At 36.6% G+C, this 144,179-nt stretch overlaps 2 protein-coding genes across 5 annotated transcripts in view; both read left to right on the plus strand.

Annotated features, from left to right (window-relative positions):
- The first annotated feature begins 1,634 nt into the window (after window positions 1-1,634).
- Window positions 1,635-121,361, plus strand: igsf9ba (immunoglobulin superfamily, member 9Ba). 4 transcript variants are annotated; one of them, XM_056473524.1, is made up of 21 exons: window positions 1,635-1,905; window positions 31,311-31,508; window positions 51,397-51,543; window positions 80,592-80,743; window positions 87,797-87,914; window positions 100,471-100,612; window positions 103,462-103,607; window positions 110,902-111,044; window positions 111,126-111,266; window positions 111,347-111,466; window positions 111,538-111,688; window positions 113,065-113,188; window positions 114,617-114,792; window positions 114,874-115,100; window positions 115,390-115,474; window positions 116,025-116,186; window positions 116,362-116,407; window positions 117,023-117,109; window positions 117,648-119,294; window positions 119,882-119,927; window positions 120,558-121,361. In XM_056473524.1, exons 1-20 carry the CDS (start codon window positions 1,842-1,844, stop codon window positions 119,925-119,927), a joined length of 4,122 nt encoding a protein of 1,373 aa, XP_056329499.1. In that variant the 5' UTR covers window positions 1,635-1,841; the 3' UTR covers window positions 120,558-121,361. The 4 variants fall into 4 exon arrangements, with proteins under 4 accessions (XP_056329499.1, XP_056329501.1, XP_056329500.1 ...); XM_056473526.1 differs by having other exon boundaries at window positions 116,043-116,186; XM_056473525.1 differs by having other exon boundaries at window positions 121,269-121,354.
- A 7,485-nt stretch (window positions 121,362-128,846) lies between these two features.
- arhgap32a (Rho GTPase activating protein 32a) overlaps window positions 128,847-144,179 on the plus strand; it is a 57,947-nt gene continuing 42,614 nt past the window's right edge. Inside the window, exons 1-5 of the mRNA XM_056473830.1 lie at window positions 128,847-129,018; window positions 134,454-134,571; window positions 139,947-140,034; window positions 140,126-140,220; window positions 140,329-140,413. Coding sequence (XP_056329805.1) covers window positions 134,483-134,571; window positions 139,947-140,034; window positions 140,126-140,220; window positions 140,329-140,413 — 357 coding nt within the window. The 5' untranslated portion in view covers window positions 128,847-129,018; window positions 134,454-134,482. The remainder of the gene's footprint in view (window positions 129,019-134,453; window positions 134,572-139,946; window positions 140,035-140,125; window positions 140,221-140,328; window positions 140,414-144,179) is intronic.

Raw genomic sequence — 144,179 nt, forward strand, 5'->3', positions numbered from 1 at the left:
ATAAACAAGTAAATTACACGGTAAAAATGTGGTAAAATCTGAAAAATGTGGTAAAAATCAGGTGAGGGTTTTCCGTTTTCAGGATTGCTTTTGAAAACACTATTGGTTGGGTTTAGGGAAGCCGACGAAGGGTCAATCGGTGCTTTTTAAAGCACTATCGGTTGGGTTAAGGGAAGGGGTGGGTGGGGTTAACGGTCGGTTGGTCAGTTAGTCAGACAGTCAGTCAGACAGTTTACAGCGGCTTCTGGTGGATTTAGCTCTTGGATTAGGCTCGAATGGCACTCGCAAGAGACATTTGTCATCTGAAAACACATACACAGCGGCCTCTGGTGGATTTGTGAAATTTAAAACTGATTATTTTTTAATGATATGAGATGGAATAAATTTGTATTTTAAAATAAGTTTTTTTTCCCTTCATATTTATTAACTCTAAATTTAGAAAATATTTTTGGTACATCAAAAAGTGTCTGTGATGACCATCGACAAGCTAATCCAGCTAACAATAGTGCTGAAAATGTATTTAAATCTGTATATTGCAAAAAGGTCCACTTTTTGAGAAAAAAAAGAATCACCCCTTTCACTAGGCTGGTTTTGTTATCTTATTGAGTCTTTAACTTGGAGTGTCTAAAAGAAAGTACCCAGCAAGCACTTTTTATTTTTAAAGTATATCCAATAGACGTCTAAACATAGTCGTCTTGGCTAATACAAGGTTTAATATTGGGCTGTCAGTGAAATCTAATAGACGTCTAAAAAAATGCCAAAACTAAACTTTAGTCACAAAATAAACAGAAATAAATGAATACACATAAAGTCTGTCTAATCTCTTTATTTGACTGTTATTAGATGCCTATTAGATTTTCACTGACAGCCCAACTGTTTTAGCCAAGCTGTCTTTGTTTAGATGTCTATTAGACGTCTATTAAACACAAAATTGTTTGCGGGTATCTGCTTCATACTGTATATAGAGGAAAGAATTTTAGGCTCTTTCCGTTGTTCGTTTTTTTTTTCTGGTGACTCAGTATGAACAGATAAATGAATAAAAAGCTAATTTAAAGTCACTGCACACATCTTAAACAATGATGATACTTATTGCCACACCCTTTAGTTTAGTCTCTCTCTCTCTCTCTCTCTCTCTCTCTCTCTCTCTCTCTCTCTCTCTCTCTCTCTCTGTGTGCGCACCACTGATGCACTCTCTCCATCAGAATCAAAATGTCATGCCTGAGGAAACGTGAAGGGAAGTTCGCAGAAGACTGAATTTCAAACGGCACAAATCAAAGCTGAATAAAAACCCACCACCACGACATTGTCGCCCATCTCCCCTCAGATCAAGAACAACACATGTTCCGTTCAGAAAGCCACACAATAGAGAAGAAGATCCAAAGAGGTGCGGACTTTGGTTTCTGTTAATGCGCATGATACTGCAGCAGTTGTACTACACCAGCACACTCCAACTCACCTTGAATAAGAGCATCTGCCATGCCATTTTACTACCAGGGGGCGGATGATTAACCAATACACGCCCCAAAGCGCTCGGCATGATCCAATCAGAGAGCCGCAGGGGCGGACCCAATGGCTACATTCCCGCACTTGGTTTCACTTTGCACTTCGGAACATCTCCGTCTTCCATAAAGGCGCTGGTGCAGGTGCTCTGTCTCTTCGGGGGAGGAGGATGCCATAGGAAGGACGGGCAGAGGGGTACAAAAAATGAAGGAAAACGCAGAGAGAGGAGAGCACAGGATATGATATAAGCAGGGTATCAGTCTGGAAACGGAGGAAGCTGAATATGAAAGATTTATTGAAAGGGGCACTTTGAGCTATTATTCCTGGTTGGCAATAGTACTATGATTTGGTATGTGGCCACTTTGATAGCAAGTGTTTTCAGCACCCGAGGAACGGCAGCTCAAGGTGAGTTGAAGTGCAGTATTTTTAATTCTGCATCAGACTGCTTGGATAGACGCGCATTTTATTTACGCGTTTAGAAGATGCTTTATATTCACAAACACACACACACAGGCACACACACACGCACACACATCAATGCATACGTTTTAATCAGAGTATCGGCGATTGTTGAGATTTAACCCGTGATTTTTTTTGCCTTACTAGCGCCATGCTTTAGCGTGCTTATGAACATTAATGTCACTAATGTAATTTTCTTCAACATCAAATGCATCCACTTGACAATGTGTTATTGCACCTGCTAGTATTTGCATCATCTCATATTAGTGCACGAGCGAGACAATTGAAGGCGTGTGTTGGTCGCTATTGCAATCGATTGATGCTCCTTTGATGACAAATGATTTTTGTGTGCCATAAAAAGCGTTTATGCTTTGAACATCCATGATGTATTGCGGGATTCGAGACGGTAGATCATTGATGAGACTGTCCAGAATTGCAGTTTGTGTCGAAAAGGGGCGTGCGGCACTGAATGGAGACATGCTGCGATTGTCTGGGATACTACAGTCCGTCGTGCCTGTTTACACAGGGATGTATATGCTCACATTTGTGTATTATGTTGATAAATGCACGATTGCATAGCTTCAACACAAACGGTCGTGTGTTTTTCGGAGGCCACCGTGTGTAGGATGCTTTCGTTAGCTGGCTTTGTTCCCTTTATTGATAAAATCCCCTTTCTCGAATATAATTCTTATATTTGGAGCTGTTATTTGTTGACGAATGGACTGACTTAACCTTGCATTTCCGTCTTTGGCCCACGGGAGGAGCTATTTCCTCCTTTAATTGAAGGGGAAACTGGTGGAGTACAGTGATTGTCTTATTAAACATACAGTCGTTTAAATCACGAAGTTCAGTTTGTAATTGGAAATATTTAAAAGTGGAATTAAATGTGCAATTTACTGAGGCTTATCACACAACCGCCTTTATAAATAAAGAGTAAATTATCATACCTTAATTTTGTCATATTGTCAAATTAATAAAGTACATCATATTTGTATCATAATGTAAAACAAAGCACCCATAAAACAAAAGTTTTGCCAGCACCTGCCTGTGAATTAAAATATTTACTAAGATGTTATACAAACGAAAACCTAATAATGAATAGTAATATTAAATACTTATCATTATAGTACTGTTGAATGGTAAAGTTTCATATAAAAAGCACAACTGAGGTTAAAATAAATTATGTGTTGTTTGTTATTATTAATAATTTATTTGTAAATTATTATTGTTTGTTTGTTTTTAATCTTGTTTTCAAATATTGAATCATTATTCTTTTATTTTGCTAGAAAACTGCAAGGAAACTTATCTTTTGTTAGCTGATTTATATCTTATTACAAACTTGGAAGATTTTCAAAGCATGTTGTATTTTCAAATGACACTCAGACTTACAGCACTCACAAAAAAGAAGTTTGTGTATGTCATTTTCTTGTGAACTAAGGCCCTGAAAAAGAAAAAAAAAATCACAAGAAATGACCTACAAACCCTACCTCATTTGAAAATACAACATGCACCGAACATCTTCCCAAGTTTGTAATAACCCTGCAGGCACAGGATGTCAACATATTGATGTTGTGCCCCAATGCACCCCAATGTCATGGGGCGTTGGATTTTGTTTGGAAATGAAAATCAAGTTGACATCAGAACCCAATGTCAGGCAGACGTCAATGTCCAATGTCCAATGTTCAACATAAAATCAATCTAATATCAACCAAATATCAATGTCTAATCATGTTACACCTTGATGTTGTGTGGACATTACCACTATGACATCTATCAGATGTTGGATTTTGGTCACATTCCAACACAACCTAAAATCAACCAAATACCAACGTAATTTGACATTGTTATTGGTCATCAAAATTACGTTGTCCTTAGACGCTGACAAGACTTTGAATTTTGGTCACCTGGCATCGTGACCTAAATCTAACCTAATATTAATGTCTTATGATGTTGTGTGCATGCTGGGAATATATATATATATATATATATATATATATATATATATATATATATATATATATATATATATATATATATATATATATATATATATATATATATATATATATATATATATATATATATATATATATATATATATATATATATACAGTATATATAATTTGGATCTTGGTAAGTGTAAATTTAGGTCCTGATGCCAACACCTTGCAAGTGCACTGATTAAAGTCACTGATTAGTTGCTGTAAAAAATAACAGGGAAAATCCCAAGGCCTATGCTTGTTTGAAAGCTTTCTGCCTTCAATTTGATGTACTCTGTGAAATAACACTCACAGTCTGTTTCCTTCCTCCCAAATCCACCATCAGCCATTTTGAAGCTGTCGTTTAGGGAGCGTCAAGCACACTGTAATGAGACAATGTTAGTGTACAAGTGGCATAAATTAGGACTTGATAAGAGCACCACTCATCGCTTTGAATTTCTCTGATTGACAAAATTATACCGCTGCCCAATGTGGCAGAGTTTCTTGGGTCTGTCTAACAGCTTTTTGTAAAATAAAATATAGAGAGAATATCAGTTTCATATTTGAGAGCAAATTTCAAAAATTCAATAACAATGATTTATTTGAGACAGCGAGAAGTGCATTCGAGTCTCACGAGATGTCGGAAGAGATTAGAAACTGCAACAAAAGCAGACAATTCACAATAAAAAAGGATCTAATCAGACCAATGAAGTTCTTTAGGTCTATGTGAGGAAGGTTATTTAAATAACATCAACTTTTGATATCAGAACATTAAAATAATGTACACACTGGAGTATATTAAAAGGTATCTGAATTTACAATCTCTGTGTTAAATTTTATTGGCCCTAGTGATCCTTAAAGACTCCCGTGAGTAGATTTGAGCCTCATTACAACCTTTAAAAGAGTATTAAACCACACAACATCGGAAATGATACATTTAAACTACAAAACATTAGATAGGAGAGTCAGGTGATGGTAATAGAATGGTAAAAAGCCAACTCATAGTGACCGCGATAGACACAAAGCATTACAATAAGCAAGGCCAGCGACAGTCTCAGTCTTAATAAAGCTGTGAAGAGCAGCTCCTGGCACAGTTTGCAGATTGTCGGTAATGGACACCTCTGGCAAAGCTCCCTTCCCCCTTACCTTGCCAAGCAGTATTTGTCTGACCTGCAGTCTTCTGACCGTTGGGCGCAGCCACTTGCCCCAGATCAGCGAGAGTGAAAACTGACAACTTTCTAAGATCCTGGGTTATGATCTGAAATCCCAAGGAGGATAACATGACATCCAGTTGCTCAAGAGTCAGTCACAGATGGTGACTTGTCTAATAGTAATACCATTTTTTAGGAATCACAACACATAGCATTTTAAAACCTGAACTAACCCTGCTTTAAAATAATTTTAAGATACTTGAGGGTCTGGAAAACTGACATCAATGATATCCTGTTTTAAGGCCATTCATATCAAGGACAATTACTTTATGTAAATTCTGAGCCTGAATATGTTTAATATAGCCCGAAGTCATAGTATTGGAAAAACAGTTGGCGAAAAGTACAAGGATAAACATACTACCGGTACTTGCAATGAGATAGAGGGATTTGCTTTAAATGGACAGTTTGCTATGTCATGAGGCCATGGGAGAGGAGTTTTGATTGATAAAGAAGTGATGCTATACTGATGATGTGACAGTAATAGTGTGGTAGATGTCTGAATTTCATTCATGCTTCCTATGTTCTTACTGTATACAGAAGATATATTTTTTAAGATTTGCAAAATAAGAGCAAATATGTGCAAGACAACATGCAATTCCAGATGTAGCTTTAAATACGAATATTTAAAGTTATACTGTGTGAGAATAGGGATCTCAACACAACAACTATTATAACACGTATGAATAATATTAGAATCATTTTCTGAATGATATGTTTCTTTAGCTGAGAGTAAAAACAAAGACAGCCAATCAGAATTTACCCGGGTTTCAGACTGTAAATGAGGAAGCTGCAGCACATGCTTATATTAAACAGAATATTATCGCACATCATTATAGCTTTTTAGATGCTGTATACAATTTCCACCACCAACAAATGTCCAAATAGGCTGTTTGTGTAAGCAGCTTGTTGCAAACTATGTGTTATGTTATGTTAGCACCCTCTAGCTTGCATTAAATAATGGCATTGTCATGTTACGTGTGTCATCATGAAATGATGAACGTCAGTGCTAATCAAATGGCAATTACCCACTATTTTTCCTGCTTTCAATTCACAAAATTTATGTTTACACGTTTGGCAACACAATTTACAGTCTATATTCAATGTGCATATTAAATGTGTGTGTCCTCTAGGATCAAGCCAACACAATCTCACGGCAATTTGTAACTTTTTTTTAGTGGCTAATTTGTACGAATTCGTACGATCTAATTCGTACAATTTAGTATGATTTGCTCATCCTCCAATGACGGTTGGGTTTAGGGGCGGGGTTAGGTGCCACGCCTCCTTTTTAAAATCGTACCATTTCGTATGACTGAACTTGTACGAATTCGTACGAATTAGCCACTAAACTGTCAAAACGTAAAATACTTACGTTTTCTCGTGAGATCAGGCTGATCAAGCCCATGATTGTTTCACTACAATAATACAATACTCAACCAATCGAGCTACACAAATCCAGAATTGTTAAATGGATGAGATTATAGAATTTTTTAAATCTTACTTGTGGGTGGGTCACTATATTAGTAAATGTGGGTCCTGTAGGTAATTTTTCAGGTAAGTAACAATTTATTTTTGTATAGGTTTTGTTTTTTTTGGTGTAATATATATATATTTTTAGCTCACAACATGTTTGATTTGGCACATACTGGAGATTAAGTTGGTGGTTCATTCAACTATGGCAACCCCAGATAAATCAGGGGCTGAAACAAAGAAAAATGAATGAATGCACAAGTTTAAGGGCTTCATGTAGAGTTTTTAAAACCCTTGTTATTAGTGAGAATCATTGTAAACAATTTGTTCTTCAGCCCGATCTAACAAGAAAACATAACTATTTTACATACATTTTTTCAAAGCCTACCCCTCATTGGGGCTGAGCAAATCGTATTATAAGATAAAAATGTTACAAATTAGGGTTGGGGTTAGGGTTATGACTTTTCATAAGCTATAAATTTAGGTTATGAATGTAAGTTGTTTGTGAACTAAATCTGCTGTAAATAGTCAAGTTACCAAAGTGACAGCAAAGTGACTACCAATTTAGTCACATTTGCATCTTTATTGCTGCCAAATGTAACACATAAATGATATAAAACAATTTACATTGTATTCTTAAAACATTTTGTCCTGTTTCATGTTTATTTTTTTATTTTTATTTTTTTTATTGTAAAAATGTAGTTTTTACTCATTTAATCTAGGCTATATGCTAGGGCTTAGACAATAAATTCATGCATTGCGAATCAGAAGAAAAAAAAAATTCGAAAATTTTCAGAATGCATTGGGATTTTCTCTTGAATCAATTCCGAGCTTAATTTTTGCCACCAGATTGTGCTGTGTGCTTCACAAACAGCCACACTCTGCCAATCGTTACACATACCACTTGAATATAAAACAATCATTAATAAAGTCAATGATTTCATGACAAGGTTTGAGCGAACTACAAGAGTGTTATAGTGATCTGTGTTTACATGAATCCTGTGGAATAAAAACCATGGTGCAAGTACATTTGACCACTTAACAGTACATGAGATTGTTGGTAACAGGAATGCAGGTTCGTCCAGAAGTAAACGAGAATTATTCAATTCAATTCACCTTTATTTGTATAGCGCTTATACAATGTAGATTGTGTCAAAGCAGCTTCACATAAAATTATGTGTATTATTTATTAAATTACCTATTAATTGTATTATATTAGCATCTACCCCTACCCCAAAACTAACCCTCAGAGTATTGTATAAACAGCAATTAGATAAAGTATTATTTATATTATTTATCAAATTACTTATTAATTTTATTTTATTAATATCTACCCCTACCTCAACCCCAAACCCAACCCTCATAACAATGTAAAAACAGTAATTACACATATTATAATTACTCATATTATCTATTAAATTAGCCAATAATTGTATTTTAGTAATGCCTACCCCTACCCCAACCCTAAACCCACCCACACAGTAATGTAAAAACAGTAATTACTGTTGTACAGTAATTGTATCATTGTATTGACATAAATAATTGTTACTTTCGGCCATAGATGATGTCTCCCTTCTAGACTTTACCATGACTGAAAAGTGCTCTCCTTCATGCTCACTAAGAGTTGACGAATAACAACTAGCCTAGAGCGCCATCTGTTGTTAAAAACTCCATCCATGAATCACAATACATTACATTCTTTTTTCATAATTTTATATTTAAGTACATTAAAAGATCATGTACACTTTAACTTTGACTCAAGTATAATTGAAAAGAAGAACTTAAAGTCTGCATTAACCGGAAGTTACGACCATTTTTTTAGTTAATTAGGGTAATTAGGCAAGTTATTCTATAATGATGGTTTGTTCTGTAGACTATCGAAAAATATATAGCTTAAAGAGTAGGGCTGCACGATTCTGGCTAAAATGTGAATCATGATTTTTTTTTTCTTAAAATCAAGATCACGATTCTTTAGATGTAAAATAAAGGTTAATAGGAGTAGGCTATTATTATTGTTAATTCTCAAACATATCATCACTTTGGAATGATAAGGTTCTATCTGTGTTCTGAATGATTTTGAGATATTGAGCTTCAAAGTTTTTGCAATCCATATAGCAAACAGTATGTGTGTAACATTTTTATTTATTTTTTTTATATAAAAGGCTTAAAATGTAAACAATAAGTTGTCATTTAATTAGAATATGTCAATAACTCAATTTAGACAAAAATGTGAGATAGAACCTTAATAATGAACCTTAAAGTAACAATATGGTAAAACAACAATAATAATACTAGGCCTATGTGTAGCTCTACTGTTGGTTAAAATGCAAAATTTTGTACAGTCATTATGGTGGACTTGAACAGACTTTCAGACTTGAATGTCCTGGTTGTTAATTCACAGTAAAATGATGACATCTGAATACAACTATTCATAATTATAAAATTTAATTATTATGTTTAAGACATGTGGTTATCATTTGTCATTGACAACATTATTAGACCATTTGTTTCAGACATTTATCATTATCATATTTCTTCTTGCATTATATTCAACATTATATAAGCTAGAGTAGCTATACTGACACTGTAAAACATTTATTTTCATGCACAACACTATGTGTTAGCTATTAAAGAAAAAAACATATCAAATGCTTGTCGTAATCATAACTAAAAAGCGATATGATCATTTAAATGATGCGCGGCCAGTTTCATTTTCACTTCCTAGTGCGGCTCATTGCTGCTGTCACTGTGATAAAAAACACACACACAAGAAAATCATTCTTTCAGCACGTCTCTCAAACAATCGCTCAAACTGAATGTTATTTACAATTTTATTACGTGTTATTCACAGCCTATGCAGGTTCTGTTCTCTAAAGTAGCCTCATTGGCGTGCGGCCGTGGTCAGCTCACGTGTGATGTTGCGGCTGCAAATTCATCAACGTTACATGAAGAAAGAAATGAAATTTCTGGGTGAATCATACCTTATAAATACAGTATGTGACACTTTTAACGCCCCTGGAAGGTGTTCATGTTCCTGTGAAGACTTGTGTGACTGCCTTGATTCTCTCCTGACCTTGAAAATATAATTGGCTGAATCGTAGAAAATCTGAATTAAGATCGTGTGTAGGGTCGAATCGAGATCGTGATCTTTTTTCGATTAATCGTGCAGCCCTATTAAAGAGGCTAATAATTTTGACCTTAAAATAGTAAAAAAAAAATTGAAACTGCTTTTATTCTAGTTGAAATAAAACAAATAGGACTTTCTTCAGAAGAAAAAATATTATCAGACATACTGTTAAAATTTCCTTGTTCTGTTAAACATCATTTGGGAAATATTAAAAAAACTAAATAAATAAAAGGGGGGCTAATAATTCTGATTGCAACTGTAAATCACAGTGAATGAAAAATAGCAATGTCAGTTTTTTCAATATTGTGCAGCCCTAATTTAAAGGTACCCATACTATTACTTAAAGACTTGATTTTCCTACTTGGTCCACCGCAGCGTTTCCACAGTGTTGGAAAAAAAGCCTTGCAACATCTAAAGGTGTCCACTGTCAGCTTGTACGGGTCAATCAGTGAAGGCACAGTGCTGCTGTCAGCCCTTGTGAGGCTGGGCTGAGATGTAGTGCTGTTTTAGGCCGAGCTGAGACAGTAGCTCCAGCTAGAATTGGGCACGATGCCACACCGCTGCCTACATCCTCTCCCAGTCTCACCTTACAGTCTGTCTCCTTCCAGTCCTCCATCAGCTGGGGCTCGTGTCGTTTCCCTCACCGCCATGAAATATTCAGCAGCTCGCTCAGACTTACTGGACTCCACAATGCACTACATCTCAAGAGCTCTTTGCAGTAGACTACAGAGACTCTCATTAAAATCAGCGCTAATACAGTGATGAGTTTGCTAGCCTTTTTTGTTGCTATATGCATTGTGCTAGTTTTCCACCACATATCTTTGCGCCTTGTTCTTGTGAAATATTACACTGATGCCTTTGTGTTTAGGAGATAGCAAGCATAAGAATCTCTGTCGCTCCCTCAGGGACACTTTACTATCTTCGGCTCCCCTGTTTTCTCAGGCGTAGCGGTGAATCTCCGCAGTGGAGGCGCTGTTTTGTACGCCGGCTTCATTATTCATCATATTTTAGGTGACGTCTTATTAAGAAGATACCTTGCTTTGTTCTGCGTGCATGGTGGGTGTGTCGTCATGCCTTCTGATCTTATCGTACTTGGGTGTAATGTGGAAAAAGATGCTGAGGCCTTTGCTTTTGTTTTCCTCAAGATGGGATTTCCTGCTGAGAAGGTGCATTTCTTCCTCTGCTGTCATCAGTTTTAAAGCGTAACTGTAATCAAACGCCGTTTCAACGTTTCAGGCTTCTTCACAATCTTAGATTTTGTGTGTGTGTACCTGCCTGTGTTTGCATTCCTTCTATATGTGAGGTCTGTGAATTACGAGGTTAGACTCTCTCTAGGCCGTCGTCTAGATAAAGATGGTGCCAGGTGGCGTGGCTTGGGACAGTCTGAAGGAGTTTTTGGGTCAGTTAAAGAAACTGTTACTTGGCATTTTGCTTGTGTGTCTTAAAAACTGTGTGTTTGGTGGTCTGTGATTGAATTTTGGTATTTAGATATTATGATGTTATAAAAATTTAACTTATGGTCCGTTTCTACTGAGTGATACAGTATGGTACTGTATGGGTCGCTATGGGTCACCTTTATCAGGCTTGTGTTCCACTGCCAAAAGGGTACCAAACTCCACACAGAAACACCAACTGACCCAGCCAAGGCTGGAACCAGCGACCTTCTTGCTGTGAGGCGACAGCTCTACCTACTGCGGCACTGTGTCACCCTATATTATATTATATAATATTATATTATATTGTATTATATTATATTATATTATATTATATTATATTATATTATATTATATTATATTATATTATATTATATTATATTATATTATATTATGTTATATTATATTATATTATATTATATTATGTTATATTATATTATATTATATTATATTATATTATTCATTTTCTTTTCAGAGCATAAATTTGTTGCTAAAATAAATTTTCAAGTGGTGATTGTGCCAGCAGGAAGAAAACATACTCTTGAGTGAACTGTTGATTTATCTAATTTTGCTCAAGATGCAATACACAGTCCAACTCAATACTAGTGCCTAGTTGGAAATCTTTAGAATACGGTAGCATCAAATCCATGTTGAGGCTCGGAACAGATCGGTAAGTTCAGAGAGACCAGCCTCCAGATGGGCCATGGCAATGAGTTTGCGATGCGGTCCATCAGATGGACACCTACGACCCTGTTGCAGTCACGGCGGCTTGTGTTTCCATTGAGCAAAGCGGCCATCTGTTGTCCCAGAGGTCTCTTATTTCATCTGCTAACTTTTTCTGTTGTTCTGGAGTCATGGAGAGGCCACTATTACTTTTATAATAGTCCGAATATTTTTTTCAATTCAACCTTTACGCGGTGTCATAGGAAATGCGGTTAATGTAATTTTGCCACATTGTATTAAAGCCTAAATGATATGGAAGTTGAGGCTGAGTATACAGTGTCTGAATACAAGTACACAGTGTCTGAATAAAACAACTTCTGAATAAAAGAAAATGTAGGACGGGACTTGACGTTGTCTATGGGGAATTGATTGAATTGATGGATCATTTAGTTTTGTCACTATGTACATTTATATGGACACCAATACTCTGATTTTAATATGATTAAGACAATACTCTGATTAAGAGTCTACTATGTAAACAGTGATTTTTGATGACCTTAATCCAATTAAAGTCATAATCAAACTAAAGAGAAATCGAATTAAGACAGGTGGTGTATTCCGATTTTAGTCGCATTATTGAAGAGCAGTACAGACATGTAAAGACCTTAATCAAACTACTACCGTCATGTAGGACTTATTGCCACATTTTGTGGCAGGATATTCCATAAATTCCATAAATATTCTTTGCACACACCGAGTCAGCAAAAAACCATCCATTCAAATTCTATTAAAACATCACTCTTCGACTAGTCCTTACTTCATTCTCGCATCCAATATCTCAGTTTGTCACAGGGGCATTAATGAAATGTTCCTTACTGAAAGTGAAACTGCCGAACTGCAGTTAAAGTCAGAAAATTAAAAACGAAACACCAGCAAATACATGAAACTCCGGAGGAAATGTTGGATAGCAATGGTAACGCAATGATGTTAATCAATCTATAGACTATAACATGTAAAACTGGATCATGAGAGGAACATTCAAAAAACAACTCATGTAAACACCTTAATCATATTATTGTCTTATTCAAATTAGGCAAAAAATTCGTTTACTTATGTCCATGTAAACGTAGTCATTAATCGATCCCAAGTGAGTGACTGTGCATTTACTTCTCTGCCGATAAAAGCGTCAAAATTCACTACATTGATCAAATCAGTTACATTCCTGCATAAAACGTGCTTTCTAGCGTGAAAATGCTGCACACTTATTATCAAATTCATTTAACAATGGAAGTTAAGTTGTTGTTGTTGTGTGTGGCTTTGCTCCACTTATCCAATATGTGTCCATATGTCTGAAAAATTCTGAAGTCATTGTAATTAACATTTTTTTAAAGAACAACATATATATAACATTGATGCACATCAGTAACTCGCCAGTACCTTTTTTGATGTATGTTCCTGTAAGAAAACATTGTAAATAACTGAAAATCTAGTGACCGCAAAAATCAAACACTTGGGAACAACTGTGGTCAGAACCAAAGTTTACAGGACTGTGTTCTCTGGACTCCTCTCAACGGTGAACGCACAGCAAGAGGTTTTCATTGGAAATCTTGTAGAAGAGGGAGAGAACTTTTATAAAAAAGCATTACAATTGCAAAAAAATGCAAATTGCCAGCCAGATCTAACAGGAAAATGTTATGTATTGGCAAAAAATTAGCTAATTTGTATACATTTGTATGATGTAAAAATGTGTGCCTCTAACCTAACCCTTAAACATAACCTTCATCGAGGGAATGACAAGATCAATAAAATTATATAAATTCATATGAATTAGCCACTTTTTACATAATATGTAACGTGCCATTTCTGTCAGCTCTGTGCCTTGTTTGTCTCCATAGTTCTCTCATTAGTTACCATTGACATTCATTGACCACACCCCTCATCTTGTTTGTTTCCATAGTAATTCACTGCCCGACTTGTTCTCTTCTGTATAAATTCCCCAGTGTTGCCTTGGTCTTATGCCGAGTTCAGAGATCGGGATATTTAGCATGCCAGATATTTCAAGGTCATTGGTGACAAGTCATCAATTCTCTCAGATTGTGTCTTTGATAGTTCACACTGCGTGATTCATGTGAATGAGCACTGATTTTACAAAATTGTGCAATGGAATTAGTGATGGGAGAAGTAGTGGTGGGCAAACACATGAAACACAGAGGGCCCAATCATACACTTGGCGCAAAGCGGCGCAAGAAACGACAAAATTGTTGTTTGCTAGTTTGCAAGTGTCATTGTGACGTTTTGCACCACACTGTTTAAATAGCAAATGCATTTGTGCTCATATGTGCAATATGTGAAGCTTTTCAAATGATTCGCAAAATTACTCAGTTTCTAAGCTTTCAAAACACCACATGCTAGGGACACCTGCTGGTCAAAACTGCGTATATGCACCCAAAACTCTTAAAAATAACTCTTTAAGTAAAAACATGGTTTTAAATTGGCATTTTAAAACAACTTGCAAATCCTAAATGTATTAATAAAATGCAGCTTGTTCTCTAATATCACAATATATTAAGTGTCAGCATTCTTTTAGCAATTTTCAAGGCTTATATTGTTTGTTGCATTTTGGGCTTTGCTAAAAAAGACAGGAGTCTATTACATATTATTACTTTCAATTTTACAAATGTCTCAATAAAACATCTACACACTTGTAAAACTTTTCCAGGATTAGGTTAAAAACTATGAAACCTGTTTAGTGATTTGCCACTGAGGGGGTGATTTGAGTGAATTCGCATAATTCATGTGGAATCAGTATTACAGATGGCACCCACACTCCCAACAAAACCATTGAATTTTCTAAACATTTCGAAGCATTAATGACATAACGAAGCCCTGTTTGCTAAAATCATGTGACATTGACAATGTGTAAATGGGCAGGAAGCTTGATGAAGCAGTGCTTCGAGAGCAGCCATCACTAACGTCCCCTACACAAGGGTGTAGAATCACTCTTGACATTGGTCGGGACATACATCCCTAGAGCACATGCATTGCTCAAATTGTTTTTGAGCCTTTAAAAACATGAATAAAGTACTTAATTCAATATTATTAAGTAAAATAAACACTTAATAATACAAATAACAATTAATGAATCATGTTCTACACTGCAAAAGTCAATTTACCTGATTTTACTGAAATCTGGCTTTGAGGAGGTATGAATGAAGAGAAATTTAGAGGGGTGTGTGATTCAATTTAAGTTTTATTTTGATTATTGTTTTTCATAATCATCGAAACTGAATTCCATTAAATGCACAGCCTTGGTTAATAGTAATATAGTGAACTCATAGCAAACTTGAATTTAACCCTTTGTGCACAAATAGGTTACTAATGGTTGATAGAGCATTATTTTATTTTGAAGTCGATTAAATTATTGGTAGGGACATTTCAGTAATTGGTGGATATTGGTTGGCACATGTCCCCTCCGTCAATGCCAGTTCTATACTGTAAAACCCAACAGTCAACTTTATCAAATGACATGAGTGTAGTTTTGAATTGACTGAAAGTTAATTCTACTCATTTGAAAAGAGTTTTGAACTCAGTGAAGGTAATGAGTTCATTAAAAACATCATTACTTCAGCTTAAATGGAGTACAGTACTTATATAGATTAGTTTTTAACTCAAATGGTTTGTTGCAATCGGTTTCCTCAAACGGTTTGAGTTGCCCTAACTCATAGGGTTTTACAGTACTCAGTTGGTTTGAGTTCTCTTCATTTATTGGGTTGTACTGTGCTCAAATTGCTTTGTTTACACAAGTGAATTAAGTTCACAGTACTCATTAGGATTAGCTTTTGAACTTAAATGGTTTGTTGCAATCGGTTTCCTCAAATGGTTTGAGTTGCCTTAACTTATTGAGTTTTACAGTGTACGCCCTTGCCCCTACTAGGCATAGGACGATAACCGGTTTTAAGGTTTACCGCAGTTTGGAAAAGTTAAGGATTTGAAACCGCAAATATTTTCTTTCGTACCGTTCCAAAGGTATACTGTATGTACCTTTTTTGTTTTGTTTTTTAGGATTATTTTACTAGGTTTGTTAGGGCAACAGTAGTAGAGCAAAAGGACCCTCCAAATCAAAAGCTACTGGTCAGCTCACGATTCAGGAATTGTTTGAAAAACAACATACATATAAGCATGCTAGACCTGAAGAGTGCAGTGGCTTTACTTTATATCCAAAGAAAAAAAAGCTATCCAAAGGTGCCTTTTCAAGTTGTTATGAAATGTATGTTTTTGAAACTAATGAAGATAGTCAATGATTTATTCAAATTGTTTAGCCTGACATGTTTAAAATAAAAAAGCAAAAATATTTTAAATGTTTCTTAATAAAATATATTGTGTTCAATGGGAAAAATTTTGTTGTATTAACCCAAACATTTTAAAAGAATTAATACCGTGAAACCGTAAAACCTGGATATTTTTATCCAAGGTTATCATACCGTCAGAATCTTATACCAGCCCATGCCTAGCCCCTACACCAGATATTGTATACCTATAACTCCACCCGCACTACCGTTGTTAGACTGGTCACTCATGCCATGTGTTGCTTTCTTTGGGCAGCTCTGCCACATGGCTCTCTAAGAAGTGACCTTCATCGTGTACAGGCTGGCATTCAATTACAGGTTTGTCAGTGGCCGGTGCAGTCGAGTGGGTTTGTGTCCTTGAGAACCCACCTCTGCTCTGTTCTCCATTTGATTGCCTATTCATGATGTGTCCCACTGGCCCTGTTGGCAGGGAGACTAGCGCGGCCTCTTGGTGCCCAGATTACGCTTGATCACAGGAAGGGACGCCTGCTGCTGATGTGCTATCATATAGTATTAGTTTATGCCATTAGAGAGCATGAAAAGACTGTGCTGAATGATATAATCTGCATAATTATGATGATGAATATAAACAAATTTACACGTCAGCTTGTAGCATGTTGGCATTAGTTTATTCATCCTGCAAATGGATTATTCCATCTGCTGGTGGAAAGGGTATTTAAGTTGGGGATTGTCTGAGCTTTAGTAACCACTCAGCTTGGTTGTTTGTGTCTCAGAAATAGAGGGAGTCACACACCACTGTGAGCTTCTCTTCGAATCAACCCATTCATGGTTTGTGGTGTTTTATAGCATTAAGCATATATATATGCTATGGAAGCATATGGAAGTAGCATTAAGAGAATAAGATCAGATGCTTATTATATGTGACATTTTCTGAAGTCAAGAGTTAATATATACAGTTGAAGTTAGAATTATTAGCCCCCTGTTTATTTCTGTTAATTATCTAGGTTAGGGTATTTAGGCAAGTTATTGTATAACGATAGTTTGTTTTGTAGACTATTGTAAAAAATATATACTTTAAAGGGGCTAATAATATTGACCTTAAAATGTTTTTTAAAAAATTAAAAATGTACTTTATTCTAGCCGAAATAAATCTAATAAGATTTTCTCAAGAAGAAAAAATATTATCAGACATACTGTGAAAATTTCCTTGCTCTATTTAAACACCATTTGGGAAAAAAAGTCAAAGGGGGCTAATAATTCTGACTTCAGCTGTACATCCAGTTGGGTGATATGGCTAAATAAACCTACAGGACTGTGTTGGGTAAAGTTACTTTTAAAAGTAATATTACAATCTTAAGCCTATCTTTATCTTAAAAAAACAACATATACTTTCACATGAATTTCCTTAAAAATTAACTAAGTAACAGATTTAGTTACAGAAACAACAACAACAACAACAACAACTTGATATGGCCTTTTAAATGAAACTTTACCCAACACTATATTGTGTTTTATACCTCCTATATTTGTAAAATTGGATTCAAAATATAGATTTCAGTTGAAATATTTCATTAGCTCTGTATTATATTATTTTGTTATTATTTCATTTATTCTTAGTATGCCAAGCTTCCATGGAGAAAACGAGTAGGTTTTAGACCAGAGATGCCCAAACTAGATGCCCAACTAAAGTTGGCCCATAGTAACCTTTGATTTGGCCCTTTTAAATGTTGTAAAGGATTTGAAATTTTTTTTAATGAACATATTGTTGCTCAACGAATAGACCACATTTCAGAAATCCTCCTCAGTGAACGAATCAAGGCAAAGGCAGGTGCAGTTTGAGTAGTGTATTTGGCTCCATTTAAACTCCATTTACATTATAATAGGTTCATTATAAGATGTAAAAAATATATAATTAGTTAACATGATTAAAGTAATCTTTACTATAATGTTCTGTTTATTTTTAAATGAATGAGGAAATTATCATATTACAATACAATTTACCTTCTGCCCATGACCATCAATCAAGTTTGGTTTTTGGCCCTTGATAAGAAAATATTTGAGCATGCCTGTTTTAGACAAATCAAATGAGCAAGTTTAAACTAGACAAACCCATGAATATGGAACAGTCATAATACTCATTAGATGACATTTCACCATTTAAATCGTTTAAATATATTGATTTATTGATTGATTTAACTGAAATATATTGATTTAACTGTTTTAAAATCATTAAATTACCTGTTTATTATAATGTATCATGTCATGCTGGGAAGATGCAATATTACAGTGGTACAATTTCATTTTTGAGACAGTCTAAATAATCAATAGAGTATATATTGCGATAATATTTATATCAAAAGTATCTGTGTTTCTATTAAACAGTGTGTGTTTGTGAGTAACAGATAAGTTGCATGTTATTAATCGTTGCACTTGATAACAGTAGTTATCGGTAATAACTACATCTCGGAAATTCAGAACCAATCAGAAACAAGTATTCCAGAGAAGTGTGTAATAATAAATCGTATTCCCTAAAGAGACAATTCACACAAATATGACCATTTTGTCATCATTTAATCATGCTGTGCCCAACTCTGAATGTTTGTAGCCAAACATGTTACAAAATTTTAATATCGCAATATATGAATATTAGAAATTAGACTCAGATTACAGATTTGCATCCTTTTTGTGTAGATAGATAGATAGATAGATAGATAGATAGATAGATAGATAGATAGATAGATAGATAGATAGATAGATAGATAGATAGATAGATAGATAGATAGATAGATAGATAGATAGATAGATAGATAGATAGATAGATAGATAGATAGATAGATAGATAGATAGATAGATAGATAGATAGATAGATAGATAGATAGTCCCGACCTTAATCCAATTGAGATGCTATAGTACAATCTTAAAAAGCCAGTTCATGCTCAAAAACCCTCCAATGTGGCTGAGATAGATAGATAGATTTATAGATAGACAGACAGACAGATATATATAGATAGATAGATGGATGGATGGATGGACGGACGGACGGACTGACAGACAGACAGACAGACAGATAGATAGATAGATAGATAGATAGATAGATAGATAGATAGATAGATAGATAGATAGATAGATAGATAGATAGATAGATAGATAGATAGATAGATAGATAGATAGATAGATAGATAGACAGACAGATAGATAGATAGATAGATAGATAGATAGATAGATAGATAGATAGATAGATAGATAGATAGATAGATAGATAGATAGATAGATAGATAGATAGATAGATAGATAGCACCAGCAAGTCCACTTCTGGCTTAAGAAAAACTAACTAAAGACTATGTGGTGGCCTAGTCAAAGTCCCGACCTTAATCCAATTGAGATGCTATAGTACAATCTTAAAAAGCCGGTTCATGCTCAAAAACCCTCCAATGTGGCTGAGATAGATAGATAGATTTATAGATAGAGAGACAGACAGACAGACAGACACAGACAGATAGATGGATGGATGGAAGGAAAGGAATGACGGACGGATGGACAGACAGACAGACAGACAGACAGACAGACAGACAGACAGACAGACAGACAGACAGACAGACAGACAGACAGATAGATAGATAGATAGATAGATAGATAGATAGATAGATAGATAGATAGATAGATAGATAGATAGATAGATAGATAGATAGATAGATAGATTATAAACTTCTGTGGTATCAAGATTTTTCCTGTAAATATTTGATGTAATTAGATTGTCTTCTGTACAAATGTTGCATTTCCAACAATTAATTATTTACTAGGGACTGGTAATTTGCTTATTTGAATATGGATCCTTAGAGAGAGGCTGCTGGAGTTGCATCCTTGATTTCCAGCTATTATAGAGAAAACATTTAGTTGAATTTTGTGCTTTTTATATAACAAAATTAATAGGTTCATGAATAATGATTTGTATGATATCTCAACACAATCTGCTCTGTGCTCAGCAAAAAATAGGCAATGCGAGCTTGAAGTGTAAGAATGTTTGGTCTGAACAGCTCAGCATATGAACAGACACTCAGACGGGACTTATCTTATAAATAAAGCTTCATATTTCTTTTGCTATACTGACCTGGTCATGCCTTCTCTCCTTTGTATGACCTCAAAAAAAGATTATTGAGTTGTTTGCATGTTGACCTTGATAATTCTCCTCACAAGAGCTGTGCAGGCCATCATTTCTTTTGCTTGAACCAGCATGACCAGACAGAATTTATTACAATTTATTAAAAATGTACTACAAGGTGTAGGGAAAATATGATTTGGTAATAAAAAAACAACAACATATATTTAAAAATGTTTTGTGTGTGTTTAGTTATATGTTAAGTGTAATGTATGACGTTAACCACTGATGAAATTTCTTCAAAAAAATTTATGTTGCCATTTAGAGCATTTTTTTTGGCATAAGATAAAAAATAACTGTCATGTTATGATATTTATATTAATTATTAGACAACTAAATACTATAAAAAATTATTATTTAACTTCTTAAGAGAAATATTTGTTGCAATAATCCTAATTTTTAGTGAAAAAAATGTTATTTTGACCAACTATCATTTTAAAATAAAATAAAATGATTAAGAAACAAAATAAATAATGCTATGAATCACAATATATATTTTTTACATTTAAAAGAAATGTTATCAGACCTAAATATGGAATAAAACTACATTTTTACAAAAACCCATACATAATAAATCCAGAGAAATTGCTAACTTTCAGGTGTTCTCTTAATTTTGTTTATATGTCATTGTTTTATATTCAGCTAACTCAGCTAAAGACACAGACACTGACATATAACACAAATATGCGCCCATTCAGCTTACCAAGAGCCTATATAATGCAGTGTAAATGTGTGGTGTGAGTGATGGGTGTGTTTATATGCGCTGAAAGGGTCGTGTGTCTTTGTTGTGCCTTTGGGAGTGAAAGCAGACACAAGTGGATTAAAGGGGGAGTGGTCACATGACTTTAGCTGATACTGGGGTCCAGCACCTTTAATCCTCATGTTCCTGCCCTGCCATACAGTCATTTGCAGTAATCTGTCTTTCTTTGAGCTGCAGAAACAGATTTTTTTCTATACACATAATGTGTAACTCATAAAATAGAGTTGTAAAATTACTCTGAGATGACATTCTTATTCAGTTTATTTGTGTTAGGGTTTTTTTAACTGAATGATGCAAACATGCACTGTAATTATAGTAATTACTACATGGCATGAACATACCTATAATCATGAAGTCACTAGTTGATTCAATTTCATTTCATTGATTATTATTTTCACAATCTTGTTAAATTCTGTCAGAGGTCACACTGGTGGCAATATTTGCTATCTTTGAATAAGTGTGACCAGGCATGGGATGGTAACCGGTTTCAACCGGTTTCTGTTATACCGTTTCTAGAGTTTTTTTTTAAAGTGTTTTGTGAAGAAATCAGTGTTTTTGAAACTAAGGAAGATGGCAGAGGTCAATTATTTATTTTAATTATTTAACCTGACATGTTTACTGTTCCAAAATATTATAAATGTTTCCTAAAATAAAATATAGTGTATTCAAAGGGGAAAAAAGTTCTGTTTTTTTTACCCAGACATTTAAAAAGAACTTATTTTTGAGCAGTAATCACAATGCTAGGGCTGCACAATATTGGTAAAATCTAGCATTGTTTCTTTTTATTTATTTTGCAATATATAATGTGATATGAATACAGTTTCACCAGATGACTTAATATCTCTATTTGGAAAGAATTTATAATGCTAGATTGATTGGGATGATTCTGCAGTGGTAATGCATCTCTTTAAAATCTAATAAACTTTTTGGCGTCCCCCGACACATTATTGATGAGGTCTGTACTATTTGCAGTGCATTTCTGTATTTGCATGTGTTGTGAGTATTTTCATGCATAACAATCTAAAAGTGTAAAGTGTTTTATCATTTTCTGAGTCTGACAGTATTCAAGTACAGCAACTGAACGATGAAAATAAAAATAGTTCAATAAAATTACTTGTTGTTAAAGTCACACATGGTACAATTTCTTATGCCTGAATGGTTTTAAGGTCATTAAAATGTCAAAAACACATGCAAATGATGAAATATCCTGCGGTGTGACTATTGTGAATCACATTGCGATATCGATACTGAAACTATATATTGTGCAGCCCTACACAATCAGAAACTTATACTGGCCCTTGCCTAAGTGTGACCATTTCACAAGCCAGTTATGAAAAAGGACCAGTGGACATCATGGTGCAAGGCAAGCATGCAGGTTAATTTACTCACAGATCCATCTCAACCATGCTGTCACACCCTCAGCTCGTTCCTGCAGTCCAAACCACCGCTCTCCCTCACCATCCACCACTTACCACACTCATGAACCCTCACCCGATTACTGATCACCTACACCTGCACCAGCAATCACCACTCACCATAAATACTCACATTACTCATTCAGTCAGCGGCTGGAATCAAAGACACATGGTCCTCCTCATCTTCTCTACTGAACTCTCATGTGCTCCTCCTCATGTGCTCCTCCTTCTTCTCCTGCGAATACAGTTGCACCTAATTAAGGGAAGTGACTATTCTTATGTTGGCGTTTAACCAAAGTACTGAGATAACCCTTCCTACTGTTTGTGTGTGAGATCGCTCACCCTCTACAGCGCCATTCACCTGCTTCACCTACTATTGTTGTTGCTGCATTTGAATACACGCCCTTGAAGTTTTACCTTTCTTGTGTGGCCATGACACACATTAAAATTTGACTCGAAGTTCTGCTACAATGCCCAATGTGAGTTCTGAGTTCTGCCCAAATGTGCCAGAGTGTGTGTGTATATATAGATATTAGTGCTGGCACATCTAAAATAAAATGAACCACCAACCCTTTTGCTTTGATGCGACTGTGTTACCCACTGCACCACCATGACACCCTCACTTATACATATTAAATATATATAATACACACATATATATTATTTCAAACCAAACTTATGCTTTGGATACGATTAATCACGATCAATCTTTGCCGAGCACTGATATATAGTCGTATCTCTAAATTCTATTATAAAATCAACAAATCTCATCCTTTACAAATATTTACATAGATTATTATTATTATTATTATTATTATTATTATTATTATTATTATTATTATTATTATTAGTATTATTATTATTATTATTATTATTTTATTTTATTTTTTTTAAGGGGAGGGGGGGGGGGGGGGTGGGGTAACAGAGTGTAATACTTTTTTACAATGATATAGCAGTATATTTAAGTCTTTTACTTTAACTTTAACTGAAAATAATAAATGTTGACTTAGCAGCTGGCCTATAAAATTGTATTTAAATTCTGTTATTAATATGTTATTTCATATAATACATGTTGCACAGCAGCAATAACATTTAAGTCATAAAAACTAAGAAATATATATTTAGTTAAAACTGATTTTTAATTTTAAGCTGGAAAAAGTTAATAAATTGCAATTTATCCCAGAATATTGCAATATATTTAAAATCGCTTTAATATTGTATTGTGACAATATTGTATCAGTTTGTAACTGCTCATACTTGTGAAATGCAACACAGCATATCACCTTCAGTTTTTTACATTTGTCATGTCAATATACGCATACTTGTGATCAAACATCTGAAAAATACAAATATGTAAAGTCGCTGACGAAATAAGGATCAAATGGGTTAGATAATATTTTTAGTTATCACTTTATTTTGATGGTCCCTTTACCACTTTTTGTTAAATTTAAGTTACATTGCAACTACATGCCAACTAATTCTCAATAGATTATATAACAAACGACAAGCAACAGACCTGAAGTCATTAATTTTCAGCGTAGAGTAGTCCGGGAGCTGCGTGGACTTCCGATCATCACCATATGGGGAAAAATCTAATCCGATTTGAGCTGTGGACACTTTAAAATATTTGAACTCCTGCAACTAGCCCATATATGACTGGCCGATTGGATGTGATGTATTCCAGTATTTTCCAAGTAGGTACAGGCACGCGAGATGAGAAATAGTATTTTTTTTCATAATTTTTTGGATCAGAAAAGTCTATATTAAAAAAAAAGTATTATTTTCATAAATGAGTAATAAAAATATTATTTTTTAATGTTGTGTCCACATTTCCTCCAAAAGATTTAGAGATCTATAAGTTTCTAGTATACATTCAATCATACATTTAACCATGGTGAACGCACAGAGAATAAAGGCTCTTGGTTTAGTCCTTTATTTCGGTCACTTTGAGAATCAGCTTCTCTCCCATGGTGCACGACAAAACTGAAACTTCTTTGCGATTCTATTCCAACAGTCATGCCCGAATGTCATGTGCAGTGGAAAGGCAGCTTTAGTGTGAGTTGACATGTGCTTACAGTCAGTTAAATGTCTGTTGAAGGAGCAATATCAACAGATATTAAGCAGACAGTCTAATACTAATACTCAAATGACAATTAATTGGTATGTAGTTGCAATGTAACCTTTAGTCAACAAAATGTGCAATAGGCAGGGATGGGCACAACAACATTGAAATGTATTTTAAAATAAAATACCAAATACATCGATTTTAAGTGTATCAAAATAAACTACAAAATACAGCAGCCACAAACGTATCAAAATAAAATACTGTATTTTGAAAATATTGCAAAATACTTTTACAAAGGAGCATGACATTTATTATAGATATATACGAGGTATAGCTAAAAGTTTGACTCTCTTATAGTGATTTTATTATAAATTTTGTTCAAATTCCACACAGAAAGTCCTGATTTGAAGATGATCTCTTTAATAACTGTAAAAGCCATGTAATGCAGATAATGAGTTGGAACATAGTTCTATGTATTCATTGTGTTTCCATCTATTGCATGGCCAGTAAAATTGACACCATCTCTTAACAGTCTTATATTTTAAAAGGATGATATATGAAGAGGTTATTTAAATTTTTTGCCATATTAAATATCATTACAATTGTTTTTTGCTATTGAAATCGTCAATTATAATGTAAAAACATGATTTCTGGAAAGTCAAGTACGTTAGCAATTGTACTCTTCAATGCACAACCTGCAGATAAACTACTGGCATTTGAAACAGCCAATGAATTATTGTACACTGAAAAAAATGACTCCGAGATGGTTCCTTGGATTTATTTATTTTTTTATCTTGGGATTTTATTTTTGGATTTATTTTATTTTTAGTTAAATGGTTGTAAGCAACGTATCTGTGTTAAATTTAAACAAACAAATTAAGCATCAAAATTAAGTACTGTCATTTGTCAGTTATTTTCCTTATGTGTGTTGCATAATTTCCATCCATACTCCAAGCATTGACCACCTTCTTCAAAATTAGTCAATTTTCTGTTCTGATCTCAAGCCTAGGCAAATAACTGAGAAAGCACCAATCTGACGCCGCATTTTTATGATGTCATCGTGTAGACATTTTACAAAGTATTTTACAGTATATTAAAATACAAAAATACAAGACACTAAAGTATTTTGATATAAAATATGAACCCATTTTCATAACCCCTATCAAATACAAATGACAAAATACTATTTTGTATTTAAAATACATATTTTAAATACTTCTATCATAAATACTGCCCATCCCTGGCAATAGGGACCATCAAAATAAAGTCTTACCTATTTATAAATCACATGACGTAAGTAACAGTAAGTATAAAGTCTTGGAAAGTTTTTCAATTCTGATTCAAAGGATCAGAGAGAAACTCTCTCACAGGGGAATAAAATGAAAAAGTATAGTGGCTATAAAAAGAAGCTGTTTAAATATAGCTATTGCTATTTAACAGACCAAGTGAAGTGTTAATTATGTGTGATCTTGCAACATTTTTATTACGCTATATACACTCCCGACTGGGCAGAAGTGCTACAAGATGACAATTAGCCCATTCCAACAAGGCTAAACGTGGGGCTCCCTGACCCACATTTCTGGCTTACTGAAATGCTCTTTGTGAAGCAGCTCTGGGCTGGTCATGTGCAGATTGTAGTGAGTTTATGTTCTGCATGCGTCCTGTCGGTCTCTCATTAAAGCAAAGCTGCTCCCTTTGTGGCGCTTTGCAATCTTCTGCACCCTCAATAGTAGAGCGGATTCCAGGGCCGTGACTGGAGGGTCCAGCTCTACTTTAGGAGTAATTTGATTAAATCTGCACTGTTTCAGTCCAAAAGCTGTGTGAGCTAAATCAAATAAAGTGGATTAACTCTTCCACTGGATAAAGCTGATTAAACTGGTAAACAAATCACAGCTGCATGTGAGTTTGGTAGAAAGTAGAGAAATAGCTCCTGTTTTTTGAATAAATGCTACTGATTTGTGAACAAACAAATTTTTTTCATAGGATCTAGTGTTGTCAGAAGTACCGGTACTTTGGTATCAAGTCGGTACTTGAATTTAAAAGAATACAACAGTACTAGCTTTTCTTAACACCACAAGCACTGAGTACCAGGTCAGTGTGTACTTGATAGCGGGTGGCTGATTTCAAATGCTCTGTATTTGTGTGCACACTCTTTGAAGAGCATTAGAGGTTTCTATTTGTAATGTGTTTTGCAGCTTTGAGCATTGTAGCCAATCATTTGTCTTTTGACCACATGGACATAATTGCCAATCAGAGGACATTAAATGTTGTGCGCAAAACAGTGCATTAGTGCCCTTCCACTTTGTTAATAAGTATTTTCCCCATTCATTTCCCCACAGAAATGAACAAAACAAGTCTTATAAGCCTTGAATCAGACCAACCAGATATCACAACATCACAAATTTAGTTTGAAGCAAAGCAGTACGCTGTAATAGATACTGGGTTCTAGGGTTGGGGTGATAGACGATGCCATCTTCTACCGCTGATGGCCGATAGATAGATGATGCTGAGCGGGCATCGCGATCCTCCGCCCCAACGAAAAACACACACTCAGGCCCCGTTATTACACTAATACATCTTAATTTTAAAATGGCATCTTAGAACGAAATGATCCACGTCCACACTGGTGTTTCATCTAGCTTTTCCGAAAAGCCCTCCGTCCACATTATACCCATACCTGCCAACACTCCCGTTTTTCCAGGGAGTCTCCCGAATGTTCATTGAATTTTATTACTTAGTAACACTTTCTACACTGTAAAACATCCTGGTTGCCTTATACGAGTCATTTGAACTTATATTTTGTTAAACTGACTTAAAACAGCTTGCATAACTTATGCCGTCATTTGCTGTCATGACTAATTGATCATATATTATTTTACAGTTTGTAAGTGTACTCTGTGAATTCACAAAGCAGATCTGGTTTCATTTAAAATACGGAAAACAAACGCATTAGTACAAAGCAGGGAAGACAGAAAGCACTGTTTTTGTAACCTACTTTTTCTTACGTTTTACTGTTAGCGATTCACTTAGTTTTCCATACAGTGTCTCTGTGGTGGAGAATGCACTGTCAGCAGGTCCTTTGATCCCGGAGGTGATTTTCCCCTTCATTGAGGCGCTGAAGCCATGCTAACTCTGATAGAGGAGAGAGGGCTCAGTGGCTGTGGTGGAGCTACTGAAGAAAATCCATTCCCCCAATAAATTTTCTGCTGAGGCAGGTACAATGACCTTTAGCGCTCTGATAGGTCACCCATAGGCATGTGCCGTGCTTGTGCATTGATTGCTAAAACTCTGGCCGCTCTATTGTAAAACCCATCCAAGTGTGAATTAGCTGAGATCAATGAGGTGCGTGGATAAGCCTCTTGTCATCTCATTATGTGCTTGGCCATTTCTTTAAAGTAATAATAACCCAGGAACTTTCACAAGTCCAACATTTGGAAAGCTATTCAAGTCTTTGCTAAAAAAAATGTTGGCTAAATAGGACTATGAGCTGTTTGACACGTCACTTTGAGGACAATTTTTAGGGTCAAATATAGAAGGCTTGAACTTGAATTAATAGTTCACTCAGAAATGAAAATTACCCCAAAATATTATTTTCAAGTGCAAATGAATGTAAAATTAAATTTATTCTGTCACGTGAACACAGTTGGAGTACTTTTACATTTTATCCGGGCTTATTCCATGCTGTACACTACTTGACAAAAGTCTTGTCGTCGATCCCAGTTGTAAGAGCAACAAATAATAACTTGACTTCTAGTTGATCATTTGGAAAAGTGGCAAAAGGTAGATTTTTCTGATGAATCATCTGTTGAATCTCATCCCAATCATCACAAACACTGCAGATTCTTACAGATTTCAGTCAAGTTTGGTGAAGGAAAAATCATGGTTTGGGGTTACATTCAGTATGGGGGCGTGCGAGAGATCTGCAGAGTGGATGGCAGCATCAACAGCCTGAGGTATCAAGACATTTGTGCTGCCCATTACATTATAAACCACATGAGAGGGCAAATTCTTCAGCAGGATAGCGCTCTTCCTCATACTTCAGCCTCCAGATCAAAGTTCCTGAAAGCAAAGAAGGTCAAGGTGCTCCAGTATTGGCCAGCCCAGTCACCAGACATGAACATTATTGAGCATATCTAGGGTAAGATGGAGGAGGCATTGAAGAAATGTGGATAGGCGACAAGACTTTTGTCAGGTAGTGTACAAGGGTGTTGGGAAGTGGCTTTTATTTTGAAGCGAAAAAATGTATTTGTACTCAGAATCTTTAATCACATATCATAACCTTCTCTCCCCTCTCTAAATGACTTTTGGTTGTTTACTTTTGGTGTCACTTCTGGTCACGTGGATTGCTGGGATCGGGCAGGACTATCGGGGCGTCTCATTTCTGCTCTGCCTTAATTCATATTTTTTATTTTGTTAGCAACATTATCTTTCAATAATCCAAATCCAATTTCAAAATTCCATTGCCAAAGGCTGAAATCATGCCTCCTTAATTTTTTTTCTAATTTCAGGATTGTTTCAAGTGGATGTACATCATGATAAAGGAAAAAAATGACAATCTTAAAGGGGACCTATAATGCGATAAAGTGATGCGATTTCACATAGTTCACCAAGCTTGAACTTTCTGACGTATTCACGTGCGTATGAATGGAAGTCTATAGGGAGAAAAGTTCAGTATGACCGCAACTTAAATCTCATTTTTGAATAAACCACTATATACCACATAGGCATTTGTAGCTCAGCCCTCTTTAAAAAAAAAAAGCTGGGAGCACAATCTTATTTGAATTCAAATTGACTGTCACTTATTAACCTAAAAGGGGTAGCTTTGAAGAGTTATAAAAAATTATTTGTGGGTTATTTTGAGCTAAAAGGTCACACTCTATGGTAGGGATCACCAACCCGGTTCCTGGAGAGCTACCTTCCTGCAGATTTCAGTTGTAAAGCTACGGTCACACCGGGCTTTGTGTGTGCGAAATTCTGTCGTGCGGCGCTGCGAAAAGGGGCGGGATTAAACAAGATGATTAGACATTAAAAAAGCCAGCGATTGCTCCATGTTTTAAATTTCTGTCCAGAGAGGTCCTGTTTTGATCCTCGATTGGTCTCATGCAGTCAAGTGATGCGATTTAGCAGGTCAGAGTTCACCAAGCTTGAACTTTGCACCGCAGCAACTTGCGAAACTTAACGCATGACCCCGCGTTTCCGGTCTGACGTATTCGCGTGCGTATGAATGGAAGTCTATGGGAGGAAAAGTCAAGTGTGACCGCACCTTAAAGCTACGGTCACACCGGGCTTTGTGTGTGCGAAATTCTGTCGTGTGGCGCTACGAAAAGGGGCGGGATCAAACAAGCTTATTAGACATTTAAAAAAGCAAGCGATTGCTCCATGTTTTACATTTTTGCCCAGAGCGGTCCTGTTTTGATCCTCAATTGCTCTCACGCAGTCAAGTGATCCGATTTAGCAGGTTAGAGTTCACCAAGCTTGAACTTTGCACCGCAGCAACATGCGAAACTCGACGCATGACCCCGCGTTTCCGGTCTGACGCATTCGCGTGCGTATGAATGGAAGTCTATGGGAAGAAAAGTCAAGTGTGACCGCAGCTTAAGTCTGACCAAACACACCTGTCTGCAATTATCAAGTGCTACTGCAGGTCCTAATTAATTGGTTCAGGTGTGGTTAATCAGAGTTGGCGCTAAATTCTGTAGGAAGGTAGCTCTCCACGAACAAGGTTGGTGACCCCTGCTCTAGAGACATCAGAGGCTTATTTTACGTATTGTAAAAAGGTGCATAATAGGTCCTCTTTAACTGTTGTTTGATGGCTACTTATTAAGCAGATGAGTTTTTGTAACAGAAAAATTTCAAATTTTTAAATCATATACTCTAATCACAGACTTAAGATGGCAGCTAGATGCACGTTATGCGTGACTGATGTATACAACGTATGATGGATGATGTAAGCTGGGCAAACACTCGTGTAATACTGTATAACATTATACATTAACGCCAAGCCAACTAGTTATGTTGTTCATTATCATATTCTGTGGTAGTCAAATTGTGTTGCAAGTGGTTGCTGTAAGATGCATCTCTCTATTCTTCTGCTACAAATGCACATACATCGTATACGTCTTTCGTGCTGATATATGAAGACGAATGAGGTAAATATAGCCATTTGCATTTGGCAGATGTGTAAACAGGAACCAAAAGTACTACAGCAAAATGATATGAATACCAATGAACCATTACACCCTAATAACATTAAACATTTGCGTATTTTTGGTGGAATCTCAAACCCAACGATTCCATCAGTGCCATATACTAATGGCAGTTTGAAGGTGTTAACCGGCCGAAGCGCCAAACAAACATAGTTTGGCCTGATTTGTTCAAAATGACGACATACCAATTCATTCTTTAGTTTGGTTGATGTACACTGGGACATTTAAATCTGCTAATTATATTCCTGCAGTGGAAAAAAAAGTTTTGCTTTAAGCAGTAACCTTCTTTAAATCAACATGAGTGTAAAATTGCTACTTGAACAGGAATAACTACAGGACATGGTTTGGTTTTATTCATTTGAATTTGCTTGGATGGCTGTGGTTATATATTGTTGGATCTCATGTGATTGATAGGACCGCCCTCTCGTCAGTCATATCATATCAGTCATGCACTTTAAGAGAAGGGGAAAACTATCTTAATTAATGATTACAAGGCACATGCAATAATTTAATCTTTTAAAGACTGTGCTGAGTGAATGTGTGTGTGTTTTTTTGTGTCCAGGTGCCCACGGAGTGAGAGAGGAGCCCCAGTTTGTGACGGCCCGTGCAGGAGAGAGCGTTGTTTTGGGATGTGACGTGAGCCACCCCCTAAACGGCCAGCAGACTCCCTATGTTGTGGAGTGGTTCAAATTCGGTGTGCCTATTCCTTTCTTCATCAACTTCCGCTTCTACCCTCCTCATGTGGACCCTGAGTACGCCGGTAAGATCCAGGATTCATCTGAAATCCAGGGTTTAATCCCAAATAATGATGTAGATAATTCAACCACATGCTGGAGCTGCTCTTTCTAAAGTTAATGATTGTCTGACACAGTGAGGTTTTTGTTAGCTTAAACTATTCAAACTAAGTTTTCTTAGTAATTGACATTGAAGACCTTCATGAAAATTTGAAATTATGTCTAACTGACTGAAATAATAATATAAAGTAGTAAAGTCACAAAAAATAAAATAAAATATGTAAATAAGAAATGTTGCTGAATGAAAAATAAAAATCAAAGTACTAAATTACTCAAAAATTAGAAATGTTGCCTCACTAAATAGAATAAAAAAACTAAGTTATTAAATTAAATTAAAATTAAAATTAAAATTAAAGTCAAAATTAAATTAAATTAAATTAAATTAAATTAAATTAAATTAAATTAAATTAAATTAAATTAAATTAAATTAAATTAAATTAAATTAAACGTCACAATGGTGCAGTGGGTAGCAAGAATGTCGCTGGTTCGAGCCGGCTGGGTCAGTTGGCACAATTTAGCCTTCCCAATTCACCTGTACTTTATGTCTTTGGACTGTGGGGGCAACCGGAGCACCCGTAGGAAACCCACGCAAAACTCCCCACAGAAACGCCAGCTGACCCAGCCGAGGCTCGAACCAGCGACCTTCCAGCGACTACCTACTGTGCCACTGCGTCGCCCTAAATTTAATTTAATTTAATTTAATTTAATTTAATTTAATTTAATTTAATTTAATTTAATTTAATTTAATTTAATTTAATTTAATTAAGACCAAAATGTTAATAAGAAATGCATACATGAAAAAAAATATATATACAATACAATTAAACACAAATATCTTTATTTCATTAATATGTCATTTTTACACCCACCACAGTTGAGAAGTTTTAAAAAAAAATGTTTAAAGTTGATGATATTTTTAGATGATTAATTCTATGTTGAAATGAGCTTTTGACTCACACATTTTTAATGCGTTTTGAAGTTTTGTACCCTTTTAGGAAGACAGTAAGATAACATAAAGATTACACAAGCATCAAAACCACCACAAACCAGATTAATAATTTCCTGTAACAATGATTGTTTATAAACTGGTTCTTTAAGGCTGCATTTACTCTCGGTTACATGGTTCAACTGACCCATTTCCGATTTTTTTCTCCCATGTGGCACAGATCGAAGATGGCCCATGTACGTGTAATCAGGAAAAAATCACATGGATTCCAGTGTACTCAAATCAGATTCAGGCCTTGTTCGTATGTGGAAATTTATCCGATATGAATCGGATCCATGCCCTCGTGTCTGCAGCGTAAGCAGTTAGATCGGATTTTCACCTGTCAATGCGAGTCGTGCATCATTAAAAACCATAGCGAATGACGTCGACTCTGACGCTTTCATTTCATAACAGACTTCCCAAAGTCCAGAGTCCCAAACCTTAAATCTCATATTATACGAGGGCTAAAAAAACTTTTATATTGTCATGTAGCACAAGTATTTAAGCATGTTAACAAGAGAGAGAGTGAGAGAGAGCAATATCCACCATGTAACTGATATAAACTAAAACTGTTGCAAACATCATGTGCATAAATCACGCCATGGACTTTACATTAAGATGCCTACTGGTTTAAAAAAAAGCAAAACACAGTAAGAACATTAAAGGAAGATGGGCAAATGAGAACTTTTATGCCATAAAACAACCTGTCAAAAAGAATAACAAAAAAGAAATCCTGCGAACAGAAACAGGAATGGAGAAAAGAGCGCTCTTTTATTATCAGCTGTCAGTCAGCGCCCGCTCTTTTTTTTCCTAGTCATTGCGTCTTTGCCATGTCCAATGTAAATGCAAACAATCGGATACAAGTCACGTTTAAAAGATGATGTAAGCAGCTCGTCAAAAAAATCAGATACAGTCACAAAATCAGATTTGACCATCAAGATCTGCAGGGTAAATGCAGCCTAAGTTTGCTCTGATTACATTTATCTACTCATGATAAGGAAGTTAACTAAAAAAACAATGTTTAAAGTTCTGGTCACACCACCAGTCTTCTGTCAGAGTTCGAAAGTGCTGAATCTAATCTAATGTGTTCATTTTGTGTAAGGCTGCTGAGTGCAAGCAGAGTTTTTCCTATGTTTACTACTTAATGTGAAAACAAGCCCTTTGTCCGACCCGGAGAAAAAGAGAGTGTGAGCAGCCTTTGACATGCATTGTGAAAAGCTTCTGTAAAGGCTACACTCATACTCTTTCAAGGTGCATTACAGAAGCTTAATTACCACAGATTTGCTGCTGGTCGTCTGGCTGAAAAATCACCCGTTGTCAGCACTTCTCCACCACACAGAGCTGCATGAAACACATCAATCTCTCTGACTGCTGGAGATTATTTGATCACTTAAAGCTGACATGTCATAAAACTCTGACTTTTTGCTTTGACTGGGTACTCCATGCATCTTTTAACCCAGAAAACTTGAGAAAGGACTTTGTTTTGGTATGCTTTTGGTATGTAACTTTGTTTTGGTATGCTTTTTTCTTAAAGCATGTGTAACAATGAGCCTCTCATATTTCCCTCCTTTAGTAATGTAAGAAAGGGATCTTTTTACATATTACCATCTGTACATCTGTTAATCTGAATGTTTCCACCCACAGCACCATCACAGCAGTCGACATTTCTGTTTACTTGCTGTATGATGTAGAGATTTACATTGTCTGTGCCAGGAATTACATTACCAATGTGTGACAGACTTTTTAATTCTGTACAAAAAATTGATAAGTTGAATCACACTGCCTTTTTTGTTGACAAGACAGCTGCTTATTGTGTGTGAGCTGTTGCTGTTGATATTATAAATGTAATATTTAATAATTTTTAATAATCATTTTAATAATATAATCGTGATATTTAAGATTTGTGAAGTCAAACAGCTCTGGATAACTTAAAACAGCGACCACAAGTCTCTTCTCCATCTGTAAAAGTCTCCATAGTCCTCTTTACAACACAAACACTGCTGTCACCTCAACGCAAGGTGTCCATGGGGTCTTTTTTAAGTTTTAAAATGTCCTACATTTCGAAAACTAAATTTAGGGCCTTAAAAAGTCTTAAATTGAAATATGCTGTTGTAGGTATTAAATACTTTTAAACAGGCCTTAATTTTCACTAATTGTCTACGCAAAGCTATAGACAATTGGCACAACCGACAAATCTGTCTTAAAAATGTTTAACAAAATTAACATTTATTAACTATTTAGCAATTTGTTTCTAATTATTTACCTTACATCCTTACAAGAACATTTGGTTTCAAAGTTCTCTGTGTATTTATGCATACATTTATGTTGTGCATAAATATTGTTTATTATAGTATTTAAAACTTATTTTGATGAAAAACTTATCAGTGAAATCAGAATTATGAGCCCCCCTTTGAATTTTTTCTTTCTTTTTAAACATTTCCCAAATGATGTTGAACAGAGCAAGGACATTTTCACAGTATGTGTGATAATATTTTTTCTTCTGGAGAAATTCTTATTTGTTTTATTTCGGCTAGAATAAAAGCAGTTTGGAATTTTTTAAAACCATTTTAGGGACAAAATTGTTGGCCCCTTTAAGCTATATATTTTTTTCGATAGCCCACAGAACAATAACATGCCTAATTACTCTAACCTGCCTAGTTAACCTAGTTAAGCCTTTAAATGTCATTATAAGCTGTGTAGAAGTGTTTCGAAAAATATCTAGTAAAATATTATCAACTGTCCTCATGGCAAAGATAAAATAAAGAATTTATTAGAGATGAGTTATTAAAAATATTATGTTTAGAAATCTGTTTAAAAAAATCTCCTCTCTAATAATAATAATAATTCAGGGGGGCTAATAATTCTGACGTTAACTGTATATGAATATAACTAGAGTTTGCTTGTTTTGACACATTATTTAAAATATGTAGCTAAGAAATAACTGAATTTTAATTTTAATGGGGCAAGAAGAAAAAAAAAATCCACTGGTTATTACAGAGTGTTTTGCCATGTGAAAGTCTGAAATTTCATTCATAATGGTCTTAAATAGGTCTTAAAAAGTCTTAAATTTGACATGATGAAACCTGCAGAATCCTTGCAACAGAAACCCAATCTCTGCTTTCGTTTGTTTGGAGAATGAAAAAGACACGAATGACTTAACTCAAAGTTGACTTATTTTAACTGCGGGTACAGAACATTGGCAAAAACATGAGGCTCAGCAAGCGGATAAAATGTAAGGCAAGCAGGGCGCATTAGCAGCACGCAAAACACTCGTGGCCATGTGGTGTGATCAGGGCCTAACTGTTCGTAAATGTCCCACGTCAGTCTAGAAGTTATAATCTCTTCCTCATTGTCTGACTTTGGTTTGAACATTTAAGATTTAAATTTGCTACTGCTCATCATTTCTGACATTTTTGCTGGTTGAGATTAGCATGTTTTGTTGTTTCTAGATTGTCAGAATAGCATGTACAGGCTCTGCCCTCTTCTGGAGAGCAACAGCTTATTTGCATACTCATTCACATTTGCAGCTGACATCAGAAAAGCAGAAATTGTTACTAATTCACTAATGTCATTGTAGAGCTAGAATTTGAATGATTCTCTAGAGTAATGTCTAAAGTGATGACAAAACAGGTGATTTTGCTCACATTTTCAGATTATAAGGGTGAACTCCATGAAATGACATCAGTCTACAGCAGTGTTTCCCAATCCTGTTCCTGAAGGCACACCAACAGTACACATTTTCAACCTCTCCCTAATCAAACACACCTAAATCAACTCAGCAGAACTTTAGAAAAGACCCCAAAACCTGACACGAATGGGTCAGATAAGGGAGACATACAGAATATGTACTGTTGGTGTACCTCCAGGAACAGGTTTGGGAAACACTGGTCTACAGAGATATCTCCCAGTATTTATCTGTTGCAATCGGGCGATCACAATATTACTATGGTATAAATACAGCACTACAACATACAAACAAGAGAGATCGACTTAGAATGTCACTTACCTGTTTAATAATGATTTGATCAGCTGTAGTTTGAAATTATGCTGTTTTCTCTTAGGGTTTATTATGCATCTATGTCGCCATCTTGTGGATAAACATTGTCAACCATCTTTGCTCAAAGACAGGTTAATAGCCGCCGATGAGCTGTCTCTCAGAAATGATAAATATTTAAAATAGGCACTGTCAATATAAATAAACTGCTTGGTTGCAATCTAACTACATTCTTGACTAAAAAATCCTCAAAAGTACATGATGTTGTCCAACAGCTGCAATATTTGTCAAACTGTAGTTTGTCCTCTGCTTGTTGCTGTATGTGGGCGGAGTAATACACAAGGGTGATGGGTGAAGAGGCTGGTCGAGTGCCGTTACTGGCAGAATATCAGATTCAATCACATCAGCAAATCAGATTCAAGAAACAGACTGAACTGTTGTACAAATATATATATATATATATATATATATATATATATATATATATATATATATATATATATATATATATATATACAGTGCTTGACATTAACACCCACCAACCTGCCAAACGCGGGTAGGTTTCAGCTGTGGCAGGTTAGATAGCCGCTCCCACTAGCCACTTTGGCTGGTTGAAAATAATTTTTAATCTGCTGATGCTGGCCTGTCACTAAAGATTAGAATGTTAGTTTATGACCATTTGTCAATACGCATGCAAATTTGATCTTAGAATCGAGAAGCAGCACGACTGACAAAAATAACTGTTCATGCTAGCAAAAGAAAGAAGGTGAATAACGAATGAGACGATCACGTGCACGGTGAGACACAGGCGATCCTCCTCACTCACTGACAAGGGCTTTAGTGTCGCACTCACAGCTGATGTGATGCGCGCAAGTGTTTTAAAAGTTTGCATGCTCTCCTTTTCTTGCATGAAGCAACCGTGTCTGGAACCATAACTGGTGCAATTGGTTCTTGCGATACTCGTGCACAGTCTTGCTACTTTCGAGAGCTCGAGATTCTTTGTAAGCAGCAGCGGTTGGCGCTTTTGCTTTAACCATTTTTTGAACAGATTATTAATGGGCCCAAGGGCCTCATTGTCGCACACAGATTTTTTTTTTTTACCTGCTTTCTTTTGCTGACAGTTATTTTCGTTAATGGTTTAGTTATCATCCTTTACAATAACATTGCTTTAATAGGAGATTAACTCTCCATTTATGTTTAGTTAACTGGTGATCTGTGACATTTAGCCAGGTAAGACCACTGTGCATAGTTTTAGATACATGAGAATGACATTTTTAAATATCAATTGTTTTTTAAAAAACATTTTTGTTGAATAAAAGGTGTATGTAGACATCAAATTACTTCATTTACATCACACAAATCAAGTAATTTTAGCATACAAACGTCAAATTTATGCATGTAAAATATATGTTCACAACAACAAAATTGTGGCTAGTGAAAATGGCGGGTGGCTATTAATATTGAAAAACTGCTAGCCAGTGGCTGGTGATCAAAAAAGTTCATGTCAAGCCCTGTATATATACTTATTTTACAAGTCCCCAAGGGTTAAACAGTTGTGTTTTACCATTTTTGAATCCATTTAGCTGATCTCTTGTTCTTTCGAGAGCACTTTCAGCTTAGCTTAGCATAGGGGAAAGCGGGGCACAAACTAACACTTTTTGGTTTTGGTCAAATAATAAACAAAGTATTGGAGTTAGACAAACCATTTGTTTTTTATCAACAAAACACAAGCCTCATTTGTAGGAGCACTAAAAGTATGATCGCCGGACCTATGGTTTCTGTGCAGTGTTGCCAAAAGTGCCAGGAGTAAAAATGTTACTATTTACCCCACCTGCGGGGCAAGTTTTAAATGACAGAGGGTTAGTCGTAACACATGCTTAAAAAGGCAGATTACACACAGTTAATTTAATTTTTGTTTACTTTAAACAGTAGCTATATTTTCTCTGTACCTAGCTCAATTTATTTTTTATGCTACATAGCACAGTATGTTTATTTATTTATTGGATAAACACATTTGGATTTATTTGGATTATTATCCATTATTAGACAATGCATTTATTTGTAGTATTAGCAATAAAGAATTTTTTGTCTATCAAAAAAAACCATTTTATTTAAAAAGTTCTCAACATTACACTCAAAATTAAAAATATTGTGTTAGTTTAACTGGTGTTCAACAGTGTGTGGCTTAATTGTAACACCCTGTTACAACTAACCCCGCTGTGTTCGCGTTTTCTTCAAAACCCAGCTGGCGGTCACTGTGTTTTTAACATCTTTCAAAATGGTTTCATCTTTTAGCCTAGAAGACGGTGATCACAACAATATAAGATTTCACGTTTATACTTTCACAGATTTTTTTAAAATAAAAAAAATATTGACTATAAAAAATACTTTTATGCTGCAGAAATGGTTTTCTCATCCAAATTTCGCTGAACTTTTTCAATAATTGGCAGGAAGACATCTGCCAACACTGTGGTGAAAACCTCTGAAGCATGCTACTGTTAACCCTAAGCAAATACCTTAAAACTCCATGTTACATTTAACCCCAGGTTACTTTGTGCCCCGCGCCCCCCTAGATCATTGAATTGCATTAGCATCTTGCTCAAAAAAAAAAAAAAAAAAGCAGTTTGGCGGGAGTTTTTTTTACTCTAGGGGAGTTGTAAAATGAGCCTTTTTTCCATAAAGAGAGGAGTGTTTCTTTAAAAAGTGTATATTTACCCTCGGTTTGATATCTACATGTAACATCTTTATATTGCAATTACTCCTAAATCCCCTTCGTCCCTACAATAAATAATTGATTTCAGTAAAGGAGAGCAAGGGGAAGTGAATGAACCATCATCTCTCTATTTGGTTGTGGCCTCATTGCATTTTAAATGAGCTATGAGATGTAATGCTCAGTGGCTGTGACTGTATATCACAGTCTCCTGTGGGTACTACAGCGCCACCATGACAGTTTCACCACACCAAGAGCCTTTAGTCTTTCCGTGTGCACACTATTACAACTGAACTCCAAAAGGCAATTACTGTAACTCACAATGCAATTTTGTGCTGCAGAAATTCCCAATTCCTCCACCAGTTTGGCGAATTAGGAAGGCCCATTGTCTTTCAGACAGACAATCATTGCAGCAGTTTAGATGTGATTTACACAGGCTCTCCTGAAGTGATTTTTAGCTGGAGGCAGATTGTGTTCATTCAGGACGGTGTGTTTACGGGCCCCTAAAATGCACTGCACAAATGTATCCACAGTCAGGAGGCCTGCAGGAGGAATTAGTAATTAACGACTTTGGATAATGAATGACCGTGTGTGTTCTGAGTGTAGAGAGAGCAGTGTGTGAATGCGTTCCTCTGAGATGAGCACTTACAAACTATTATTCAGAAAACGATTGTTCAAATGTATATTTTATATTTAGATTTTAATATTTTCAATTGTTTTTGAAAGAGATGGCTTATATTCACTAAAGCTGCATTCATTTAATGTGAAATATTATGTTTGTATTTGTAACGAGGGGTCTGAGACAGTATTAGAATCCATATGCAGAAGTTTTATTAAAGGGTTTAGGCAGAGACATCAGTGAGTAAACAGGCGGAAAGTCGGCAACACATAAGCAGTCCAATCCAGTCAACAAACACAGGGGCAAATCTAGACGACGTAGTGAGAGTGCAGGCAGAGGTTCAGTATAACAACTAACAGTCCAAAACAGAGCAAGAGGGCAAAGACAGATAACGTACTTGATCAAGGCAGGCAGGGTCATTCACAGGAAGGCAGTCATGAAAGTCTCTTGGAAAACACTTGGTAGTGCAGGTAGACTGACAATACTTCACCCAGAAGCATGGCTTGAGCTCTCACTGAAATACTACACAAACAGGAAGTGACTGCAGAGGGAGCAGAGCTGAGTGAGTAGTTGGGCGAGGGCTCCCTCTGCTGGCGTGGCATTACAATACTAGAGGTACGAACCTACACTGGTCTCATGGTTCAGTTCGGTTACGATTATCATGACGTCGATTCGGTTCAATTCGATATCTCGGTGCATAACGGTGCATTGACAATGCTTTCCATACATCATTTTATATTTTACCTCACAACCGTACCTGTAAAAACTCAAGTACATGCACAGAACAACATTATAACAATTAAACAAATGTAAATATCCTGCTCGCTTTCTGAGCATTGTCGTGTGGGTTTTTACACCCTTATGATTGGTCACGCGCTCAACAGTAAGGGCTGCGATTGGCTCTAACACTAAACAGCAGCGATGATCACAGCTGATACATGATAGACACGGAGGAGAAAACTCGCTCTGCACACACGCACTTGTGTCTGTATCCAGAAGTATCGCTGGGTCATGGTCCACAGTGAGAGAGAGAGAGAGAAAGAGAGAGAGAGAGAGAAAGAGAGAGAGAAAGAGAAAGGGAGAGAAATATAATTTACTTTAATTTTCTCCATAACAGTGAAACTGCTGTAATTTCTTCTATAAATAAACAGGGCTTCTGCTTTAAATTCTGTGTCAGAGAAAGACTGTCCAGCAAACTCGCACACAGTGAATTGTGCGCAGTTTCTATGTTTTGAAGTAGTTGGAGTGTTTTAATTACTAGCGCTGGCCTTCCTCCCATAGTAAGCAACCACAATACAGCGCATATGAGATAAATGACGTAAGAACGTAATAACCGGTCATGATTTATTACAGAACTAATATCGAATTGTCCGCTACTGCATCGCGGTGCACCGAAGAAACAATTAATTTTGATACCCCTAGTTTATATATTTTAAAATGTGGAGAATTCATTTGCGTCATGATGCCAGGAAAGGCTACTTTACATTATGCTTTTGCATCTCGATAATGTGAAGTATTGCAATCAGCTCAGTGGTATTCAAAACAGTGACAGTGCTACACTGGTGCTAGGGGTGGCTGTATCAGCCCTATCAGCCCTATGTTTAGGTATGCTAGAAACTTCTAGGCAGGTGTGTTGAAGGACAGTTAAAGCACAGTGAGTTTGGACACCCCTGCTTTAGCTCATTCATAAACATGATTACTGCAGGAATCCTGTAGGATGTAATGAACACAACAACTCCCATGATTTCACACTCAGTCGCGTCATAATCAAACTACACTTTTGTTTGATATGAATATGCGCTGTCTTGTGGCAAAAAATAAATACTGTGCCTTTAAAGGCTAAAGATTTCTTTGCTGGTAGCAGTGCCATAGACAACAGCTGTCATGTGCTAGATTTTTTGCTTTTTAAAAGCCTGTAGGGTAACAAGGTGTCAATTTTTTTTTCCAGGGCGGTGAGAGTAGTTAAAGTTAGGTTAACAAAGCTCATAGTAGAACAAAAAGTCTTGTTATTGATTAACAAAAAAAAAAAGGTAAACTCATAAATATGGCATTAATAAACTCTGCTGTTTTTGTCACACACGTTTCTCATCAACAATTGCTTCAGTGGTCGTGACGATTCGACATCTTTCAGCGTTAAGGCCCAATCACACCGCGAGGCTTTTTGCGCTTTTCAGTGTGAAGATGCAGTCTAACTTTGATGCCGACGCTGCCCGATCCCATCAGTACTTTATCACCCCGCACAAAAATAGCGGTGATTTTTGAAGGCCTTATTTTTTTACTGCAAGACCGCAGCCTCCTCTGCCCCATGCCATATTGATTTTCTGCTCTGGAAAGCTGCCGTTTCCTCTCTCAGGTGCAGCTGTGATCCCAGTGCTATGATATCTACTGCTCAGTACACAGTGGTATGAAGTATGAAGGCTGGCCGGAGCGTAGATACGTGAGTCTGAGACTTTAAAAACCTTCACTCCCAGCTAAAGTCCTCAAACAGGCAAATGAGAGATGGTATCATGGTATTGGACGATTCTGGAAAGGCTTAGTTCAGTCATAGAGATGCTTGACTGCACAAACTTCTCTCTCTTTCTGTAACTATTTGTGTTGTCAGGTTTGCTAAGCCTCTTAGTACAGAACGTGTAGCACTCTGATGTGAGCTGTGATACTTTGTACTTTTTTATTATTTTAAGTACAGTACACTTTTCACTCGATTGTGTTGGAGGGTTGAAATCAGTGGAAGACTGCTTTGCTTTTTGTAGTGTTAGAAGTTGCTTTACAGGCTGGCTTGCTGCTTGTCTATCTGTGTACCCATATAGAAATCCGCTATATGGCAATGTATGCAAATTACATATATGACATTCAGTACATACATTTCACATATAACATTTATTTTCCATAATACTGTGCTGTACATGAAATATACAAAAACACATTTACAATACTATCATAGATGTAATTACAATGTTATAACAATGTAATTACAAAGTTGTTACATAGTAATTACATTTAAAATAAAAGTTTGTAATTACAATGTTATAACAGTGTCATTACAATGTAATTACAATGTTATAACAATGTAATTACAATGTTATTACATAGCAATTACATTTAAAATAAAAGTTTGTAATTACATATGTACTACGTATATTTACGTACAAATACACAAATATTGTACATGAAATAAACAAAGAAACATTTACATTTATAAATATTATCTTGGATGTAACTACAATGTAATTACAATGTAATGACACAGTAATTGCGGACAAGACAAGTTCGTAATTGCATCCAAAATAAAAGTTTTTAATTGCATTTGTACTGTGTATATTAACATGTAAATACACCAACACAGTACTCGAAATATATAAAGAAATATATGTTTTTAAATATTATCTTGGATGTAATTACTATGTAATAGTAATGTAATACCATAATATTTACAATGTAATGACACAGTAACTGCACCCAAGATAAAAAGTTTGTAATTACATGTGTACTGTGTACAACTATTAATACACAAATACTGTACATGCATTATACAAAGAAATATTTACATTTATAAATATTATCTTGGATGTAACTACAATTTAATTACATGTATTTTCATAGTAATTACAATGTAACGACTTAGTAATTACATTCAAGATAATTGTTTGCAATTACATATTACAATGTTACAACAATGTAATTACAAATTTACAACTGTGTAATTACAATGTTATTACATAGTAGTTACATCCAAAAATAAAAGTTTGTAATTACATATCTACTGCATTTATTAATGTATACAGCTATAAATAACCAAATATTGCACATGCAATATACAAAGAAACATTTACATTTATAAGTACAATCTTGGATGTAACTACAATGTGATGACAGCAATTACAATGTACCGACACAGTAATTGTGCACGAGACAAGTTTGTTATTACATATTACATAACCGATGTAATTGCAATGTTATAACAATATAATTACATGTCAGTTGTATTTACAATGTTATAACATAGTAATAACATAGTAATTACAGTGTATTGACGCAGTAATTGCGCACGAGATAAAAGTTTGTAATTACATGTGTACTGTGTATATTTATGTATACAAATATAAATAACCAAATATTGGATATGCAATAAACAAAGAAACATTTACATTTATAAATATTATCTTGAATTTAACTACAATGTAATCATAATATATTGACATGGTATTTACTATGTAACGACACAGTAAATGTGCATGAGACAAGTTTGTAATTACATATTACATCACAGATGTAATTGCAATGTCATAACAATATAATTACATGTCAGTTGTAATTACAATGTTATAACATAGTAATAACATAGTAATGACAATGTATTGACACAGTTTTTGCGCACGAGATAAAAGTTTGTAATTACATGTGTACTGTGTATATTTACATATACAACTATAAATAAACAAATACTTAACATGCAATATACAAAGAATTTTTTTCATTTATAATATTATCTTGGATGTAGCTGCATTGTAATGACATGTAATGCCATAGTAAATACAATGTAACAACATAGTAACTACATCCAAGGTAAATGTTTGTAATAACATATTACAATGTTATAACAATTTAATTATAGCGTTATAACAGTGTTATAACAATGTAATTACAATGTAGTAATAACACAGTTATTACAATGTAAGTACAATGTTATAAGAATGTTATATCAATGTAGTAATGACAATGTTGTTACATAGTAAGTGCATCCAAAATAAAAGTTTGCAATTACATATCTACTGCGTATATTTACATATGAATACACAAATACTGTACATGAAATATACAAAGAAACATTTAAGTTCATACATATTATCTTAGATTTACTTACAATGCAATAGCAATGTAATTACATAGTAATTAATTTTGTAATTACATGTGTACTGTGTATATTTATTTAAACAAATATAGATAACCGAATATTGGATATGCAATAAACAAAGAAACATTTACATTTATAAATATTATCTTGAATTTAACTACAATGTAATCATAATATATTGACATAGTAATTACAATGTAACGACACAGTAAATGTGCATGAGACAAGTTTGTAATTACATATTACATCACAGATGTAATTGCAATGTTATAACAATATAATAACATGTCAGTTGTAATTACAATGTTATAACATAGTAATAACATAGTAATTGCAATGTATTGACACAGTAATTGCGCACAAGATAAAAGTTTGTAATTACATGTGTACTGTGTATATTTACATATACAACTATAAATAAACAAATACTTTACATGCAATATACAAAGAATTTTTTACATTTATAAATATTATTTTGGATGTAGCTGCATTGTAATGCATGTAATGCATGTAACTGCAATGTAACGACATAGTAATTACATCCAAGATAAATGTTTGTAATTACATATTACAATGTTATAACAATGTAATTACAACTTTATAACAATGTTATAACAATGTTATAACAATGTAATTACAATGTAGTAATCACACAGTTATTACAATGTAAGTACAATGTTATAACAAAGTTATATCAATGTAGTAATGACAATGTTATTACATAGTAAGTACATCCAAAATAAAAGTTTGGAATTACTACTGCGTATATTTACATATAAATACACAACTACTGTACATGAAATATACAAAGAAACATTTATGTTCATACATATTATCTTGGATGTACTTACAATGCAATAGCAATGTAATTACATAGTAAATAATTTTGTAATTACATGTGTACTGTGTATATTTATGTATACAATTATAGATAACCAAATATTGTACATGCAGTAAACAAAGAAACATTTACATTTATAAGTATTATCTTGAATTTAGATACAATGTAATCACAATATATTGACATAGTAATTACAATGTAACGACACAGTAATTGAGCACGAGACAAGTTTGTAATTACATATTACATCACAGACATAATTACAATGTTATAACATTATAATTACATGTAAAATGTAATCAAAATGTTATAACAACATAATTAAAATGTCAATACATCCTAAAAAGTTTTTAATTTCTTATGCACTGTGTATATTTTCATACAAACACAGTACTTAAAATATACAAAACATGTTTATAAATATTATCTTGAATGTAATAACAATGTAACAACATAGTAATTACATCCAAGATAAGTGTATGTAATTACATATTACAATGTTATAACAATGTTATTACAATGTTAGAACAATGTAGTAATTACAATGTTATTACAATTTAATAATAATGTAAGTATAATGTTTTATCGACGTAGTAATGACAATGGTATTACATTGTTATAACATTGTAACTACAATGTTATTACATAGTAATTACATCAAAAATAAAAGTTTGTAATTACATATCTATTGCGTATATGTACATATTAATACACAAATACAGTACATGTTTATAAATATTATCTTGGATGTATTTACAATATAATAACATAGTAATTAAAGTGTAACAGCACAGGATATGGACACAAAATAAAAGTTTAACAAGATAAACAAATATTGTACATGCAATATACAAATAAATATTTACATTTATAAATATTACCTTGGATGTAACTACAGTGTAATTACATGTATTGTCATAGTAATTACAATGTGATTAATTAACAATGTGCCACAGCCATATCACCCTGCAGCCCATGACCAATTACTCACTGAAGCTAAAGGCTAGTTCACATTACAGGATTTTAAGCCTGATTTGGAAGTTAACGAGCTCACCGACAGATCAGGCTGTGATCGGGAAGAAATCTGCGGGTGCTCGGCGCTTGCCAGTCTTTATGTGTGAACTACTGAACAACGTGTCAAAGAGGCTCGCTGAAGCATCGCTGACACCTCGCAGACGGAAATCCAATATCTAGCATGCTGAATATTCCAGAGCAGTCGGCCGACTCGACCCCACGTGCGGTCAGATGTAATGACGAGCTGCAGCCAATGAGAGAGCATATCAGCTTGAGCTGAATGTCCGTGTGCTCAGGAGATCAACAGAAACGTCTGTGATTGGCCAGAATGGGCATCGATGCACTCGCTTCATTCTGCGTTAACACGGACAAGAGAGTTATATTAACAGGGGAACTAGAACTCTGTAACTATTAGAATTACCATACTGCTCATTCTGACCATTCTCATAAAAAACGTCATGTTGTCTCATCATATTTACATTCAAAGCTTCTATTGAGATATTAAAATTAAGTTCTGAATGTCTGTCATCATATTTGATGACACCATTACCCTAAAAATATGATCTTTTTTTGGTAATACAGCCTATAAATATGCAGTTAAGAGACTAGAAGACGCAAAGCTGTGGGCCTTGCTTTCATTTTCATTTTCAAACAGGAGCTATTTCCTTGCACAGAATATGCTGTTTTGAAAGATATATCTGAAGTAAATTTATGTTTTTGCTATCAGAAAGTTATGTTTATGTTAGCAGGAAGTTGCTAGGCAAAAAAAAAAAAAAAAAAATGCAAGCATATTTAAAGTCATGCAGTCATTTTGACCAATTTGGTAATTAAAGGTATAAATGCTCAGTTCTTTACTGTTTTGTAATTTAAAAAATAATAATGTTAGAAAGAAATACACAGATATTCAGGAAACGTTAGGGTGTTATAGATATGTTTTTTTTTTTTTCAAAGAGTTATTAAATTACAAAAATTAAAAACTCTCTGTGTATCAGTCCACTTGAACATTGCAGATAAGCGATTGATCCACTGATGCATCAGCTGATTGACGATGTTTTTAAATGAATCCTTAAAAGCTTGAAACGCTGTCAGTGATGTCATCAGCACACAAGCAGCCAATAGTGTTCAGATTTTTCTGACGACTCCTCCCTCATCATTTCATTGGCTGTGGTTTGGTAGCTTGACTGAGCTGTTGGGGAACTAGTTGTTGTCAGATCTTGTGTTGTGTAACCCCCTCTTGTGGATCATTTACGTAGTGTCGCATAGTGTGAACACTACCGAGATGAAAAGACACAAAATCAAGTCATGTGGTGTGAACAGCACAGCGATCTGCCGATGTTTAAAATCCTGTAGTGTGAACTAGGCTTAAGCAGGGCTGAGCCTGGTCAGTACCTGGATGGGAGACCACATGGGAAAAAATAGGTTGCTGTTGGAAGTGGTGTTAGCGATGCCAGCAGGGGGTGCTCAACCTGTGGTCTGTGTGAGTCCTAATGCCCCAGTAAAAGTAAAGAGGACACTATACTGTCAGTGAGCGCCGTCTTTCGGAAGAGACGTTAAACCGTGGTCCTGACTCTCTGTGGTCATTAAAAATCCCATGGCATTTCTCGTAAAGAGCAGGGGTGTAACCCCGGTGTCCTGGCCAAAGTCCCTCAATTGGCCATTACCCATCATGGCCTCCCTACCATCCCCACCCACCGAATTGGCTCTATCACTGTCTCTTCCCTCCACCAATAGCTGGTGTGTGATGAGCGCACTGGCGCTGTTGTCCTGTGGCTGCCGTCGCATTATCCAAGTAGATGCTGTACACTGGTGGTGGTGTGGAGAGATCCTCCTCATGATTGTGAAGTGCTTTGGGTGTATGGCCATACACAATAAGCGCACTATATAAATACACATTACATTACAATGTAACGATTTAGTTATTAGATACAAGAATTGTTTGAAATTACATATTACAATGTTATAACAATGTAGTAATTACAATGCTATTACAATGTTATTACAATGACGTATTGACAATGTTATTACGCTGTTATAACATTGTAATTATAATGTTACTACATAGTAATTACATCAAAATGTTTGTAAAAACATCTACTGCTACTGCGTCAATTTACTAATAAATACACAAATGCTGTACATGAGATATACAAAGAAACATTTAAGTTCATACATATTATTTTAGATGTACTTACAATGCAATAGCAATGTAATTACAATGTAATGACATAATAGTTAAGTTTGTAATTACATATGTACTGTATATATTTACGTGTACAACTATAGATAACCAAATATTGTACATGAAAAATACAAAGAATCATTCATATTTATAAATATTATCTTGGATGTAATTACAATGTAATAGCAATGTAATAACATAGTAATTACAATGCAACAGCACAGTAATTGCACATAAGATAAAAGTTTGTAATTACATGTGTTCTGTGTATATTTATGTATACAATTATAAATACACAAATACTGTACATGAGATACACAAAGATTAAAGTTCATACAAATTGTCTTGGATTTATTTACAATGCAATAGCAATGTAATTACAATGTAATGACATAATAGTTAAGTTTGTAATTACATGGGTACTGCATATATTTACGAATACAACTGTAGATAACCAAATATTGTGCATGCAATATACAAAGAAACATTTACATTTATAAATATTATCTTGGATGTAACTACAATGTAATCACAATGCAATGAGAAAGTAATTGCACACAAGACAAGTTCGTAGTTACATATTACATCTCTGATGTTATTGTTATAACAATGTATTTACATCTCAGATGTAATTACAATGTCATTACATCCAAAATAAAAGTTTTTAATTACATATTTAATGTGTATGTTTACATATAAATACATAAATACAGTACTTGAAATATGCAAAGAAACATGTTTTAAATATTATCTTGGATGTAATTAAAATGTAATAGCAATGTAATAACATAGTAACTACAATGTAACTACACAGTAATTGCGCACAAGATAAAAGTTTGTGATTACATGTGTGCTGTGTATATTTACATATACAATTATAAATAAACAAATACTGTATATGCAATATACAAAAAATATTTACATTTATAAATCAATTGCATAGTAATTACAATGTAATGGCGTACTAATTACATCCAAGATAAATGTTTGTAAGGACATATTACAATGTTATAACTGTGTAATAACAACGATATAACAGTGTAGTAATTACAATGTTATTACACTGTTATAACATTGTAATTATTTTTTTTACCAAAATACAAGTTTGTAATTACGTGTCTACTGCATATATTGACAAATAAATACACAAATGCTGTACACGAAATATTAAAAGATTTAAGTTCATACATATAATCTTGGATGTACTTACAATGCAATAGCAATGTAATTACAATGTAATGACATAATAGTTAAGTTTGTAATTACATGTGTTCTTTGTATATTTACGTATACAACTACAGTTAACCAAATAATGTACATGCCATATACAAAGAAACATTTGCATTTATAAATATTATCTTGTATGTAACTACATTTAACCGCAATGTAATAACATAGTAATTACAATGCAACAACTTAGTAATTACATCCAAGATTAATGTTTAAAAACATAATTAATTGCATGATTAAACATAGTAATTGCAATGTTATTACCATGGTATAACAATGTAGTAATGACAATGTTATTACACTGTTATAACCTTGTAATTAAAATTTTATTACTTCCTACATCCTAAATTAAAGTTTTAATGACATATGTACTGTGTATATTTACATACAAATACACAAATACAGTACTTGAAATATACAAACATATGTTTATAAATATTTTCTAGGATGAAATTACAATATAATAGCAATGTAATGATGTAGCAATTACGTGTAATGACATAGTAATTACATCCAAGATAAATGTTTGTAATTACACATTACAATCTTATAACAATGTAATTACAATTTTATAACAACGTAGTACTTGCACTATTATAACAATGTAATTACAATGCTATAACAATGTAATTACAATGTTATCACATAGTAATTACGTCCAAAACAAAAATAATGACATGGTAATTAAGTTTGTAATTTCATGTGTATCATGTATATTTATGTATACAACTATATAAAAAATATATTGTACATGCAATATACAAGGAAACATTTACATTTACAAATATTATCTTGAATGTAACTACAATGTAATTACATTGTAACGACAATAATTGCGCACAAGATAAAAGTTTGTAGTTAAATATTACATTTCAGATGTAATTACAATGTTATAACAATGTTATTACAATGTCAATACATCTAAAATAGTTTGGGCATCTCTGATCTAAACGTACATATTTTATTCTAAACATCTAAACATATCTAAATATATACATGCTTTTTTAAAAGCAGTATGGATTACATTTCTTAACCCTAACCCTAACCTAACCCTACATCTATCTAAACTTACATATTTTATTCTCTAATCATGTACATGCTTTTTAAATAAAAGTATTGATTACATTTATTATCCCTAAGCTAATCCTACATCCATCTTCATTCATTCATTTTCCTTCAGCTTAGTCCCTATTTCAAAGGTGGCCACAGTGAAACAAACCGCCTACATTCATCTAAACTTACATATTTTATTTTCTAAACATGAATTAGCATAATAAATGTAGTGAGGTATATTATATATTTCTCAAGCCATAATCAGCACGTGTATGAAAATGTGAAGATTGTGTGTGTGCATGCATGCCTATCATTGACTGCAGTGAATCCATTGCAGCAGTCTCACTCTGCTCTGTTCTGCTGCTGTGTGCTTTCAGGGAGAGCCAGCCTGCATGGCAAAGCATCTCTGCAGATCGAGCAGGTGCGCTCTGAAGACCAGGGCTGGTACGAGTGCAGGGTCCTCATGCTGGAGCAACAGTACGACACCTTCCACAACGGCAGCTGGGTTCACCTTACAGTCAATGGTGAGCCATGTAAAGTTTATTATTTTACATAATGTCTGTAACATAAGTACTAACACCTTACATCAGTGCAAACCCCCTAGTGGCATTAAAAAATAACCATCAGAGTTGACCAAAATATGCAGTGAAACATTATGTATGAAAATTAGCAATAAAAAATGTGTAGACATTGATTTTAGCTGCTGACCTTAAAGCATTTACATTTATATAAGTTTTTCTTTCACGTAAGGAGCGTGATTAATGCCTTATTTCCACTGAGCAGTACAGTACAGTAGTACTGGTCCTGAAAATTCAACATTAATGTCACTCGAAAAAGAAATAAATACGGCTGTTCACATAATGCATTTTTTGATTGTTCAGGTTTATTATTTCAAATGGATGATCGACAAGTGCACACAAGTAGAGAGAGAAACAATACAATACAATGTTCATTTGTATACTCAGTGGTGGAAAGAGTACTGAAAGATCATAGGTTAAAATACCTTTACTTGCCTAAAATATAGTGCAAGTAGAATAAAAGTATCTGTTGTAAATGTTACTTAAAGTATGAGTAAAAAGTAGACCTTTCAAAAGTACTCAAGAGTAGTGAGTAGTGAGTATTACGCTGTAAAAAGCTGATTAATTTACATGTAATTTGTTAATGTGTGTAAACGTAACATTCTGTAGTACATTTAGTGATTACCCTGCAGGCACACAACATCATAAGACGTAAATATTAGGTTAGATTTAGGTTGTGATGTCAGGTGACCGAAATTTAATGTCTAGCCAGCGTCTAAGGACAACTTTTTTTATGTCCAATAACGACGTCAAACGACACTGATATTTGGTTGATTTCAGGTTGTGTTGGAAAGTGACCAAAATCCAACGTTGAGCCAACATCTTAAACCAACGTCATATTGATGTCAAATACTGACATTTATTCAACAGGTATGGCAACCAAAATCCAGCGTCTGATAGACGTCAAATTAGTAACATCCATACAACGTCAAGCTGTAACATGATTAGATGTTGATATTTGGTTGATTTTAGGTTGGACGTTGGACATTGAGTTTGGCCTTACGTTGGGTTCTGATGTCAACCCATTTTTAATTTCCAAACAAAATGCAACGTCCCCACAATGTTGGGGTAGAACGTCTATCTGACGTCATGAATCCAGTTCAGTCATCATACAGTAAACATTCGTCATCACCTCATTAGTGACATGCATTTAAACAGTCTCTGGGTCAATGAATGTAAAGATTTTGAACATCTTCTTGAACACTTTTAATGCTTCCAAATCGTTTGTTGCATTTATAAAGTGCCCATGTCTTGAGGTAGTTCATTAGGAAGCGATTTACCTTCTATGTGCTATTTGATTGGACAGGAATCACAGGACTGATTTTTCTAATCCCCATAGACAAGAAAAAATTAAGTTGTGACTGCAGTTTGAAGGAAAATAGTGGAGTAAAAGTACCGATACAGCACTAAAAAATACTCAAGGGAAAGTAAAAGTATTTTTACATTTTAAAAACTACTTAGTAAATTACAATTTCTGAGAAAAGCTACTTAATTACAGTAGTTTAAGCATTTGTAATTTGTTACTTTACACCACTGTGTACAGCACATTTAAAACAACTGCAGAAGACCAAAGTGCTGCACAGAGTATAAAAAAACGAAGAAAAGTCAACTAATTTGTAAACAACGAAAAATAGAAACATTACAACACACACTGGAGACTGGAGAAGATTCACAGAAACAAAAGAATTGTTACACATCAAGATAAACAACCTAAAACATTTCAATGAGTTCTGATGTGCACTGGAAGACTATTCCACAACTTGTGGCCAACAACAGAGAAGCAACATTCACCCCTATTTTTGAGACACGCCCTGGAAACTTGCAATAAACCAGAATCTTGCAATAAACCAGTGTATGGTTGTAACATATCAGATAGATATTGTGGTGCCAGATTATGAAGTGACTTATAAACAGCAAAATTTGCAAATCAATTCAAAATTTGACTGGCAACCAATGCAATGAGATCAAAACAGGCGTAATAGACTCATAGAAGAAGCGATGTTCCTCAAGCTTTCCACACAATTTTAGCTATAAACAACAATGGAGGACATACAGCAGATTATATTCTTGCTTCTTGGCGTGTGGCTGTTTGTCACAAGAAGACGGCAAGCTTTGTTTGAGTGTGGTTCATTGCTGCTCACCTTCATTGCTTTATTACTGTGTCATGTTTTGATTGCGTGTGAGTCTAGCTCCACACTTTTGGCAACGCACTGCTTTTCTATACATAAAGGGACCCCAAAAGTGGTATGGTTTGGATAACTATTTTTGTAGTTTTGATAGTGGATATGGAAATAAATGCATACCGTTCTGTACTGTACTGAGCAATACAACAGTGGAAATGAGCCATACATGCTACTGAATGGTGTTCAGGATGTTTTATTGCCATTGTTCAGCGAAGCAGTACTGTTATGTTCAACATTCCCTCAAAGGTTTATGCATGGTTTTATTTCACTTAAACTATAGTACATTCACTTTTGTGTCCAAATTCAACTTCATCTCCTGTGGGCTCTCTATCACTGACAATGAAACCGCAGGTCCCGGCCTGCAACCTTCCACTTGCAAACTGCAATTTGATCGATATGGAAATGTGATTTAATTTTGTGCTTCAAAATATACTATGACATGATTGGCTGCCATTGATTCGTCTGTCGTGCCTTCAGCTCTTTCATCCATCAGTATCGCACATAGACTGCAAAATGATAGTAGACACCATGGAAGTATTCACATCCTTCCATTGCAGAAAAAAAGGGTATCAGAATCCAGCCTAAACTCCCACAGAAAGATGTTATAGCATAACTATACAAATATGTTAAATGTATAAAAACAATGAACACCCGGACAAATATAAATATGCTATGAACTACTATAAACTCATGGTGGAAACTAGGGCTGTGCCATTTGGGGAAAATATCCAATTGCAATTTTTTAACAGATACTGCGATTTCGATTTGATTTGCGTTTTAATTTTGTAGTCAATTTAGGTGCTGGTTGTTGTATTTCCTTGTGCTGGCAACAATTCTGCGACATCTTTTACAAATGACCTGTTTTTGTTGGTGTCTGTGAAACCAAAATATTCCCAAATTACTGATGTGCTGTTTTTCTTTGATACTAATTTGTCTATTAATGCTTCTGAAGCAGCAGGCGCTATCATCCCACTTGTCTGCTCTTTTCTGTTTGTTTGTTTTTATTGTGAATGTTTCGCATAGTTCGGTCGCGCAATTCTGATTGGCCAGAATGAAAGTGTACTCACTCAATTGGCTTGTAAGACTTGTCACACACAGACGACAGTCATGCATTTGCTCTGGGTGGAGGAAATGCAATAATAGATATATATTTCATATCGCAACGTTTCAAACTGCGATTCGATTTCGATTAATTGCACAGCCCTAGTGCAAACCATATTTGGATTTCAAAAAACTTACACATTAAAATATTAATCTGTTAATTTATACTTATATAATACACATTCTGCATGATCTTATTCTACAGCCGTAATCCTACACAACACCTAAACCCATCTACAAGCTTAATAACTATTAATAAGCATTAAATTAGGAGTATATTGCACTAAAAGTCATAGTTAATGGTGTGTTAATAGCAATAATTTTACCTTAAAATAGACTGTGACCAAGAGTTTTTTGTTGTTGTTATGTTTAAGTCTCATTCATTTACACTGAGAGTGTGGGGTTTATGTCCAGTACTGCATTCAGTCTGCATTCACATGTTCTTGGCTCTATAAGGAATGAATATGATATTGCATATATCTTCCTACTGTATGTGAATGGTTGAACTCAGCTTCTCCTGAGACTCTGCATACACTGCAGGACAGACCTGACATGCATATTTTCCTTGTTTCTCTCTGTCTCCTCTCTCTCTTTCTTCCTCTCTCTCTCTGTCTCTCTCTCTCTCTGTCTCTCTACCTCTTCCGCTGTGCTGTCTTCCCCTCCCCCATTTGTATTTAATGGATGTCTGCTTTTGGGGGTGGAGTAGGACTAATCGCGGCTTGATTTCATATTCATTTCTAATATCAGCCGTAAATCAGAGCTGTGAGGAATGGAGGAGGATGTGACCGTCTCCTACCACTCATGACTGGCTGCTGCTGCTGTGAGTAATATGTGTGGTAGACCCAACAAAAACAGCCTTTATGTTCCAGCTCCAGAAATGAGCAGTGTACTCTCTCGTGGTCTTGGTCTAGGTCTGCTTCCATGGTTTCCATCAGAAAAGGGTAGTGCCATAATATGCTCGGTCTTAAATTGGGTCATGATTTGATTTATCAATCAATTAATCAGTTAATCTATCTATCTATCTATCTATCTATCTATCTATCTATCTATCTATCTATCTATCTATCTATCTATCTATCTATCTATCTATCTATCTATCTATCTGTCTGTCTGTCTGTCTGTCTGTCTGTCTGTCTGTCTGTCTGTCTGTCTGTCTGTCTGTCTGTCTGTCTGTCTGTCTGTCTGTCTGTCTGTCTGTCTGTCTGTCCAACCTCCAACCAACATCCATCCATCCATCCATTGATGACTCAGCCTGCACTGCACACATTTTGGTCCAATCAAATCCACTCCTGAATAAAAGTTACCGGTAACACTTTAGTTTAAGCAAAAATTCACACCAGTTACTACTGGCTTATTACTTGCCTATTAATAAGATACAAACTGTTTATTAGCACTTATAAAGTATAATCTTATTTTACATCCTTAAACCTACCTAATATCTAAACACATCTACTACCTTACTAACTATTATTGAGCAGCTAATTAGTAGTTTCTTGACCTAAACTTTTTAGTTAATGGTTTGTTAATGGTTTAAATTGTACATTAAAATAAAGTCTGACCAAACTTTCATTTAATTCTACCTGCAACCGACTAACAAGTAGCAAATTGTAGTTTTATGGCTGTGAAGAAAAGAAGGTCTGTTGGCTGTTTCATAATAAAAGAGACAGTCATCAAAGTGTCTTTCATCGAAACTCTGTTCACTCGATGACTATATTTTGCAATGCCAGTCAGCTATTTTCGGAAAGGCTAAATAACTTGAATGGGGAAATCCTGAAATCTCAAAAACTGCTTGCCACACTCACTATTAATGGACTTATTTTTTCAAATCAACAACAAAATTTGACATGAACTATCCTTTTTGTGTTGTTTCTTATCTGCATTAACCAGAGTTTCTAACGAGAAGAGGGCAGAACTTAGAGTAGCTCCTCCCCTTAAAAAAAGCCAATTGTTTTTCGTTTTATCACAACTCAGCCAGTGAAAGTGAAATGAGAAGCAAGGGAAAGCATCTTTAAAGGGGCGGGGCATGTCAGATACTAGAGAGCTTTTGATTGGTCAAGATTTGATGGGAAACTGAAGTATGAGATGACGTGGAAAAAATCATCGATCAATTTAGGCCAGGGATGCCCAAACTTTTTCTTATGAAGGGCCAAAAACCAAACTTAATTGAGCCTAATGGGCCGAAGGTAAATATAGTTGCCGTGTGTCATTTCTTTATTTATTTAATAATATTTAAAAAATAAGTTAAATTAAAATAACTAAAATGCTGCATATATTTTACATTACAATTTAGTTATGTCAAATTAGAAATGACAATCTCTGTTAAACTCATTCTCCCCAACCTTCTCCATCATTCTTACTCTCTTCTCAGATGGAATATTGGGTCAAATCAAAGGTTACAACAAGTCAACTTTGACCTGTGGGCCTTACTTTGGGCATCTCTGATTTAGGTGGAAGTGACAAACTGCAAACTTTTAATGTTTATATCACTTTTAAATTTTAAATGTGATTTTTTTTCACTGTTTTGGAGCACACTAGCTAATAGATTATCTTAAAACTAGCAGACTGAAACTGACATCTAAAAAACTTTATTTCAATTTCACAGGACCTTTAACATCTGGCTCTTTTATTTGGAAGACAGGGCCTATATTTTACATTTACTTATTTTGCAGACAAAACAGTTCACATTAGGCAAGGTTAAGTGTGTCGTCATCCCCTTAAAAGGGCTAGTTCCCCTCATTTACTCACACTCAAGTGGTTCTAGATTGTTATGAGTTTCTTTTTTTGTTGAACACAAAACAAAATATTATAAACAAGTTGCCATTGACATTTATAACAGTGGCAAAAAATACTACGGAAGTCAATTTGCTTTCAGCATTCTTTAGTATATCTTTCTTTCTGTTCAGCAGATGAAATAATTACAAACAAGTGGACATTACACTGTAAAACCCAAAATGTTAAGGTAACTCAACCTCAAAAACTAATCCTAATAAGTACTTCGAACTTAATCCATTTGAGTAAACGAAGCAATTTGAGCACAGTAAAACCTGATAAATGAAGAGAACTCAAACCAACTGAAAACTATAAAACCCAATAAGTTAAGGCAACTCAAACTGTTCGAGGAAACCGATTGCTGCAAACCATTTGAGCTAAAAAACTAATCTACATGAGTACTGTGAACTTACTCCATTTAAGCTGAAGTAATGAGGGTTTAATTAACTCATTACCTTCAACTCTGAGTTCAAAACTCTTTTCAAATGAGTAGAATTAACTTACAGTCAATTTTGAGTTAACTACACTCATTTCATTTGATTTCATTTTACAGTGTACTTAAAGATGGCAGAATTTTCAATTTTGGCTGAATTTTCTCTTACAAAATATATATTGCCTGTTTGAGAGGAGCTTGGCAGCTCATTTCATCTGAAAGGAAAAGAGAAGGTGAAGATTTTGGACAGCAACTTTTAGCCTCATTGTGAGGGAACAATAAGGCATTGCTCATTCAGAGACTAGACTTATTTTTATTTGCCATTGTCTTATTCATTCAATATATTCAACTAAAACCTTTTAATTCAGAAGTAACTTTAAAACAAAACTGTGCTTCTCAAACAATTTCATGAGGTGTTTTAAATAATTAGGGAAAGCCTACACTTAATATTATGAGCCTTTGGGTATAGGCCATCATTCCCAAAAGAAACCCATCGACCTGCTATAAAATCTGCATGCACTTGTGTCCAATAAACAGAGTAATATTTCACCAGGCAGAGCCCCCATAATTTCCATTACACTAATGGAGATGTCTTCCATGGTGCCAAACTACAGAGGCAAATCTGAGGTAGCTCAAGGCTTTGGTCATGTCATGTTCCTCCCTCTCATTCCTTTTGAACATCACATTTTGCCTGATTTATTATTTATGGGCATGGTTCAGCGCCGCTGGAAATATATTATCTCCTCTACGGTGAGTGTTTGCATTTTATTAGATGATGAATTTAATACGATCCATTAAGACAATATGTAAACTATCATGATTCACAGCTCGGTAATCATTGCCTTGGGGTCAATATCCGAAAGGCCCTCGGTCGCATATTAATGGTATCGCAACGCTGCTGTAGGCTTAAATCAAGTGCTGACATGGCAGATTAAGTCCAATACTGGAGCCTTTTGGCTGCATTGCATACTGATTCTTACTGTACATCACTTTACATGTATGAGCTGCAGTGACCATGGAATTAATGATAATTATGGGTGTCATTAAAGAGCACTGTCTTTTCTCACACTGGTGAGAAATTGCCAGTTCCTGCTGTGTTGATACATTGCTGATAAACAACTTAGTTGGCCTTTTGTAGAGTCCATTTATTAAATTACATCCCCAAGTGAGATATGTGTCCATTTAGTGGACGGCAGAAGAGAGGAAGTGATGACAATGTGCAGTCAGTGATAGGATTGTTCTGACTGAAATTACACTGGAGGGACTGAGATTCAACTCCAGTCTATTATTAATAAAAAAACACAATCAAGTCTCTGAACAACTACTCAAGCAAAAATAAAAAGTTATTTTGGCATTTTTAATATACTTTTCTAACGTTTTGGTTCAATAAACCCCAATAATGTATGTCTGGAGGTGGACAAACTAACTTTGACTAACTACATTTAGATGTATAAACCTGAAAATTGATATAAAACACTTGCTGTCAATTAATTCAGTACAATTCTCAGAGATTTTTGTTCATATTGACATGACAGCATGACATGCAGATTGTTGTATGCACATTTATAATGTGAATCTCCCATTCCAAAGCTTGAGGTCTGGACACTGTGGAGGCCATTTGAGTATAGCGAGCTCACTGTCGTGTTCGAGGACCCAGTTTGAGATGATTTAAACTTGGATTTGTTATTGTGCTAGAAGCAGACAACAGGATGTGTTCACTAGGATGGACATAGTCAGCAACCATACTGAGCAATGCTAACCATTTTTTCATGTGGTTTATGTCAAATCTGTATCTTTCCATTCAGATGCTGCAAAATATACAACACTTCACAGATCAGACAACATGTTTGCAATCTTCTGTTGTTCAGTTTTGTTGAGTCTATGTGAATTGTAGACTCAGTTTGCTGTTGCTATCTGAGTGTCACCGGTGTGCTCTTCTGCTGCTGTTGCTCATCTGCTTCAAGGTTTGACGTATTTAGAGATGCTCTCCGGCAGACTTCGACTGTATGAAGTGGTTATTTGAGTTACTGTTGTCTTTCTTTCAGCTCAAACTAGTCTGTCCATTCTCCTCTGGCCCAATTTCCATCAAGGCATTTTCACCAACAGAACTGTTTCTCACTTATTTACTTTTTTCCTGATCATTCTCTGAAAGTCGTAGATATAGCTATGTTTTAAAATAATTCCAGTAAATCAGCAGTTTCTAAAATATTCATCTAATTATTCTGGCGATTACCATGGCACGTTTAAAGGGCCATGAAACCCTGCCCTGTCTGAGCAGGGTGTTCTCACACCTCTAGTTTGGAAAAAATTAGGAAAGTGGTGAGTCCAGCTTTGTTTAGGTGGGAGTGTTGAGTAGTAAAAGAGGGAAGGGTTTGCATGAAAAGAGGAGCTTCATTAAGGAAACTACAGCTGCTATTCACAGCAGCAACACAAACACAGACATAAGGGAGATTGACAGAGACTACGTTTACATGGACATCAGGAATGGAATTATTTGCCTTAATCTGAATAAGACAATAATATGATGGTGTTTACATGAGTTGCTTTTTGAATGTTCCTTTCATGACCCCATTGTACATGTTATAGCACATAATTCAATTAATGTCATCGCATCACTGTGCTATCCACATTTCCTCCGGAGTTTCATGTAATTTTGGATTTCATTCTTAATTTGTCAACTTTAACTGCAGTTTGACACTTTCACTTTCATTCAGGAACATTTCATGCATGCCCTCATGACAAACGAGATATTGGATGAAAGGAACTGTTGGAAGAGTGTAGTTTTAATAGAATTTTTAATGCCGCACGCCGAATGGGAGGAAAAAACCCTCCACATTTCTCAGTAACCTAGATGCACTTGATAGCAGCATCAAACAGCCATGTGTGTATAGTTAATAGTTTGATTAAGGTATTTACATTTATATTCGGAGAGCAGCATTTACAGCAGATCTTTCAGCCCATAATATTGGAGTGATATTAACCTACTGTAAACTTAGTAACTAAATTATTTTGATTAAGGTATGTCTTTAAAAACTGAAAGAGTACTGCTGACGATACTAACTAACTTTGCCATCTGAATAAACATAAACAAAGAACAATGATCACACACTTACCAAATCCGTAGAGACGGGACAATCAACATCAACTGGAACCGCATCTTTTTTAAAAGAAGGCGAGCGGCAAATACAGATTTCACCATTTCCAGATGCGAAAAGCTCTTGGGTAAAAAAAGTCCTTACAAACGTATGTTTTGCTTGTTAGCAGACCACTGTAATCCACACATGTGGGTCCACACGCGAGCTGTGCTCTCATCACAGGGTAATGGAAAAAAACCTCCGTTGCGGCACATTTATAAATGCAACACTGATGACCCATGTCTCCAAACAATTCTTCTTCTTCCACTTGTTTCATTTACGATTGGCAACACAATGTAGCATCTCTCTGAACACTGTTGTAACAGATAAAAAGAGACTTTGAAGCTATGACATGCATATTAATGAAGTTGCACCTCATACACATTGGTTCGAACCAAGTCTTTCTCATGAATGAATGCTGAAAACTCAAAGACATCACTTTGTACCGGCTGGTACAGACAGCCAATCTCCATGCTGGAATTTACACAAGGCTGTGACGTAGCTTCAAAATTTCTTTTCAAACCGGAAGAACGAATTTGGTACAAATTCTGCAAAAACAACCAATTTTCAATTTGTAGTGAAATATATGTGTCCTAGTAATGTTTTCACATCTCAAAAAATGTGTTTTGGTGTTTTGTGACCCTTAAAAATCACTTAAAGTGACAGTTAAAAAAAAAAAGAACATCATGCCATCATTTTCTCACCCTTGACTTTTTTACACCGTTGAACACAAAAGAAGATTTATTGAAGATTGCTAAAAGCTTTTATAGTATTTGTTTTGTCCTACCATGGATGTCAAAGGTTTCAAACATTATTCAAAAAATGTTTAGTCTTCAAAGGTGAGTAAATGATGACAGAATTTTCATTTTTGCTGAACTATCCCTAATCACCTTTACTCCCCATTCTCGTGTTTGGTTTGAACTTTAAATCATCTTGATCATGTCTTGATCATGAGTTGCTGAAATATGATTGGTTGGCTAGATATTTTCGTTAACAAATAGTTTGCTCCAGTGATGTAGTTGTCTAATTTGTAATTTAACATTTAGTTATGCTGATTATTCATTGTGAAATGAAGCAGCTCCCGATATTTATTTAGTTTCTGTCAGACATTGAGGTGTCGTCCACAGGAAGGGTATAATTGGCTCAGCACTGTCAGCTCTCCGTAAGCACGGCCCTTTTGTATATTTAACATATGCTTCAGAGGTGAGACTCATGCATATTCCAAACTTCAAACAATGACAGCAGCAAGGGTAACTGTCTGCTGCACCTCGCATCCATGTTAAAAGTCTGCAGCCGTTCCCTTGCAGAAATCACTGTGACTTATTTGTGAAGGGTGTATTATTGCATGCGGGGTGTGTGTTTGTATGTGTGTGTGTCTGTGTGTGTGCGTTTTTGGCTTGGGGTGAATGAGTTCAGTGTCTGCCTCGTCTTTTTTCAGCCGGAGAAATGTCACCTGTGCAGCTGTGTTGGGCGGCGCGAGTGTGAACATCTGTGACGGTTTATTTCATGGCTTCCTATTTCCTCTCTACTGCCGCAGTGGCCATTCATGCCCTCTTTTTTTTTGCACTCACGGTCAGTTCGTCGGTTCACTCAGTCACGTCCCCTCACACACACACGCAAACACCCACATACACTCTCCTGATCCTTAGGTGCTTTCCGAAATGTCAATATCAGTGATTGCAGCATGTAGATGGTGTGTGGTTTTTACATGTCGTCAGGGCGTTTTACAATAAAGCATGTATAACAGCCTTTTGGCTAAATGGCTCATGGTTGGATTCGCAAGCAATGCAGCTTTAAATCTAAATGACATAATGCCTGCTCGAAATTCACTGCATTTGCTTTGATTGCGGATGTGCGAGTGACCTGCAGCCATGGCGGAGTCTCTGACTGAAATGAAAAAGATGGTAGATAATCCTCCCAGTAGATTTTGAAGTGAGGTCTTTATGGGATGTAACTGTTTTATGACTTTTAATAAGCATGCTTTGTCATCTGTTTAAAGATGTTCCTCTAAGGGGAAGTCCATTAGCTGACTTGGTCAGTTTGTGATGAGATGCTTCATGTGCATTTATTATGAGGATGCTTTAAAATTCTGAACTAATAAGTAAATAAAACTGAAATCTGTTTTATAATCAACAATCATTTGGTCACTGTTGCTGAATGCATTTTCCTCCAGAATCAGAATCAGAATCAGAAAGAGCTTTATTGCCAGGTATGTTCACACATACGAGGAATTTGTTTTCGTGACAGAGCTTCTACAGTGCAACAGGATAACAGAGACAAGACAAAAAACAGATAATAAATATATTTTAAAAAAATAGAAGTAAGTAGTGAGTGCAAATGAGTTCTGAAGTAGTGAGTTCAAAGTAGTGAGTTCTGGCATAACACTTTGGATGATAAAATAGCTTGTCAAGATATTAAAAGCAAAATATTTTCTTTTTCACATATTGAAATGTTGCATATTGCAATGTATAGTGAATGAATAGTTTTGTTTTGGGCATCTTGGCATTTTCTACAGTGGCTGAGTGAGCGCAACGTGCTGCAATTTATGACAACATGTGAAATTACCAAAAACGCCAGCAAATTGAGAGAATGTTTTTAATGTTTATCGTCTTTTTTATTTTATTTTTATTTATTTTGTGTTGGTCACTTGTCACTTTATGTACACTGGAAGCTTCTGTAGCCAAAACAAATTCCTTGTGTGTGTGAAGCACATTTAGCAATAAAACCGATTCTGATTCTGATCTGAGAAGATCTTCATCCATTTTACAGCACACATGCTGCGAATCCTCACAACACAAACACATTTTTAAAAAACGCACTGCATTTTCTCACAACGCAAACAATTTATGAAAGCGCTGCATTTTCTCACAACACTTACAAAAAGAATGGAAGACAATGAAAATGTTTCAATGGGTATGTTTCAAGTTTAAAGTTGTTTAGGCTAATAAAATACAAAAGCCAAGGGAATCAGGATGTTAAAATAAGCAAACAAAAAACTCACCTTTCAAAGATCACCTACAACTTCACTGAGCAATAGTCATGGCACAGCAGCGTCCGTCACATTTAAAGGTTCCCCTTGGAACATTTCTGTTGTTTTCCGTTCGCTGTAAAAAATACAGGGTTCCACACAACTCATTCATATTGTCCCAAGAATAATTGATTAAGTTAACTTAACACTTTTTACAAATGTATGTGGATTGAACATAAAACAATTAAGTTGTCCCATTGAAATCTCAAGAAATGTGTTGTTTCAGCTCATTTTAAATAAGTAGTTTGAACAAGCAAAAACAAATCTTTTTTTGAGTGCTCTTTTTGCCAGTTTTGTGAGAAAATGCAGCACTTGTAAATTGTTTGCATTGTTGAATAATTTATTTGCGTTTTCTTTCTTTCTCTTTGTCCACAAAGTTGTTATTTTGCAACAGAATTTTACTTATAGAATATTAGTGTTTTACAGTCTGCTTTTGGTTGGCACATGTAGTTTTCATTTGCACAGTCAAATACGTTTTGCAGAATTTAGATTTTGTTTTGTGCAGACTATTTGTTTGCAACAGTGCTGTTTATTTTTTCCACATTTTGTTTTCTGGGGCTCTATGGTCGCTCAGTGGTTAGCACTGTCTCCTCACAGCAAGAAAGTTGCTGGTTCAAGTCCTGGCTGGGCCAAATGGAGTTTGCATGTTATCCCTGTGTTCATGGTGAATTGGATTAACTAAATTGGCCATAGTTTATGAGACCCAGGCTCATTCTGATTATGTACCCCTATATACATTTCTGGAGAGAGCAAAATACTTCCTAGAAGCTACATTTTTTGCTGTTTTTGTTTTTGTAAATCCACCAGGGGCGCTGTGTACGCTTTTTCAGATCTCAAATTTCTCTCGTGAGTGCCATTCACGTCTGCTGTTCTCACATAAATCCACCAGAGGCAGCTGTCGACTGACTGACTTATTGACTGACCAACCGACCGATACCCCTACCCTCCCCCTTCTCTAAACCCAAGCAATAGTGTTGAAAAGCACTCACTGACCCAGCCACCCCCTTCCCTAAACCCAACCACAGTGTTTTAAAAAGTAATGCAGTAAAAAGAAAAGCCCCCTGATTTTTACCACACTTCAAGAGTTCACACTTAGCTGATGATTAATAATAAAGCGTGTTTGGCATGCTGTCCCGGGAGAGAGCCCTGAGCTCAGAATATCCTTGATCCTGGGGCTCCCTCCCGTTTGAAGGGCGAGAGGAGAGTTTGAGCTCAGGTAGGTCTCAAGAACTCCCCTACTTGTGAACTGCTGAAATTTATCTGGACTAAGAGTTGCCTTAGGATGTTATTATGAAGTAGTCATTTTACTTATGGTGTATGTCTTTGGATGGTAGGAGGAAACCGGAGAACCCGGGGAAACCCACGTGAAACTCGGGGGGAACATGCAAACTTCACACAGAAATGCTGACTGGCTCGGAAAGGGCCGAACCAGCGGCGTTCTTGCTGTGAGGCAACAGTGCTACTCACTAGGCCACCGTACCGGCCTATTAGAGAAGGGGAGGAGTAGGGGTGGAAGGGGGGATTCTTCAAGACAAAGATGACTAGAGTAGAAAGCTCTGGTAATTTACAGTGTGTCAGTATTCATCTGATTGGTGCAAATATACGGATAATACGGCAAATATACGGAGCACCCTGTTATTTGCTTGTCTATTTAATTTTTTTGGCTTTTGTTTTTGTCTTACCTTCTTTCTGGAACCATTCTTTACCACACTCGAACCCCATCGTTGTGGTCAACTCCACTGACGTACCTGTCGAGCTACCGCACAAACTGAAAACAGCCGAAAAGCCGTCCATACGGAGGTAAGCGGTCAGCTGGTAAGCACAAAAAGGAATGACGTCATACCGCCCCATAGCATTCGTTTTAAAGATGAAATGCAGCAGTACGTAGCTCTGGCTACATAATTCGCGATCTCCAGGAATGTATATAGGGCTACGTTTTCAGACTGAGCCTATGTTGTGTTTCTCAGTAGAGGATTGCAGTTAAAAGGGTGTCTGCTGCGTAAAAAATATGCTGGAATAGTTGGCAGTTTATTCCACTGTGGTGACCCCTGATAAATAAGCAACTAAGCCAAACGAAAATTAATAAATGACTTTTTTTTTTACAGTCTAAACCCTCATATGTACCTTGATATTGTTTTGTTGTGCAGTATTTTACGCAAAGTAGTATCATTTTGCACAACATAGTTACTTTTTATTGTTTTTAGGGGTTTCCACCTTTATTGGGATAGGACAGTGGAGATATTACAGACAGGAAAGTGTGTGGAGCAGAGATAGGGGAAGGATTGGCAAAGTACCTCAAGCCAGGAATCAAACTCGGGTCGCCATGAGCACCTTGATGCTATGTGTCGACGCACTAACCACTAAGCTATTGGCGCCGACATAGTTTTTACTTACTGCATAATATAATTTTATTTTATGTGGCATACTTTTGTTTTTTATTAGTCACTGTCTATCCCCATACTATAAATCCACTGCATTAATACTTTGGAAAGGCATATTCTGAATATATTAGCTGCATTATACACTCTTTTAATTCAGTCTGGAGATTCAGGTTGCATCAGATATGAATACTCATTCACACTCTGCACGAGCTTCTCTTAAAAGTTTTGTAAGAGACACTGGTGTTCATTGGTATTCAGACTAGTCCTCTCGTCCAAAAGCGTCTTTGTTGGGGCAGGTGGTGTCTGGCCTCACAAGGGCAGAAAAGTCTGACAGCCCTGGTTTCCTGTAGCCGGCGATATTAGCATCCACTTGTGTATGGATTCTATGTGGGCAGTGCCTGTTCTTCCTGCCAGGATGGGTGAGAGGGTGGCCGGCTCCCCAGCAGGTGTCAGCCGGGCAGATGTACCCGCTTAGAGAACAGTCGAGGCACTGTGGAGACACTCAGGTCATCACACAGACCCCTTCATCAGTGCGGCCTTCACACTTGTCTCTCTCATAGCATCCTGCCCACCCCCCAAAGCGAGCACAGATCATTAGCTTCTGAAACGAAAGTTTAAAGTATACGTTGTTTTTTTCAACATGTGCGTTAGCAACTATGCACAAAGAAACCGCCTTTCAAAGTATATTGCATTTAATGGTGTGCAATAACCCAGATGTTCAACACTCAGCACACACTGGAAAGATTCATCCTTGTCCAGCATCTCAAAACATACAGACGGCGACAGATGCTTGCTTGGGTTTTGTCAGATCAGTGTGGTACTAATGTCAGTGTCTTTTGGAGCTTGTTTTGCTGTTTACACATGCTGAATTGATGGATTAGATTGAGAACTTTTTTATATGTGTTAGTGGTGTAATGTATCACAAATCTCAAGGTTTGGGTCACACTACTGTTCTTGAGTCAGGGATCGGACCATTTTTTCGGATTAGCAAAAAAGGGAGGAGACAAATGTCATCTGCTTTCCATTTATACAAAAATATTACTGCGAAAGCCATTGGTTTTAAAAACAGAACTTAGAAGCTGTACTTTTAATAAAAACAAAAATCAAGAAAGAACCAGCTAAATAAAAGGGAAAATATTCAGTACGAAAAATTATCTTTGTTACTGTTGCTAATAATGCTAAATATAGAAATCTAACCTCATATTTATTTTCAATTAATGATTCAACAATTAACACATAAAACTTCATGTTTCATTATAGGTGGATCATTTTTAAAAAACCTATTCACTGACATAATTTTGATGGTTGTTTGTCGCCACCTATTGGTTACACAATGTAATTGCTACAGCATTCACCAGCGTCAAGTTTCATTAAACTGTGATTTTAATTTTTACCATTAACATCAGAATCAGAAAGAATCAGATCAGAATCAGAAAGAGCTTTATTGCCAGGTATGTTCACACATACGAGGAATTTGATTTCGTAACAGAGCTTCTACAGTGCAACAGCATTACAGAGACAGGACAAAAAACAGATAATAAATATATTTTTAAAAAATACAAGTAAGTAGTGAATGCAAATATACAAATTGACAAGTGTATGTACAGGTATATTACTATATACAATATTATATGTGCAGCTGTTATGTGCAAATTGGCATGTAAAGTGTGTCGTTAAATAAGTGTATATGTGTATAAAAGTGCGTAGCAAGTAGTGATGTTGGTTTCACAATTATTATCATTAAGTGTTCATGAGATGGATTGCCTAAGGGAAGAAACTGTTTCTGTGTCGGGCTGTTCTGGTGCGCAATGCTCTGTAGCGTCGACCAGAAGGTAAAAGTTCAAAGAGGCAGTGTGCTGGGTGTGAGGGGTCCAGAGTGATTTTGGCAGCCCTTTAGCTCACTCTGGATAAGTACAGTTCTTGTGGAGTAGGAAGGGTTGTAACAGTGATTCGCTCAGCAGTCCGAACTATTCGACGTAGTCTTTGGAGATTGTATTTAGTAGCTGAGCTAAACCAGACAGTTATTAATGTGCAGATGACTGATTCAATGATGGAGGCGTAGAACTGTTTCAGCAGCTCCTTTGGGAGGTTCAACTTCCTCAGCTGACGAAGAAAGTACAGCCTCTGTTGAGCTTTTTTGACAATGGAGTCAATGTGAGTGTCCCACTTCAGGTCCTGAGAGACGGTGGTGCCCAGGAACCTGAATGACTCCACTGCTGCCACAATTCTGTCCATGATGCTCAGTGGGGGGAGAGCAGGGGGTTTCTCCTGAAGTCCACTATCATCTCCACTGTTTTGAGCGTGTTGAGCTCCAGGTTGTTGTGACTGCACCAGACAGCCAACTCCTTAACCTCCTGTCCGTAAGCAGACTCGTCACCATCCTGAATGAGCCGATAAGTGTGGTGTCGTCTGCAAACTTCAAGAGCTTCACAAAGGAGTCCTTTGAAGTGCAGTCATTCGTGTACAGGGAGAAGAGCATGGGGAGAGGACACACCCCTGGGGGGCGCCAGTGCTGATTGTGCGGGTACTAGATGATCATCAGTACTTATCTGAACTATAAACTGTTATCCCAGTACTTCCGTGTTATTCAATTGTTTGTAACAAACTAAAAGATTATAAAAACACATCTCGAACAAACGCAGATTTGAATGCAGCGCTCAGAAGGATTAATAAACATATGCAAATCATTATCATTTATCATTCATATTGCACGGGTTGAATTGAGATCACGATCTTTTAATGTTTAATTGTACAGCTTTACACTGAATGCATTAATGCAGGCTAAACAAACAGTGACAGAAAACACCTTTAATTAATACCCCAAGAAAGCATTTAGGTATATACTACAACTTTTTTCATCATCGTTATATTTAGCAGGGAAGGCAATATGCTTCCATAGACCTGACTTGAATGATGCGAGAGGCAATATCTGCAATTGTTATAAATATTGGATTGACCTACGAATTCAAAAAATTTATTATTCTGCGGGTCACCTGCGTTCCGAATTGCAGATTGTAATTCGTACAGATCACGGATCAACCGTGATCTGTTACACCCTTACAATGTGTCATCTGATGCTGGTGCTTTAACATTTGGTATTGCTTGGTTCGCATTTGAGTTCGATTGAACCCCCTGTCCACCCATACCCCAGCTGTACCGTGTCTGAAATAGTTTAAAACTTGAGTAGAGACTACATCTGACTTTGAATTTACTTCACGGCCTTCATAAAAGTATGTTCTATATATGTAATTCTGATGAATTACATCCGTCATGTAGACATTATCACATGACATACTTGCGTCAGTTGTTTCTGAACCCTGGAACGTTTGTACCATCACACTGTCACATGTTACTTGGTAACAGTGGTTCAATGCCGCAATGGCTGGATACCGATGCTTGCATGCTGCAAGTTTGAACTCTAGATTTTAAAAATGTTGTTTTGTTTTCAGCTTGTTAATACTGAGTGGCACATGAGTCTATCATGAATATAATGTAAAAGATTAAACCATCTCAAAGAAAGACCATTTATATACACATTCTGTCTGCTTGTTGGATGTCAGACAAGTGAAGAAGTAAACGCAAGAATGCACCATTGATGTTTGACCAGTTTGTACAGTATGTGATTAATATTCTATTTGGCCAATTCCATAATTGGGGCAAATGTGATCACATCTGAAGTGAACTGCCTATTAGTTCAGACGTACGCAACATAGGCTCATTCTGAAAACGTAGCCCTACATTTCTGGAGATTGCGAATTATGTAGCCAGAGCTATGTATGGCTGCATTTCATCTTTAAAACAAATGCTACAGGGCAGAATGATGCCATTTCTTTTCTCGCTTAACAGCTGACCACTTACCTCTGTATGGAGGGCTCTTCTGCTGTTATCAGTTTGTCCAGTTAGCTCGACATGTACATTGGTAGACTTGAGATGCAGAGCGGAGTTGACCGCGGCAACGGGGTTTGAATCCGCTGATTTCCAGAAAGCAGGTAAGACAAAAACAAAAGCTAAAAAATAAAATAAACAAGTAAATAACAGGGTGAGAATGTGGTAAAATCTAAAAAAGGTAAAAATCAGGAGGCTTTTCTTTTTCTGGATTGCTTTTTAAAACACTGGCGTTTGGATTTAGGCTGGGAAGTTCAAACTCAGTCCTGGAGGGCCGGTGTTCCAGAGAGTTTAGCTCCAACCCTAATCAAATACACCTGAACCAGCTAATCAAGCTCTTACTAGATATACTGGACTAAAAACTTCTTGGCAGGTGTGTTGAAGCAAGTTGGAGCTAAACTCAGCTGGACAACGGCCCTCCAGGACTGAGTTTGGACACCCCTGGGTTTAGGGAAGCGAGTGGGCGGGTCAATCGATTCTTTTTAAAACCAACCCAGGCTCATTTTGAAAACGTAGTCCCGTGGACGTTTCTGGAGACCACAAATTATGTAGCCGGGGGTACGTATGGCTGCATTTCCTTTTTTTAAAAAACGAATGCTACAGGGGGGTATGACGCTAATTCTTTTCGAGCTTACCGGCTGACCGCTTAGCCCGTGTGGAGGGCTTTCCCACTGCAACCAGTTTGTCCAGTTAGCTCGTCGTGTACGTTGGCGGACTTGAGATGCAGAGAGGAAATGACCATGACGACGATGGGGTTTGAGTCTGGGGAGGAGCGGGTCCAGAAATCAGGTAAGACAAAAACAGAATCCAAAAAATAAATGAACAAGTGAACAACAGGGTGAGAATGTGGAAAAATCCAAAAACGTGGTAAAAATCAGACGAAGGCTTTTGTAAATTGTTGGTTGGGTTTAGGGAAGTAAGTGGGTGGGCAGGTCAATTGATAATATTGGTTGGGTTTAGGGAAGGAGGAGGGTGGGTCAGTCGATTGGTCAGCCGGCCAGTCAGTCATCCTGTCATTCAGTCAGTCAGACAGACGTTTGGTCGACAGCGGCCTCTGGTGGGTTTACGCAAGAACAGCACTCGCAAGAGAAATTTGAGATATGAAAAAGAGCACGCAGCGGCCTCTCGTACTTCCCGGGACATATTCCGCGGTCTCCAGAAACGTCCACGGGACTACGTTTTCAGAATGGGCCTGGGTTGTTTAAAACACTGTGTGTTGAGTTTAGAGAAGGGGTAGGGTGGGTCAGTCAATCGGTCAGTCAGTCAGTTGACAGCAGCCCCAGGTGAATTTACGTGAGAACAGCAGGTGCGAATGGCACTCGCGAGAGACATTTGAGATCTGAAAAAACATACACAGCGGTCAATTTTCAAAAACAAAAACTGCAAAAAAGTAGCTCCTGGGACGTATTTTGCTCTTTCCAGAAATGTGTATAAGGGTACGTAATCAGAATGAGCCTGGGTTGGATATGCAGCACCCCTGACCACCTCTTTTAGGTAGACTCACCAAATTCAGAAGACAGCGTTTACATGAACTACTGTAAATGAACTGAACTCTGATGTCAAACAAATGAAAAGTGGGCACCAAAGGTCCCTCAATGTTTATTGTCAGGGGTGTAAACTGAAAAGGCTTTAAAACACACATAGATACTTTGTTTGTTTTTGCTGTACAGGCTCCACCCTCTTCTAGAACGGGAGTGTCTAAAAGACAAATACAAACCATAAAAAACATGTTTTGCTTCATCAAGAAAAGGGTCATTTTAGGTATAGAATTTTAAACCCAGGCTCATTCTGAAAACATACCTCTATGTACATTTCTGGAGACTGCCAAATATGTCCCAGGAGCTAAGTTTTTTGCAGTTCTTGTTTTCTCGAAGCCACCAAAGACAGCTGTGTAAGCTTTTTGAGATCTCAAATTTCTCTTGAGAGTGCCATTCGCGCCTGCTGTTCTCGCGTAAATCCACCAGACGCTGCTGTCGATTGACTGAATGACTGAATGACTGACTGACTGACCGATCGACTGACCCACCCTCCTCCTTCCCTAAACCCAATCAATTGTATTGATTGACCCACCCACCCACTTTTCTAAACAAAACCAGCAATTTTCAAAAGCAATCCAGAAAAGGAAAGGCCCTCATCTGATTTTTACCACATTTTCAGATTTTACCATATTCTCACCTTGTTATTTACTTGTTTATTTTATTTTTTGGCTTGTTTCTGGAACCGTTTTTCACCGGACTCAAACCCTGTCATCATTGTCAACTCCTCTCTTCGTCTTAAGTCCGCCGACATACATGGCGAGCTAACGCAACAAACTGGTAATCTCCAGAAACGTATATAGGGCTACGTTTTCAGAATGAGCCTATGTTGGGAATTTTAAATGAGGTATCTTGTGAAATTTCACATTCTGGTGACACCTGAAGGCATTAAAGGACATTGTTAATCAATATTTTTTTTTTCTTTGGAGGTCAGCAGCAATGAGAAAAAGTTTGTTTAAATAATATTCAGCCTCCCTGCTGGATATCTTCATCTGTGTTGAAAATAACTGCATTTCAGAGTTTTAGCAAGTTTCAGTTACAAAGGTAGATTTGTTTGTGAACTCTCTGCCTATGAAATCTGTCTTTTGAATCATTGTTTTTAGGTATTATTAATTTGGCATCACTCAATATTTGAGAGTTAAGGTTATTTGTTTGCCAGAAGTTAAAGTTTGGAGTGAACAAAGCGAGAAGTTGTGTTTAATGTGTTTGGTGTCTAGTCACTGAGCTCTGTCCAGACCATCTGTTCATGTGGAAAGACCTTCAGACAAGTGCCTTCTGAAATATGCCTTCTGTTTGTCATTCACAGTGTGAGACCAAGAGTTTTCCAAAAACACATAGAGAGAGGAGTCCAGAAAGTAGGGCAGGTGTGTAATGGAGTTTGGTTGTCCCGTAAAGTCCCTTCAAGTGTTTATCAAAGAGTATTCCTTAGTGAAAAACTCAGAAGGAAATGAGAAAATGGTAAAAATAAACTTTTAGTCAGAATCAGGGAAATTATATATTGTAAAATCAGCAATAAACCTGATATGTAATAGTTTTTTTTCTCATTGTAATATATAGTTTTTTCTTTTTTAAATATTTTCTAAACGATGATTAACAGAGCAATACATTTTTCACAGTATTTCCTATAACATTTGTTCTTCTCTGAGGAAGTCTTATTTGTTTTATTTAGGCTAGAATAAAAGTAGTTTTCAATTATTAAAAAAAATAATTAACTTAAGGTCAGTGTTATTAGGCCTCCTAAAGGGGTGGTCCACAGTATATTTTTAAGGCTTGGTTGTGTTTATAAGATGCAAAGCAATGTGTGCTCATACTGCACATTCTGCAATCGCAGAAGCTCCATTGAATATACTGGGGTAAAATAAATGTTCCTATTTTAAAGACATGATGGGGAAAATGTAATTTAATGCAGTGCTTCTTGTACAATCTGAAACCCACTTTATATTGGATATCACTCCGCCAGTGGAGATCGCAGATTTTTAAAGAAAACAGACCTTAAATGTGCCGATTTTGTGATGGAAGCGCTTAACCCAGGTTACTGACAAATTAAAAGTCCTTCTGCATACTTCCACATATACCCGATTACCACGTAATTTACTCACCCTCAAGGCATCTTCAGTGTATAAAAGCAGTTTTAAATTTTATCCTTGCTCTTCCATGTGGTATAATAGCGTTACATAGTGGCCAGGGGGTTGACACAAGTCTTAGGAAACAGATTGATCTGAATATGAAAATATTGTGGCGCATACATTTATACACGTGACAGAATTCACAGGTTGTTCTTGATGTATTTTCCCTTTAAGAGTTCAGAGCTAGAAGTGACAGGGTGGTTTTCCCCTTTAAGAGAGTGAGTTGGAGGAAGTGAATAAAGCGATCGGTTCACAATGTTTTCATCCCGCATTTGATGTCTCTTGTTTTTATTTTCTCTGCCTAATCACCAACAATATGTTTATTTTTAACAAAAATGTATCATGTGGACGTTTCAAAATAAAAGTCACTATCCAAAACCATTATACAGCATTGAAGGAGCAGCATTACATCTAGAAATACTCAGACTTACTTACATCTCAAGCAAACGCTGAGATGTGAAGTCAAAGTGGAGGTGCTTTAAATGTACAACAAACCTTTTTTGCAAGAGATTTAGCGTGAAAACTGTTTGATATGCTGTCAGGACATTAATTAACACAGCTGCTAAAAATATCAAAACTGAAAAGAGATGCACGAGGAAATCTAGATAAACTAGTCAGCCTCACTAATGAAGCAGTCTTGTGCTGGATTAGTCACCATTGTGACCCATCCCGAGGGAATATACATTTTTAGAGATTTGATGCTGACCTCAGCAAGATGTTTTGCACTATAAATTCCTCTCCCCTGCGTTTAACCTGCAACAGATTGTACTGTGGATGAAAAGAGCTAACGGTAGGCACGGATGGACAGATGTTCAGAGGCATTAATTGCTTGCTTTGTTTGTTTTCCACCAGGTGTGTTCGCTGTTGAAATCAAAACTGCTATAGGCCAACAGTGACCCACATGCAGAGAAAGTTAGGGTTTCATTGCTGAACGCGCACAATACAGATTTCTAGAGATGTTTATACCTCTTCTATTATTTGATATTTAGGTTTACATAAGTGTATGCAGAATTAAGATCATCATCCACAACATTAGCCACTTCCACTATGATAAGCTTTGTTACAATTGGTGCCATTTTATAAACGTGTTTATAAACGCTTTATAAACGTGTTTCCTCTAGGATTTTTTCAAGCTGTGGTGGCAGGCCTTTTACACAGATCTTCCAATTACCTATGGCATGATTTCAATGACAAATGTTGTGAGCGCAGTATTACAAGTCGAGATCACATTCATGTAATATACGAGCATGCAAATCTCTTTGCTTACGTGCTGATTTCCTATGTTTATGCACAAAACTTCTTGCACTCCCTCAAACATATGCTGCTCAAGTGCAGATTTTCTTGTGCACTCTCAAATAAACGCTGCTAAAGTGTGATTTAGTTCGTTTATGCAACAAGTGTGTCTCTAACTTTTATGAGATTTGCTAGGAATGTTTATGAATGTCTCCACTGGTCTACAGAACGGCATTAATGCGTCCTGAAGTAAAGTGAAATGGCTATAAACTCCAGTTAGATGAAGTCATTGTATGCAGAACCATAAACCGTTATCTGTAAAGTATAATGACGGAAAATGTGTTCATCTTAACTGAAAGCTACGTTGTGTTTGCTAGCCTCACGCATTGCGCAGCCCTATCAGTCAGTCAGTCAGTCAGTCAGCATGTCACCTTAAAGGGTTAAACAAATAACCCAAGCACTACGATTACAGAAAAGTTTGCGATGTTATAATTCACTTACCTTTTAATCTGTTTTGGTGCGGTTATAACCCGCTATTAAAAAAAACAACAATGACTGAATGTTTTCAATGAGAAGGAGTAATGTAGCCATGGCGGGATGAATTTTGGTGTGGCGCCCCACCATGGAGAATGAATGTGGCGGAAACCATGGACTATGGTAATTTCATTAACATTGATTACAATATATATTTTTTTGTAACACTTTAGTTTAACCCTTAAAGACTGAGACAGCCGCTGCTAAAAATAGGTATTGTTTCAAATATTTATTAACTTTTGATCCACTGAGCCGATCTGTACACTTCAAAAAGTGGCATATTTATTATATCATATAATTATTATTATTATATTCATTTTAAACAGGAGAAGCTAAAGTTTCAATCTTTATCCTTAAAAATTCCAATTTTACATTTTTATTACTAAAATGAAATAAAATACATTTACAAGTAACTGTAAAAAGAAAACTAAAAATGCAAGCATCTTGGGCATCTACTTTGTCAGTAAATTGAATGTACCAGATTTTCATTGAAAAACGCCTAGAATAACATTGGAATAAAAAGCTATAATTTGCTCAGGGAATGTTGGATGTAGACAAATTTTATTTTGAAAGTATAAAACATCATAGCTTTTATTTCTAAAGAAAAAAAGCAAACTTCATGAGGTTTTGATTGTAATAACTAGAAAATGCCACTTTTTTCAAAAATATATTTTTTTAATTCTGAATTTTTTCAGTATGTTCATATGTTTTTAGACCAAAAAGTATTTTAATTTGGACTTTTAAACAACACAGATTGAAGATTCAGGTCCTCCTGTTTAAAATGATATATGACACTTGAGGCTGACTGCTAAAATAAAAAATAAAGCTGCTTTTGAAAAATATATAAATAAAGGCCCATTAGGTGCCCACAAAATAGCTCTAGGTCTTTAAGGGTTAAGCACCAATTCTTGCTATTAACTAGTGGCTCATTACATGTGTATTATTAAGATATTGGCTGTTTATTTGTGCTAATAAAGTACATATTTTGCATGATCTTATTCTACATTTCTATACCTAAATCCAACTACTACCTTAATAATTGTTAATAAGCAGCAAATTAGGAGTTTATTGAGCTAAAAATCACAGTTAATGGCTTGTTAATTGAGATACTTGTATCTCAAAATAAAATGTGATCAATTTTACAAGTTATAAAAGTTCAAAAGTCTTGTAATAACCCTCAGAAACAGTATTTTGATCATAATTTGAATGTTTTGGTACAGTACAGTACAAAGACCTTGTTTTTGTGCATTCTTTCTTTGCATTTTCATCCTTTTTTTACACCTAGTGTCATCAGCTTAATACTTTGACAAAAAAACAAACAAACAAACAAACAAACAAACAAACAACAACAACAACAACAATAAGCATAAATAAGCATGTTCTGTTTTACTACAGTCTAATAATAATGAGCACTGATTACAATATTGCTTACCCTGCTGCATTGTTTAATAGGGTATATGCAGAGCTAGTTTTTCTTCCCATACCGATAAACTTCCGGTTAGCGTTTATTGTGACTTTTTCAATTTTATATGGTTCATTTTACAGCATCAATGTTGTAATTCAAATATAGTCAGTTAAATAGACTTCAGCATTCATTTAGTTGTTAAAGAGTAAACCGAGATTAAAAGCCGTTTACATGCACACACCCGTCAGAATCAGTAGGCAAGCATAGAAATGCCATTGGAAATACTGGAGTAAAATAAATGTTCATATTTTGAAAATATGGCATGGAAAAATGTAATTTAATGCAGTGCTTCTTGTACATTCTGACACCCACTTTATAGCGAATATCTTTTAGGCAGTGAAGATCGTTGATTTTTAAGGAAAACAGACCTTAAACAGGCCAAATTTTGCAATGGCATAAAGTTCACTGGAAGCGTTTGACCCAGGTTACTGACAAATTAAAAGTCCTTCTGCATGCTTCTGCATATACCCTATTGCTTTTACAAGATACTTGCACTTTATTACATTATACTGTTGCTGCGCTACTGTTTTTGCAGTTGATATTGTTTATAATAGAATGTTTTCATGCATCCTACAGAGCTGCAAACCACAAGTCATTGTTTTGTAGTACGTGTGCAGTGACAATAAACTCATTTGTGGCTTAGATCACTTTAACGACTGCATGCCAATGTCCTAGAAACCACTCACAACACCTCAGTAACTGCATAGCAATGGCAACTGCCTATCAAATGTGATCTTTGCTTTTGAAAATGTAAAAAAATACTACATTTACTTTCTTTTTAAAATCATATTAGAGATGCATATTATAAAGTATGTCTATACGTGTGATGCATTTTCTCTCATGCCATAATCCTGTGTGTGAAAATAGTGTCAATATGCAGCAATGTCATTAGCCATTGTGCTTGTTGTTGAGTTTGATATAGGCTCAATTATAATTCTATTTTTTCACCCCTACTCCTTTCCCTACCCCTTTCCCTTGGGCCTTGAAACAGAGTGTGAAGAGGAAGGGCTTCAGTTTTACCCCTAAGAAACAACACCAGCACACATAATCATATGCCAGCACACCAGCACACATCATCATATGTCATCGTGATCTCTTAGTTCATATGAGATTGATGATGGCAACTGCTGAAGTTATTCCAGTTGCATTATTTTTTTGGTATTTATCTTCAGGAAAGCACTGAAGGCAACAATATCATGTTATCATACCGATATAATGTGACAATAAACTTATAACTATGTAAACACACGAAAACAACATTAACATTATACTAGACACTGTAAAAAGATCATCCCCAGCCACTAAACTTTTCTGACTGGGTATTCAAGTGTCATTGAGTGTCAGATGTGAAAGTATGTTGTGGGTGTGCTATACAGGAGTTATTATTATGGATTATAGATAGCAAAATTTAGTGGGGTTTTTATCGTTTTTTTTTTTTTTAAAAAGCATGATGAAACTGCTTTATAAAGCATGCCGTTGTAGATGGTGTATTCTGGGAAATTTTGAAGTTTGAAGTCCTGAAAAATCTCAGTTTCAAGGGCTATCTAGCCCCTCGCCCTACACCTTCAAGGTAAAGAGAAATGGGACAGGGCTAAGGGGAAGGGCTAAGCCTAGGCTGGTTTTGGGTGGTTTTAGCTGTTCAACCAGGCTGGTTTTAGAGCCATTTTAGAGCCAGGCTGGTTTTGGCCATTCCAGGCTGGTTTCCAGCTATTTCCAGCTTGGTCTTAGCAGGTCAGGTTGGGAAATGACAAGCTAAAACCGGAGCTGGTTTTAGCTGGTTTAAGCCTGTCTATTTCCAGCCTGACCAGCTAAGACCAGGCTGGAAATGTCTGGAAACCAGCCTGGAAATTGCCAAAACCCCTCTAAAACCTGGCTGTTCGACCAGCTAAAATCAGCCAACCTGCTTAGGCTTGTTAAAGCTGTTTTTTTTTTCACCAGGGGTTGGGCCCTTTGGTTGCCTTTCATAAGGTGAGCTGAAACAGTAAATCTAAGGATGAACTCAGTTAGTGTTGAATGTGTGGATTTTGCTATGGAAATCTTGTTGCGCACCAAACAAGTGGTTCAAGATCACTGATAAAATGGTTCTCAGTCCACATCCAAATGAAGTCTGGTGTGGTTTGACATATATATAGACTGAAGAATAAACCGAAAACAGGATACAATGGCAGAAAATGTTGTTGTCATAGTTGCAATGTTGCCTATTACAGTTGAATACAAGTTTCAGAAATGCATTTTCTTGCAGCACATCTTTGTGTGTTTGTGTGTGTGTGTGTGTGTGTGTGTGTGAGTGAGAGCAATTCCTGCAGCTGTTTTGACTTTTTTACATATTTTATAAGCTCTTCTTAGCTGATTAAAATATTATGACATGCATTAAGCCCATCACAGAGACCCTGGTTTGGATATTCAGTAAGTTCTGTCATTTCTGTTTTTCAATAGATCTGAAAATCTGTCATCATGTACACACTCTTCACTTGTTACAAACTTTTATGTTTCTTTTCTCTGTTAAACGCAAAAGATGTTTCACTTTACATTTTTTTACTCTGGATTTTAATGGCTAATCCAACATTCTTTAACTACCAGTCTTTTAAAACTGCTAGAATGGCCATAGTGGTTATTTTGACTTCATATAACACTGCGCCAAATTGTATTTTTGTCATTTCTTACAGTATTTGCATTCAAATCTTCTATTGTGGTTTTAGAATTAATCTACAATTGTCTGTCATATTTTATGAATTACCCTAAAAATATTGATTATTTTTTGTAATATAGCCTGTAATTGTGTACTAGTTACTAGGCCAGCCCTCTTTTGTGTATAGTAGCTTTATTAAATTCATAATGTTAGTACAAAATATACACACATTGAGTAAAAAGTCAAGGTACTATAGTTACATGGGTCTTATTTTAAGAAACTTATTGAACTACAAAATTTAAAAATGAACTTCTGTAGTTCGAGTGTTAAAATATCTAACTCATATTGGTTTGTAATCACTTTAGGGTGAGTAAACGGGGGAACAATTTTCATTTTTGGGTAGTGAGTTACTATTCCTATTCCTTTAAGATACTTGCACTCCAGAGATCCTTTGTTCATTGAATGTCGTACATGTTCATCATGGGGTCCTAAGTATATGAGAGTATTAAATACATGTATGATCGGATCTTAACTCAACTTGTTGATTTGTTATTTCAGCGCCCCCTACGTTCTCGGACACGCCGCCGCAGTATGTGGAGGCGAGGGAGGGTGGAAGCATCACTCTGACCTGCACTGCCTTCGGGAACCCCAAACCGGTGTTGACCTGGCTGAGAGAGGGGGATCAGCTGACCAGCACTCGGAAATACACGGTAACACACGCCTTTTCTTTTATGGCATGTTTTCATGTCTTTAAATCTAAAATGCACAATAAATTAACAAAAGATACAATTAAACATACATTATGCCTCTGGAATGGAACTGAATAAATGCATAATTTGTATATACTGCATTTTGGGTCCTGACACAAGTTTTAACATGTCCCATGCCGTTGTTCCTCAGTGATGCATAGAAAACAATCTGAGTCTCCCATTTTCAAAATAGAAGTCCCAACACTTGATAAGTTAAATTTAAGCTTAAAAATAACTATGGGACAAAAATTATTGTTAATCATATTTAATCATTGTTGTCTCACTAAGAAACATTGTGGCCTATCAAACGCAGCCCACAAGTCTGTGTTTTCCTTATGACGTGGCTGCTCAGTACAGGGAGTATCCCATGAGTCACGTAACAGTCTGCTTTGTGTTCTGATTGGCCTTTTGTCCACTGGGGTTTTACACTCGTGGAATTTACATGATTATGACAAAACAATGGTGTCTGAGTCTCACGGTATGGACATTTCAATATACCAATCTCTTATTTTTCGACTTTGCCTAGGTATACACAGATTTTTTTATAGGGCACCTTTTACGGTTTTACTAAACTTTTGAATTAACAATGAAGTAAAAACGAAGATATTATATTATATTATATTATATTATATTATATTATATTATATTATATTATATTATATTATATTATATTATATTATATTATATTATATTATATTAGAAAATAATCTTAAAACAATACATGTTTTTACCGCATAATAAGTCAAACCAATGGTTTAGGAATTAAACCTTCTTTTCTCACAGTTCATTTTGGTTCGTCTCTGCCTTGATAAAGCAGAAAAATTGACAATATACTTTTGTCTCTAAATATAGGGCGCTGTGAATTGTAGTCTAGCCGTAAATTTGATCCGCAGTGAATTGTACTGTCTCATTTTCCTTTTGGAAATGGAAGCATGAATCATCGCAGGCTATTTGTAAGAGGAGGCTCAGTCAGTCGAGGCTCTGACAGCTGAAGAGCACAGGCCTGCAGCAGGACGCCACAAAAACTGACAAGCCTGTTTCCACCTTACACTGCATGCGGAGGCTGCGATAGAGGAGGAGGAGGAGGAGGCGCACGATTTGACAGAACCGGCAGTCAGTCTGGCTCCAGTAGGCATCAGAGGAGCTTTCCCTGAGGAAACAGACAAATAAAAGACAAGAGAGACGTTGCGGTTTTACATCTGAACATTCGCTTTCTTCTGCTGTAGATGAGGCGCCCAGGACCAGCTTTGTTGGTTTTGTGTTGTTCCTATACAGCATTTGCCAGCGTGTTGATGGTCGCGGCCGGTGTTTATAGTGGCCTGTTTGAGTGCTATTTGCCATATTCTGCCTGCCACTGTTACTCACTGGAGATTGACGAACAGAAAGTGATGGCTGGCTGCTGCTTTTCCCTAGTAAATGCTCTTAGCAAGGTTATTCTTTTACCCCGTGGCCTTTCTTCTCCTTCTTTACTTCACCGCATTGGAGTGCATTCATGTAAAGTCACATTTGTACAGTGTCTTGCAAGCTGTTGGGAGTGAATTCCAACAGGAAACCTTTTGTGTATGTGCTTCATAAGACAGAAATTATTATATTGTTAGCAATTAGAAAAACTATTATAATAATATATAACATATCACTGCATATTTTACAGTGTGTGTATATGTATAAAATAATTTATCATTATAAAAATTTAAATGTCAGTTTAATTACTTAGTTAAAATAAATTAACTTTATAAAAACAATGGCTATTTTAGAACTAAATACATTTATAACTATTCTTTATAAAGGCCTCACACACACTTAATATATAATGTAATATGATATAATATAATATAATATAATATAATACAATATAATATAATATAATATAATATAATATAATATAATATAATATAATATAATATAATATAATATAATATAATGTGATATAATGTGATATAATATAATATAATAATATAAAATAATATATAATATAATATATAATATAATGTAACATGTAATATAAAATTATATATAGTATAATATAATATATAAAATAATATATAATGATATATAATATAATATAATATAATATAATATAATATAATATAATATAATATAATATAATATAATATAATATAATATAATATAATATAATATATTAAATATTGTCAGGGTTCTGCCACTCTGGTCTTGTAAATTCTTGTTTTGGTGGCAGAGTCCGGACACTAGCTCTGTCTTATCCTGTCCTGTAGTGCTTGGCTCGAGTTTTCTTGGGTCGAGCACTTGTTTTGCCATTGTCTGGGTGCACATCGTCATAGGTGCGCGCGGACCGTGCACGCTCCCGCTTGATGCGGGCGCGCGGGGTGTTCGCGTCCTTGGGACGCGCGCTCTTGTACTCGTGTTTGTGTTGTCAGCATCGCGCAGTTTCATTCTCAACGTCTCCGTTTAGTTGGTTTCGGTTTTGGTTGGCGCTGAGATGAAACATGCGCGTTGCATCTGTGTGAGCGCACGGTATGGTGTTTTCACCTATCGTGTGCCCGTGTCTTGCGTCTGTTGTCAAAGCACGTGGCTCTGTGTTTACATTGTGGTCGCGTGCTTTTGTTGTGTGCTTCAGTGTTGTGTGTGTGTTTTGTCATACGAACACGCGGTTAATGAGTTCTCTTATTGGCTGCGTGTTCTAGTCTTGTTTTGTGAGCACATGGCTTGTGTTGTCTCTTTCTGTGTCATGTGCTCTCCTGTCTATTGTCTAGTCCCACCCTCCTTGTTAACCCATTATTAGTTTATTAGATTTACATGTTTAACACCTGTCTGTTCACTTGTGTGTTAATTTACTACTGCTTATATTCTCCTCATGTCTGCTGTCCCGTGCCAGTTCGTCATCGTATGTCATTTGATCAACCTTGTATGTTACCTTGTCGGGTGTCTGTTCCAGTCCCTGCCAGCCTGCTCAGTCTAGTTAGGTTTATTTGTTTAGTTAATGTTTTTCCCCTCGGGGGAGTTTGTTTTGCTGTTTTTGCCTTTTTTATTTTTGTTTTATTATATTAAATACTACCTTACCCTGCACTTGGGTCCTCGCCCCTTTTTCCCCCCACCGAACTGTGACAAATATAGTATAATAATATATCATATAATATAATTGGTGACACATCTTATTTTGACACATATTTTGAGAAAATGTTTTAAATCTAACAATTCTTTTAAAAACTCAACAATATACAAATTCATAAATGATCTCACTGATTTGGTAAAAAAAAAAAAAAAAAAAAAAAACACAAAATGAAGTATTTTTAAAATGGATTTTTTTTACTGTTGATCACAGTCTTGGACATGTGAAACAACATTGCCTTGAATGCGTTGTGTTTGAGTCATTTTCACCCCCCCCCCCCTAATTTACTGTTGGTGGCTGTTTTTGCCTATTGGCTTCTATTATAAACACATTTTTTTATTACAAAACCATGACACCATATAAGCATCCATTTTTGATTGTTGGTGGCTTTTCCTGTTGGGAAGAGGTAAAATTTGTACTGTTGATCATCAGTTGGCGCCCTTAACCCTTTAGATAGCCCCCCCAAAAAGCTTTTGGATTTTTTGAACCCCAAAAAAGTTTCTGGACTTTATATAGAGTATAACAGCAAATGAAAGCGTGTGTATGAATGTCTGTCAGTGTGTGAAAGTGACTTTTGCGCACTTACCTTGATGTGTCTGAAAAAAATCTAAATATGCATCAGCTCTCAGAACTACATGAAGTAAACAAAAACAAAGACTGTGTATTTATGCACCATCAAATGTGGTTATAATGAAAGTCAATGGGGCAAAAACAACCACCAACAGTAAATTAAAGAGAAAAAAAATTTTATCTTACAATGTATCAAAGCCAATGTTGTTACTAATAGTTCACATGTCCAAGACTGTGATAAAAGGATTTTATATTGAAAATAAGTAATTTTGTGTGTTTGTGTTTTTCCCCCAAATCAGTGACATCATTTGTGAACTTGGATTTAAAGACTTAAAATCCTGTAATTTTCTAAACAATTTAGTAGTTTTTATCAGGATTTTTGAACAGATTAATGCAAAAAAGGGAATATGAGGGGGTAGGGTAAGAGGGTATGGGTGTTTGAATAACACCCAAGTAACTGTACCAAAGTCGGCATTACGGAGGTGTTATAGACTGTACCAAAAAGCTGAGGACCGGGGGTGAGTGTGGGTGAAATTACAGGAGTTTTCCTGGAGAAATGACAAAATGGGAGGGTGGCGGGAGATGGATTTGAAATACGGGAGATTCCCGGGAAAAAATGAGAGTTTTGGCAGGTATGCATATAATAAATCTACTAAAAGACAGAAACAAACTGTATTGTAAATAGATCATATGAACATTTTCATATTAGTCAATATTTTTACGGAAATTAATTAAAAAATTGAATAAATATAAATTGTCACACATTAATGTAAATAAATAAATAAATAAATAGACTCAACGATGGGTTAAAAATCTGCAGAAATCTGTGGCCCTAGTCATGAATCAGTAAGTGATATTTTAATATTGTATGAATATATAAATATATTCATAATATTTTTTTCTGCTTGTAAAAAATGTCAAATTCTTTAGAAATCACAAAACAAGTTTAGATTAAACTTAACAGACTATATACTATATTATCTGAAAATATAGCGTTTATTCTGACACTTAAGCCTATTGAGCAAAAACAATCCCAGTTGACTTCAGTGAACGTGAATGCCAGCAGAAACCTATAAGCAATTGCCCCTCACATTTACTAAATTGCCCCATATGCTGTGATTAATCAGGATTCGCCTCAATTAGATTGTATCAAATCTATATTTAATTATTTCTCCTGTGAGGAGGAAGTACTACTTCTGCTTCAGCTTGTTGGCTCTTGCTTTTAAAAGCCGTTCCCAGCACTAACAAGCCCCCAGTCCCAGACATTTACTCAAAGCAGAGAGTCGTGACCTCACCTTTAAGAACAGTGCTGAAGATCCGCCATTCTTCTCCCTGCTTCCATGGATAAAAGTCAGAGAAATGGAGGAATGCGCTAGAGGAACACACACGCTGAAGAGCAGAGGCACAGATGTCTCGTCTCCTCTACTGCAATGTGTGTGTGTGTTTGTGTGTGGTTAAATACAGCGCAGTGTTTGAGAGCATTTATTACCTGCTCTCGTCTGCTTGTTGGTGTGATGGGTCTGAACAGCAGGGTGGATTGTGTCACCCGTCCAGAAGGATGTCAACACACCTCAGAATATTGTGTGGGAGGAAAAATAAGGCCAGTCTCCCTTTGGCTAAAGCTTTCAATGTTTGGGGGATAAGGGTGCTTTAATGCTGGGCTCGTTTTTCAGAACCTGGTGCAATTTCTGCCTAAATCAAACTCTGGTGCAAGATTATATCCGTAAATGTAAAAGAAAACAAACTAAATTCTGAAAAATTCTGGTTGTCAGATTTTTACCGTTAAAAATACTACAGACACCATACATTTTTTTTCTATAAATGTACAGCAAACTATATCCTGCTACGTTCATTTATTTATAAACTGTTATTGTCATGCTCGGAATGAGTATTTTGGTCATTTATGTATAAATTAAGGAAACATTTTTCACTGTATTATTTTTACTGTAGTATTTTATTTTTTACTATTAAAATCACGTACATTGTTTTACAGTGTAATACTATTGGTCGTATAACACCTTTATAAAATAAAATAAAACAAATTTCATAAATGAAAAACTAAAACTAAATGAAATTAAACACTCACCTTGGGCTTTTTAGCATTCAATATAAATAAGTCTGTAAATATTTGAGATTGTTTACTTTTAAGTTGTGTTAATATGGCTTTGGGTTTAGTCTTTGTTTTAAAAAATAATTGTATGTTTGTTACTTTTGTTTTTGTAATTGCGATTCAATTAGATATGTTATTTTATTTTTATTCATTCATTCATTTTCCAACTTATCCAGCACATGTTTTACGCAACCCTTCCAGCTGCAACCCATCTCTGGGAAATAGCCATACACACTCACTTACACTCACACACTATGGACAATTTAGCCTTCCCAATTCACCTGCACTGCATGTCTTTGGACTGTGGGGGAAATTGGAGCACCCGAAGGAAACCCACGCGAACACAGGGAGAACATTCAAACTCCACACAAAACACCAACTGACCCAGCCGAGGCTCGAACCAGCGACCTTCTTACTGTGAGGCGACAGCACTAACTACTGCGCCCCTGCGTAGCCCTATTTTATTTTTTTTTTTCATTATTATATAATTATTTTTACTGCGTTTTAGGGGATGATGTTAATAACTATATTTGATAACTTGTATTGCTAGAATTCCTTGTATCCGAGGAGCTATGTAGTGTGTTGTTAACACAGTGGAATGCAACACACGTTTACTTTGGACTTATTCCTTTTGATAATTTAATTTAAAGGGGACCTATTGTGCAAACATCACTTTTATAAGGGGTTTAAACAGTTGTGTGATAGCAGTCTGTGAATATAATTAGCTTCTAATAGTAAAAATGTGTTCATTTTATTTTTGATTATCACACTTTATAAAAAACGCTTGATGACATTCTCCCTTAGTACATGTCATTAGATGGGGAAAGCCCCGCCAATTAGTGACAATCTCTCATTCATTAGCATAGGTTGTTTTAGAGTCTTCCACTATGCTGACATACAGACATTTGTAGCTCCGCCCTTTTTTGATTAGAGAGTCGAGAGCACAACCTCATTTGAATTTAAAGGAACAGTCAACAAAATGGCACAATTTTCCTAAAAGAGTCAGTTTCGAAGAGTTTATAAAACATTATTTGTGAGGCATTTTTAGCTGTCAAATACAAACTCTAGGGACATCAGAGACTTACTTCACATCTTGTTAAAGGGACATGATAGGTCCATTTCAGTCATTTTTAAAATGTGATATTATAATTTTTTTTTTATTAAAAATGTAATTGTTCAAATTATTTTAATTGTAATATTTGGCAAATACGTTAACTTGTGTTTTGTGCTTGTTCTGTTTCTGCAGGTGAGTGACGGCAGTCTGACAGTGCAGGCCATCACGCGGGAGGACCGAGGGGCATACAGCTGCCGTGCCCACAGTGACCAGGGGGAAGCGCTACACACCACCCGCCTGCTGGTGCAAGGTACTGACGGCTGCTCTCAAAGCACTGTTTGATAAAGCTGCTAAACCTTTATGAACCTTTTGTATTGTATCAGTGGTTCGAACTGTGGCTGCTAAGGTTATGTGAGACGTTGTTACATCATAATTAGTAGTGGAAAGAGTACTGAAAAATCCCACTCAAGTAAAAGTACCATTTTTCAAAAGATTGTAGTGCAAGTAGAGTTTATATAACGGTCTCCGGCATCATCTGGTTATTATGGAGCCGTTTTGACAGGAGCAGTGATGTTTACGACGCGTCCAGGGGCGTTGCTCGACATAAAGCTCTACTGGGGCACTGTATATATATATACATTTATTTATTTATTTGTTTTTTTTATAAATATTTATTATAAATAAAAGTATTCTTGTTATTATACAATTATTATTCTAAATAATCTTAAATGTAACTGGAAAACAATGTTTAGACACAACTGGAGTGATATGCTAAGATCTTTCAAGAAACCTTTTGCATAAATATTAATTTCATTTGAATTAAATTCTATAGACAATTCAATAAAATATAAAAAAATATTTTTTATAAAATTATCTGTTGTCTTAGACTTGACACATGGCAGAGATTAAGTTTTTACCTCCCTGACTCCTCACCCCTCCTGCTTCATACAAAAAAATCTATCAGGAGGCATGCTTAGTAAGATCACCGTTATATTGTTTAAACTTTAGTTTTGTCGACTAGCTAAACAAAAAAGCAAGTAGCCTGCTTTTTTGCGTTAACTTTTTAACTACCGGGACATGCACCAACAGAAGAGCAGCGTGTGCGAGAGGCGTGCGGGTTCTCTGCGCACACGCAGAGATGCGTCAGTTTGCTTTTTGATTAAACGCATTGCTTTCACCAGCGTTGGTTCGGTTGCACATGGAGAATAACGTCTTTGATTCTGAATTACCACTCTTATTAATACACTTGCATAGAAAGTAAATCATATCTCAATGCGACGCCCCTGGACGCGTCCAAACATTTATATCTCAAGATTCATTTTTATTTGTCTTACAAATGCTACAAACAAAAACACGCTGTTTCCCCGCTGTTTTCCCCGCTACCCCTGCCAGCTGATCCCCCATCACCTGTGTGCCCTTACACAAGCAGGTGAACTGACGTGACATGTAGGTGGAGCTAATCTATATCACTAAACCACTCGATCCAAGACACAGAATAATACTGCATAACATTATTAATTTTAATCAATCATGCTACAAATAAACAAATTAAGTATAAATATAGATATAAATATCACAAATGGTTCCAAAGGTAAATGTATCTGATCTAAACACTAAAAGTCACCCTTCTAAAAGTACTCAAGAGTTGTGAGCAGTGAGTATTACCCTGTGAAAATATTCCACCATATAGACTATAATAAAAATCTAACTTACATCAGTGGTATCTTCTTTTAAGGGTGTTTCTAAGTGCAAGTTCAATTATTTGCCATTTATATAAATTAAAAATGTGAGATTAATTTAATGTAAGAACATTTGGAGTCTCTCAGTCAATACGTGTAAGGATTTTTCATGTTCTTGGACACTTGTAATGCTTCTACAGTGTACATGTTTGCTCTGTTTATAGCGTCCATGTCTTGAAATCAGTATTATGATATTTTTCAATACATGGCTTGATTGGATGGGAATCATGGAACTAATTTTTCTTAGCCAATTACTGTGTACAAGAAAAAAAATGAAGTAGTGACTTCAATTTGTAGTAAAATAGCACAGTAAATATATTGATACAGCATTAAAATGTATTTAAGTAAAAGTACACATTTTTAAAACAACTTAGTAATGTACAATTCTTAAGAAAAACTACTTAATTACAGTAATTTGTGTATTTGTAATTCGTTACCTTACATTGATCATAAACATTTTAAAACATTTTGGGAAAATTCAACAGTAAATTTCAAAAGACAATTTCAAAAGACAATTATTGCCCCCAACAGTGGTCAGGGGCAAGTTTATTAAAAAGAATCATCAGGCAGGCAATGGTCAAAACAGGAGTGAACTGGAGCATACAGGTAATCCAAAATCAGGGTGAGGATAACAGGTGAGAGGTCAGGACAGAAAGTAAAACAACAAGAACAATAAACAAAACGGGTGAAAAAAACATAGCATGGCTAGACAAAAGTAACACTTTAGAAATGTTCACAGAAAACAAGACTGTCCAGATGCGTGTGTGTGTGTGCGTGTGTGTGTGTGTGTGTGTGAGATAGAGGTGTATTTGTAGTCCAAGTTATTAGTCTTCACAAGCTTCAACTGTGTGTGCAATCAAACATGGAACTGGTGTGTGAGTGCAGGGCATGATGGGAGTTGTAGCTTGGATACGTGTCAGATCTGTAGTTTTCCAGTGATCTGCAAATGTTAGATTGCTGGTGATCATAACAAAAGTACTGAACAAGTTTTATATTTTTTTTAAACCTGAACTCGGATCAGTTTTTTTTTTTTTTTGATATTTAAATGATTAGATGATTATTTGTATGATCAAAAATGCATGTAACACTTTGAAACAGCTATTCATTTCGTGAAGCAATTGGTTAAATTGATTTGAAGCATTGGAAAGCTTTGTGTAAACTAGCGCAATGTGACAATCTGCAACACTCATCCATTGATTTTCCTTCTGCAGCAAATAGATACATACGGTACACAATAAACATAAGCATAAAAAGAAAGCTTCCAGCACCGACAGTCAGGTTAGGTCAGCCATAGTCCGTCACCGTTTGTCCTTTTTCTTGTTACTGTGGTCATCGCGCCTCATCAATACTGGGTGCAAAGATCCAAAGCCTTCGGTGCTCCCTGGTTAATTAGACTCTTTCAGTGAATTGGCGTATGGACACATCCGTGTTGTCAAAGTCTCGTCACTGTAAGCACAGCTGCCGCAGTCAATACGCTCAGTCTGCTCCATCTGCATAGATCACTTCCTGTCACTCCAGTCCTAATGGAGCCTTCCTGGAGAAGCGATGGAGGTGATATACTGCAAGTTTATGGTCACCGCTCGTGTTTCATACACACTCATTCACCTTCAGAGACGCTGCTTTATTTATTCACCTGTTGTTCACATAAGCATCTTTTATATTATATTATATTATATTATATTATATTATATTATATTATATTATATTATATTATATTATATTATATTATATTATATTATATTATATTATATTCAGTGGCGTAACACAAAATGCGGGGGACCCCCTGCATGGATTATTGACAGATGTATACGGGCAATCCAGAGTCGTGGTCAATAAACAGGGAAATTGTCAGTACAGCCAGCAAGGAATAAAAACGAGAGAACAAGGCAAAGGGTCAAAACACGGCTAGGCTGTACGAAGAAACTGCGTCATAATGTCACAAAAACAGTTAAACATGACTCAGCACTGATGCGTGTGTGATGTATAAATAATCAGTCCGTAACGATCCTCCGGCTGTGTGTGTGTTCAATCAGCGGAATCCGAAACAGGTGCATGTGAGCAGTGCATGACTGGATCTGTAGTCCATATAATGGCATTCAAGGCTTAGATCGCTGGTGATTGTGACAGTGTAACACAGCTCTAAGTGAATGGAAAACATCCAGCTGAGGTTTAAATCTGAATGTGCATTGTTTAAAAATACTGATTCTCAAAGTCAACTAAGGGTTATTTTTCTGAATTGTCTTGGTACCAGTCACTGCTGATTAGCGTCACACAAAGGAGGGGTTTGAAAAAAATAACTGCTGAACAAATCATATGGGAGTCATTAGGATAATTAGGTAAAAATAAACGCATTTGGAAGTGTTTTTTGACCTTGACTGTATATCAGCTTGTTGTTGGAGACCCCCAAAACCAAAATATGACCTTTTAATAATGCATAATAGTGGTCTTTAATTCATCAAATCATTATGTGCTGGAAATGATTTGTAATACCTTTTGACCAGTCTGTTGAAATCAAATGAAATGTAAAGATTTAAAAGAGGGGTAAAAATGCACCACAAACAAGTCCTTTTAAGCTATGGATGAAGTGTCACCTTGAAAAAGATCTGTCTGTCTTGTCTCCATGATGGACATGAATGGATTGACAAGTGTGTGAGTGTGTTTCATGCACATGCAAACAGAATAATCATTGTGTTCTCTGAGTCAGCACCTGGTTCTGGTGCCACAGTCTCTCCCCCATATGGCCTCAGCGTTAGTACAGAATGATGAAGTGCTTCAGTTTATTATCCGTGAACCGTGTACAGTATGACAGCAAACATGAGCAAGCTGCCTGTCACTGGCTTTGTGGCTTTCACTGCAGTCAGATTTATGGCAGTGGAGCATGGCTGTGAATACAGAGCAGCACGCGAACACACAGCCTCCACTGAGAAACAGACACGCATGATCACAGAGCACCACCAAACATACAGGAGACGTGGAGATGCTGCTGTAAGGGCTGGATGGAGATGCAGGTATACTGTGGGTATGTGCATAGAATAAAAAAAAATCTAAATTATTAGCCCTCCGGGGCTAATTTTACCAAGTGATGTTTAACGTCTATATTTATAACGCGAATATTTAAATTTTTTTACAGTTTAGAATATTTAAAGGGTTGCAGCTGGAAGGGCATACGCTGTGTAAAAACATATGCTGAATAAGTTGACGGTTCATTCCACTGTGGCGACCCCAGATTAATAAAGGGACTAAGCTGAGAAGAAAATGAATGAATGAATGAATGAATGAATGAATGAATGAATATTTAAAGCCCACAGCTGCCCAACTCGCTGCAGAATTAAATGTGTACCTCAAATCTTTGGTGTTTCCACCAAAAAAAAAAAAACAACAACTCTTGGGCTGTGGACAATGTGAAACATGTACATATTGTTCTCTGAGGAGTCCACCTTGACTGTCTTTGCCACATCTGGGTGAGTTACAGTGTGGAGAAACCCCAAAGAAGCATACCACTCTGACTGTTACTTGCCCAGAATGAAGCATGGGATGGGTCAGTGATGGTTTGGGCAAGAATATCATGGCTATACTTGTGCTAGATGCGCACTGCCAAGGACTACCCAACTATTCTGGAAGACCACGTGCACCCAGTGGTTCAAACATTGTTTTCCTGAAGGCGGTGCCATGTATCAGGAAGATAATGCACCAATACACACAGCATGACTGGTGACAGAGTGGTGTGATGAGCATGAAAGTGAAGTTGAACATATGCTATGGCCTGCACAGTTACCAGACCTAAATATTATTAAGCCGCTTTGGGGTGTTTTGAAGGAGCGAGCCAGGAAATGTTTTCCTCCAGTAGCATCATGTAGTGACCTGGCCACTATTCTGCAAGAAAGGATGGCTCAAAATCCCTCTGGCCACTAGGCAGAGCTTATATCTGTCATTACCAAAAATGAATTGATGCTGTATTGGCCACAAAAGGTGACCCTACAGAACACTAATGAATTTTTGTGGTCTAAAACCAGGCATTTCAATTTCATTGTCCAACTCCTGTGTATATAATGCACATCTGTAAACTGTGTTTATAAAATAACATTCACATATATTATATATGTGTTATTATAGATATGGCCATATTTAATTGCAGTAAACATTTTAAACTTAATAGCTTAACAACAATGGCTGTTTTATTGAATTGATGGATTCAATTTGTCAAATGTAAGAATTCAGAGCAGGTGCATACTGCAAGCAAGTTACTGTGATTATCTTAGATCTATTTTAGTTATATCTTCTGCCTTCTTAGAATGCAGAGCTTGAGTTGGAGTGAAGTCGAAGGGAATCGTCTGCTCTCGTCTGAGCACCAGTGAGTCAGATGGAGATACATATGAACTGTGCTGAGCCAAAATTGCCTTGGCCATGGGCTGTTTTGTTTAGTAAACTAGCAATATTGTTTTTACAAAAAGCAATATTCTCATGAAGCCTCTGGAGAGGCACTCTAGTTAAAACCTGCTTCAATAACACGAGCTCGAGCAACACCAGGGATATTTTTAGACGCTTTCAAGTGATGCCTTTTGCGATTTCATTTTAATAAGGAAAGCTGCGCTACTGTCAATAATCCCCTCAGACGCAGTGTCATTTACTGCACATTAAGGAAACATCCAGGAAGCTCTCAGCGTAGTCCACACATTAAGATTTTGAAGATATTTCACAGCTAATCCTGGGCTTGTTTGTGCGTTCGTGCCGTATTTTTCTGCCAGGCACCCACAAATCTCACAGTGGTCCGAGTGTCACGACGGTATTCCTGCTACCCACACGTCTAATTAAGAGTCTATTGGCAATTTCAGTGACAGCCTCATGTGGGAAGGATAATATTCTCTGTGGGAAGGCCTGACAGTAGTATCCTTGCTGTCTTTATTGGACAGGCTTCTATATGCACATATAAACACAGAGGAAAATTAGGATAATTGCAAGGAATACCACATCTGTGGCATGCAGTTGATTACCACAGACAATAATTCCTGTCTCTTATTGTGTATAAACAAACATGAAATGGGTTTGGTCTTGGTGTATATCCAATGAACCATATGGAAATCTGATATGTGGTGATATATGTGGACCACTTATTAAACATATAAGCTCATATTTAAATTTCAAGGATTAAAAAAAAACATGTCTCATATCTGCACTTCATACACTGAAAAAAAATATTCAAAGATGATTCCTTGGATTTATTAAATTTTTTTACGTTAAGGGGTTGTAAATGATTTATTTGGGCTGAATTTAAACAAACAAATTAAGTTGAACATTATTAAATTTAATTTGTTTATTTAAATTCAACACAAATAAATTGTTTGCAACAGTTTTGCAGACATCCTTTTTTTCAGTGTACATAAGCTAAATATATTTGAAAATGTCGCAAAAGTTGTCACCTTTATATATGTAACATTTATTTCCTCATATATATATATATATATATATATATATATATATATATATATATATATATATATATATATATACTGTATATATATATATATATATATATATATATATATATATATATATATATATATATATATATATACAGTTAAAGTCAGAATTATTAGCCCCCTGTATATTTTTTCCCCAAATTGTGAAAGATTTTTTTTAACACATTCCTAAACATAATAGTTTTAATAACTAATTTATAATAACTGACTTATTTTATCTTTGCCATAATTAAATTGGATAATATTTTACTGGATATCTTTCAAGATACTAGTGTACTACGCACTTCACTTGACAAACACTTCACTTCATACATGACAACCCTCCCGTTTTTGCCGGGATTATCCCGTATTTTACCATTATATCCTATTATTAGGTATTTTCCCATATTTTTAATCTTGAAAGCATGTTAAAATTAATATAAAAATGTCTGCATTGACTTTCTTTCCATTAAAGCTGTGTGTCGATCAGCACTGACTGACTCCCAGATCAGCTGTACACACCATTTAAAGAGGACCTAAAGTGCAGGACAATTTGGGATTCGGGTGTGTGTTTAAACAGACAAATACACTTAATAATATGTAAACATGCCCGGACGTCCTGCGTGTTTTATTTTAAACACAACTAATTTCCTCTTAAATGAGCACAAACAGTTAAAATATGCCTTCGCTATATGTCATTGCGTTCACAACTCTGTTATCAAACAAAACAAAATGAGAGATTCATTTGCTGCTCTTCACTTGTTTGATAACAGAGGTGTCACTTTAAATGGTGTGTACAGAAGCTGATCTGGGATCAGTTTATCATACAGAGTGCGTCCGTCAGTCAGCGCTTATACATGCATTTACTGATTCAGAGTTGCATATGAGAGCGGGGTGCTGATCGACGCACAGCTTTATTGGAAAGAAAGTCAATGCAGACATTTTTATATTAGTTTCAACATGCTTTTAAGATTAAAAATATGACAGAAATATGGGAAAATAACTAATAATAGGATATAATGGTAAAATACAGCACAATACCGGCAAAAACGGGAGGGTTGTCATGTATGAAGTGAAGTGTTTGTGGAACAACAGTTTTGCGAGGTATAAACATATTTGCGAGATAACGCAAAACATATTTGCGAGAGAACGCAAAAACTTTCAAAAATATGTTTACCTATCACTCGTTTTTTTTTTTTACCCACCCATTTTTTTTTCACCCATTTTTTTTTCTCCACCATCATGTTGAAGTGACATTTAAAGGCTTAATAAAGTTAATTTGGTTAGTTATTTTAAAGAAAATGGCTTTTATTCAAGTTAAAATAAAACAATTAAGACTTTCTGCGGAAGGAAAAATGTTATAGGGAATACTGTGAAAAATTCCTTGCTCTGTTACACATAATTTGGGAAATATTTGCAAAAGAAAAAAAGAAAAAAAATCACAGGAGGCAATTCAACTGTATTTTAGTTGAATTATACAGTTATATTATACAGTTGAATTCACAGGAGGATTCAACTGTATATAACCTGTAGAATACATATTTAATATGTATTTCCAGAGAAAACCCACGTAGACACAGGTAGAACATGCAAACTCCATACAAAAATGTCTCCTGGTCCTGCCAGAATTCGAACCAGCAAACTTTTTGCTGTGGGGCAACTGTGTTAACCACTTAGCTTCACTTTCTTTAATTAAATGATCATTGGAATTAGACAACAGAACTAACATCCAAATCAGACACATTCAAAGTTAAAATGTACTCAATTCTGAGTGATACTCAATTCTGAGTGACTCAATTCAAAAGTGATAGTCAAGGGACAATACTGAGGTTGTCTTTTGTTTTCAAGCTCTGCCACTTTGAAGTTTAAGGCTGGTCCATCACTGCAAAAAAGCTTTGTTACTTAGAGGTTTTGTCTTTTCTTCTAGTGCAAATATCTAAAAATCGAAAAAGTCAAAAAGCACCCACATAGCAAAATATCTCTGGCCCAGATCTGGCTCTCACAATCAGCTTTTGCTTGGCCCACATGCCACAGTGAATTACGGTACATGATTGGACCAATTCTGGCTTCCATACAAGGGCGAAACATGGACCATATCTGGGCTAAGTTTCAGCCAAGTTAATAACCCAAAACTGGGCCTGAACTGGACCAGATATGTTGGTGTGTCACAACTGCAACGAATTTGATAAACTCATTAAGCATTTCACTTTATGGCCACGCTCTTTTTTGAAGCAACCTAGTATTTTGGTAGTATTTTTTTCTTTACTCAGAAATAATATAAATATATTTCAAAAGTGTGTCAAGATAGGCCAAACATACGTGGCCCACATATAAATTTTTAACATCTGGGTCAAATACTACATTTGCTATTTGGCCCAAGTCTTGTGTGCCACCCTAAAGATAGTGCCACCTCTGTGAAACTCGGGTCATGTTTGGCCGACATGCTGTATGCCAGTGCCGGACAAATGCCTGCTGTGCCAGCTTTATGCCAAATCAGGGCCAGAATTCTTTGCTATCTGGGCATTTTCTGGACAAGTAAAAAATAATGTTTTGTTTTAACCATTAAACTATTAGAATTACAAATATATACATACATGCTAACATATAATAACTATCAATTCATTCGAATTCAAAAATATAAATATATTTGTTCACATATATAACCGGTCATATAATATTTATGTTCATAAAGTTATCAGAAAGTTAACAATCAAACCGATTGAAAAGCGCTGCTAATAATAATTTGAAATGTTTTGAACGTATAACCACTGTATGTATTGCATGTCAGCATACTACCAAACAGTGTTGACAAGAAGCTTAGCTACAGTTTCAGTAGCTTAACAGTAGTTTAGCTACATATGTTTAAATATAGCTATATTCCAATAGCTAGCTACTTTTTTCCAGGAAGTAGCAGAATAGCTTCATTCACTTTAGTAAACCTGCAATAGTCTAAAACAGCACAGCGTTGTCTAACAAGATCACTTACTACAATAGTGTATTACAGCCATCTTTTGGTAAATCTATTCATTATTCATTCATTCATTTATTTTCTTTTTGGCTTAGACCCTTTTTTAATCCAGGGTCACCACAGCGGATTGAACCGCCAACTTATCCAGCACATGTTTAACGCAGCGGATGCCCTTCCTGCCGCAGCCCATCTCCGGGAAACATCTATACACACTCATTCACACACATACACCACGGACAATTTAGCCTTCCCAATTCACCTGTAGCGCATGTCTTTGGACTTATGGGGAAAACCAGAGCATCCGGAGTAAACCCAAGCCAACATGGGAGAATATGCAAACTCCACACAGAAAAGCCAACTGACCCAGCCAAGGCTCGAACCAGCAACCTTCTTGCTATGAGGCAATCGTGCTACGCACTGCGCAACCGCATCACCATCAGCTCATTACATCTATTTATTAATTAATTTCTTAGTTATTTTGCAAATATTGTGTAATATAACAAAGTTTGACATTATAATTATATTGTACTGTAAAATATAATATGAAATACTATAAAATATTTAACTTAAAATGAATGTTTAATTGGATAGCACAGAGGCACAGTGGTTAGCGCTCTCGCCTCACAGCAAGAATGTCACTGGTTCGAGCCCTGGCTGGGTCAGTTGGCATTTTCTCCCCGTGTTCATGTGGGTTTCCTCCGGGTGCTCCGGTTTCCCCCACTAGTCGAAAGACATGCGGTACAGGTAAATTGGCCATAGTGTATGTGTGTGAATGGAAGTGTATGGGTGTTTCCCAGCAATGGGTTGCGGCTGAAAGGGCATCTGCTGCGTAAAACATATGCAGGATAAGTTGGTGGTTCATTCCGCTGTGGCGACCCCAGATTAATCAAGGGACTGAGCCGAAAAGAAAATGAATGAATGAATGAATGTTTATTCACATTTTTGTAATAAATGCCTAAATGCTTCAGTGCTACTTTTAGAAAGTACCCCAAATCCCATTTTTGTGCCTTTTAATTTGGTTTGCTTAAAAGTCCAGTTCTTTCAATACCTGTTTCAAGTGTGTGCTGCTCTTGTCACTGGTTTATTGTTTTGTTAATTAGTGTAGTGTTGTAATTGGGTGTTCTTGATTAGTCTTGTTATCTTGTTTGGCTCAGGACCAACAAACAAATGGTAGAGTAAGCAGGATCTGAAAGCACAGCACTTTTTAGACAAAACTAAATAAAATGCTTTAACCATGAAACAAAAACCAACCAAACTGGACACAACTAGACAACAATTCCAAATCATCTGTCCTGCTTTCTTCACAAACTTACAGTGTAGATGTTTTTGTTTGTCATGACAGCCAAAGCTATAAAGCACTAAAATTCAGTGGAAGGCTAGTTACTGTAGTTGCAATCACTTTGAAAACTTTCTAATGCGTGCAGGGCCGGCCGGTTAATGTAGACGAATGTGAAGAGCGTGATCGCGGATAACACTGAGGGGCTGGGCTGATGAAATTGAATGATGGGTGGGGGGCGGGTGGGATGGTGTGCCGGGCCCTTAATAATGCCTCTGGGGGCCCCCTAAATGTAGGGGCCCCTAAAACCCCTGAATGCGTGTAATGTGTTTGAACCTTATTGTAGGACTTTCTAGTATGTGTCAGTATTGTTTATAATATGTATATTATTAATGATAGGGGTTATTATGCTTCAAAGTATTTGAAGAATAAATAAGTATGTATATTTTCCATGTTAGTTTAAATGCAGGCACATTTATATTATATTTTCATATAAGTCATAATTCTGATTATGGAGATGTGTATTACCGTTTCGAGCCAATAGGTTGTGTCTGTATATAAATTAAGACGCAAGTTTCGTTTTTCCTCAGTTAGTTATTGTTTGGGGCCGGTACGCTTGCCGGTTTATAACCTAGCTAGCTAGCTAGCTACTAGCAACTGTTGATTAAACGAGGAAGGACGTCGAAGTTTGACAGACTAATGTAACGCCAGTACTTAGGCTGTCTAATTGTGGACAAACATTGTGTGTGTGAACGCAATAAAAGTTCATCAGTGGCTCGAGTTGTATCCATCGTACTTGCCCCGAAACTTTTCCAGTGGGGAGTTTATTGAGGTACAGTGAGTAACTCGGTAAAAACTGGACACTTATAGTAAGAGATGACTTTATCATTCACAAATCTCAAACCTGCAACTTTTCTTTTCTTACAAATGCATTTCTCATATTTTAAGACTGTGATTTTTATGTTTTATGTGTGTCATGACAGCCGAAGCTAAAGGTAAGCACAAAAATTCAGTGGAAGGCTAGTTATGCAGAGTTCAGACTGCATATTTTTAGCCCCAAATTTGGCGCGCCACATTAGAACGTTATGATAACATAATTTATGCCTTCAGTGATTTCCTGAGGATAAATACGAAAATATAACCCAACTGGAATAACTACAGCAGATGCCATTGTCTGATCTCATATGAAGCAAGAGATCGCGATGACATATGATGACGTGTGCCGGTGCTGTAGTGGTGTCCCATTTCTCAAAGGGTAAATTTTGAAGCCCTTCCCTTTCACACTCGGTTTTAAGGGCCAAGGGGAAGGGGTATGGGTACAAAAAAAGAATTGGGATTGAGCCTAAATCTCAAAATCACTTGTGAATTTCCACTAATTCACAATTGTCAGTTAACATTAACCTTCATTTTTGTTTTGCCTCCACCAGGTCCTCCATACATTGTGACACCACCTGAGAACATCACTGTTAACATATCCCAGAATGCCCAATTTACGTGCCAAGCAGAGGCGTATCCTGGCAACCTGACCTACACCTGGTACTGGGAGGAGGACAACGTCTACTTCAAGAAGTAAAGTTATGATCGAGTTCACTCCTGTGCCAAGTCTTAGAGAACCTGCGCGTCTGCCACATTCATGCGGCTTTAGATTAGAGCCATGCGTATTTTTAGACCCCGAATCCTTGAATCTCCAGGCCTCTACAGCTGCGTTAAGGCAAATGCTAGCGCAGTGACGCGGAGGCACACACAGCAGGTTTTTATGCCGGGATGGGAACATCTTGTGACACTGTGCTTGTGTCATCACATGCCTAAAAAAACATGCTGATCATCTGAAGCCGAGCCAGGAGCTGTTCTGACTCCCCTAAGCTTGGCCGTATTGACCTCCTGTACGCAGGGCTATAGTCTGTTCCTCTCTGTGGAAACAGGCCAGAAAAGTGTTGCGAAATAACGCTTTCCGCTAACTATTGACCTGTGGGGGCCGGACGGATGGTCATGGGAATATCCAGACTGCTGGCCAACATACCACTTTGTGTAAAAATATTGGACACTGATGTTGGAAAAATTGACCACAAGAATCAACATTTTATTTAGTTTTTCGTACGGCACACATAGAGAACATCTTCATCAAGGGCCTTCAATAGGGGTCATAAGTAGTACTGTAGGGGGATCTTGATGATTTCATGATGTCTTGATGTTTTTAAAAAAGGTTAAAGGAAAAGTGCAATATAATTTTTATATGACCAGTTAAGAAGCTATAGATTGAGCTAAATGCCAGTTCCCAGCAGCCGTATTAAAAGATGCAATGAATTTAAAGCAGGGTTCAGCAAACTTGTTCCTGGAAGGCCGGTGTCCTGCAGATTTTAGCTCCAACCCTAATCGAAAACACCTGAATAAGATAATCAAGGTCTCACGAGGTATTCTTGAAACATCCAGGCAGGTGTGTTGAGGTAAGTTGGAGCTACACCCTGCAGGGACACCAGCCCTCCTGGACCAAGTTTGGTGACCCCTGATTTAAGGTATTTCCATAAAACGGTTATAAGGTCATTTTAAAAGAAAAGAAAGAGAAAAAAAGCCAAACAAACTGTTATCACAAATAAATCTTTATATTAAAAATGTGTGATCTCTTACATGTACTGTACACTGACCGGCCACTTTATTAGGTACATCTTACTAGTACCCAGATGGACCCCCTTTGCCTTCAGAACTGCATTAATCCTTCGTGGCATAGATTCAACAAGGTACTGGAAATATTCCTCAGACATTTTAGTCCATATTAACATGATAGCATCATGCAGTAGCTGCAGATTTGTCGGCTGCACATCCATGATGCAAAAATTCCGTTCCACCACATCCTAAAGGTGCTCTACTGGATTGAGATCTGGTAACTGTGGAGGCCATTTGAGTACTCATTGACATTGAGTGAACTCATTGTCATGTTCAAGAAACCAGTCCTGCTGGTCCAATCCAGATGTTTCGCGCTTTATGACATGGCGCGTTATCCTGCTGGATGTAGCCATCAAAAGATGGGTAAACTGTGGTCATAAAGGAATGGACATGGTCAGCAACAATACTCAGGTACAGCAAGCTGTGGCATTGACACGATGGCCAGTTGGTACTAATGGGCCAAGAAAATATGCCCCACACCACCAGGATGGATCCATGCTTTCATGTTATTGGTGCCAAATTCTGACCCTACCATCCAAATGTTACAGCAGAAATCGAGACTCATCAGACCAGGCAACGTTTTTCCAATCTTCTATTGTCCAATTTTGGTGAGGCTGTGAAAATTGTAGTCTCAGTTTCCTGTTCTTAGCTGACAGGAGTGGCACCCGGTGTGATCTTCTGCAGCTGTAGCCTATCGGCCTTAATGGTTTGATGTGTTGTGCATTCAAAGATGCTCTTCTGAATACCTTGGTTGTAACGAATGGTTATTTGAGCTACTGTGCCTTTCTCTCAGCTTGAACCAGTCTGGCCATTCTACTCTGACCTGTAGCCTCAACAAGGCATTTGCGCCCACAGAACTGCCACTCACTGGATATTTAAACCCTAGAAATGGTTATGCATGAAAATTCCAGTAGACCAGAAGTTTCTGAAATGCTCAGACCAGCCCGACTGGCACCAACAACCATGTCACGTTCAAAGTCACTTAGACTACCTTTCTTCCCCATTCTGATGCTGGGTTTGAACTGCAGCAGATTGTCTTGACCATGTCTACATTGCTAAATGCATTTTTTTTTGCTGCCATGCGATTGGCTGATTATAAATTTGCGTTAATGAGCAGTTGGAAAGGTGTACCTAATATAGTGGCCAGTGAGTGTATTTCAGAATTGTGAATATAGAAATTAGAATCTAATTCCAATCATTTCAACATTATCAATTATTTTTTATTCATATTATTTAGAAATGCCTGTTTCTAATAATTCTAATTCTAATTCTAATAATTGTGCATTTACTATGTTACTATATAGTAATATGATTTTCTCACAAAACTGATTTTTTCTCTTTTTTTTCATAACTGAGACTTTCTATTGAACATTTTTTTCTTCCCATAATTGCAACTAATAGTTCACATTTGTGGATATTATAATTTCTTTAAAAAATTTCAACCCCATATTAATTAATTCTCATAATTGTTATATAAAAATTGTGACTTATTTATAAGAGCTGTTCTTAACCTACATTTATGACTTCCTCTCACAATTGCGGCTTTACATAAAAAAAAAAATGTCAAAACTAACAAAAAAAGTACCTTTCCATAATTGCACAATTTTACCTAAAAATGTACTTTTCATTGTGATTTACAACCATTTTTTGTCATTATGTAAATAACTCAGAGGCAGACTTCCGCCTATATTGTTGTACAAACGCATTTACTGTTTTGACATTATTCAAACAGGCCATCTCTCTTCTCTTCTGTGCAGTGATCTGAAGCTTCGTGTGCGCATCTTCATTGACGGAACCCTCATTATCTACAGAGTGAAGCCAGAGGATGCTGGGAAATACACCTGCAGCCCCAGTAACAGCCTGGGCATCTCCCCCTCCGCTTCAGCTTACCTGACCGTGCAATGTGAGTTTCACCTCCAACCTCTCGTTGCTGGCTTTCCATCACTCTTTGTTAATGCAGATTTTGAAGCATCGCATGAGAAACAAATGATAGAGATGCCAAACTTCAAATAAAAATCCCTTAGTTTGCAAAAAAAAAAATTTAAGCTTGCTTGAGGTGGTAATGGATTTGTGCAAAAAAGAGTTAAAGGTGATCTACCAAAATGCTAGCCGGTTAGCATTAAATATTTGAAACACAGTCCCTCCCTTGCCATCCAAAGCCATGCCTCCCGAAACACGAACGCGCACCTTAAAGATGACAGTAGACAACCCACTAGATCATGTCATTCACCAGTTAGAAAACTTCATAGTACTTTATAATACTATAATTCCCAACAAAAAAACTGTATTATCTCTAGCACATTTTCAGTTGTATCGCAATCAAATCATGTCATAATGTGCATTATTTCATGCATGCAAAGATCACTGGTCTCACTCTCTCATGCGCTTTGTCCTAAAGTGACTACTATATGCTTAGTGCTTGGCCAGCGGCATTCAGGAATTACACTTATTACTAAGCCATACTTACATGCTGTTTCAGAGCGAATATTCAGAGTAGTATAGTCAATAATATAGGGAGCGCGTAACAGTTTGTCATTGTTCAAAAATTAACCAAGGTAAATATAAAACCAACTTTACTTAAACAGGCTAGCCGGAATAGTGGTATTTACTTGTTTTTTTTGAATGCTAAATAAAATTTCCGCATAAAGACTTATGTGACTAAACAACACTTCAGTGCATATAACCCATTCATAAAACAACACAATCTACATAAGCTTTGCGTGACTGAAAGAGTTTTAAAACATAACATTACCCGTCTAAAAGAAATACTTTAGCCATGGTGTCATCCTTCTCCAGCGTGCACAAGTAACTTTAATATTGATTCAGGATTTTAAAAAGTTTTGATTCAGCATTTGTTTTAAACCGCTGTGACTGTCTTGTGTGCACATGAATGCGCGGCGAGCGTTCACGTGTAAACGGCGGATCTGCGTGAACGTGAACGCATGCTCAGATGTACAAGTCTACATTTGTTGACAGACAGTTTGGCCTACTGATCTGAAATATGAGAGTTTGGGCTTTCTTTTTTGTTTTGTTTTGTATAAAGTGTTTTTCAGTCTAATGAAAATAATGCAGAATACTATGTAAAGGTCTCTTCTGTTACATTTGACCAATTTGTGTCTGTTAATCTCAGTTACAATACTGATTGTTAAAGCTGTTTTTCAAAATGAGCTTTTTCGCTTCTGCTCTGAGCAATAAACATCTCTTTTAGCGGCCATTGCAGTACATGCAGTACAACAAACCTCAGTTTTATTCATCTCTGTATATAGAAGGTTTAAATATACAGATTATACAGGTTAATATGTTCGAACACAGCTACTTGATTATAGACGATTTTATAGATTAGATTAGATTAGATTAGATTAGATTAGATTAGATTAGATTAGATTAGATTCAACTTTATTGTCATTACACATGTACAAGTACAAGGTAACGAAATGCAGTTTCGGTCTAACCAGCAGTGCAAGAGCAGCAAGTGCAGGATACAGGTATAAGTTATAAAGTGCAGTTATAGAAAAACTATGGTAATATTTACAGATGGATGTACTATGAACATTATATACAGGTTGTATTAGCTATGAACAGATTTACAATAAATGAATATATGTACAGGATGCTATTAATAATCAAGAGTGTGCAGATAGGTAAACAATTACAAATGTCCATGTGCAGTGGGTATGGACAGTTCAAATATATGAATCAGTGCAATGAATATGTGCAAACTTTAAATGTGCAAATGTTAAATAGTGCAGTGATTGTAAGGAGTATAAGTCAGAGGAGTGTGGGGGTGTATTGGGGGGGGGGGTGTCAGTGAGGGGCAGAGTTCAAAAGGGATACAGCTCTGGGGAAAAAGCTGTTCCTCAGTCTGCTGGTTTTTGTCTGGGGGAGCCTGAAGCGTCTGTGAGCAGGGTGACAGGTGTCCTTAAGAATAAAAAGCATTCTACATTTTACAAAAAGAAAAGAAAAACATGGCTGTTCGCTCTATATTCTGATTTATAAAGTGATAGTCAGAATCCCCTCTCCAACTTTGCCTCTATATGTCAAAATAAATAAATAAATAAATTTATTAATTAATAAAAAAAAAAAATCACCTTATGTTCAGATATTTGTGGTAGAAAGATATTAATCAGTGTATATTTAATATAAATAATACCTCATTTGTATATTTAAACAACATTTTAGAAACTTTTTTTGCAATTCTTAATGTAATCAATCTGGTATGGCAATGATATCAATTAGTTATTTTTCCCCTTACTTACCTGCATTGTCTTGCCATAAACAACCGGCAGGACCAACCAGACCTGCGTCTGAGTCTTTGCCCTGTCTGTCTTTGAGGTGTTTTATGTCAAGTATACCATCATCAGAGTGGGTAATTGGTATGTCATGTACAGGGACAGAGCTATTTACACTCTTTGAGATGGTGTGGTGGCTGGCAGGCATCTAAGATGTTCTAGTTGCTGCCTCTCTCTGGAGGGTTCGAGATCTAAGCTGCTTCTCTGTGTCTGTCGGTCTGTCTCTGCACTGAGGACAGATTGGAGGAGCCTTTCTTCCTGTGGTCAATTTGAAAAGCTGGAATCATGACAGTTGTAAACGATGAGACATCATAGCACAGCAAATGTGTGACCACATATCAGTTGACCCTGGACCACAAAACCAGTAGTAAATGTAAATTATTGAAACATTTGAAACACTGTATGAAATCTGGATGACTAAGCTTGATCCATTGGTGTATAGTTTATTATTGGACAATATTTGGCCAAGATACAATTATTTAAAAATCTGCAATCTGACGGTTCAAAAAAATTACAGAATACCCAGATAGCATACAAATGTGGGCCACTTTAGGCAGTTATGCGGCACCGGTGGTCTTCCTTCAGCCCAGAAAAAATGAATGTGAGCCTGAAGTGGCCAACCTGTACAATGGCAAGAGGGGGCCAAGGATTCCAATCCATATATGGGCCATTTAAGGCAAAGATTTGGCAAAATGTAATCCCAAAGTGGTTCACGTGTGTAGGTGCAAATGTGGCCCAGTTATCGTAAGACATATGTGGCCCACTTTTGGCAAATATTCAGCACAGTAAGTTCTGGCTAATGCAACTGTGAGCCTAAAGTGGCCCAGAGAAAATATGGCAAATGTGGCTCAGTTATTTTAAAACATATATTGGCCACTTTTGGCAAATATTCCGCACAGTAAGCTCTGTCTAATGTGGATTTGAGCCTATAGTGGTCCAGAGAAGATATGGCAAATGTGGCCCAGTTATCCTAAAACAAATGTGGGCCACTTTTGGCAAATATTCGACAGAGTAAGATCTGACTAATGCTGCTGTGAGCTTAAAGTGGCCCATAGAAGAAATGGCAAATGTGGCCTTGTTTTCTTAAAACATATGTAAATCACTTTCAGCAAATATTCAGCACGTAAGCTCTGGCTAATGTGGTTGTGAACCTATAGTGGCCCAGATGAGATATGGCAAATAAGGGTGAGTATCTCTGGCTAAGGATGATGAGCATAAAGCAGCTGAGGTAATGGCAGGTATGTTTATCCTAAAACGTATTATAGGTCACTTTTGGTAAAGATAAAGTACAGTGATAATTTGATAATTATAAGGGTCAAACCATAGCTCTTTGACATGGCAGATATGGGTTGATATAGCTAATTTGTGGCCCAGATCTGGCAAACAGCAGCGGACCACTCTACACCCATCATTCCATTCAGTATGTGTTCTGGATGTAAGTGTCTGGTGTGGGCAGGATCTGGGCCAGAATAAAAGCAAACTGTGGCCCAGAATAGGGTCAGTTCTGGTCCATTTGGTTGAATTTTGGCTGATATGTGGTATTGCTTTGGCGTATTTGGGGCCCAGATCTGACAAACAGGAACAAACCACCCTAGAGCCATCCTTCCATTCAGTATGTGGTCCGGATGTAAGTGTCTGGTGTGGGCCGTATCTGGGCCAGAATAAAAGCAAACTGTGACCCAGAATAGGGTCAGCTCTGGTTCATTTGCTTGAATTCTGGCTGATATGTAGTATTGCTATGGCTTAATTGTGGCCCAGATCTGGCAAAAAAGGACTGGACCGCCCATGTGCCATCATTCCATGCGGTATGTGGGCCGGATGTAAGTGTTTGGTATGGGCCGGATTTGAGCTACATGAATACTGCTAACTGGGAAGAATTTTGTGTAGCAATGCACATTACTAATCCAAAATTACTAATCAGATTTATGGTAGATCTATTGAACTTTGCCATACAAGAACAATCAATGATTTTGACACTTACAATTAATTTTTGGGTATTGCCAGAAATATTAATAAGACTAGTTCTGTGCTCCAGGGTCACATATGTCAGAGCGTATAATATGATCTACTGTTGATCTAATACAATTAAAATAATTTATTGTAATTACTACAAGTTAAAAAAAGTAAGCTATATAATATAGTATATTATATTTAGCAACTATTTTCTGTAGATTCTGGATTATATAAAATTATACTGGCTTACAGCAACAAAAAACTTCTGAAGCAAAGTGCTTGTTGCAAAAGAATGAAAATGCAAGGCGTAGAGAAAATATGTATCGTCTTGAATACAAATCTTCAGATGAAAATGGCGTCTAAAAAATTGCTTGTTTTTCTGAATTTATCACCCAGTACGGTATTTAACTGTGACCCAATATATCATTGCAGTAAAAAGGGGGTCAGGGGTGACAGGACGGCCTTAATGAATGAACTGAGGAGAAATGTAGCAGCATAGTTTGAAGAGAGAAGCGATTATCTGTGGAAAAGCGCATTATATTGTGTCATATGCAGAGCTGTGGCTGGCTGTCTCATTAGCAGCCGCTCCTCTGTGCCGTTGGGGTTGTGCTACATCAGTCAGCGACACCTCAGGGCTGCTGCAGGTGAGAGAACTTCACAGGAGAGGCTTTAAATAACACTTACATCTTCTGTTACAACACATCACTTAAACAGCCTCCCAAACACTGTGTATTACTTTTTTGTGGGAGTGTCAAAAATGATTTACGTTTACAGTCATCTTGGAATCAACATGCTCTCTTTTTGGCTGAAAACTAGGCATCTGTTAAAAGGATAGTTCATCCAAAAATGTGTGAATGGTAGTACTCACTGTAGGCATGGTTGCTTTATACTGAGCCAGAGCACGATTGTGCCCCGCTCCACTTCCTTTCTGGCTTGCACTCACAATGCATTTTACTTCCAGTTCTAGGCACACTTACGTCAAAATGATGCAACTGTTTTGAAGAAAACTTGAAGAAATTTGCTCTTGTCAATTATTTTACAATACAGTCAATTATTTTAGTTCGGCGACTAAATGTTTCAAGTTCCGTGCTCCTGCAGTACAGAACCCTACAGAATCATGCTCCATTGCAGCACTTCAGGTGTACTCATACTAGGCAAATTGAAAAGTCATTTATGACCACCAATGTCTGGTGCGATTTTTGCTGTTGTACAAACTCCTGATTATATTTAAACATGTAAAAATTGTTTGAGCTGTCGACTTGAAGTTGTAATATTTTTGTGCAGCCTGTTGATCTATCTGAAGCTGACTAATCAGTAGAACGAACTCACTGAAAAGCAAGCACAGTATAATGTGTCATTCATGAAGCACAGTTCTACAAAATTAAGATAAAATGAGATAAAACCAAAGCAAATTTAAAGTAATATTAGTAGGTTGCTGTGCAGTTTGTTTGGTAGAGTTGTCAAAAGTATTGACCTTGGTAACATTTGTTACTGAAGTTTTAAAAATGCCCATTTTCCGCTAACATTTGAGCACTGTTGAGCTTGTTCTTAAACACCGCTGATTGGCCATTGTGTTCACATGCTCAACAGATATGACTGTCATTGGCCAAGAAGGCCATCGGTTTACCAGTCTTCACTGTTTTTTACTGCCCACATAGTAAAAATTCTCTGGCCCAGATCTGGCCCACACAATCAGCTTTTGCTTGGCCCACATGCTGCAGTAAATTACGGCACATGATTGGACAAATTCTGGCTTCCATACAAGGACCAAACATGGACCATATCTGGGCCAAGTTTCAGCCAAGTTAATAACCCATAACTGGGCCTGAACTGGAATGAATTTGATAAACCCATGAAGCATTTCACAACCTGATTGGAAGAATTTAAATAAATAAATTTCAGTACCATTTGGTTCTTAAGTTGTTCCTTTTGACAACCCTAAAGTTTGGTTATGAGAACAGTATTGGTTGGGTTTAGATCAGTCATTCAGTTTTTTTTTCAACAGGAGGAAAAGGCGAATTACTTCTAAACACTTCAAATATAGTCTGTGTTAGTAAATGCAAGACTATTTATGAAATCCAGGCATAACACTATGATAATTTCAGATGACTGTTCTATAACCTACAGCTAATCAATCTGTCAGATTCTGGAGGGCATTACAGGTCTAAAGAAAAATATCAATGATAAATGATCTTAAATGAAACAAATACATTTATAGAGATGGTATATAAGTATATAATTTCACTCACCTGGGAAATGGAGGCCACATTAACGGTTTGTGAGCACAATTAAGTGCACACAGCAAGCCATATCATCTGATAATTTTAAGAAATAATTCCAAAAAGCAACTGACTGTGTAAAGCCACATAAAGCAAAACAAAAATACGTTGTATATGACGAGCTCAGCGGCTAATCAGCCGGAATCAGCTGAGGTGAAGTGATGGCGACCAGCGAGACCTAGCTGTCACTCAAGTGGCCACGCCTTAATTATGCAGACTTAATTTAAAGGAAACGGATGAGATATAAAAAATTTACCCCCTCACAGTTGTCATGAAGGGTAATATCAGCTATATGAACCAAAGTTGTTCTTTGTACCAGGCTGTAAACACCATTTTTTCTGCTGTAAAGTTGGCCATTTTAACAGTGGGCTCAATAGAAATCTGCTCTATTATGGAGCCAGGACTAGCGGAATTTCGATGAATTGCAGTTTCAGTTACTTCCGTATTAGCTTCCCGAGGGAGAGCAGGAGCAACAAAACGCACTCTAAATAATGTATTTCAGATGATCACAAACGAACAGAGTATCCTCTACTGGATTTGTCACATAAAACATGCAACAAAACATACACAGATCAGCATATTTTACGTTTGACACAAATGTAGGCTGAGACGTGTGAATCTGGGCTGTTTATTTCCCATGTTCTTCATTCTTGTTTGGATCATATTGTCTCCCCAGACCCTGCCCGTGTTGTGAACATGCCACCTGTCATCTATGTCCCAAGAAAGTTGCCAGGAATCATTCGCTGCCCAGTGGATGCCAACCCCCCTGTTACATCAGTCAGATGGGAGAAAGATGGGTACCCCCTCAGAATTGAGAAGGTCTGTAATGAGTGTATTTTTGATGTCTGAAATGTCAAGACTCTTAACAATTTGACAACCACATCACTGCTTTACTTCCAGTATCCTGGATGGAGCCAAATGGCAGATGGAAGCATTCGGGTGGCAGAGGTCACTGAAGACTCCCTTGGCACCTACACCTGTGTGCCTTACAATGTCCTAGGTACCATGGGACAGTCCCCTCCGGCCACTCTGGTGCTAAAGGTGAGTCAGTGCATCTTAAAGAGATCATATCAGAAATAATCACAGGGTTTGTCTTTTTAAATGTCTTCATGTGATCCCAGGACCCCCCTTACTTCAATGTGAGGCCCGGGGGGGAGTACCGTCAGGAGGCGGGAAGAGAGCTGGTTATCCCCTGTGCTGCTTCTGGAGACCCTGAGATTCCAACCATACAGTGGAGAAAGGTACAACAAACCAACATAAGTATGATATTTTTCAGCTATGCAAAGGTTTACTGTTACTGTGCTTTGTCAAGGTTGGGAAGCCCAGCAGAAGCAAACACAACATCTTACCAAGTGGTAGCTTACAGTTTGTCTCTCTGAGCAAAGAGGATCATGGGGAGTGGGAATGTGTTGCCACCAATGTTGTAACAAGCATCACTGCCAGCACACGCCTTTTTGTAATAGGTAAGCGACTATCTATCTATCTATCTATCTATCTATCTATCTATCTATCTATCTATCTATCTATCTATCTATCTATCTATCTATCTATCTATCTATCTATCTATCTATCTATCTATCTATCTATCTATCTATCTATCTTAATTAATTGTTTAATTACTTAATTTAATTACTGCACCATTTTCTGTTACGGACAGAAAGTATGTCGGATATGTGATTTCACAACATTTGCCAGACAGGAAGGGTAGACTAGGACATTACGATTCTCAGCCAAGTGGCACGAGTGAGTCATTACAGTAGGGGGGCTGTGTAGCTTGTCAGCACTCTAACTCTGCTGTCACGTCTGTGAGTTAGCCCTCGGATGACAAGTGATGTGTCAGCGGGCATACAACGCACACACACACATAAGTTATTTGTTTGGTGATAGACTGGTGTCATGACAGTCTGAAGATTATGCTTAATGAGTGAGCAATTAACAGAACCTCTGCAGCTGCTAGGTGCCGATAAGAGATGTGATGGAACTCCTGAATCCATCCTCCACTTCAGTGTCTTCATCATTCGGCACTCTCCTGCTATTATCAGACTGGGTCAGTCTGTACTCACAGTTTGTTCATTATCTGGTCAGGAAACGTAAGTGAGAGGAGGTACATGAATCTCTCTAGTCACATCTGACAAGGCTAAATCTATTCTGAAAAGTAGCTGATTTGGGCCTAAATCTTAAAGACTTAAAGGTAATTACTAAGAATTGTGATTATAAATAGACAATGTTCATAGTTGTCTTCTCTGACATTGACCCTTCCACGTATATAGTGTATATGCATTTATATATAGTGTATATGCATGTATAAGTGTATATGAATTTGTACCATTATATTCAGAATGACACATAATGGATTGTTTTACTAAATTTCAGTTTACTAATGGCTTTTGGTAGATGTGTGATTGATTGGTTAAAAATAATACTCAATAGTTTCTGTCCGAGTACTGTAGCTTCATAAAATATGATAAAAAAAAAGAAGACATTCTTCTCGCTACAAAACTCACCAAAGCAGTTATATGGGCTTGGGAATAGTTGACAGACCATTACTATCTGGTTTCAAAGGTGTTTTTCTTTTTATTGGTGCAAATTTCTAGCTACGTAGAAGTGTGTCAGCTCAACAAGCTACATTATTTGAGGTTTCATTTCTACATAGTACAAACTGTGAAAAACATAGTGTGGTACATTTTAATACCTGGCTTTAGTGGTTTATTCAAACTCTTAAGATTAACAGTGTGGAAAACGTAGTGTGGTACATTTGAATGGCCACTTAACAGCCATTAAAATGACCAATATTAATAGCATTTGGAAACACCACCAATTAAAAATAACCCTGTTTCAGGCACTAGTCCACATGCGCCAACTAATGTCCACGTGTCAGCATCTACAAGCTCTGCTAACGTTTCCTGGGAACCTGGATATGACGGAGGATTCGAGCAGACGTTCTCGGTTTGGTACGGCCCGGTGTAAGTGATGCCAGAACCTGTTCTAAATATAGTTCCTTCCTCAATTTTTTATAAATGTACTCGTGACTTGTTTTAGTCTATTTTGTCATTGTGTAAAATAATTTTACTTGTATGGATTGTAAATGTAGTGAAGCAATATAATTGTTTAAACTGTTTCAAACACTTTACAGACCCCCTAGTTTTTCACGATTATTTTTGTGATTTTTTTTGCGATTAAAAATTATTTTGTGGCGGTAATTCCCAGAAATTTGCAGGCAATTTTGCTATTAAAATTATATATATATATGTAAAAAATTATATGTATTTACCATATTAGGTAGCCTACTATGTTAGGTGTGCAATCTGAAAAAATGACAATGACACAAATCATAAAAATAAAGCTCTAGACAAAATAAGATCTAAATCGGTAGGGATTAAGCCAAAGGAAGGTTGTATTACTCTTATTTTTATTTATGATCTTACTTACTCTTAGATTTCACTCCCTGGAGCATCTGACATCATGCCACACTCAGGACATGCGTTAGGGCTTCCCCTAAAGTAATACACCTAAAACAGGTTGCCGTAAAACTCGTCAATGGCAGGAAAGTTTTTTCTTTCGTTAACTGCAGGGAAAGAGTTAAACGAAAACATTTACCGATTTTCATCATAATACCAGCCATACATGAAAAGCACAAATAATGTCCTTTAATTCGGTCACGGCCCGTCGCCCTTGAACCAATCTCATCTCTCCAACTGTCTTTTGCAGTCTGAAGCGCGTCAAATGCACAAAACGCCCAATTTGCACCATAAGATGTTTATATCTCACCTTTGCTATGAAATCACCTGCACTTCATCTGCGTCTGCTTACTGCACAAGCAGAAAACTCCCCTTGCCCCCCATTCCATGTAATGTAATGATCGTGAGGGCGCAGGTGAGACGTCATTTTTCGAGACACTCAAATACATCACGTGCGCTGCGTATGCGATGTCTATAAATCGTGTAAAACAATTAAATGCAAACTGAAATAAACATAATTTGATTATATGGTTTGGAATTGGATGTTTTCTGAGATTATTTACTTTTTTTGCGATTATTTTTAGTTTAATTACGGATTTTGCAGGATTGCAAAAAAATTGCGACTTTTTGTTGATTTTGCGTTGGATTCAGCGATCGCGGAATCGTGAAAAACTAGGGGGTCTGACTATATTTCAAGAAATATGTGATTTAATAATGTTCTTGTTTTTAAAGAAAGTCAGATTAAATAATGTAACAAGTGTGTTTCTATTCCTCAATTTCACCCTAAAACTCTGATGTTTCAAAATGTTCATAACAAGATAAGTGGTTTAATCTACGGCTTCTAAAGAGACATGAACACTGTATCTGATGAATAAGTTTTCAACTAAGATTTAAAATCCATCATTAATGCAACTTTTTGTTACAATCCAACAGAAAAGTGAAGAATGATGTAGGAACCCATGATTGGCTCTCCATACCTGTGCCCGGATCTCAGACGTGGTTAGTGGTTCAGGGGTTGGAGCCAAAGACTGCCTATCAATTCAGTGTGCTGGCCCAGAACAAACTGGGCACCGGCCCCTTCAGTGAGGTAGTCACTGTGACTACAGGAGGCAAGTGATACTTTTATACAAACTAAGTTGTATATTGGACCTCTGAATGACCACATCCCATAATCCATTTTTCTTTCCCAGGGTACCCTATTAGTACCCCTGAACCACTGGTGCTTCTAACTCCACCACGGTGCCTCACAGCCAACCGGACACAGCAGGGTGTATTGTTAACATGGCTTCCTCCAGCCAATCACTCTTCACCAATTGACCGATACGTCATCGAATTTCGTCTTGGAGAAAAATGGGAGGTTCTGGATGACTTGATTCCTGCCACTGAGACTGAGATTATAGCAAGAGATCTTATTCAGGTATCACTTATTGTGTACTTATAATTATTACTAACATCCATGGAAAAATGTAGACTAAAGTAAATAATAACTCCCTTTGATAAATATTGGCTGAAGTATTCTGAGAGAATTGCAGCGGGGTAAATGCCTATCAGCTGAAAAAGCTCTGAGGATGTCGTTTTAATTCAGTCTGACATACAAAAAAGTCTGCTGCAAATGTTCTTGTTACAAATATGTTGGTGGATTCAACACTTCAACCTGTTGGCCTCACAGGATTTGTGACCCACTGACCTGTTTCTCTGTCTCCCAGGACTCTTGGTATGAATTCCGAGCACTAGCTATAATGGATGATCTTGTCAGTGAAAGCAGTAATGTGGTGGGAGTGTCAAGTACAGGTGAGAATAAGGGGCGTCACTAAAATGCACCAATCCATTGCTTTAGCCACCTAGAGCTTCACTGCCCCCTGCTGCACATTGCAGTTAATGTCATACGGTATGTTTCTTTTATTTGCTGTGCACTGTAGATGCTGATAGAGGGTGTCATGCATCTATTTTTTTGGAGGGAGCATCAGTGGCAGCCCTGGCTAATTTGAACCTCTCTGAACATCATGATTTCTTTGTGACAAATGAAAAAAATGTAACTACTTCAAATGAAATGCCACATTATCTACAATAGACAGAATTATTATAAATTTATTCTGTGTTTGGAAGCTATATTCAAAAAGGAAATGAGTCAAAATATGGAAAGCCACATGCCCCCCTCAATCTAAATAGGCATGGTGCTTCTGTTTAGATAGGCTGCAGTTATGTTAACACTACATAGTCTGCTTTATGATGCACACTAACTGAATGACAGTCTGTAATCATGCTAACCTGCTTTGTCAATACACGCTTGCTGCTTTCTTCCATCCTAATTTCATGTTCTGGAGTGTGTCTCCTCTCTCAGACCCCTTCCCTCCCACAGAGATCTCAGACGAAGGGCTGGCCAAGCCAGTAGTGGCGGGCATCGTGGCCACCATCTGTTTCTTGGCAGCTGCCATCCTCTTCAGCACGCTTGCTGCATGTTTCGTCAACAAGCAACATCGTCGCAAGCTCAAACGCAAGCGAGGTGAGTCAATAAAACTTTTATTCCTGTTTTTTTGCACGATTGTCAGTAGTTATATTTAGAAAAATATTATCTTTATGTCAGTTGTGTTGAATATTACTAGCTTTAGCATTGCTGTGTTTACGATAAAGATCTGAAGAATATTGTCATGCTGTGGCACTGTGTGATTTTTCATTAGACCCACCACTATCGATTACGCACACAAGGAAAAGCATCGAATCTCCGTAAGTACCAGTGCATGGTAACATCCATCATACTTTGCACTTTTGCAAATCTGTTGACTACCGGGCACATGGCTTGAGAGAGAGAAAGCGAGAGAGCATGTTCAGTTTGGGAAATCAAACAGCTGACCCTAGCAGCTGCTGTGTTACTGTGAGGGATGCATGGAGGAGGATTTCAGTGGTCACTAAAGTGGCTGCTATAAATGCATCTGTGCCTACCTTGCTTTTTAGCAGCGAGATGCATTGATTTGCCATTAGAAACAATCTTTTTAAGCTTTTTCTTTTTTTGCCGTCCAGTAAGATTTTGATAGAACCTTTCAATAGCACAAGAATAAATTATAAACACAATGCTTATCCCCCGGCTCCTCTGAACTGTTCAGTGCAGGCATGGCAGCATGTCACTCACATTATTCTAGAGCTAAATGAAAAATAAATGTTAAGGGTAGCACCTCCAACCCAGTTCAAACTGGGACTCATGCTCTTATCTGATTCCATTGCGGTCTTCATAGAGCTGCAGTCTCATGCTCCCATCCCACCCATTTCCACATAGTAGTGTGGAACCAAAGTCTGGTTGACGGCCGAATCTGCCCCGTCTCTATTGTGTTTTTGTCACCGCAGGCCTCCTCTTACCCCCTTGCCTGGCATTGAGCCCTACTGGGAAGAGCCAGACAGGAGCAGCTACAGGCCCCCATCTACCAGCCCTCAGTGAGTGCTTGCACCTGCATCTCTCTCTGCAGCAGGCGCAAGTAATGCGCCTGTCTGCTGTAGCTGCATGTTTTCAATTAGTATTCTGAAGCTAAAATGCTTCTGTGGGGGAACAGACAATCTCAGCCCACAGCTGCTCCCAATTTTGACACTTGTTTGACTGGGTGAAGATATAGTTTAGCTGATTATTTTTTAGCTCACTGGTGCCTGTATTGACTTTTGTGTTTCTATATCGTTCTACTATTATCCATAATGTCTTATGCTGACATGTCTTTTTGTTGAATTAGTGTAGATGGCCTTTAAATGACGGTCAGTGCTAAAATGTAATCACTATTATGAAAATAATCATGTGAATAATGAAAAATTGCCCCTAAATTTTGTTACACAAAGCACATAGAATGCACAAGAAAGTTGTATCACTACTTCTATTGTAGTACACGTGTTTTAAAATGGAGTGGCTCTTTTTTGATTGTGCTGATTTTAAGATTTGTATTCCCCAGGACTCACTTCTAAGCCCTGTGTCTTTTTTGATTGATAGGCTGTCCTCTGGGAAGATCAGTCCTGAGAGCATCGCTTCATCCCGGCCCTCATCTCTGGCCAGTGTGGGTGGTCATGGTCTTTACGTTAAGAAGTTGCCAAGCCCCAGGAAAGAGAAAGAGCTTTCCCTCTATAAGAAAACCAAGAGAGCAATAACCAGTAAGAAGTACAGCGTGTCCAAGCACGAGGCTGAGGTCACCACGCCCATCGAGCTGATCAGCCGTGGACCTGATGGCCGATTCGTCATGGACCCCAATGACATCGACACATCCCTCAAGCCCAGACGCATTGAGGGTTTTCCTTTTGTGGAGGAATCAGACTTGTATCCTGAGTTCCGCCAATCAGATGAGGAGAATGATGACCCAGGGCCCCTACCCCCAGTCATGGCCACCCTCAGGCCCCAGATTTCCCCTGTGTCCTCCAGCCAGGAGTCCTACATGCAGCCCCCAGCCTACAGTCCCCGGTTCCAGAGGCCAATGGAAGGTATGAGCATCTCGGAGGGTAGTCGGCTTCAGGCCACAGGGCAGAGCCGGGTCTCCCATTTTCACAGGGTCTTCCCTCCAGGCCCCTTCTATGGCTATATAGGTAGTGGTGCTGAGGTGGAACTTCACCCTCCGTTTTACATGCCTGATGTTAGCCCACGTAGCTCTGCCATGTCCTCCTCACCTTCATACCCCCCTGAGGGGCCGTTTCGCCATCCCACCATCCCAGAGGAGAGGGAGGAGCTGAGGATCCATCAGTATGGTGCCTCCGGCCACGCCCTCCCACTGGTGCATAGCCCTCCCTCCTCTCGCTCGACCGAGATCTGGCAGCCTCCTGATTTCCCCTTTCTGGGTCAGGAGGGTCCCCGTCTCACACTTCCACCTCGTCATTCCTCATATCTCCACCGGGACCTCCCCGAGCCCCCACCATACCCCTCCCATAGTCGCACAGTTAGCACCACCTCTCAGCTCCCTTCAAGCTCTGCTTTCCTCCAGCTAGAGGCCCCTAGAACCCACCTGAGCAGATCTCCCGGCAGGTTCCCGCCTCAGGGCCCTTCAGCCAAGCATATAACTATGCAACAGGCCCAGACTCTGGGGCAGTTGAGACACACTGCCCATGGTATGGGTGTACCAGTGTTGCCTTACTCAGGCGCCACGGCCCGCATGGGGAGCCCAAGCACACTGCACAGTGAGAGCTCGGATGGCTGGAGGTCTGAGGCCCAGCCTTGGATGAGCCCCAGGGCAGCTCGAAAGATGGATCTCGGCCTGCAGCAAGTGGTCCTGCAGCCATCACGACTCTCCCCTCTGACCCAGACCCCTCCCAGCTCACATGCCGGCTCTCCAGACATTCTCGTCCGCCCTCCTCCCCGCCCCAGCATCCTGCGGTCTTCCCGCTCTCAAGAGATGCCCGAGAGTGCCCGTCACCCTGCCAGTGTCTCCTTCTCCCGAAGGTCTCTTTCCTCCTCCCCTGCCACTTCACCTACCCAAGGCCAGAGCGGCCAACGGCCAAGCCTCAGCTACCGTGCCCACATGGCCTTTGCCACAGCCGCGGCCAGCTACCCCTCCCAGTCCCCTTCACCCCCTGCGGAGAGCAGTGATGCTTTCGGCCAGATGCCATCTCAGAGAAGGACAGATGAGGAGATGCTCCCCTCAGAACCCTCTCCAGGGTAGGTGAACCGTACCATTGGAGGCTCCAAATTGACAAAGGAGACTGTTATTCATCATCTGTGCCACAAAAGCAATGCTTTCATGCTTTTGTGATTTTTTTATAAAAATACTTTACATACATCTTACTATAAACTATTTACATATACACAAATGCCCATGTTCTCCAGTATAGCTCCTTATTGGGTTAACAGGATTAATTTCCATACCTTTTTTGTTTTCTTCAAATTTTATTCTCATTTAAACTTTAAGTAGTGTAATTTTGATATTGAAAATAATCATAGTGTATAACATTTTTCATAATTAAGGATTTTCTAGTGCATCCATGATGATCCCATGGCTCTTCCTTCTTTGTCCTCTTTTGTGGGCTGATCACATCACTCACCCTCTCCAGCTCATTTCCTTCCATTTCTCTCACTTCCTCTAACTCAGGGCTTTGACCATCACGGTGGCCTTCTTAGGCGGCCTTCGTTGCCAGGGATGAGTGTGCACTCATCTCTTGCAACACTCATTCTCATCTAAAGTAGAGACGGCGCATTTCTCTGGAGACTCTGGTAGCCTTACCCTCTTTGTTTTTGATTGATCTCAGCTATCTGGGCAGCATTGTTGTGACCAGGTCCTCTTCACCACAATAGGTAAGGGTCGAATCCATGTCTGAAAGGGGAGGGGTTTGCAGGCGGGGTCTTAAATCATTCTAATTTAAAGGGGAATTACTTTTTTTAAATTATATATATGTATATATATTTTTTTTACATGACAATGTATAATAATTTGTACAAAAAAAAAATATATAGGGTAGAATATGTTCTTTTATTGGTGGCCTATACTGTAATCAATGCCATTTTTAGTAATGCTTTTCAAAGCATTTCTGTAATCACTGGAGATTTTTAAAGCAAATTTTGCACTTGCGCCTTTTCAGAGGCACACTTGGATATTCCCCTTTAAAACTTTGTTTCCATGTACAAAAATGTCATGCATGCCTTTTCTAAATACTCTTCCTCAATGCCGAATCAGTAACAGCAGTTCTCAAACTAAAATTTCTTGTCACATTTTGTCGTCTTAGTGGTTTGGTTCCTTTCTTTTATGTGACTGTTCTTTACTGGCCATTCTCCCCTCCCTGCCATCTCTTCTCCTGTCAGCATGGTGAAGCCACTGTACAGTGTATTCATGGTAACCAGAGTGTGTTTGATGTGGCGGACTTTAGTGCTCAGTCATGTCTACCTCCCCCCCCTTCTATTAATCACTTTCACTTTCTCTTTCCACAGCCTCAGCAGCAGGGGAGACTGTCTGTAAACGCTTTGTGTTTCTGTGCCTTGTGAACCCATGAGTTGTTGGCTGACTCTTCAGTATGGACGTTTGAGTGTCATGATCTCTGCCATGATAGAGGAATGGCATGTGCGATAAAAGACTACACTTTACAGGAAACATGACCTCTGTGGTCAGTTTGATAGGAAACCAGTGTGCGTACTGGGAAACAGGAGATTTTGGCTAATTGTTATTTGATTGGACAGTGCTGGCAGCATGGCAGCAGTGTACACCATGAGGTAAAGGTTTATTCATGCTAATTTAGGTGTGTTCTGTAGTAAATGAGTTGGGCAGAAATGATAAATTCAACTCACCCGACTAACTGAACTAATACAGTGTGCTTTAATTTGCAGAGTACCCAATGAAGAAGAGCTTTGGTTTATCTTAAAATAAATTTGGTGTTTATTTTTATGCGCATGAAAAATGAACTATTTGATAAACAAAAATAACATCTAACAAGGCTTTTCTTGCATTTTGCCAAAAGGTGATTAACTGCTAAATTGCACTGAATGAATGGTACTTTTGTCACAAAGGCTTTAACACTGCACTTGGCATTGGGCAGCCAAAATGTTCCCTGAGGGAGGCTAAATCTCAGTTTGATCAGGCCGGTGGATGGGAACGCACCCTGGTGGCAGGGTGAATTAATGCATCATTGTGTTTGTCTCTCACAGGGAGCATCTAGGTGCAGTCAGAGTCCCTGCAGGGTCTGAGAGTTTTGAAGCACTGATTTATTATTGTATTAATAAAGCCAAGAAATCATCAGCCAACAAGAACAACAACTCCAGATTCAAGAAAAGGACAGGTAAGTTTCATCCGTGGCCTGATTACATGGTCAATAGTGGCACGGAGGTTTGCATGCACAGGCAATTCTCACACCTTCTTCTGAAAATGTACAAATCTGTTGTGTAGCTGTGTCTCATGTGCTCTGCTGTCTTTAGATATGTCCACCTCTCAGACCCAGCAGCCTCATGCATCTCAGGCCTCTGTGCAAAGAGAACATCTCAGCTCTCCTTCAAAGAAAAAGTGGAAAAGTACACTTAGAAAGCACCCCTGTCTTCATCTGTCCTCTCTGCTGCGTTGGCTTCACCCCAGAGAAGACAGAAAATTCCTCCTGGCCAGTATGGACCCTGTCTCTTCAAACTATGGATCTCTCCTGTGAGAGACCCTCAGACTTATCTAGTGGGGCAGATCATCTCCTTGTTCATTCGCAAAAATGGACAATGGACAAGCTCTCAGTACTGTTTTGTAATCAGTCGAAGCTAGATATGATTTATTATGTTCTTCAGTTGGCACAATATACTACACATATCTGTATTTTCTGTAAATTTACAAAAAGGAACCAAACGTACCGGGGTACTCCTTTAGAAGACACAGAAAAGGACAGGACAAAAGCTTTTTGTTTACTAATAAAAGAAAATAATAGCATTTCATTACATGCTAGGAAAAAAAATGCTGGCTACTTTTTTTGTCAAAACTTTGTCAGAACTGTGTATATTGTGAAGGATAGAGAGTTAAATGCTCTGTATAAATATGTCTCTTTAGACGTGATAGTTACTACAGGGTTTCTTTTCTTCCTTCTACATAATATACCTCAAAAAAAGAGAGAGAAAAGGAATAAATATTTGGAAAATATTTCAGCACTTCTACCATATTTTGTGCAAGCTAGCGAATGTCATTTTGGATGACATATGTTGTATCTGTTGTTGCAAGGCTTTGACGACATTACAGAACCCGAGGGAAGCCCAGAAATGATTTAATTGTTAAAAAAATATTAACCACGAAGAATAAAGCACAGAATATCATGGAAATTGTAAGCTTGAAAAGAATGGCTGCCATATTAGACCGGTCCGGCATCAGTGTTTTTAATTAGGTGCAAATGCAACCAAAAACATGCTTTATTTATTTTTTCAACTAACTGACTTTATTTTTGACAATAATTTGAGACAGCTTTAAGGCACTTTTTATATGTGGTCGATGGTAAAATTAGTCCCCGCTGAAAACTGATTCTTTTTGAAATGACATAAATGTAATATTTCAATTAAAGTAGAATTATTTGGTCTTTGTCTTGCACAAATGTAGTTAGAAGTGGTGAAATGAATTATTAATCTTTCTGTCACTTCCTTGACGTAAAATTTGTTACGTGTTGCTTTTGACAAACAGTAAACAAAGGAAGTACAGTAGATATTGTGCAGACTAACGAAGACATCAACACAACATAGGTAGGTAGGTGAAATAGTCCTTATTCTAATCAGTGAAAAAAAGACCTACAAAAGTGAACCTCCAAAAAGTAGCTTGACCTTTTTTGAAAACAACTGTATTGTAATCTTTACTATTTGTCATCCATCACAGCTCAGCTGAAGACATAGCGAAGTTTGTGTTTTTTGAATTAATGATGAGTTTAGTATTTCCTGAAGGATGTTTATTGTCTCTAGAGTTCACTAACAGCTGCTGATCTGCTACCTACAGCGAAAGCTAATCGAGCGTGTGCTAGTTTAGTTTAACCGATGGTGAATGTATGATTTGCTCTTAGAAGATCAGATTTATCTGACTATTTTCAATGTGATGTTTTTTCTCTTAGAGCTTGTTTACTTGCCAATGCGATCGACTCCAAAACGAATCTTCTCCAAATGGAAATGAATAAGTGAATGACATCTCATGCAGTACTTGAATAAGGCTGGAAGCACGAAACTGGGATGAATTTCTGTGTATAGAGATTTGTAGTAGCCATTTTGAGTTTAGATAAGAGTTGACTTGAGTGCCCAAAGGGCTGTTTACGTTGTCTTATCTTTCCCTTCTTTATTTTTTAGCTATTATGGACATGAAAATGAATGCTCAAACATCTCACTGTAGCTATTTGAGCTATTCAGCTATTAGGTCAGCAGACTCCATTGCTAATTTCCATGTATGTCTTCGTCATAACTAATGTTCTTGTTTCAAATCGTAAGGCTGCTTTAATGGTGTAGTCTCTGAAAGGAAAGGGGCAGTGTTTATTTTTAGATATTCTTACTTACCTGCCTTGATTTAGCTGTCAGGAGAGAAGTGATAAACTTAGACAGAACTCTGTTTTTTGCTACGTGTCTTGTCAAGAACTCATAAGTCCTACAACAACCACATAATGTTTACATGACCTAGAAATATAACGTGCAAGGATGTAGGCACATTGTACACATTATGACTTGGTGCTATGTCTTTTTGAACTTGTGGTGCTGTGGTTCAGAGGTTAACACACAAACTCACGCACAGTCCTCTGTCTTTAACTAACCTTACTTAGCTCCGTCGTGATTTCCGTTGTCAAGTTCTCCTTGTGAGTAGGACCGCAAGCAATAAAACCTCTCTCACGTGGCAGGTCCTATCTTTCAGTACGAAAAGGTGTTAAACACATTTCGGCTTTGACATTCAGTATGTGCTTACGTTATCACGCGAACGCGTTTGCTGCCTCCGTGGATAAAAAAAAAGCCCGCGTATTTAGAACTAGCCAGTTTTGAGGCAGCATATCAATGTAAAATCCATGAAATGTACACACGGTATGGTAGTAAATTTTTCGTTTAGCATGGAAAGAGCCTGGTAATTCAAGCAGGCGGTCTGACGTGACATTTCTGTTATATAGTATTCTTCTCGGACAAGGTGGAGCGATGCATCCTCTTGTAAAGTGTCGCGGTATATCTGTGAATGGTGATTGACGGCATTTTATTCAGCTCCTCTGGTCTTAAAAGGGAGAACCCGACTCGACTGAAAAGTTTCTCTTGATTGAATATGATACTGTACAGGTAGACACGCCCCCCTTTTGCTTCTATAAGAGAGGGCCCATTTGCAGGAAGTGTCATATCAACTTTTTGATTGCCTGTAATCAGTTTTGTGCTTACTACTTCTTATGGTGCTTCGTGAAACTTTATTTTCCTTGATTTGTTAATTGAACAGAACTAACCGTACATAATCAAGATCACTCTTTCGGACCTGTCTGTCTCGTTTCAGATAATGTAGGCCTACAACTTTTTGTTCTTGATTTTTTTGCTGTTCATATTAACCAGCACTGAAAACCTAGAATGTAATACTGCATTATGCACTAATTTACGACTGTTTTAACATTAAACCTCATACTTAGAGCTTATTGGAAGCATATTTCAAATTGCATTTTTTTGTGTGCTTTTGAATTGTGTTGTATATTGTTTACAGATTATATGATTTAATGTGTTCTGGGCAAACATTTTCTTGCTTTCTGATCATCCTATCCATGAAATGTATTAGAGACTGTTCTTGTGTGAAGAAGAAGAAAAAAAAAGTCACTAATTATTTGTTTTTTTCTTTGAGATGTATTTGATTGACTGATTGAATGACTTGATCGGAGGCTTCTTTTGTTAAGTAATCTCATTTATTTCAGGTATTATTCTTATAAAGTATGGTGCTGTACCAAAGCCTTATGTACAATATTATTATGATGTAATGTTTGATTCTTCAGCCACTGCTAAGGAATTCTCCAAGAAATTGCTAGACAACTCTGATTATGAAACAAGGTGCAGTGTGCCTCTATATCTTCTCGTCCTTGATTAGTACGTAACAGTATTTTTCATGGGCATTCGGTGTCTCCACATACTCAGATCTTAAGATATGGTGCCTGGAGTGTCTTCATGCTGCTAGGAGTAAATGTTAACGATGTTTCGTATATCTGTACTACCAACTTATGACATTGACCTCCACAATAACTCAGCTGGACACTTTGATTCAGCATCTTGATTTTAAAAGGGAACAACCCTGCAGTAAGCAATGGCATTTTTAGAGAATAAAGGATATTCCATTGTTATATTATTTTTATTCTATTGTTTTGATCATTTTCTTGCATTATTTTCAAGGATAAGACCCTAATCAAAACTAATATGCTACCCTGACAAATGAATTGTCCTTGAGAGTTACATCAATACCAGACCTGGGAATGAAACATGGCGTGTTAAATGTGTGTATGTGCGTGTATGTCTGCGTGCTGTCTTCAACAGCCCAATTGAAGTTCTGTATAGTGGAGCCGTTCAATTTGCATTGTTTACATCACCAGATGCCCAGATATGCACATTTTGGCAAGCTCTATTAGGTTGACATTTTCCAACGCTTTGGTCCATGTAATAACCCCGTAAAACTTTTTGTATTTTGATATAATAAAAAAAATATATGAGAGTTTGTTCTTGACGAGTTATCTTTTAAGAACCTGTGGTGGCCACTAGAGGCCACTATTGCGTTGTGTTAAATCTGACCGGCTAATTTGACCTGCTGTTTATATCATATGCCTTTGAGGAAAGGTGTTTTTTAATAGCTTGCCAGGATGACTGATACATTTGTCATATATGAAAATAAGCATTAATCTAGGAGCAGAGTCCTTAACCAACACAACTCCCTCTCACACACCTGTTTATCTAAAGTGAGTGACTAACACAGAATGGATAACCTTGGCATAAATCTCACTGATAACGCCTTGGTATATGCCAGATTATTAACTGTTTTCACAATGATGATGATGCTTGTTTGCCAAATGCAAAGCTGACACAGGCTTTGCTCATTTTGGTTAACATTTACATTGTCATTTTTGCTTTGGAATTGGAAAAATTCATTCATTCATTCATTCATCTTCTTTTGGCTTAGTACCTTTATTCATCAAGGGTCACCACAGCAGAATGAACTGGCAACTTATCCAGCATATGTTTTACGCAGCGGATGCCCTTCCAGCTGCAACCCAGTACTGGGAAACACCCATATAGACTCATTCACACACATACACTACTACATAATTCAATTCACCTATACGGCAGATTAAAAAAATTATATCCATGTTATATTATATGGTGTTCCAAACAGTATGACTTTTGTGGAATACAAAAGATGTTTTGAATGATGGTAGGCTAATCAGACAATTATACTATACAGCAGTGTTTCTCAACCATGTTTATGGAGGACCACTAGCTCTGCACATCATCCATGTCTCCTTAACCAAACACACCTGATTCAGATCATTAGCAGAGACAGACCTGTAATGGGTGTGGCAGACAAAGGAGACATCCAAAACATGTAGTGTTGGTGGTCCTCCACACTGTAAAACCCAACAGTCAACTTTGTCAAATGAAATGAGTGTAGTAACTCAAAATTGACTGAAAGTTAATTCTACTCATTTGAAAAGAGTTTTAAATTCAGTGTGGAAGTTTCAGTACTAGTTTTTTTTTTACTCAAATGGTTTGTAGCAATCAGTTTCCTCAAACGGTTTGAGTTGCTTTAACCTATTGGGTTTTACAGTACTCGGTTTGAGTTCTCTTCATTTACTGGGTTTTACTGTGCTCAAATTGCTTTGTTTACTCAAATGGATTAAGTCACAGTACTCATTAGGATTAGATTTTGAACTTTAATGGTTTGTTGCAATCGGTTTCCTTAAATGGTTTTAGTTGCCTTAACTTTTTGGGTTTTACAGTTCAGGAACGTGGTTGAGAAACACTGCTATACAGTATATACCACTATGCTATACCATTGACTTGTTCAAACCAAACAAAACATGTTACATAATAACAGTGTCATAAAAAGCTGAAAAAGTGTTTTAACAAAACCATGTTTATAAAACGGATAGTTCCAGTCATTGATTCTGATTGTTTGAGACATGTTTGAAGTTGTTGTACAGCACATACACCTGTGACTGTTGCTTGGCAACCATTCCACTATTATGAGTACTGAGCCCACAGATATATACACTAGATGTTGCATACGGACCCTGAGCATGCGTCAATAGCGCCGCCACATTTGTACAGTGCTCCCAGGACAAATGTCATTTAACCGCACTAGTCAAGACAGTGTGCCAATGTGAAGATGCTGGATTTAGCGATGTGTACAAGTGTAGTAACGAGCAAACAAAGAAAACAAAGCAGGAAGACTGAACATTTCATAGGCAAGATTTCGTTTTTTTTTAGGTTATTGTATGGTACAAACTTTTGTGCTACACAAGTATTGATGATATGTAATACTGTCACCTACTCCAGTGACCAAAATGCAAATTAGCACCAACTCGCACTGAATATACTGTAGGCTTATGCTGGTTTTGTTTAATAAAATAAGCAAACAATGTATATGAAATATGACAACAAGATGCTGCAGTGCTAGAAACTTGTATTATTGTCAGCTAAGTGAACTAATCGTTCATAACGTAGATTCATTCACAGATGAATCGCTCCCTCCGTTAGAATTAGAGTAAAAGCGGCAGTAGGGGTGTGTTTCAGGACACGAATTAGATCAAATTTAACAGGGAGGGATGATAATACATTTCCATACACACAAATACAAGCTCTTTTTCGGCAATGCGGTGCGGTCACTTATCCATCGATGTAGAAAAGTGATGTAAAATGATAACTTTTGTAATTAAAAAAAATATTTGCGCACTGACCACCGGGAAAACTCCCGCTCATAGATATATGTACATATGTGTATATCTCTGGCTCTGGGTGGCCAGTCCTCCACAACATCTTGGTTCCACATTCATTTTAAAAGAGCGCTACACTGTACCAAAATGGCAGCTCTATTGACGCATTCCTTCCAATAGATAACAACAGGGTAGGCGACATCTAATGTAAATATCTATGTACTGAGCCAAAGAAACTTTTATTTTGTGAAACCTTGTTAAATATAGGGAGTAACTGTTTGCTATGAAAGCAATACATGCAGTGAAGCCATGGTTTACAGTGAATTTATTGGCTAGATATAAATTATATGCTTACTACTTGGCTTCGCAAAAATTAAAATAAAATTAATAGACAAAAACATTGATCTGGCTGTAATATCAACTCAGTAATTAAACATAAAGCTTGCAAAAAAAAAAAAAAAAAAAAAAATATATATATATATATATATATATATATATATATATATATATATATATATATATATATATATATATATATATGTATATATATTTTTCAGTCTCTGAAAAATGGCCATATATATCTTTTCTGTAAACAATCATCTTTTTTTATTATTAAAATAAAAAAAAAATTAAAAACTATTTCATGAAATTGTCTTAAAATGAAAAGGCTGAACTTGTAGCCTATGTCAATTTTTTAAACATGATTAAAAAAAGTTTTCAATGTTGCTCAGATTTATATCTCGGGTAAGGACAAAGAGTTAAATGGATCCTATATCCACCTTGCTCATAGCCACGCCCCCAAACACACGCGCACTCAGTTTATCAGGTGATGCGTAAAGGAAAGAAAGAAGTTTTCATGTGTCCTGCCTCGAGAAGGAGCACTTTCATTTACTCACTCACCGATAACACGTTCACACACGATGAAGGGTGCCATTTTTGATGCCTGTTCACACTCATTCAAAGTAATGGGATTACCTGTATAATAGAGGGAAACATCTCTCGGATGTCGTTTGGTCCAGTGACGCTGAAACAATCACAGTCAGGTGAGCTATGTTGATCTTTCCTTCTGTTTTATGCTGGCGATTTAGGTAGCATGCGCACTTGTAAACGACCAAAAATATACGTCAGTGTTTTCTAGTAATACTTTCTTCCATAAATAACAATTGTTTGTAATCAAACATATGCCGTTGTAAATTCCTTAAATACTGTCACGTTATTCACGTTACATAACTGATAATAATATACACGCTGAAAACATTTAGTCTAGTGTTTCGGAACTTAAACATCCACGACGAGTCTTTATAAAGAAACTAAACGTTAAAAACCCTCACCGGAAGTCACATACTGTTGCCCATGACAACTGTTCTCTTTTTATTACCAGCCAAATCAAGATTTCAACATCACTTAGCTTAAAGTTCACTTACTCGCCTCCTTAGTCACGCAACGGTAAACGCAAGCCTACTCTGTGTTCATGTTATTCACTTTCTGTAAACATTCCTCATCACATATTCAAAATTGCATGACAATCTGTCGCTTAGCAACCACATCAATGAACATCAGCTTTCATAATGTACAATCCCATACTCGAGTCGAGCAGATGATGTCATGCAAACATGATGTAATACATAAAGTTCAATTGCTCACTGAATCGTGCTGTCCAAAGGTCCGGGACCATTTATTAATGTTTCCATGATGCATTTTCAAATTATTAGTTTTTTCCCCTGTCTGTCTGTCTATTTGTCTCCAAGGGTTTGTATGCATTTGAATGTCGAACAAAAATAGCTGTACTTGTCACAAGATATGAGTACCACTGTTATTCTGTAAAAAAAAAAAAAACCATATATATTATGTTGAAAAAAATATGTAAACAAATATTTAACATTCCACATTGTGCACAGAAAACATATTCCTGTACTTCCAAATTGGTTTGGATTAAATGTGGGATAAAATAATACGATATTTTGGGCGTTTGACAAATGTTCAGTATAAACTTAATCAATAGTTAACTCTCAAATTGTTTCTGTAACAATAGTACTGAATTCACAGACTGTTTTTTGACTGGGTGTTACATTCATTTCCCTTCTTCTCACCAGCAACATAAGATGTTTAAGTCTCATATTTCATTTGAAGATATGGACCAAACTCCATTAATGTTTATTCATGCTTTTTTATATATATAAATCTGATAAATCTATAATTATAAAATCTATCTATCAAATCTATAAATCTGAAAAGTAAAATAGATAATTTATTATCTATCTATCTATCTATCTATCTATCTATCTATCTATCTATCTATCTATCTATCTATCTATCTATAAACATTTTTACATTTGCCTTTGATCTTTGTATCTCTCTCTGTCCTTTTTTTGGAACACACAAAACGTATACTCATACAGTATTGATCATTTAAAAAGCAGTTGTTTATATATAGCTGTTTAATAATATTAATATTTAATAAAAGTTTATAAAAATATTAATTTTCTATTAAAGCAATTCCATGCAAATGTTAACCTTGCCATAAAAAAGTAAATGGCGAAAAAAAAATGTTGTAGGCTTGTATTTTACTGCAAAAATACTCAACAATATGTCTTTCAGCGTTTGCAAACAATTATATTTGATTAACCAAAGTCACACAAGTAGCAATTTCATATGTGTCACATCCATAACAGAGCTTTTTCCTCATAAATGCAAAAATGTAAAAAAATAAATAAAATCAACAATGTTTGTTCAATAGAGAGCCAACTCTTATCCTTTTGATTAGCAAAGTTTCTTTTGGGTTGAGCAGTTTAATTCACAGATTTTTCTACTCAGTATGTTGTTTACTGTAATCTTGCAGACTTTTTAATCACATCCATAATGCATGTTTATTTTCCTCATCTAAACTATAAAATATATTTACAGGTTGATATTTTTCTGATTACATCATTCTGTGGTTAATTGTTTTTGAAAATATGAACGGATGTTTTAATATAATGTTAACGTAAATTTTAACTGCAAATGTCACATCATTAACACTGGATTTGCTTATTCAATTATTTTATATTATTCTCGGAAGCTTTAGAAAGTATAAATGTAAAACAGGAAATATGTTGGGACCATTGTTTTTGTTTACATCCCTCAAAATAGTCTAAAGAAATGCAATATTTTTTTTTATTAGATATAGTTATTTAGACCTCATTATATTCTTTAATTCTGACCTCAAAACAATAATCTGTTGCTTATTTTAAGATAATAGCTTAGTGTGGAGGGAAAATATACTCATTTCAGTGGCTGTGTGAATATGTGTGGATTAATCACCGGCGCTGCTGTGTGCGTTTTGTGCTCAAGGTGACGTTTGTCCTCTCAGGTACAGTATCTGCATGCACACATAGAGGACTCATTCTGCTGACTCAACTTTAAGCTTCTCCTCGTCAGCACTTTTGACAGTTTGTAGAGTGTGAGTGGAATATGTTTTCACATCTCGCTTCTCCGAGACCTCCAGTAGTAGATCATAAATGTTGTGCACGTCAGGATTACTAAGGTTTCTCTCACTGTGGTGTTTAAACAGTCACTGTGGGTGTGACTGAATATTCCTTTTGTTTATGCTTCACACTTGAATTATTAATGGCGTAGCGTATTGCAACATTGCTTGTACAAGTCCCGTGTAAGTCTTGTGTTCATGCATCAGTAAACATGGTACAAACTGTCCTTGTCATTGATTTTTCTTTAGGTTTATTTGTATTTCAAGGACGGCAGTCTCCATTTAGCCAACAGATTTTTTTTCTTGAACTCCGGTTGAATTCAGTTACATTGATTGAATGGCTATACACAGTGTTTCTGACATAAATCATTTCTGACAATTTTTTAAAAGTAGATTTATGTGGATTTAAAAAGTGATTTATTGTTGTTATGTTCTGATAAATTTCTTTCTTTCTTTCTTTCTTTCTTTCTTTCTTTCTTTCTTTCTTTCTTTCTTTCTTTTATGAATAAATGAATGAATGAATAAAGCCATTGATGTCATTACAGCAATAAAAAATATGCCAATAAATCTATTATGTTCAAACATAACATAAATGAAATTATGTCATTATATAAATGAAAAACTCTTCGATACTGTAGATCAGTAATCATTCATTCATTCATTTTCTGTCGGCATAGTTGCTTTATTTTTCAGGGGTCGCCACAGCGAAATGAACCGCCAACTTATGCAGCATATGTTTTACACAGCGAATGTCCTTCCAGCTGCAACCCAGTACTGGGAAACATCCATACACACTGATTCACACACACTGCAGTCAATTTAGTTTATTCAATTCACATATAGTGTATGTCTGTGGACTGGGGGGGTCGGAGCATCCGGAGGAAACCCACGTGAACACGGGAAGAACATGCAAACTCCACAGAAAAATTCCTACTGACCCAGCTGGGACTCGAACCAACACATCTTCTTGCTGTGAGGCGACAGTGCTAACCACTGAACCACCATGTCGCCCATATCAGTAATCAGTGAATTTTTAATTATTGCAAATATTTCTACACCGTTTTTGGAAAGTATGTAAAATGTGACTGTTTGTTTTTATTTATTTATTTATTTATTTATTTATTTATTTATTTATTTATTTATTAAGTAATCATTTGATGCTGTTATTAAAATATAAAGTACTGATTCTAGTTATTTATTCACATTAACATAACATTTGATCCAATAGTCTTTCAATAGTATTTAAAGTTCATAAAAGAAGCCATGGTTGCACCTAGGACTGCGCGATTAATCGAAATCGAATTGTAATTTGAACTATTGCAGTTAGCTAATCGCAAGAGGCAGCAATTATGAAATAAATGTGTATTATTTAGTTTCCCCTGCCCAGAGCAAATGCATGCTGCCGTCTGTGTGTCTTAGCCAGTTGAGTGAGCATAATTGAGTGATGAGTGTCTTGCTAAAAAGTCAACTCAAAATATTGCCAGTGACACTCAATCTAGTAGCAAGCAAAAGCAAAGTACAATTTCAGAGCAGTTTTAGCCATGTAAGTTTGCTGAGTGTTCTGTATTTTTATAATAATTTTTTTTGTTTTTAAAATAAGCTCCACTATCTCCCTAATTTGAGTTCAACTTGTTTACAGAAAGGTAAGGTCATTTTATTTGTGTTTACTGTTTGCTCTAGAGAAAAATTTGTTTCATTTTCTGAATATTTAAAAATAAATTTGATTAAATGTTTAAGTAGGTTAATATCTTTTTAGTTACTTTTTTTAAATAACACTTACTGCATTTTAGCAATAAGAAGCTCTGGTACAGATCGTTCACCTGAAGCTTGACCACAAAATGAAATAGCAAATCAAATCGAAATCGCAATATCTGTCAAAAAAATCACCATTAGATATTTTCCTTAAATCGCACAGCCCTAGTTGCACCTCATATTTATTATTGTAATAAATATAGCCATCATTGGTATTAAAGTATAGGTGAAATAAGTCCAATTTTTATGTCCATGACATTTAAGAATTGATTTATTCATTGAAAAAGAATGTACTAAAATAACTCGCTTAAACTTGACATAGCCTTTTAGACGAATTGGAAAAAAATATCTGCTAAATCACCATTGTCAAACACTGTTCCTGGTGGGCCACAGCTCTGCACAGTTTAGCTGTTACTCATCAAACACACCTGATCAAACTAACTCAGTCCTTCAGGCTTGTTTGAAAGCTACAGGTAAGTGTGTTAAAGCAGAGTTGGAAGTAAACTGTGCATGAATTTGATAAGGCTGTGCTAAATGAATAAATTTATCGTTATCAGCATAGACTTTGATGCTGTTATGGCAGTTGTGAATAAAATGAATAAAGCTATATGGTCACACATTATTATTGTTTTTGTTTATGGGTGCTGTAATAATGCAATGTAAACAAATCCACCTTATACATACGTATCACTGATTGATTGACTGATTTAATTTCTAATATTGATATATCATATGTTAATATTGATATGATATTAATATACATGATCTATTATAAAATTTAATTGAACCTATAAAAACTTAGGTTAGGGTTCTATTTTTATTTTTTTATTTAAATGATTGTGGTTAATATAAAATGAATCAATCATCTTTGATTCATTTTATTTTTAATTTAATTACATTTAAAAACATTTATTATTTCATTATTATTTTTATATTATTTTTATTTTATTATAATTTTTTTTATCTCATTTTATTTTATTTTATTTTACGTTCCTTCTGGCTTATTCCCTGCTTTTTCATTGGTTATCACAGTGCAATGAACTGCCTATTTCATTTGATCAAAACAAACTATGTACAGTATGTATGAATAAATTTATTCAATGTTATGTCAAAATTACCTAAATAAACCTGTTCATGTTTGCTACATGCTCATGCATTCCACAGGGCCTCATCCAGTGTCTGTATTGTAGGTGTAGACACTAAAGTGAAGTCCGGTGTCTCTCTCACACTCCCCCTCTTTCTCTCTCTCCTCCTCCCTCACAGACGGGCAGCTGTAGCAGTGACTCAGTATCATGGAGGCGAGCAGCAGGACTGCAGCAGCGACACACGCCAGAGCTTCAACACCTCCGACAGACGCAAGCACTCATGATCCCTGTGAAGGGTAAGTAACAGCCTGCACGCTTCACCTTGTCTGTGGGCTTTTGCCTGCAGCTAGTTATGCATTAAAGCGTGCGTTTTGTCTTGCAAGGTTAGATGAGGCATTTTCTTCACAATTGGCTGAATGTCTGCATAATCAGGTGCAGTGTGCATGTAGTGTTGGTTTTTGCACTCTCAGGCGTTTCCTGTGTCATGTGACTGGTCACCTTATTTTATTTCTGAGACAGCAGATTTAACCAGCGCTGCATGCAGCAGATGGGAATTTGTCCCCTGAGGATGAAATTACAGGGGTGATTTGTGCGCAACTGGTGCCCAGCGGAGATGATAACAAGGATGGTAGAGGCATCAATGAATGAACATGCTGGACCACATTAGGGAAACAGGCGTGCTTTAATGTGATAGTTAATGACATTCTTTTACTAGCTATTAATTAAAAACATAAAAAATGTAATTCTTACAAAGTATTAGGGTAATAACTGTTTTGATATTGTTGAAATGTGCTCTTAAGTACTGTAGTTGATCATTTATTTGTTTAATTTATTTATTATAATTATATTAATTAAAATATATCTAATATCCAAATTTTTTTCTTCCAGATCAAAACCATTTAATTCAACCTGCATGCAGAACAAAACATAGAATAGGATACTATACAATGTAGAATTTCTATATTTGTATTAAAATAAAATAATCATGTTTGTATCAACACTTATAAAACCTTTTAAAAGTTTTAACTTTAAGTTTTAAATCTAATGTAATGGTTTAAATTGTAATGTAAGTTACAATTGTAAAATTTCTTTAAAGCTTTTGTATGATGACCAGTGGTGGAAAAAGTACTGAAACATACTCGAGTAAAAGTACCATTATTTGCCCAAAAATGTATTGCAAGTAGAGTAAAAGTATCTGTTGTAAATATTACTCAAATATGAGTACAAGTAGCCCTTTAAAAGTACTTAAGAGTAGTGAGTAATGAGTATTATTCTGTGAATGGCTGATGCGTCTGTGTAAACGTAATATTCTGTAGTGCATTTATACAGAATACATGCGTCATCTTCTCATCAGTGACATTCAGTCTCTCAGTCATTGTGTGTAAAGATTTTGGACATATTCTTGACCACTTTTAATGCTTCCAAACACTTTGCTGCTTGTCTTGAGGTAGTTCAGTATGATGTGATTTACTTTTTACATGCGATTTTAATGGACAAAAATCACAGAACAGATTTTTCTAATCCTCATAGACAGGCAAATATAAAGTAGTGACTTCAGGTTGAAGGAAAGTAATTGAGTAAAAGTACTAATACAGCACTAAAAATTTACTTGAGGGAAATTAAAAGTACACATCTTGAAAACTACTTGGTAAATTACAATTTCTGAGGAAAAACTACTTAGTTACAGTAATTTGAGTATTTGTAATTTGTTACTTTACACCACTGATGATGACCCATGTAGGTCCCTATTAAAAATACATTTTTATGGCAATAATTATTATAACTTGGTTAGTTCAAGTAGGGTGGTTCATTTTGCTTTGGTGACCCCTGATAAATCAGGTACTAAGCCAAAGGATAGTGAGTGAGTAGTTCAGATAGTAAATTGACATTTGTTGTTACTCTCAAAAGAAAAACTGTCATGACCATCATGACCCTTATTGTGCAGAATGAGTAATAGTTGACTAAACAGAATGACTAAAAAAGACTGAATTATCAGCAGTTTTCATTGACTAAATCTTTATTAAAATGTCTAGACTTTAAGCCAACTAAAACTTTACTAAAACAAAAGATCTGGTTGACTAAGGGGATATTTGATGTGGGAACTTTTTCTAAAAAATCATGTACATTTCATGGAATGACAGCAGTCAGTAATAGTTGTGGTTCTACTTTTGAGAATGTTTTTTTTGATCATCGTTAACTATTATTTTGCAGAATAACTAATATGAATGTAATGTTAACAGTTTTCATTGACTAATGCTTTTTTTGACACATAAACTAAGAAAACATGACAAAACAGCTGACAAATCTAATGCCAAACATTCTCAGAAATCACTGAGCCTTTTGCTTCTTTCTTCCGTGAACAGACTCGGGCATTATCGTTCAATCTCACTGTGGTCTAATCTGGAGGAGGAAAGGGGGGAGTGTGGGATGTTCTGGAACAAAATCACTGACTTTGTCTTTTGTCTACTGAATGAATTGGCTAAACTCTAGCCTTTTATTCCCATTCTAAAGGCTTCCCAATCCTTAAAGCTGTTCCAGCTCACCTTTCCTTACCCCTGGAGCGCATCATATTTCAGGACCTGTTCTTTGTTACCTAGGGTGGATTCATTTGTGACTGACTGAAGCGATATCCTTTTGTGTCTCAGAACATACAATAGCACGCTTTTTACTGCCACTGATCTGATCTTCTGTAACGTCTCCTTGTTTCGACCCTCTCGGCCTTGTTCTCAGCTGCAGGGTGACCTGGGTAATGCTCCAGAGGTTATCTGAAATGAGTGGATCATTTTATCAAGCTTTTGCTTTTAGGCATGGTTAATTCATTACAGTTGGTTTATACAGTAAACTGTTATTCTGTCACATAATAGGTTTGTGTTACTAGTATACATCCTGATTTTCAGTAACAATCTAAAGACTTTATATAAGGTCCAGATTCTCCATTAGTACATTTGTTTTTGCCATTTTATTTATGGCTATGTATTAGATTCTAATGGATACATTAAAAATGTGTTAGGACTTGCTTGTGTTTGTTGAGCAGCTTTACTCTAGTGTTATTGACACAGCTTGGCCTTGGTTAACTTTGACTTGTTGTTTGGTTATTTGTTCACTCGCAGGTCATGAGTTCAGGGTAATGAGTGGTGCCTCTCAACTCGGTTTGTTTATTGCCTGCATGTCCTGTATGATTAGGCAGCCAAAGTTGTGAAAAAAGTAACTGGGGGAGAATGAATGGCTTGTTGGCTTTTTTAAAAGGTCTTTTAAAAGGCCAGGAAAAATTAGAAAGATTGGGTGGTAAAAGAAAAAGAGATAATAATACTTAACTCAACATGCAACACACACAAACTCAAAGACAAACAAACAAACAAACAAACAATATTCTATTAGTAATAGCTTGGTAATTTCATGATTTACTATTCAATGTAACTGCAATGTCTTTTTAACAAGTTTTTAATGAAAACGTGCATTTTAGTACCCTGGTCTCCACATAACTTTTCAGATATAACATCACAATTATTTATATATACATAATTTTTTTTTTTTTTTTTTTTTTGTGAAGATGTCATTTTGATAATGTTACGTTTAATGTATTTATCAAAAAAAAAAAAAGAAAATTAACAGTCCCAGCTAATCGTGTGTATTTGCAAAGTATTTTGATGACCAAAGTTTCGTTGTGACGATGTAACTTATTACGTCGTAACAACCGGAAAAATTTATTTGCTACAGTGTAACTTTGCAAAGTTGCCAGGCAATCACTTACCATGACCTATATATTTTTTTGTACAGCAGAGAATTAGATGTTTGAGTTTAATTGGTTTTGAGTAAATGTCCACTGAATGGCCCAACCTAATTTTGATGCCTCTAACTGAATGTAAGAAGTTGGATTTGCCTAATTTTGCTATCAATTTTCCAAATACGTCATACATAAAAATATACTGCCTTTATGGGGCAAGTAAGGACAAGTAATTGTCTGCCCTGAATATGATCAAATTGGTACCAGTTCATGACGTTGTCACAGCGTAGTAATGACTAACTGACAATGATCACATGTACATAAGTATTCACAGCCTTTGCCGTGAAGCTCTAAAATGAGCTCAGGTACATTTTGTTTCCACTGATCGTTCTTGATATGTTTTCGCAGCTTAATTGGAGTTCACCTGTGGTAAATTCAGTTGATTGGACATGATTTTAAAAGGCATACACCTGTTTAAATAAGGTCCCAGGATTGACAGTGCATGTCAAAGCACAAACCAAGCATGAAGTCAAAGAATATGTCTGTAGACCTCCGAGACAGGATAGTCTCAAGACACATGGCTGGGGAAGATTGCAAAAAAATTTCTACTGCTCTGAAAGCTCCAATGAGCACAACAGTGAAAAAGTGAAAAACTCTTCCTAGAGGTGGTAGGCCATCTAAGCTGGGGGAGAAGGGTCTTAGGGAGGTGGTCAATAATCCAATGGTCACTCTGTCTGAACTCCAGCATTCTGTGAAGAGATGAGAACCTTACAGAAGGACAACCATCTGTGCAGCAGTCCACCAATCAGCCCTGTATGGTAGAGTGGCCAGACGGAAGCCACTCCCCACCTGGAATTTGCCAAAAGGCATCTGAAGGACTCTCATACCATAAGAAACACAATTCTCTGGTCTGTAAGACTAAAATTGAACACTTTGGAGCGAATGCCAGGCATTACATTTGGAGAAAACCAGGCACCGCTCAGCACCAGGCTAATATCATCCCTACAGTGAAGCATGGTGGTGGCAGCATCATGCTGTGGGGATGTTTTTCAGCAGCAGGAACTGGAAGACTAGTCAGGATAGAGGGAAAGATGAATGCAGCAATGTACAGAGACATCCTGAGTAAAAACCTGCTTCAGAGTGCCCTTGACCTCAGACTGGGGCCACGGTTCATCTTCCAGCAGGACAATGACCCAAAGCACACAGCCAAAATATCAATGGAGTGGCTTCACAACAACTCAGTGAATGTTTTTGAGTCGCCCAGCCAGAGCCGAGACCTAAATCCTATTGAACATCTCTGGACAGATCTGAAAATGGCTGTATACCATTGCTTTCCATCCAACCTGATAGAGCTTGAGAGGTACTGCAAAGAGGAATGGGCAAAAATTCCCAAAGACAGGTGTGCCAAGCTTGTGGCATCATATTCAAAAAGACTTGAGGCTGTAATTGCTGCTAAAGGTGCATCAACAAACTATTGAGCAAAAGCTGTGAATACTTATGTACATGTGATTTTTTTATTATTTTTTTTCAGGTTTTTTATTTTTAATAAATGTGCAATAATTTCAAAAAATCTTTCTTTCACATTGTCATCATGGGATATTTTGTTGTAGAATTTTGAGGAAATAAATGAATTTAATCCATTTTGGAATGAGGCTGTAACATTAAAAAAATGTGGAAAAAGTGAAGCGCTATAAATACTTTCCGGATGCACTGTATAAATAAAAGAAATAAATGTAAAAAATCACAAATTTCAAAGTATGTCAACACTATTCTGCACAGCATCGTATTTTGTCATTTTTGATGATCTATTCCTTTAAGATAATCCTAGTTCTGGAATTTCACTGGTGAAATGATCGAATGATACAATGCAGAGGTATGTACTGTACTGTATGTAATGTATGTGAAGCTTATTTCACCATACCCCTCTCTGCTTCTCTCTTCTTTAAGGCCCCACCCAGAGGAGGATGAGGGGGAGGAAGACAGGAGCTTGCAGCCAGCAGAGACCGCAGGCTGGGAGGACGCCATTGCTGTTATGGTGCGTGTGTGTACTAGCTTTCTGCAGGTCACGCTTCATGCATTTAGAGTGCTGTGTAATCTTCTGTTTATGTGCGTGTTTGTATATACAGGCACGAGGTGCGCCAACGGTCCCTGAACTGCCTGCCGAGTCTTCCCTGCGCTCATGTGTCAGTACGGCCAGCATGAAGGTCAAGAACGTCAAAAAGTAGGTGTTTATGTGCATTAAAGCAAAGGTTTATGTGGAGTCCTTTCTCTGTCTTGTCTCTTTCAGACCCATGGGGGAGAATACTGATGAGCTCTTTCTGTATTGCAGACTGTCCCTCACCAAAGGCCATTTTCCCAAGCTGGCAGAATGTGCCCACTTCCATTATGAGAATGTTGACTTTGGCTCCGTGCAGGTAAGGGTTTTGTGGTAAATGCAGTCCTGCCGAAGCTCATGATTACTCATGGTTGACAGGAATGTGTTAATTAGGCTCTTCTTGGCTGTGGTCTTGGTTTCGTTGGTGGCGGATTATCCATCATGTTGAAATTAGGCCTTAGGTTTAGGTTACACGCAGGTCAGGTTTTTTGCTTTTACGCAGGCCAGTTCTTCAGGCAAGTTGCGTGAATTTTGATGTAATTGTTCATCACCATACATTTATACTGTTTATACAAACGGTTACATTTATACACACTGCATTTTCACAAATAATAGCAATATCTGTAAACTATATACATTAATTGGCCACTTTATTAGGTACACCTGTCGAAATTCTCTTTAACGCAAATTTATAATCAGCCAATCACATGGCAAAAACTCAATGCATTTAGGCATGTAGACTTGGTCAAGACGATCTGCTGCAGTTCAAACCGAGCATCAGAATGGGGAAGAAAGGTGATTGTAAGTGACTTTGGACATGGCATGGTAGTTGGTGCCAGACGGGATGGTCTGTGTATTTCAAAGACCACACCGGGTACCACTCCTGTCAGCTAAGATCAGGAAACTGAGGCTACAGTTCGCACAGGCTCACCAAAATTGGAAAATAGAAGACTGGAAAAATGTTGCCTGGTTTGATGAGTCTCAATTTCTGCTGCGACATTCGGATGGTAGGGTGAAAAATTTGGTGTCAACAACATAAAATCCATCCTGCCTTGTATCAACTGTTTAGGCTTGCAGTGGTGGTCTGATGTATATTTTCTTGGCACACTTTGGGTCCATTAGTACCAGTTGAGCATTGTTTCAACACCACAGCCTACCTGAGCATTGTTGCTGACCATGTCCATCCCTTTATGACCACAGTGTACGCATCTTCTGATGGCTACTTCCAGCAGGATAACGCGCCATGTCATAAAGCGCCAATCATCTCAGATTGATTTCTTGAACAAGACAAGAAGTCCACTGTACTGAAATGGACTCCACATTCACCATATCTCAATGCAGCAGAGCACCTTTGGGATGTGGTGGAACGGGTGATTCGCATCATGGATGTGCAGCTGACAAATCTGCAGCAACTGCATAATGCTATCATGTCAGTATGGACCAAAATCTCTGAGGGAATATTTCCAGTGCCTTGTTGAATCTATGCCACAAAGGATTAAGGCAGTTCTGAAGGCAAAAGGGGTCCAACCCGGTACTAGTAAGGTGTACCTAATAAAGTGGCCGATGAGTGTATTTAATGAAAATGAATGACAATATAACAATTTAACTTCCTGTACAACATTAAGTTTGGGATCTGTAGGTTTTTCATAATAAAGGTGTCTTGGTCATGCAGAATGCATTTATTTAGCAAGACAAGGCAAGTATATTTATAAAGCACATTTATACCCAATGGTATTTCAAAGTGCTTTACATATACACGAATAAAAAGAATATGAAATACAATAAGTATAACAAATAAAAATGTAAAAGAATAAAAGAAAAAGAATGGAAGAAAAAAAATAGAAAAGAAAGAATTACACAAATAGTGTGATGTGTCAGATGTAGCACAGTGCTCATTCAGGAAAGGCACAGCTAAACAGACGTGTTTTTTTAATGAAAAGCACAGCAATGTTTTACTTTAGATATCATTAATATAATTCAATTCAAATGTCATTTATTTCTGTGGTGGTAATTAAAAATTTTCAGCATCATTACTCCAGTCTACACCAATACTTTCAGTCTTTCAGTCACATAACCCTTCATGAGTTGTTAATTTGACTATAGGTTCACGATTAACATATAGTCTTAATACGATATATGGTAGCAATATAAAATATATACTTAAAATTCATGTTGATCATATTCTTTACATTTCCCCATTTTGTTAAAATGTTTATAACATACTTTTAGATTTTTTGATAACATTTTATGACATACTCTAAGGCATCTTCATCCAACATTTCCCAGTTTAGTATTTTTACTTGACCATTTTAATCAGGTTGTTTTTGCTACTGTGCCTTTAAATAACGTATACTATGGCACTAAACCAGCACAGGTCAGGATGCAGCATACTTTACAGACAATATGTTTATGTAAGCATGTATAAATGTGGCCATTCAGAAATTAATATTCCCATGGTCATAGAAACCATAATGATTAATGGCATTGATATTGGGGTGGAACTGGGACTAGAAATGTAGATTTGCATTAGCTCTATGCAGCCATTAACATACACACAGTATATGTTTACTTACATGTTATGAATTGCCAAGGGCCATGGTTTTAGCTAAAAATGATAATGTTGTGCTGAAGAAAAAACGCCACCTACAGTACATCATGTATGGCCTGGAGGTGGGTAATAAAACAGCAAATTAAACTTTTGGAATAAAATATCCACAGCTTGATATGAACATTTTTGCTCACAAGCCACTGTGGCTAGTAGTTACAGTAGCTACTTAGCTTTGTACCAGCCACAATTTAGTTTTATATGATAAAAAGTAACTGAAATAATTAAAGTCTGATACAGAATTGTAGCTGAACCCTTATCAATGTTAAAAAATGCAATTGATTTTTACCTTATTTTCAGTGATGATAATCTGTGGTTACTTTAAGAGCTAATGCACAGATCCAGTATACTAATACTGTATAACTGTATTGTCTTTCTCAACTCTTTCACATAAGGGATAAACAATTGTGTTTTTGCGAATACTCACAAGGACTGGGATTTTGACGAACATAATTTTGGGTGTACAGTAGTTGTATCAATTAATATTTGCAAGCTATCTAATGCTGTCTGTGTTTACACATTTCTTTTGCATCCTCTTGTTTGATTTTAAATCACTTGCAAATTTCATGTCATGGGAGTTAACGGTGAACTTTGATTTGATGCCATTTATGGATCATGGATCAACTGTGATCAATTACACCCCTATATATAGCCTATATAAAATTCACCCCACCAAAGTGGCTATTGAGTGTGACTGTGTTACATGCCACTGCTGAAATCCACACACATTGGGCATACTGGTGGATCTTAATATCAAGACCTAGAACTAAACGTCCTTGCTAAACATTTATTTTAAAAACTTTGCAATGGAAAAGTAGTTGTTATTAAATTTTAAATGGCCTTATTGGACTTTTTTTTGCTAGTGTGCCTTTAGAATTATGTAGATGTGTCAAGATAGTACTGGTTAGTTTGCATTTTATCAGCACAGGGCAGAATGCTGTATACTTAACAAACAATATGTTAATGTAGAGTAATATGTAAATGTGGGCGGTTCTATGTTAATATGCTCTTAGCCGTTGTAACCATGATGATTAACGACGTCTGTGAACTGGAAACAGTGATTTGCATAAGTTTTATGCAAAAACCAACGTACACAAAGACCTTTCAATGCAAGTCAGTTCACTTGTTTATGCTGCCAGAGGGCTTTTTGAGCATGGTGGTGTTGTGCATGTACATTCTAGAGTGATTTAACATTATCAGAAAAGATGCTAGGGGCTTAACTGGAAAATCTGGTTTCCATTTCTTTCATTTGGGAATGGTCAGCCTCATCCTCATCCTCACCCTCACCCTCATCTCTGTCTAACTACTTTTATTTAATTTTTTTAATTGTTTCAAAATGCAGCACTTTTTTTGCATCCAGATTGTGTTGTTATGCTGAAGGTTTCCAGCAGAGAGCAGCATGTATCGTTTCCATAAATATACCACAAGCCCCTCCTCAAACTTTGCTGTATATACAGTATACTGCTCTGAAAGGTTGTTG

Source organism: Danio aesculapii, chromosome 15, assembly GCF_903798145.1.
Source record: "Danio aesculapii chromosome 15, fDanAes4.1, whole genome shotgun sequence".
NCBI classification, from domain to species: Eukaryota; Metazoa; Chordata; class Actinopteri; order Cypriniformes; family Danionidae; genus Danio; species Danio aesculapii.

Coding starts and splice junctions, on each gene's coding strand:
- igsf9ba (XM_056473524.1), top strand. CDS start 1,842: ATGATTTGGTATGTGGCCACTTTGATAGCAAGTGTTTTCAGCACCCGA. Junction 100,613..103,461: donor GACAACGTCTACTTCAAGAA/GTAAAGTTATGA, acceptor TCTTCTGTGCAG/TGATCTGAAGCTTCGTGTGC. Junction 103,608..110,901: donor AGCTTACCTGACCGTGCAAT/GTGAGTTTCACC, acceptor TTGTCTCCCCAG/ACCCTGCCCGTGTTGTGAAC.